Below are 144,179 nucleotides of genomic sequence, written 5' to 3'. Positions count from 1 at the left end.
GTACCACTGCTTGAAGAAGGTGTCTTCCAGAAACTGGCAGTAGGACTGGGAGTTGAGCTTGACTCCATCCTCAACCCAAAAAGGCCCCACAAGCTCATCTTTGATGATACCAGCCCAAACCAGTACTCCACCTCCACCTTGCTGGCGTCTGAGTCGGACTGGAGCTCTCTGCCCTTTACCAATCCAGCCATCTGGCCCATCAAGACTCACTCTCATTTCATCAGTCCATAAAACCTTAGAAAAATCAGTCTTGAGATATTTCTTGGCCCAGTCTTGACGTTTCAGCTTGTGTGTCTTGTTCAGTGGTGGTCGTCTTTCAGCCGTTCTTACCTTGGCCATGTCTCTGAGTATTGCACACCTTGTGCTTTTGGGCACTCCAGTGATGTTGCAGCTCTGAAATATGGCCAAACTGGTGGCAAGTGGCATCTTGGTAGCTGCACGCTTGACTTTTCTCAGTTCATGGGCAGTTATTTTGCGCCTTGGTTTTTCCACACGCTTCTTGCGACCCTGTTGACTATTTTGAATGAAACGCTTGATTGTTCGATGATCACGCTTCAGAAGCTTTGCAATTTTAAGAGTGCTGCATCCCTCTGCAAGATATCTCAATATTTTTGACTTTTCTGAGCCTGTCAAGTCCTTCTTTTGACCCATTTTGCCAAAGGAAAGAAAGTTGCCTAATAATTATGCACACCTGATATAGGGTGTTGATGTCATTAGACCACACCCCTTCTCATAACAGAGATGCACATCACCTAATATGCTTAATTGGTAGTAGGCTTTCGAGCCTATACAGCTTGGAGTAAGACAACATGCATAAAGAGGATGATGTGGTCAAAATACTCATTTGCCTAATAATTCTGCACGTAGTGTATATATATGTGTGTGTGTATATATATATATATATATATATATATATATATATATTGTGAGACAGTGACAGATCTCACGCAGGTTAGAGGCAAGGAAGGGGTAGATGGTTTAGTCCACACCCCTATTCCACCACAGGTGAGACCAGCTGAAAGTAATCAGGCTGGCACAAAGCACCTCCCAGGGTGTCTCACTTTGGGGAGTGTGTTGCCTGTGGACAGAGGCCTGAAGGCTCTGTGTGGTCCAAGCCAGGAGGGCTGAGAGACCACTATTCCCCATTTGTGCTGAGACACTGGACTAGAGGCAGTGGGCGTACTGTGCTCTGTACAGCCAGGAGGCTGTGGGACATTGGCTGAGAAAGCTTGTGTTCACAGGGTGTGAACAAGGACTTAGGTGAGTCAGGAAACTGTGTTAGTTAGAGCCTAGCCGGGCAAGTGTTTATTATTTTATGTGGATGTCACATGTGTAAGGTGAAGCTGCAACTTCATGATGACCTGTATTGCTTGGAGTGTGCACAATAAATGCACGGTTTGGACCTGAAACCTGGTGTCCTAAAGTCGTATCTGTGAGAATGACCCCCAAATAAGAGGCGATCCCTTACAATTGGTGTCGGATGCGGGCACATGTCCGTGCTGAAAAAACCCAACAACGTGGTTGCTAGGGGCAACAACATTACTGAAAAGAGCAGGTGCTGCTGAATGTTGCCAAGGAATTGCTGTGTTGCTGTGCAGTGATTTAAAGGGCCGGAAGCCTGCTAGTTTGCAGGAGCAGAGACTGCTGGTGTTAGTCTGGACATTTTTTATTTTCTGTGGTGCAAACAGTGCAGGACTTAAAGGGCCAGTAGCCGAGTAAAAGAGACTGACTTGTGGCATTTTTGGTCAAAATGGCTGCAGCTTGGTATCATCCATGGGAGAAGGACTGCGAGCTAGTGATTGGGGGAATCCCGCTGGGGGTCACTCTAGATGCCCGCCAGCAGGTGTCTCGCGTCAGGCCTGAAGTGCTGGACTTTCTGGAGAGAGGGCCAGAGACAGATGTCACCGTGTCTCTGACCTTTATGACAGACTATGGCCCTGTGCAATGGGAGCTCTTAAAATGTGAGACCCTGGAAGTGGAGTTTGTTCTTGGCAAAGACTTTTCATTATTTTGGCAGCTGTGGAGCGGAGAAAATGCTACAAATTGTGTACCTGGAGAGTCCGATGAACAGCAGATATGTACCATTGCCATGGGCAACTGTCGGGAAGACAAAGAGGTGGAGAGCGGTGCGGTTCTCAGGAGTGCATATCTTCCCTGCGACTGTGTCCGGAGTCCTAGAGAGGAAGTGCGGAGGTGCAGTAAAGCTGTTGCTAGGAGCAACCACAACCTTGATGAGTCCGCGGGAGAGAATGTCACTGCTTTACCAGAATGGTTGATTACAAAGGGTAAGACTGATCCTGTTATTAACCATGTGGCAGACCCAGTGACAGTGAGCCGGCGGCAGGGGATACCTGCTGGGCCGGTAGGTAATAAGTCACACAGAGAGACAATTGTGTCTGGACAGGCGGATAAGCCTGCTGTGATTGCTCCCTCGCAAAAACCTGCAGGGGAGAAGGTTTCTGTGTTACCTCGGTTGCCCATGACCAAAGCTAGTTTTGGGATGACAAGGATCCGGGATCCCATGCTAGCCCGGGTAAGAGGTAGCACAATATTGAAACCTGAGACTAGTAAAATAATAAAGGTGCTGGACAGTCGTGCGGATAAGGACTATCCACTGATTTTCACTGAGCGTGAGACTCCAATGAGAGCAGAGACTGATGAACTTGATGTTACAGATGAGCTTATGCATGAGGGAGAGTTGGGGTGTAATTTTCCCTTATGCTGGGAGTTGTGGAGTAATGGAGACACTTCTGCAGAGAGTGCAAAAACTCCTGCAGAACTTGTACCTGTACCTTTAAGTGAACGTGTAAGGGAAAGGACCATTGAAAACAGTGATGGTACCATGTTTGCCGAAATGCATAATGGAAATGTGATATATGTGATAATTACATGCCTTTTCCTTTGCAGGCTGTGATTGGGGAAAAAGCTCCCCCTGTTGGTAAACATGTGTCTGATATAAATGTGTTGATAAATGTTGAAGAAACACCGCTAGGAGACCCCATTGTAGACAATGTGGCGGGGCTAGAGGGTGTACCACACGGACCACAGGTGGATGTGCAGTCTCCACAGGTTTCTATGATTAATAAAATGTCCTAGGTGGGGATTGACTCAGGGGTGCCCCTAGAGGCCAAGGTTAATAATGACCCGAGCAGTATAAGTGGCCTATGTGCCATGACAGTTAGCAACTCCGAGAGAGAGGCTACCATGTCAAGACCCATCAAAACTAAAGTGGTTACTAGTAGCGAGTCTAGCGACCAGATGACAGTTATATCTGACGAGACGAGAGTTCCGTCGGGAGACAGCCTAGTGTCTGAAGCTCATATCCTGACAGTTGTAGATGACCTGACAGGACAGTACAGCTACAAACTTGAAGATGTTTTTGCTCGCTCTGCACAGTCCCTAGATACACTAGAGATGGGGCTAGTGGTTCTCGCAGAGCAACTGCAGGAATCTCCAGAGGAGTCACAGAAAGAGATGAATGAACTAAAGGAACTAGAGTCACTAATAGAAGCGGAAATTCTCCAACTTCAAGAGGAACTTGCAGCTTCTGAGCGATCCGGACTTCATGCAGAGCAGGAAAGAGATGAGCTGGCTGATGAGGTTCTAAACAGCGCCTCAGAAAAATCTGCTCTCTTGGGGGAGAAAAGACATTTGGGAGCCAGGATGGCTCAACTTGATCAAGAGTTATGTGTTCACATGGTGGACCTGGACCACCAGAGACAAACTGTATCTAGATTGGAGAAGAAGCAAAAGAAGTTTGACCAGCTCTTGGTTGAAGAGAAATACATATCTGCTCGATATGCCGAAGAACCTGACCGAGCGGAGGCTGATGCTTGGGTGAAAGAGTCCAAGGCCCTCTCCTTGGCTAGAGCCCTTGAAGAAGTGCTTGAGGAGCGAAATGAATTAGAGAGGCTGAACAAGCCACTCAGAGCAGAGATGGAAGCTCTCATGAGCTCAAAAGATGCCATCTATGAGGTGGAGAAGCCTAAGCGTGCTCCTGCACAGCAGGTGGAAGGAAGTGAGAGGCCGGAAGAGGAAGATCCTCTGGAAGGTGCCAAGAAGTTAGAGCCTGGTAAGAGTGGGGCTGGAGATGGTGGTGCCAGGTACTGGCCAAGGCAGAGAAGGTGGAAAAGGTATCGGCTGAACCAGTTGATGGGGCTGATGTCGATGCAGAGGCCAAGAGTCTCATGACAGTGTGTAACCAGGACCAGGTCGCAAAAGACGTCCCCTCCACCTACAAGGCCTTCCAAGTAGCCAGCTGCCTGCTGGGGAAGAAATATGAGGAGATGGACGACCAGTATGCAGATCCGGGCTATTACGATGGGCTGTATCTCATGACTGCTCCACAAAAGGAGAACAGTGTCCTGGGTGAGCCTCTGGAGAAAATGACAGAAGACGAGGAGTCTGCTGAAGACCCTGGTGCCTCCTGCCTCGATGAGAAAGAGGGGGAGGGGTTAACACGGCAAGTGTATGGTGCCATGTCCGAGAAGGATGAGAAGGAGGTCAAAGAGACTGGAGACTTCAAGAAGACAAAGACTGAAAAAGTTAAGGCCAATGTGTTGGTTGACGTGAAGTCCCCAGGTGCTACAGAGACCAAAGTTAAGCCAAAGGGAGCCGCGGCCGAAGTGGCAAAAGCCGCTAAAGAAGCAGAGGTCTCTAAAACTGCCATAGTAGCTGGGGTAACTACTGCTGGAAAGAAGGAAGAAGTGACCCAGATGCACGTAAAAGAAGCAAGTAGGGGCAAGAATGCTCTGCTGAAGGAGCCCTGCAAAGCAAAGGAGAAAGTGTCGGGATCTGACCATGACTGGGAACAGTTCAGGCAAGAGCTGCAGCAGTCCAAGAAAGGACATGAGGCGCATGTACAGGAGCCAGAGGATCTAAAAAGAGAGAGAGAGAGATCAAAATATACGACAGTGCATCATTATCACTCGGGAAAAAGTAGGAAAAGAGTATCTGGTCATGAGATGGACACATGAGGCCTTTAGGCAGTTTCGGTTAGGCAAGATGTTGGTTTTGGTGATAAACCAAGCTCTGCTGGCGTGGGTCCGGCAGAACAAAGGGAAGGTATGTGTCACCGAGGTTCCTGGCCTCGGTGAAATAAGAACCGGAAATTTTCTGTCAGCGGCAGCTAGTGCTCGCTGACACTGTGTTACTTAGTGTGGCTGTAAAGCCAATCTGGGCCGGTTCTTATTGGGAGCAGCCAAAGAGCAGGGTGGGTGGCTGTTCCCCACGTCCAGGCCAGGTGGATGCCCTCTCACCAGCCTCCCATGGTTATGCCGGTGTTCACCCTCACGGGCTTGAACAAAGAGGGGGGGATATGTGTGACAGTGACAGGTCTCACGCAGGTTAGAGGCAAGGAAGGGGTAGATGGTTTGGTCCACACCCCTATTCCACCACAGGTGAGACCAGCTGGAAGTAATCAGGCTGGCACAAAGCACCTCCCAGGGTGTCTCACTTTGGGGAGTGTGTTGCCTGTGGACAGAGGCCTGGAGGCTCTGTGTGGTCCAAGCCAGGAGGGCTGAGAGACCACTATTCCCCATTTGTGCTGAGACACTGGACTAGAGGCAGTGGGCGTACTGTGCTCTGTACAGCCAGGAGGCTGTGGGACATTGGCTGAGAAAGCCACTTGTGTTCACAGGGTGTGAACAAGGACTTAGGTGAGTCAGGAAACTCTGTGTTAGTTAGAGCCTAGTCGGGCAAGTGTTTATTATTTTATGTGGATGTCACATGTGTAAGGTGAAGCTGCGACTTCATGATGACCTGTATTGCTTGGAGTGTGCACAATAAATGCACGGTTTGGACCTGAAACCTGGTGTCCTAAAGTCGTATCTGTGAGAATGACCCCCAAATAAGAGGCGATCCCTTACAATATATATAAATCTATCTGCTCAGCTCTTTTTGCTCTCTAACTGTTTTCAGACCTGACACCATGTTCAAAGCAGGGCTGAGGAGAGCAGTAAAAATATACAGTACCTTTTGTGGAGCTTTTCTTACCAGGAGGAGTAAGAGTATGAAGTTTTATTCTGCCAATTTCTGCAATTGCTAGTGCCATGGGTGGGGCTGTGAAGTGCACTCTGCATTCTGGGTTTACATCACTGTTTCATTTTCTGTTCTTCTGATCTGTCAGAAGAATAGAAAAAAAAAGATCCCGTGTTAAAAAAAAAAAAAAAAAAAAAAAAAAAGGATCCTGTGCATCAGTTATAAACCTTTGGTATCTATTTGAGCCATTTCCGTCTGAGATTTATTTTTATTTTTTTGACTGAACAAAAAATACTGCATGCATGAATCTTCTGACAGATCAGAAGGAAAATGAAACAGTGATATGGACCCAGCATTAAAGAGTAACTAAACCTTTATCTAAACTGTTCAGATGTGCTTCCTAATGCCCAAATAATGCCCATTTACGCCATTACACTATAGCTGCACTGTGAAAAGAGTTAATGCACAGCAAGTTAATACTGAGAGACTTTATGACTTTCTACTTATGCAAGGTTTTGGAAGAAAAACAAGGACACTCTGACCTTCTGACTGTTTGCTTTAGCTCTGTTGTTAACCCTTTCTACCCCGGGCCATTTTTCACCTTCCTGCCCAGGCCATTTTTTGCACATCTGACATGTGTCACTATATGCGGTAATAACTTTGGATAGCTTTTACTTATCCAAGCCGTTCTGAGATTGTTTTCTCGTAACAAATTGTACTTCATGACAGTCATAAATTTGAGTCAATATATTTCACCTTTATTTACGGTATAAAAAAATGACAAATTTACCAAAAAGAATGAAAAATTCACAATTTTCTAAAATTTCTATTTCTTTCCTTTAAAACAGAAAGTGATACCTCATAGAATATTTATTACTTAACATTTCCCATATGTCTATTTTATGTTGGCATCATTTTGTAAATGCCATTTTATTTTTTTAGGACGTTAGAAGGCTTAGAGTTTTAGAAGCAATTCTTAAAATGTTTATGAAAATTTCCAAAACCCACTTTTTAAGGACCAGTTTAGGTCTGAAGTCACTTTGTGGAGCCTACATAGTGAACCCCCCCAGAAATGAACCCATTATAGAAACTACACCCCTCAAGCTACTCAAACTGATTTTACAAACTTTTTTTTAACCCTTTAGGGTTAAAGGAAAATAGAGATGACATTTCAAAATTTAACTTTTTGGCAGATTTTCCATTTTAATCCATATGAGGATTAACAGCCAAACAAAACTCAATATTTATTACCCTGATTCTGTGGTTTACAGAAATACCCCACATGTGGTCATAAAATGATGTAAGGGTGCAGAAGAAAACGAACGCCAAATGGTTTTTGGATGGCAGATTTTGCTGGACTGGTTTTTAGATGCCATGTCCCATTGTAAGCCTCCCTGATGCACCCTTACAGTAGAAACTCCCAAAAAGTGACCCCATTTTGAAAACTAGGGGATAAGGTGCCAATTTTATTGGTACTATTTTGGGGTACATATGATTTTTAATTGCTCTATATTACGTTTTTTATGAGGCAAGGTAACCAAAAAATGGCTGTTGTGGCACAGTTTAAATTTTTTTTTAAACATTCATCTGACAGGGTAGATCATGTGCTATTTTTATAGAGAAGGTTGTTACGGACGCAATGATATCAAATATGTCTACTTTCTTTGTTTCAGTTTTACATAATAAAGCATTTTTGGGAAAAAAAAGTGTGTTTTTGTGTCTCCGTTTTCTGAAAGCCATATTTTTATTTTATTTTTTTCTGCCGAACATCTTGTGCAGGGGCTCATTTTTTGCAGGACGATTTGATGTTTTTATTGGTACAATTTTTGGGTATATATAATTTTTGATCATTTATTATTACACTTTATGGAGCAAGGTGACCAAAATTTTTTTAATCTTGGTACAGTTTTCATTTATACATTTTTTTAGCGTTCACGGACGTGGCAATACCTAATATGTATACTTTTTCTTATTAATTTAAGTTTTTTACACAATAATAGCATTTTTTAAAGATAAAAATATTATGTTTGAGTGTATCCATAATCTGAGAGCCATAGCTTTTGGCAATTGTCTTAGGTAGGGTCTCCTTTTTTGTGGGATGAGGTGACGGTTTGATTGGTACTATTTTGGGGGCATACACCTTTTTGATCACTTGGTGTTGCAATTTTTGTGCTGTAAGGTACCAAAAAATTGCTTTTTTGGCACTGTCGTTATTTTATTTATTTTTTACGATGTTCACCTGAGGGGTTAGGTCATGTGGTATTTTTATAGAGCAGGTTGTTACGGACGCGTCAATACCTAATATATCTACTTTTTTAATTTATTTCACTTTAGCACAATAATAGCAGTTTTTAAGCAAAAAATAAAATAAACATATTTTAGTGTCTCCATTGTCTGAGAGTGAGAGCTTTTTTTTTTTAGAAATACTTTATTTACAGAGGATAAACAATCGACAGATATCCATTGCAGTCATGAGTGGCAGTTGTTACAAAACATATATATTGCATGTGTTGTTCAAGGGAGAGTCACTTGTGTTGCCATGGCACATATATTTTGCATTCCTTCGATACCTGTCTCCATTTATAAACATGTAACCAACGCAATCAGAAGCATTTATAGTAACAAACGTCAGTTTAACCTTGAGACGGGTGGTGGGTGGGGAAGAGGGAGTGTAAAGGGGAAATGAGCAGTTATTTATTCATTACATCTTTCTAGTCAAATATTTCACATGCTTCACCATTCTCACATTCCTATGTAGTACTATACGTTAACTCCCACAGTTGTCAGACTTTCAGGAATCTGTCATGGCTTCTGTTTATCCAGCTAGTCATTTCTTCAAACAGATATATTTGATCCACCTTGGCTTTCCATTCTTGAATTGTGGGGGGTTGTGTGTCTAGTCAATGCAGTGGTATAAGCGTCTTAGCAATTGCTATCAGGTGTGTTATTAGGTTTTTCTTCGTAGGGGTGTATTGGTTGATTAGATGGTTTTGAGAGAATGTGACCATCTCCAGAGTGATGTTAAAGTCTGGTGTGGTGATTCTCTTGACTGCTTTATTTACTTCTTCCCAGTATGTTTTGATCTGGGGACATGACCACCAAATATGTGATAAGGAGCCCACTCCTACCCCACATCTCCAACACCACTGGGAATCTAAAAGCCCTCTTTTAAATAAGAACATCGGCGTTCTGTACCACCTAATAAGGAGTTTAAAATGGCTCTCCTGTAGGCGGACATATTGTGAAAATCCATGTAAGGTTGCCAGTATCTTTTTTTTGTCTCCTGTTCTGAGAGTACAATATTTAGCTCTTTTTTCCATGCCAATAAGTATGGTGGTTTTGTTATCTTACCTCGACCTCCCAGCATTAAGTAGATCTCTGAGACCCCCCTTTGTTTAATTAGAGTTGTTGTCACCAGTGTCTCTAGGTCTTTAAAGGGTCTCTGAAACAGGTGTTTCCCTGCCGCTCTCCTGCACACAGTTCGCACATGGGAGTCTGCTAAGACAAATGCTGGAGATTTTTTTTTACTGATTCAGTGAGTTTTTCTTTTAAGAAGTGCTCTGTGTCTGCCATGAATTCTCCAATTCTAATCTGTGAAAGGGATGACCATATTTCCGGGAAGGTTTTTACTGGGATTTCTAATAAGTCTGGGAGGAGACTCGCGGGCATCAGTGGGGATGGAGCAGGGGCTAGAGATCCTTTCGTGAAGCTCCACATCTCATATACTCCTTTGAACATAGGGTCCAAATCCGCTATTGCATCTGTCTTTTTGTTTGGGAGCCATAGGTATTTTTCAAAATGTGTGCCTACACTGTACATGCATAGCTCCTTGACATCTTGTTGTCTTTTTGGTTCCGCCAGTTCTAGCCATCTGTTTAGTTGTATTGCTTTATAGTATGTGCCTATGTTGGGAATTCCTAAACCACCTTTCTCTCTGCTCTTTATCAGGATGTAATATGATGTGCGCGGGGTCCTCCCAGCCCAGAGGTACTTGGAGAACATGTTTTTTATATCCGAGAAGAATCTTAGTGGTAAGTGTATGGGTACCATTTGCAATGTGTATCAGATCTTGGCTAGTACGTATGCCTTAATTATGTTCTTTCTGCCCATCCATGACAAGAATGGCAGATTGTATTTTTGTAGCAATTGTTTTATGTTGTCCCGTAGTGGTGCGTAGTTATGTTTAAATAAATCTCCCAAACATTGTGGGATTTTTATTCCTAAGTATTTTATGGGGCCCTTGGACAAACAAAAGGGGGATGATTTCTTTAGTTGTGCCACTCTGATATTGAGTATCTTTGACTTGGCGGAGTTTACTTTGAAGTCTGAAAGCTTACCAAACTCCAGTTTTTTTCTAAGCGACCTAGTCCTTCTTTTGGGTTTGTTACTAGGAACAGGAGGTCATCCGTGAATGCTGTGCATTTAAGCTCTTTCTTTCTGTATTTAATACCTGTGATCTCCGTATCCTGTCTAACCACTTGTAAGAGGGTTTCAACTGAAATATTAAATAAGGATGGGGAGAGGGGGCTATCATTTGTAATTTCAAACGTTGGTGAAAGTGTGCCGTTTACCTTTAGCCTGGTGTTCGGTTGTTCATACAGGGTGAATACTGCATCAATGAAGGGTTCTGGAAAGGCACATTTTTTGAGAATTTCTCTCATGTAACCCCAGTTTACCCTGTCAAACGCTTTTCCAGCATCTGTCCCTAGTAACACTAATGGCAGGTTTTTTGTGTGTGCTAGGTGAATGGAGTGAAATACCCTATGAGAGTTGTCCTTCCCTTCTCTTCCCTTTACAAACCCTGATTGTTTGCACCCAACCAGGGTCAGTAGGAGGCCACTCAGTCGAGTAGCCAATATTTTCGCCAAAATTTTAAGGTCTAGGTTCAGTAATGATATTGGCCTATAGCTACCACAGTGTTGTGGGTCCTTACCCTCCTTATGTATCAGGGTTACAAATTACTCTTGTGTTTGTCATGTTTGTTTGTCGATTCTCCCTGCATTAGGGAGTTGCATACCTCTGTGAGTCTGGGAATAAGAGTTTCTTCAAACTTCTTGTAGTAGCCTAGGGGAAGGCCATCTGGGCCTGGGCTTTTTCCCGGAGGGAAGCTATTTATCTGTCTGATCTCATCGAGTGAAATCGGGCTTGTTAGGTAAGATGCCTCTTGACGGGATATACTAGGTAGGTTTAGGGAGCTTAGGAATTCAGTAGTGCTCTCCTGTCTTGCGTTTGTGCTATCTAGGTCTTCTTTTTTTGTTTAGGTTATATAACGCTACATGTAACTCCTGGAAAGCTTTTGCTTGTGCAGGAGTGTCAGTATGAGTGATTCCGTCTGCATCTTTGATGTTGGATATATATGTCACTTGTTTAGTTTTTTTAAGCATTGAGATCATCAATAGTGATGAGCGGCAGGTGCCATATTCGATTTAGATGAAATTCGCGAATATTCAATAGAATATTCGTTTTATATTCGTCGAAATCGAATATTCGTCATTATTCTTGTTATCGCGATTAATATGCGATTTAAATAATCGCGTATTGCGATTGTAACTTAAAGGCTACTCTCCTATTGAAATAGCAATGCGATTTATTCAAGTTATAATAATCGAATTTTGATTTTAACTTAGCACTGCTATAGTCTATATTCATTAATTCTAGCCTAATATGGAATATAGCAGTGCTAAGTTAAAATCGAAATTCGATTATTATAGCTTAAATTAATCGAATTGCAATTTCAACTTGGACCTGGTTTACTATGGTTGGCTTGGTAGAATTAGCGATTATGACGAATATATTCATTATATTCCACAAAATGAAGATAACAAAGTATTCTGCATCTTCGTTTTAGCTACCTATTCATCAACTTCGCTAATTCTAGCAATCATATAGGAAAGTTTACTATAGAGACAGCTAAGTTTAATTCGCTATGCAATTATATGACTGCTTTAAAAAAAAAAATAGAATAATTATAATACCTGATAATTATTATAATTATTCTATTTATAAAAAAAAGCAAAGTAATATAATCGCATAGCGAATTAAACTTAGCTGTCTCTATAGTAAGCTTTCCTATATGATTGCTAGAATTAGCGAAGTTGACGAATAGGTAGCTAAAACGAAGATGCAGAATACTTCGTTATCTTCGTTTTGTGGAATATGACGAATACATTCGTCATATTCGCTAATTCTGCCAAGCCAACCATAGTAAACCAGGTCCAAGTTGAAATCGCAATTCGATTAATTCAAGTTATAATAATCGAATTTCGATTTTAACTTAGCACTGCTATATTCCATATTAGGCTACAATTAACGAATATGGAATATAGCAGTGCTAAGTTAAAATCGAAATTCGATTATTATAGCTTGAATTAATCAAATTGCAATTTCAACTTGGACCTGGTTTACTATGGTTGGCTTGGTAGAATTAGCGATTATGACGAATATATTCATTATATTCCACAAAATGAAGATAACAAAGTATTCTGCATCTTCGTTTTAGCTACCTATTCATCAACTTCGCTAATTCTAGCAATCATATAGGAAAGTTTACTATAGAGACAGCTAAGTTTAATTCGCTATGCAATTATATGACTGCTTTAAAAAAAAAAATAGAATAATTATAATACCTGATAATTATTATAATTATTCTATTTACAAAAAAAAGCAAAGTAATATAATCGCATAGTGAATTAAACTTAGCTGTCTCTATAGTAAGCTTTCCTATATGATTGCTAGAATTAGCGAAGTTGACGAATAGGTAGCTAAAACGAAGATGCAGAATACTTCGTTATCTTCGTTTTGTGGAATATGACGAATACATTCGTCATATTCGCTAATTCTGCCAAGCCAACCATAGTAAACCAGGTCCAAGTTGAAATCGCAATTCGATTAATTCAAGTTATAATAATCGAATTTCGATTTTAACTTAGCACTGCTATATTCCATATTAGGCTACAATTAACGAATATGGAATATAGCAGTGCTAAGTTAAAATCGAAATTCGATTATTATAGCTTGAATTAATCAAATTGCAATTTCAACTTGGACCTGGTTTACTATGGTTGGCTTGGTAGAATTAGCGATTATGACGAATATATTCATTATATTCCACAAAATGAAGATAACAAAGTATTCTGCATCTTCGTTTTAGCTACCTATTCATCAACTTCGCTAATTCTAGCAATCATATAGGAAAGTTTACTATAGAGACAGCTAAGTTTAATTCGCTATGCAATTATATGACTGCTTTAAAAAAAAAATAGAATAATTATAATACCTGATTATTATAATTATTCTATTTACAAAAAAAAGCAAAGTAATATAATCGCATAGCGAATTAAACTTAGCTGTCTCTATAGTAAGCTTTCCTATATGATTGCTAGAATTAGCGAAGTTGACGAATAGGTAGCTAAAACAAAGATGCAGAATACTTCGTTATCTTCGTTTTGTGGAATATGACGAATACATTCGTCATATTCGCTAATTCTGCCAAGCCAACCATAGTAAACCAGGTCCAAGTTGAAATCGCAATTCGATTAATTCAAGTTATAATAATCGAATTTCGATTTTAACTTAGCACTGCTATATTCCATATTAGGCTACAATTAACGAATATGGAATATAGCAGTGCTAAGTTAAAATCGAAATTCGATTGTTATAACTTGAATTAATCGCATTGCTATTTCAATAGGAGAGTAGCCTTTACGTTAAAATCGAAATTCGATTATTATAACTTGAATTAATCGCATTGCTATTTCAATAGGAGAGTAGCCTTTAAGTTAAAATCGAAATTCGATTATTATAACTGGAAATAATCGAATTGCGATTTCAACGTAATTCTCAAATCCGACAGTACATTCTAGTATATGGAGACGTTCCCATGGTGATGGGGACGCTCCATGAGCACGGAAGTCGGCAGAAGCGGCAACGGGCACTGACTGGAGCAGCCAGGAAGCCAGGAATCCAAAGGACAGGTAAGAACAACTTTAGGGAAGTGGGAAAGAAAAAATATAACAATAAAAAAAAAACTAATATTCGAAATATCGAATTTATATCACTATATTCGAAATATTCGCGAATTAGCGAAGTGCCGATATTCACGAAAAAAATTCGATATTCGAATATTCACGCTCAACACTAGTCATCAATTTTATCACAAGACACGGAGGCTCCTATTGCTTTAACTCTCTTTACTGTTACCATAGCACCAAAGAAATGAACATGTCAATCACAAAAGAAAACCATAGTAACTGACTCCTCCCCACCATCCCAGTATATAATGGCTCCACACTCTGGGATCATCCTCTTTCTTTGCTGCTGCTATGGCAGATAAGTATCCTTTTATATGAGAATTGTAACTTGTGATTATTTTGGCTTATTTTGAGCGTTTTCTTGATTTTTGCTAGCCCAGGTTCCCTGTCCTGGTTTGTTTTTTCTCTCCCAAGATTCGTGTTGGTCTTATTTCATTTACCCTGTCGGTTTTTCCCTTTATTGTTCAGACCTCCACAGTCTTTTCTGTGAGGTGTTCGTCCGTTTTCGCTTTCACCCCTTTCTTCCCCTTTAGATCCCTACCGTCTCCGGTTCTCTGTCTCGGCGCCCGTCCGTCCCGGCCGAAGTCTCGCGATCCACGAGATTTCGGCCGCCATCTTGGGCCTCCCCTGCGTCTGCCGCTCCGGCCGAAGTCTCGCGATTGGCGAGACTTCGGCCGCCATCTTTCCTCTCTGAGGAGGCATACATCGCGTCCGCCCGAGATCTCGCGGGATCTCGACGTCTAAGGCGATCAGATCCACCGGAACTGCGCGCTCTCACCACACTCGCTTCGGCTGCCCCTCTACTTGTCTCTTACCGACATCTTAGGTGAGTGTGTGCCCTGTGCCCTCTATTGCCTTACCTCTAGTCTCAGGTCCTCATTAGTGTTTCTTTCTTTCTAGGTCCGTCCTTTCCTGGTGGTCTGGGGTGACTAACTCCTACCATCTACTGCAATGTCTCGCCGTAGTACCTCCTCTACCTCTAGGCAGGATGCCCCTATTAGCTCTCCAATCCCCTCTAATACCCTCAGCCGCAATGATGACCCCTCACAGGAGGTGCAAAATTCTGCGCTGCAGCAGTCCATTTCTAACGCGATCATGGCAGCTATGAGCTCTATGTCCTCTGCACTGTCGCAATCAATATCGCAGGCCCTGTGTGCACAGCCCACTAGGTCCATCCAGGACCCGGCAATGGAGCTTGACAGGCCATCAGCCTCCAGAATGGTTAGAACCGATGGTAATCCATCACGTGACCACGCGGTTGTCCCGCGAAAAAGAACCTGCACTCGGCAGGCAGAACGCTCTCGCGCATGCAAAACGGCCAGGACCCTGCCTGAGCCACTATCTGATTCTGACAAGGAATCGATTGAGGAGGCGCAGAACGAGTCGCTCTATGACTCAGTAGAGGAGCTTGAGGATGTCGAGGTTGATCCTCTAGATTTATTGCCCGATCCCGTGCCACCCACACCTGCGGTTACCACGCAAGAGGGCCAGCCTCTCCCAGGCGACCTCCTGGTTGACTCCCTGGGCGCCCCTCTTTTCAATCCTGATGAGCTCCATCATCCCCGCTCTGCAGACTCTCCCCGCCACTCATGTGGCACAATATTTAGAGGCAAAAATCCGTGCTCCTCTAAGTAAGGAGTCCCGCAACAAGTTGCGAGCGGAATGCCCCCGCCCTCTAATTCCCAATAAGGTGTGTGAGACACCTACGGTGGATCCGAAGATGGTCCAGTTCCTCACCAAAAGTAGGTTCAACCCGAAAAAAGGGCTGGATTCAGCTCTGCGTGCCGTTCAGGATAAGCTCCTGGACATCACGGGTCCTCTTGCCAGAATCTTCGACATGGCTGAGTCCGCCAAGGCAGAGGGCAGGCCAGTTGACCCCGTTGAATTGGGAGGATGGGTCCAGAGGGCCATCTGCATTGCGGGCAATGTAAACACCTCTTTGGCCATAGAACGGCGTAAAGCCATCTTGATGAAGGTGGAGCCAAAGCTCTCCAACCTGGCATTATCCGAAGCGGGCAAGAATGCCCAGGGCCTTCTATTCGGAGACTCGTTTATCAAAGAGCTGGGCAGATACGTTGGGGCCTTTACGGCTTTAGACAAAGCTCAAACGTCAATGAAGCAAGTATTTAACACCCGTTTTTCCAATAGGGCCGGCAGCTCTAGGGGCCGCCTGTCTGGCCGGTCTGATTTCCACTCCCGCGGAACGGGACGAGGCTCCTTCAACTATCGATCCTCCCTCCAGGATCCCAGGCACCAGCCTTCCTTCTTCCCCTCCAGGGGCGCTTCAGTACGGTCCAGAAATTACCGTGGAGCTCCATCCTATTGACGACCAGTTGGTGAGTGCACAACCTGTTCTGCCTTTGTTTTCTTCAACAGGTTGTGTCGGGGGCAGACTCCGTCTCTTTTTCAGTGCCTGATCCGAGATCACCTCAGACCAATGGGTTCTACACACCATCAGGGGTTTCACGATAGACTTGGTGGCCTCAACAAGCCTGCTACCCGCTCCCCGTCCCATCCACTTAACCGGCTCGCTACAGCGACACTTGCACAGGGAACTGAAGGAGTTAGAGCGCGCCTCGCCTCACTCCGCTGGGGTGATCAGCAATATGTTTCTAGTGCGGAAAAAAGGCGGTCAGATGCGCCCAGTTATCAATCTGAAAGCCCTCAACTCACAGGTTCAATACCGGCATTTCAAGATGGAAGGCATCCATCTTTTGAGAGACATGCTTCTTCCGGGCGATTGGATGGTCAAGCTAGACCTCAAGGATGCGTATCTCACGGTCCCAGTGGCTCCTGCCTCCAGGGACTTGCTTTGTTTTCCTTGAGGAGACCAGATTCGGCGCTTCACTTGCCTTCCGTTCGGTCTCTTGTCCGCCCCTTGGTGCTTCACCAAGGTAATGAAGCCTGTGGTGTCTTGGCTCCGCAGCAGAGGGGTGCGCATGATAATTTATCTCGACGATATTCTTATCATGGCGCAGAGTCCGTCCCTTCTCCGCCTTCATCTTTCCATGACCACCAGTCTCCTCTCACGGTTGGGTTTTATCATAAACCACGAAAAATCATGCCTCACTCCGGCGACTTCTATGGAGTTCCTGGGTTTCAGGATAGATTCCTCTTCCCTGTCCCTGCACCTCCCTCTGTCCAAGGTCCGTTCCATTCGCAAGGAACTGCGACATACACTTCTTCGGCCACAGCAGTCTCTGCGGCACTTGGCACGCCTAATAGGTCTTCTGGCGTCCTCTATCCAGGCCATTTTCCCGGCCCCCTTATACTATCAGGCTCTCCAGAGGCTCAAGATTGCCCATCTCCAAGTGGGGTCCACGTACTCAGACTTGGTCACGCTGGACTCAGAGACGAGAGACGAGCTGCAATGGTGGATCCAGAATCTGTCAGTCTGGAATGGCAAAGCTTTATTCGGTCCACTACCAGACTTGGGAATAGAATCCGACGCCAGCCTACACGGATGGGGCACGCACTGCAATGGGATATCCACTGGAGGCCCTTGGTCCCCCGAGGAGTCCCGCCTCCATATCAATGGCCTGGAATTGCTGGCAGGGTCTTTGGCGATTCGCAGTTTCGCCAATGGCACGATCACGACCTGTATCAGACTACGGATGGACAACGTTTACGCGGTCCGATATGTCAACGGGATGGGCGGGACACGTTCTTCGATTCTGATGTACCTGGTGCAGGACTTTTGGGAGTTCTGCCTCACCAGGGGTATCGTGGTGATAGCGGAGCATCTTCCCGGACTCCGCAATGTGGTGGCAGACTGGAATTCGCGTTACTTTCCGGATTCCAGCGACTGGAATCTAGACGAGGAGGTGTTCCTAGCTTTATCATCTTGTTGGGGTCCTCCCTCGGTGGATTTATTTGCGAACCGCTTGAACGCCTAGACCTCCAGGTTCTTCAGCTGGCGGCTGGATCCGCTGGCGGAGGCCGTAGACGCGTTTCTTCAGCAGTGGGGGGGAGGAACGCTGATGTACGCGTTCCCTCCATTTGGTTTAATCCCCCGGGTTCTTCTTCAAGTTCAACGCCAACGGGCGGAACTGGTCTTGGTCATACCTCTGTGGCAGTCCCAGCCTTGGTTCCCAATAGTCCTGGACCTGTTAGTGGACCCTCCACTCCTCCTCCCAGATCTTCCCTGTCTCTTGCGGGACCCGTTGGGGGAGTCTCACCCCCTCATTCGGGCAGGTTTACTTCACCTTCTCGCTTGCAGGATCTCGGGTGTTCCAGCTCGCTGTCTGGAGTTTCGGACACGACTGTTTTCCTATTGGAAAACGCATGGGCTCCAGGAACTAGACGGGCTTATCGTGCCGCCTGGGACTCTTGGGCTCGCTGGTGCGGAGAGCGGGATCTGGATCCCCTTCGAGCTCCTGTAATGTCGGTTTTGTCGTTTTTTCTCCTCCTTATATGATTCGGGTAAGGCCTATCATACCATTAACCTTTACAGATCGGCCATATCGTCCCGGCACGAGGGTTTTGAGGGTTGCCCTGTGGGTCAACATCCTCTGGTGTGTCGCTTGTTAAAGGGCTCTCGTTTGTCTCGTCCTCCCAGACCTCGTTTCTCTGCAACTTGGGATGTGGGGTTGGTTTTGAACTTTCTGCTTTCTTGGTCTTCTAATGACCAGTTGTCGCTACGCCAGTTATCAGCTAAGTTGGTTACGCTATTATGCCTCATTTCTTGTAAGCGGGATTCCGACGTCCGGGCTCTGGACTACGATGAGCGGTCATTTACTCCGGAAGGGGTTTTATTTAACATTTCCAGACGCACTAAAACGAACATTCGCTTGGTTTCTTACCCGGCTTTCCGGCAGTCCCCGCAATTGTGTCCGGTTGCATGCCTTCAAGAGTATGAGTCTCGGACCGCTCCCTTACGTGTCTCTATGTTTCCTAATCTATTTATCTCTTTTAGGAGACCCTATGCTCCCGTCTCCAGTGTGACCCTTTCTCGCTGGGTCAAGGAGATTATGAGTCTGGCGGGTATTGACACCAATATCTTTATGGCTCATTCTGTCCGCAGTGCTTCCGCTACATCCATGTCGGTCTCTGGGGCCCGTCTGGAGGACGTTATGCGTTTAGCGGATTGGTCCGGGGTTTCCACTTTTCGCGAATTTTACTTTCTTCCCGAGTCGCATGCTTTTAATTCTGTCATTTCTCTGCTTTAAACTTGCAATAGGAGCCTCCGTGTCTTGTGATAAAATTTCATGATTTTCCTATTCCATGACGTAAAGTCATGATTTTATTAAAGACGCGGAGGCGAGTATTGCTTTAACTCTCTTTACTGTTACCATAGCAGCAAAGAAATGAATATGTCAATCACAAAAGAAAACCATAGTAACTGACTCCTCCCCACCATCCCAGTATATAATGGCTCCACACTCTGGGATCATCCTCTTTCTTTGAGCAGCTACTCCAACTGCAGACTTCTCCGGAAACTGGACCTTCCTGAACGAAACCAACATCCTTGAACCCTAGAACCAACTCGTCAACTGACGGGGAAAACGGCCTTCACTGGAATCGCAAACGCCAACAGTGTACACTGAACCAAAACTGCTGAGAAAGTGACCTTTCAACCTGCAGGATGAAAAACAAACACGAGGTAGAACCACAAGACCACAGCGTGAAAAAATAAATTCATAGATTGGAATCAAAACATAAAATGACAGCACCAAGGCGTAATAAAGGCAATCACAATAGATTCTATTAACATAAACCAAACAGGGTGGGAAGGGAGGGCAATACTCGCCTCCGTGTCTTTAATAAAATCATGACTTTACGTCATGGAATAGGAAAATCATGAAATTTTGCTCCTTTATTGCCGTGTGCGTATATTTTATGTTGGAAGTATAACATCTGCTTCTTGGATTTTTGGGATTGTGTAATTGGATTCTGAGGTTTTTGAGGTCTTCTTGGAAAGCCCTACTTGTAGATTGTTTATTTAGTTTCTCTAGAGTAGCTTTTTGAGCAAGGAGTGAATCTATCTCCTTTTGTTGTTCTTTTTTAACCCTAGTGCCCAGGGCTATAAAAATCCCCCTGATTATAAGCTTTATGGGCTTCCCATATAACCGGATGCTTACTTACTGTGCGCAGGAGAGTTGACCGCAAAAAAGGTCTCTAGATGAGATCTAACCTGTTCCGAGTATTGCTTGTTATTCAGGAGTGATTCGTTTAGCTTCCAATTCCAGTCTCTCTTTGGCAGGGAGGCCAGGGTGAGATTCACCGTGCAGGGAGCATGATCTGAGATCGTGATTAGAGTTGAGCGAACACCTGGATGTTCGGGTTCGAGAAGTTCGGCCGAACTTCCCGAAAATGTTCGGGTTCGGGATCCGAACCCGATCCGAACTTCGTCCCGAACCCGAACCCCATTGAAGTCAATGGGGACCCGAACTTTTCGGCACTAAAAAGGCTGTAAAACAGCCCAGGAAAGGGCTAGAGGGCTGCAAAAGGCAGCAACATGTAGGTAAATCCCCTGCAAACAAATGTGGACAGGGAAATGAATTAAAATAAAAATTAAATAAATAAAAATTAACCAAAATCAATTGGAGAGAGGTCCCATAGCAGAGAATCTGGCTTCCCGTCACCCACCACTGGAACAGTCCTTCTCAGATATTTAGGCCCCGGAACCCAGGCAGAGGAGAGAGGTCCTGTAACAGAGAATCTGGCTTCATGTCAGCAGAGAATTAGTCTGCATGTCATAGCAGAGAATGAGGCTTCACGTCAGCCACCACTGCAACAGTCCATTGGCATATATTTAGGCCCAGCACCCAGGCAGAGGAGAGAGGTCCCGTAACAGACAATCTGGCTTCATGTCAGCAGAGAATCAGTCTTCATGTCATAGCAGAGAATCAGGCTTCACGTCAGCCACCACTGCAACAGTCCATTGGCATATATTTAGGCCCAGCACACAGGCAGAGGAGAGAGGTCCCGTAACAGACAATCTGGCTTCATGTCAGCAGAGAATCAGTCTGCATGTCATAGCAGAGAATCAGGCTTCACGTCACCCACCACTGCAACAGTCCATTGTCATAAATTTAGGCCCAGCACCCAGGCAGAGGAGAGAGGTCCCGTAACAGACAATCTGGCTTCATGTCAGCAGAGAATTAGTCTGCATGTCATAGCAGAGAATCAGGCTTCACGTCACCCACCACTGTAAGAGTCCATTTTCATAAGTTTAGGCCCAGCACCCAGGCAGAGGAGAGAGGTCCCGTAACAGACAATCTGGCATGGGCGTGTCTGTTTCCTGCAGCTGAGGTGGAAAGGTGTGCGTGCAGCAGCTCCAGGAGACTTCCACCTCGTTAAGGCCCCAGGGAGATTTTTCATCACCTTAATCCCCTGGGAGGGACCAGGCTTGTGGGGAGGTTTTCCACCTTTCTCCCCAGCCCAGGCCCTGCCTCTCCCTAGGGAGCTGGTAAGGGCCTGGGCTATGCGCTCAGGCAAGGCCCAGGATCCTGCTTCCCGGGGTAGGCCGGCGGGAGGTAGGGGAGGTGAGTTACCGGCCTCTGCTCCATCTTCCGCTCCGGGGGTCAGAAGATCAAGCAGGGGTCATGTGGAAGTGTCCCCTGTGGCCCCCAGGGGCGAAGCCGTGAAGATCGCCGGCAAGTCCAGGAGAATGGAATCTCCTAAAGGTACGCAGGGTGCTCCTGGAGGTGGGTCGGGAACGGTGGAGGCCGACTGGGGCTGCATGAGGCCCAGGGAGCCTGTCGCCATATATAGCTCCCGTATAGCAGCCTATCTCCAGGAGTACGAGGAGGCTGGAAAAGCCTTAAAGAGGCTCAGAGGCGAGCTAAAGTGTGAAAGGCGAAAAGCGGACAAAGCCTCTAAGGTGAAGAGGCCAGAAATATCGGCTAAGATTAGAGTCCTAAAAGACGAAATATGCATATTGGAGGACAGGAGGGCCGCTATCCTCAAGAATAGTGGTCCTTTTGAGGAAAAACTTAAAAATGAGAAAAGGTTTAAAGGAGAACTGGAGGAGGGAAAAGCAATGGACCCCTCAGATAATGAGGAGGAAAGGTCTGTGGTGAGCCTGGGGGGTCAGTCTGCAGGGCCTGCGGACTCAGGGATCCGGCCTGAGCAGGTCTGTCTCCCCCCCACAAGCTCAGAGGAGGAGGAGGATAGTGAGAGCAGTGGGGTAGGGGGGCAATTAATGGAGCAAATTCGTAACCTAGAATCCCCCCGGGCTCACCTTGAAAACTTTGTTTTTGGGAATGAGCTCCTGGAGGACGAGCCTGCAAGAAAAAAGAAAAGGAAAAAGGCAAAGAAACAAGAAAAGAACAAAGAAATGAAATTGGTCTATGTTTCTCACCCACTGCCCTCTGGACTGACTGCAAAGTCAGTCCAGGGGGCTAACCCCACTACCCCCCCTAGCCTGGTTTCTGAAGTGAGACCAGAGCGTGGGAGTGGGGAAAGTATAGCTATTAAAAAGATGGCACAGGACACCGTCCTTGTTTGCAGTAACAGGGGCGGTTTGATGTTTGTGGGTGGAGCGGCTGAAAAGCCGAACAGTGAGGAGTCAGTGACGAGGGGAGATGGCGTGGCTACATCCGGTGTGGCTCCGCCCACCGTCGCATCAGCTATAGCACTGGAAAAGTGCTCGGTTGAATTGCGGCGGTGTGGTGGGGTTACCTCCTCCTCCCCTGTGTCTGCCCGCAAATTGGAGGATGGTCCCGCCGGTTCTGCGGCTCCCGCTGTGGCTCCCGTTGCCCCCTCTGCTCCTGGGGTCCCCGGTACCCCTCCCCCTGCTGTGTGTGGGCGGGTGGAGGGGGTTGGGGATGAGGGGGTGGAGCGGGGTGTTGGGGGTGCATCGGGGGAGATCGCGCCGCCGGGGGCGTGGCCGGGGGCGCGGCCGGGGGCGTGGCCAAGAGCGGCGACGTGGCTGGAGCAAGCATGGAGCACTGGCTCATAGGAACTGTTAAGGACGTGATAAAAAGCACTGCAAACACTAAATTAAGTGAAAAAAAGCTAGCTAAGCTAGCAATGAAACACCAGAGGTACAAGGTTCTCAGGGCTGTGGACGCCGCTGCATCCTCTCTGTCCTCCTCTGAAGAGGGGGGGAGGGGGGTGATAGTGGCGGAGGCCATGGTCCACCACAATGCAAATAATGCCAATGAAGCCAAGGAAGTGGTGACAAGGGCTACTGAGGCTGAGGCAAAGAATGTGAATATTAATAATAATAAGAATGTTATGGTCCCAGCTGGCCCAGCTGAGTGTTTGGGGGTGGGAGAGGAGATGGAGGTGGCTACTGAAAAAGTGGTTACCCCAAAAAATGGTTACAGAGGAAATGTTAGGTCAGGGGTCACTCCGGATCCTGATGGGGGGGTGAATGCGGGGGGTTGTCCTGCTGCTGGAAAAGTGGCGGGGTCCCCCCGTATGGCCTCCTCAGAGGGGTCCGGCGTGACAGGTAGGGGGGGGGGAGCCGGTTCTGCTGCCCCTCCTGCATCCATGGCGCCTGGCAGAAGTTATGCCAGTGTGGCTGCGGCTGTAGGGGGGGAGGGGCTGACTTCTTTGGCTTCCTCGCTCTCAGGGTCTGGTAACGGTGACTTGCAGCGGCGACTGCTGGAGGCCCTCAAAAAGGGGGAGAGTTCCTTTTCCGTAGAGGGAGAGAAGGTGGAATGTTCATTCTGGTTCAACAGACATGGCGTTCGGACCTTCCGAGAACAGAACGGGGGCGAGACCGCCTGGTCTTCACCCACAACCGGCCCTGGAGCCAGACGGAATGTGGTCTGTCTCAAGTGGAGTAGCGATGAAGCTTGCCCTACTAGAAAGAGGGTAGTGGAGCTCCTGCTTGGGATGGGTTTCAAGGCTACTGACATTTTTGCCTTGATCCATCCTTTTGGCTCCAAGGAGTTTGACATCAGCTTTGTCCGGCCGGAGGGGCTTGAGCTCTTCTGGTCCGGATATGAGCTGGTGAAGAACATGCCGGACTGGCGTGGTTTCGTTGCAAAAGCGATAACCCGCCAGAGTGAGGTCAAGAGAGTGACCGTGCTGACCCGTAACGAGTCTCTCTCTTGTATTGACATCATGACCTGGCTGGGAAGGTACGGAGAGGTCCAGGGAATACCAGCTAAAAACCTGGACGAGTTTGGCATTTGGTCGGGTGCCTGGACGTTTAATATCAAGCTTAGGCGTCTGGGTAGTACAGTTTCCCACATTCCATCATCTGCCTTTATCGGCCGAGACAGGATCTTGGTTTTCTACAGGGGGCAGCCTAAGCTCTGTCACAAGTGCGGCAGCCCCACACACTTCAGCGCCAGCTGCCAAGTGCAGAAGTGCGCGTTGTGTGGGGGGACAGGTCATCTTGCTGCATCTTGTGAGGAGATAAGATGCAACCTGTGTGGGGAGCTCGGGCACCCCTTCAGTCGCTGTCCTCTCTCTGAGGCCAATGCGGCCCGAGCTCATGCAGGAGCGGGCCGGGAGGTCCCTTCGGCTGAGGCGGGTGCTGGCAAAGGCAGTGGAGTTAAGGGGTCAGTGAGGAACCGGAACAACCCGTCCCGGCAGAGGCGGAGAGAGAGGCGTCAGGCGGAGAGGGAGGGGGAGGAACCCCGTCCTGGGGTGATGCCCGCTCCTTCCCAAGCGACTGCCCCTCCTGAATCCGAGACCCTAGGGGGCAGCGAGCTGGAGGAGGAGATTGAGAGACTGGATCGGGCCGAAGAGACTCTGTCCTCGCACTACGAAAGTTCTGCAGAGGGTAGTGGGGCAGAGTCCCAAAGTAGACGGAAACGGCGTACTAAAAAAAGATCTAGCCCGACCAAAGTTGCCAGGGAAGGTGTAACCGGCTCCCCTCTGGAGCTCTCCAACCGGTACCTCATCTTGGATGAGACCTCTGCCTCCTCTGCTGAGGAGGAGGTTGAAGGTGAGGGGCCGGAGGCGAAGGAGGGAGGGCCTTCAGGGGGCCCCGCGCCCCCCTCTGGTGGGGATGCAAGGTCCTCAGGAGGGGTGGCAAAACCGGGCCCTGAGACTGAGAAAGCCAGGAGTGGTGCGCAGAGGGAGGTGGTGGTGGCAGAGATGGATACCACTATCTCCCTCAAGAGAGGTCGTGCTGCTCTAGAAGGCAGCCCCGGGAGGGGGGAGAAGGATGGGAAGAAGGCCGTCTAATTTAACTACTCTTTATGGCGGTACCCGCTCTGCTGACTCTGGCGACCATTAATGTCGCCAGCATTAAGTCGGATGCGGCTCGTTTCACAGCCTTCGATTTTCTCAGCCGTGTTGAAGCTGACATTTTGTTTTTGCAAGAGACCAGGCTGCCAGATTTGGCAGCGATTTATAAAGCCAAGAGGGAGTGGAGACCAGGGCCCTCCTACTGGTCTCTTGCGGCTGAGCCGTATAGCGGAGTGGCGGTCCTTTTTACCGCACCGGTAGAATGCCGACGAGTAATTGAATTAGAAATGGGGAGGTGTTTGATCTTGGATGTCCTCATGAAGGGACAGGAACTGCGCCTGATTAATATCTACGGGCCCCAGTCCAGGTGGGACAGGAAATGTCTCTTTATGAGGATTAAGCCTTTCCTTTTTACAAGCCGGCAGGTGGTTTTTGGTGGGGACTTTAATACTGTCACAAGGCCCCAAGACAGGGGAGGCACCAGAAACCAGCTGACTTATGATAGTATTTTTCTGAATAGAGTAGCTAGTGAGGCTCGTCTGGAGGATGTCCACATTAGGCATACCCCAGGCCACGGGGGTTTCACTTTCTATAGAGGTAGTCAGGTAAGGTCTAGAATAGATAGGTTTTATTTGAAGGAGGAGGCTACCTTTTCGCCCTTAAGGGTTGTGGAGGTGGAATTCTCCGATCACTGTTTAATTATGTTTTCTCTGAATATTTCAGAATCCCCCCAAATGGGAAGAGGTTATTGGAAGCTGAATTCGGGTGTCTTGGTGGAAGCGGAGGTGAGACAATCCTTTGAGGACTTCCTTCAGAGTCAGGTACCTTTACTGGATCTCTGTGATACTAAGTCAGAGTGGTGGGAGATATTCAAAGATCGGGCTGCAAGGTTCTTCCGCCGGCTCTCGAGCCTCAGGTCCCTGGACAGGTACCGCCTGTATCAGGGTCTGAGGAGGAAACTCGAGCATCTGGTCTCGACTGGTGGTAGCCGCGAGGATATCTCCAGGGTGAAATCTTTGCTCAAGAGGTGCCAGTATGATAGGCACACATCTTTAGTTTTTGAGAGGGACTTTGGGAGGTACCGCTCGCCCGACCCCTACAGAAATTGTAAGATGTCAGTGAAGAGTAAATTAATAACAGGACTGGTCGATAGTACGGGATCTCTGAGCAGGTCCAGATCAGGGATCCTGGAAGTCGTTAGATCCTTTTACTCGTGCCTCTTGGGGAGGAGGGATCTGGATCGGGACAAGATGTCGGCTTTCCTGGCTGGGGTCACCCCTGAGTCAGGAGCTCACCTCTCTTTTGACGGTTTGGTAGAAGAGATCAGGAAGGAGGAAGTTATCCTGGCGGTGGAAGGGTTAGCTCTGAAGAAGTCGCCAGGCCCGGATGGCTTAACATCTGAGTTTTATAAGACCTTTAAGGACTCTTTATGTCCCCTCTTGACTGAGGTATTCAATGAGTGTTTATCCTCGGGCACTCTGCCTCGGTCAATGAGGAGGTCAGCTCTGATCCTTCTATCAAAGGGTAAAGATCCGAGCCGTATTGAGAACTGGCGTCCCATAGCACTTCTTAATACGGACAGAAAGATTCTGGCCAAGATACTTTTTAATAGGCTGGTAAAATTTGCACCCCAACTCCTTTCAGGTGGCCCAGCATTGCTCGGTTCCAGGCCGCAGCACTTTTAGTGCTGTACTCGGTGTCCGAGAGGCAGTGGAGCAGAGTAGAGCGGGCTACTGGAAGGGGTACATGCTGTCCTTAGATCAAGCAAAGGCGTTTGATCGGGTGAACCATGAGTACCTCTGGTCGGTCCTTCTGAAGTATGGCCTGCCGGGGGGGTTTGTCGATTGGTTAAAGATCTTGTATGCAGGGGCAGAGAGTTTCCCGCTTGTGAACGGTTGGTCTGGCTGCTCTTTTGAGGTTGGGTCTGGCGTCCGCCAGGGTTGTCCTTTGAGCCCGCTTTTATACGTGTTCGCGATTGATCCCTTTCTTAAACGGATCGATCGTGGACCGTTGGCGGGAGTCGGGATGGATCGGACAGGCGCCGGAAGCCACTCTGAGGGTAGCAGCGTACGCTGACGATGTCACCATTTTCGTATCCTCGAGAGGGGAGGCGGAGTACGTGATGTCTGAAGTGGATCGCTACTCGGAGGCATCCGGGTCCATGATCAATCGGGATAAGTGTGAGATTCTCTGGCTGGGAGGGGGTGATCCAGTTTTTGATCTCCCGGACACCCTCCCAGGGCCCAAGTCGTCAGCCAAAGTCCTAGGCATCCATTTTGGCCATGGGGACTATCCCACTCAAAATTGGGACGACAGGCTTAGGATCGCCGCTCAGAAGGTCGACCAGTGGAAGGGTTGGTCTTTGACCCTCAGGGAAAGGGTAAACCTGATCAAGGCCTACTTACTCCCTTTGCTTATCTATTTGGGTAGAGTGTGTATCTTGCCAGAGCCTCTCTGGACTCGGGTTTATAGTCTGTTCTTCCAGCTCTTATGGGGGAATAGACTGAACCTGATCAAGAGAGAAGTGACTTACCGCACGAGGAGACTAGGGGGGTTATCTATGGTCAACCCCGTGGTGTTTCTTGTAAACACCTTTGTTAAAGTGAATCTGGCGAACCTCTGGATGGAGAGGGCTTCTCCGTGGGTAGTCTCCTGCCGGGGGTGGTTTCGGCCTTTCTTCCAGGAATGGGAGACAGGAGGGCAAGTGAAGGACTTGCGTACGCCTCACGGATATCTTCCGACTTACGTCACCCCGATTCTGAAGGTGATCCGCCGGTGGGGTTTGGAGGTGAGGGAGATCAGGACTCTGTCAAGGAGGTCCCTTGACGAGAGGGTCTTGTTGTCCCACTTCCAGAAGCCCCTGGCCCTCAGGGATTGCCCAAGCCGGGATCTAGACAAGGGGTTACAGTTGCTAAATTCTGCAAGGATCCCCTTGAAGTTTTGGGACTTGGCTTGGCGCTGCTTTCACGGGAGGCTGTATGTGAGGGACAACTTGAAATACAGGAACTCTGATGAAAGGGGTTGTCCCCGGGAGGAGTGTGGCTCCATACTGGAAAGTATGGATCACTTCCTGATTCAGTGTCCCTTTAATACAGAGGTTTACCAACGGGTGGGAGCTTCCATTGGCTGGCCTAGGCTAGCCAGCCTCTCCTATGCAGAGTGGGCTTATGGAGTGCTCAGAGACATTGGTAGAAGGGACCTGTGCACATGTTTTTTAGTCAGTATAGTGGTTAGGTTCTACACGTGGAATGCACGGTGCTTAGTTTCAACGCAGCAGAAAGTCCTCCCAGTGGACGTGGTATGTAGGAACATTCTGGGTGACCTGGTGAAGGTGCGTTCTTTGGAGTATGAGAGACTGGGTACCAGTAGGGCCTCTCTCCTCTGGAGAGGCTTTGCTTTTAGCGTACCCTAGCCTAGTCATACGTTTCCTGGTGGTGGGCTGATGCTTTCACCGTAGATTTTTGTTTTGTGGGATGTTGAGCTTTGAAGAAAGGCTTACAGAGACCGAGCTTGGGCCTTCGGGTAGTTCTGTATATTAAAATATTTTGCAGTGTGTGTTAAATAGTTATGTTGTTTATGTTGTTTATTAGGATAGAATGAGTTGGGGCTAGTTAGGTTGGGTGGGTGAGGGAAGGGGTCTTTTATTTGTGCTTTTAAGTGTTTTATGTGTGTATTGAAGTAGGAGGCCTGCATCTAGCCCTGGACTATGCGGACATGGGTGGACATGGGGCGAGGGGCTAGATGTGGGTGGTGGAGGTAGGGCTGGCCTCGGACTATGCGGACACGAGAGAGACGTGAGGCGGAGGTCAGCCTTGGGTGAAGGGTGATGGAGTAGGTAGTGGGGGTTAGGGCTAGATTAGCGAGGTAAGGTTTGTTTTGCTTTATGTGTTATATTAAAAAAAAAAAAAATGGTGAGGGGAAAAAAAATAAAAAAAAAAAATTAAAAAAAAAATAAAAATAAATAAATATTATTATTATTATTGTTATTATTGTTTTATTTGTCTTATTTGCGTTTCTGTTTTATTGACGAGTAGTCAAGTTTTTCTTTCTTGGGTTTTACAGCTGAACCGGCTAAGTAAGTTTCATTTCTTTTTTAGCGTTTGTATATAGTTTTTATAGGGTGTTGGTATGAATGTGAGTATGAGTGAGGCTGGGCCAGCTGAGAAGCTGTTCTGTTTTGTCTTGTTTTTTCTTGTCTGTTAAGTTTTGTATTTTTCTAATAAAAAAGAGTTCCCGTAACAGAGGATCTGGCTTCATGTCAGCAGAGAATCAGTCTTCATGTCATAGCAGAGAATCAGGCTTCACGTCAGCCACCACTGTAAGAGTCCATTTTCATAAGTTTAGGCCCAGCACCCAGGCAGAGGAGAGAGGTCCCGTAACAGACAATCTGGCTTCATGTCAGCAGAGAATTAGTCTGCATGTCATAGCAGAGAATGAGGCTTCACGTCAGCCACCACTGCAACAGTCCATTGGCATATATTTAGGCCAGCACCCAGGCAGAGGAGAGAGGTCCCGTAACAGACAATCTGGCTTCATGTCAGCAGAGAATCAGTCTGCATGTCATAGCAGAGAATGAGGCTTCACGTCAGCCACCACTGCAACAGTCCATTGGCATATATTTAGGCCCAGCACCCAGGCAGAGGAGAGAGGTCACGTAACAGACAATCTGGCTTCATGTCAGCAGAGAATCAGTCTGCATGTCATAGCAGAGAATGAGGCTTCACGTCAGCCACCACTGCAACAGTTCATTGGCATATATTTAGGCCCAGCACCCAGGCAGAGGAGAGAGGTCCCGTAACAGACAATCTGGCTTCATGTCAGCAGAGAATCAGTCTTCATGTCATAGCAGAGAATCAGGCTTCACGTCACCCACCACTGTAAGAGTCCATTTTCATAAGTTTAGGCCCAGCACCCAGGCAGAGGAGAGAGGTCCCGCAACAGACAATCTGGCTTCATGTCAGCAGAGAATCAGTCTTCATGTCATAGCAGAGAATCAGGCTTCACGTCACCCACCACTGTAAGAGTCCATTTTCATAAGTTTAGGCCCAGCACCCAGGCAGAGGAGAGAGGTCCCGTAACAGACAATCTGGCTTCATGTCAGCAGAGAATCAGTCTGCATGTCATAGCAGAGAATGAGGCTTCACGTCAGCCACCACTGCAACAGTCCATTGGCATATATTTAGGCCAGCACCCAGGCAGAGGAGAGAGGTCCCGTAACAGACAATCTGGCTTCATGTCAGCAGAGAATCAGTCTGCATGTCATAGCAGAGAACGAGGCTTCACGTCAGCCACCACTGCAACAGTCCATTGGCATATATTTAGGCCCAGCACCCAGGCAGAGGAGAGAGGTCACGTAACAGACAATCTGGCTTCATGTCAGCAGAGAATCAGTCTGCATGTCATAGCAGAGAATGAGGCTTCACGTCAGCCACCACTGCAACAGTTCATTGGCATATATTTAGGCCCAGCACCCAGGCAGAGGAGAGAGGTCCCGTAACAGACAATCTGGCTTCATGTCAGCAGAGAATCAGTCTTCATGTCATAGCAGAGAATCAGGCTTCACGTCACCCACCACTGTAAGAGTCCATTTTCATAAGTTTAGGCCCAGCACCCAGGCAGAGGAGAGAGGTCCCGCAACAGACAATCTGGCTTCATGTCAGCAGAGAATCAGTCTTCATGTCATAGCAGAGAATCAGGCTTCACGTCACCCACCACTGTAAGAGTCCATTTTCATAAGTTTAGGCCCAGCACCCAGGCAGAGGAGAGAGGTCCCGTAACAGACAATCTGGCTTCATGTCAGCAGAGAATCAGTCTGCATGTCATAGCAGAGAATGAGGCTTCACGTCAGCCACCACTGCAACAGTCCATTGGCATATATTTAGGCCCAGCACACAGGCAGAGGAGAGAGGTCCCGTAACAGACAATCTGGCTTCATGTCAGCAGAGAATTAGTCTGCATGTCATAGCAGAGAATGAGGCTTCACGTCAGCCACCACTGCAACAGTCCATTGGCATATATTTAGGGCCAGCACACAGGCAGAGGAGAGAGGTCCCGTAACAGACAATCTGGCTTCATGTCAGCAGAGAATTAGTCTGCATGTCATAGCAGAGAATGAGGCTTCACGTCACCCACCACTGCAATGGTCCATTGGCATATATTTAGGCCCAGCACCCAGGCAGAGGAGAGAGGTCCCGTAACAGACAATCTGGCTTCATGTCAGCAGAGAATCAGTCTGCATGTCATAGCAGAGAATCAGGCTTCACGTCACCCACCACTGCAACAGTCCATTGTCATAAATTTAGGCCCAGCACCCAGGCAGAGGAGAGAGGTCCCGTAACAGACAATCTGGCTTCATGTCATCAGAGAATTAGTCTGCATGTCATAGCAGAGAATGAGGCTTCACGTCACCCACCACTGTAAGAGTCCATTTTCATAAGTTTAGACCCAGCACCCAGGCAGAGGAGAGAGGTCCCGTAACAGAGGATCTGGCTTCATGTCAGCAGAGAATTAGTCTGCATGTCATAGCAGAGAATGAGGCTTCACGTCAGCCACCACTGCAACAGTCCATTGGCATATATTTAGGCCCTGCACCCAGGCAGAGGAGAGAGGTCCCGTAACAGAGGATCTGGCTTCATTTTAGCAGAGAATCAGTCTGCATGTCATAGCAGAGAATCAGGCTTCACGTCACCCAACATTGGAACAGTCCATTGGCATATATTTAGGCCCCGGCACCCAGACAGAGGAGAGGTTCATTCAACTTTGGGTAGCCTCGCAATATAATGGTAAAATGAAAATAAAAATAGGATTGAATGAGGAAGTGCCCTGGAGTCCAATAATATTTGGTTAAGGGGAGGTAGTTAATATCTAATCTGGACAAGGGATGGACTGATCCTGTGGAATCCATGCCTGGTTCATTTTTATGAATGTCAGCTTGTCCACATTGGCTGTAGACAGGCGGCTGCGTTTGTCTGTAATGACGCCCCCTGCCATGCTGAATACACGTTCAGACAAAATGCTGGCCGCCGGGCAGGCCAGCACCTCCAAGGCATAAAAGGCTAGCTCTGGCCACGTGGACAATTTAGAGACCAAGAAGTTGAATGGGGCCGAACCATCAGTCAGTACGTCGAGGGGTGTGCACATGTATTGTTCCACCATGTTAGTGAAATGTTGCCTCCTGCTAACACGTTGCGTATCAGGTGGTGGTGCAGTTAGCTGTGGCGTGTTGACAAAAGTTTTCCACATCTCTGCCATGCTAACCCTGCCCTCAGAGGAGCTGGCATTGACACAGCTGCCTTGGCGACCTCTTGCTCCTCCTCTGCCTTGGCCTTGGGCTTCCACTTGTTCCCCTGTGACATTTGGGAATGCTCTCAGTAGCGCGTCTACCAACGTGCGCTTGTACTCGCGCATCTTCCTATCACGCTCCAGTGCAGGAAGTAAGGTGGGCACATTGTCTTTGTAGCGTGGATCCAGCAGGGTGGCAACCCAGTAGTCCGCACAGGTTAAAATGTGGGCAACTCTGCTGTCGTTGCGCAGGCACTGCAGCATGTAGTCGCTCATGTGTGCCAGGCTGCCCAGGGGTAAGGACAAGCTGTCCTCTGTGGGAGGCGTATCGTCATCGTCCTGCCTTTGCCCCCAGCCACGCACCAGTGATGGACCCGAGCTGCATTGGGTGCCACCCCGCTGTGACCATGCTTCATCCTCATCCTCCTCCACCTCCTCCTCATCCTCGTCCTCCTCGTCCTCCAGTAGTGGGCCCTGGCTGGCCACATTTGTACCTGGCCTCTGCTGTTGCCAAAAACCTCCCTCTGAGTCACTTCGAAGAGACTGGCCTGAAAGTGCTAAAAATGACCCCTCTTCCTCCTCCTCCTCCTCCTCCTCCTCCTGGGCCACCTCCTCTTCCATCATCGCCCTAAGTGTTTTCTCAAGGAGACATAGAAGTGGTATTGTAACGCTGATAACGGCGTCATCGCCACTGGCCATGTTGGTGGAGTACTCGAAACAGCGCAACAGGGCACACAGGTCTCGCATGGAGGCCCAGTCATTGGTGGTGAAGTGGTGCTGTTCTGTAGTGCGACTGACCCGTGCGTGCTGCAGCTGAAACTCCACTATGGCCTGCTGCTGCTCGCACAGTCTGTCCAGCATGTGCAAGGTGGAGTTCCACCTGGTGGGCACGTCGCATATGAGGCGGTGAGCGGGAAGGCCGAAGTTACGCTGTAGCGCAGACAGGCGAGCAGCAGCAGGATGTGAACGCCTGAAGCGCGAACAGACGGCCCGCACTTTATGCAGCAGCTCTGACATGTCGGGGTAGTTGTGTATGAACTTCTGCACCACCAAATTCAGCACATGCGCCAAGCAAGGGATGTGCGTCAAATTGGCTAGTCCCAGAGCTGCAACGAGATTTCACCCATTATCACACACCACCAGGCCGGGCTTGAGGCTCACTGGCAGCAACCACTCGTCGGTCTGTTGTTCTATACCCCGCCACAAATCCTGTGCGGTGTGGGGCCTGTCCCCCAAACATATGAGTTTCAGAATGGCCTGCTGACGTTTACCCCGGGCTGTGCTGAAGTTGGTGGTGAAGGTGTGTGGCTGACTGGATGAGCAGGTGGAAGAAGAGGAGGAGGAAGCCGAGAAGGAGGAGGTGGCAACAGGAGGCAAAGAATGTTGCCCTGCGATCCTTGGCGGCGGAAGGACGTGCGCCAAACAGCTCTCCGCCTGGGGCCCAGCTGCCACTACATTTACCCAGTGTGCAGTTAGGGAGATATAGCGTCCCTGGCCGTGCTTACTGGTCCACGTATCTGTGGTTAGGTGGACCTTGCTACAGATGGCGTTGCGCAGTGCACACTTGATTTTATCGGATACTTGGTTGTGCAGGGAAGGCACGGCTCTCTTGGAGAAGTAGTGGCGGCTGGGAACAACATACTGTGGGACAGCAAGCGACATGAGCTGTTTGAAGCTGTCTGTGTCCACCAGCCTAAATGACAGCATTTCATAGGCCAGTAGTTTAGAAATGCTGGCATTCAGGGCCAGGGATCGAGGGTGGCTAGGTGGGAATTTACGCTTTCTCTCAAATGTTTGTGAGATGGAGAGCTGAACGCTGCCGTGTGACATGGTTGAGACGCTTGGTGACGGAGGTGGTGGTGGTGGTGTTGGTGGTACATCCCCTGTTTGCTGGGCGGCAGGTGCCAACGTTCCTCCAGAGGTAGAGGAAGAGGCCGAGGCGGCAGCAGCAGAAGAGGCCGAGGCGGCAGCAGCAGAAGAGGTAGCAGGGGGAGCCTGAGTGACTTCCTTGGTTTTAAGGTGTTTACTCCACTGCAGTTCATGCTTTGCATGCAGATGCCTGGTCATGCAGGTTGTGCTCAGGTTCAGAACGTTAATGCCTCGCTTCAGGCTCTGATGGCACAGCGTGCAAACCACTCGGGTCTTGTCGTCAGCACATTGTTTGAAGAAGTGCCATGCCAGGGAACTCCTTGAAGCTGCCTTTGGGGTGCTCGGTTCCAGATGGCGGCGGTCAGTAGCAGGCGGAGTCTCTTGGCGGCGGGTTTTCTGCTTTTGCCCACTGCTCCCTCTTTTGCTACGCTGTTGGCTCGGTCTCACCACTGCCTCTTCCTCCGAACTGTGAAAGTCAGTGGCACGACCTTCATTCCATGTGGGGTCTAGGACCTCATCGTCCCCTGCATCGTCTTCCACCCAGTCTTGATCCCTGACCTCCTGTTCAGTCTGCACACTGCAGAAAGACGCAGCAGTTGGCACCTGTGTTTTGTCATCATCAGAGACATGCTGAGGTGGTATTCCCATGTCCTCATCATCAGGAAACATAAGTGGTTGTGCGTCAGTGCATTCTATGTCTTTCACCGCTGGGGAAGGGCTAGGTGGATGCCCTTGGGAAACCCTGCCAGCGGAGTCTTCAAACAGCATAAGAGACTGCTGCATAACTTGAGGCTGAGACAGTTTCCCTGGTATGCATGGGGGTGATGTGACAGACTGATGGGGTTGGTTTTCAGGCGCCATCTGTGCGCTTTCTGCAGAAGACTGGGTGGGAGATAATGTGAACGTGCTGGATCCACTGTCGGCCACCCAATTGACTAATGCCTGTACCTGCTCAGGCCTTACCATCCTTAGAACGGCATTGGGCCCCACCATATATCGCTGTAAATTCTGGCGGCTACTGGGACCTGAGGTAGTTGGTACACTAGGACGTGTGGATGTGGCAGAACCAGAGGGTCCACTAACACCACCACGACCATGTCCACGTCCGCGTCCCTTACTAGATGTTTTCCTCATTGTTATGGTTCACCACAACAACAAAAATATTATTTGGCCCAATGTATTGTATTCAAATTCAGCGGGATATAAATTTGAGGCCTAGTATTTAGGCGCTGGGTGACCGGTATGGATTTACTAACAGAATTGGACTTGGAAATGCACAGTAGCGTGTGTGTGAAGTTATTCTGAATGACCCTATGTGCACCTTGAATATTATATACCCTTTTAGGGATAGATTTCAAATAGCTCTGATATAGCAGAAACCACTAAATTATGAAATTGCTAAATTGGGAATTGTATTTCAACCCAGAACAAAAAATGTGCTTTGACGGACACTAAATAACTTTCCCAGCCACAACAGGATAGCGGTAACGAGAGATTTAGCGGGATATAAATTTGAGGCCTAGTATTTAGGCGCTGGGTTTCCGGTATGGATTTACTAACAGAATTGGACTTGGAAATGCACAGTAGCGTGTGTGTGAAGTTATTCTGAATGACCCTATGTGCACCTTGAATATTATATACCCTTTTAGGGATAGATTTCAAATAGCTCTGATATAGCAGAAACCACTAAATTATGAAATTGCTAAATTGGGAATTGTATTTCAACCCTGAACAAAAAATGTGCTTTGACGGACACTAAATAACTTGCCCAGCCACAACAGTACAGCGGTAACGACAGATTTAGCGGGATATAAATTTGAGGCCTAGTATTTAGGCGCTGGGTGACCGGTATGGATTTAGTGACAGAATTAGACTGGGATATGGCCAAAAAATAACCACACTATTGCTGGTTAAATGCACTTGGTGACGGGCGCAGCTTGCCCCTGATGTAGTATATGGCCAAAAAATGAACAGACTATTGCTGGTTAAATGCACTTGGTGACAGGCGCAGCTTGCCCCTGATGTAGTATATGGCCAAAAAATGAACAGACTATTGCTGGTTAAATGCACTTGGTGACGGGCGCAGCTTGCCCCTGATTTAGTATATGGCCAAAAAATGAACAGACTATTGCTGGTTAAATGCACTTGGTGTGATAGCTTGACTAACCACACTACTGAGGGTTAAATGCACTTGATGACGGGCGCAGCTTGCCCCTGATGTAGTATATGGCCAAAAAATGAACAGACTATTGCTGGTTAAATGCACTTGGTGTGATAGCTTGACTAACCACACTACTGAGGGTTAAATGCACTTGGTGACGGGCGCAGCTTGCCCCTGATGTAGTATATGGCCAAAAAATGAACAGACTATTGCTGGTTAAATGCACTTGGTGTCACAGCTTGACCAACCACACTACTGAGGGTTAAATGCACTTGGTGACGGGCGCAGCTTGCCCCTGATGTAGTATATGGCCAAAAAATGAACAGACTATTGCTGGTTAAATGCACTTGGTGACGGGCGCAGCTTGCCCCTGATTTAGTATATGGCCAAAAAATGAACAGACTATTGCTGGTTAAATGCACTTGGTGTGATAGCTTGACCAACCACACTACTGAGGGTTAAATGCACTTGGTGACGGGCGCAGCTTGCCCCTGATGTAGTATATGGCCAAAAAATAAACAGACTATTGCTGGTTAAATGCACTTGGTGTGACAGCTTCACCCTGATGTAGGCTTTAGCCAAAAAACAACCACACCATTGAGGGTTAAATGCACTTGGTGACAGGCGCAGCTTGCCCCTGATGTAGTATATGGCCAAAAAATAAACAGACTATTGCTGGTTAAATGCACTTGGTGTGACAGCTTCACCCTGATGTAGGCTTTAGCCAAAAAACAACCACACCATTGAGGGTTAAATGCACTTGGTCGCAGCTTGTGCTGGCGCACCACAAGACACAAAATGGCCGCCGATCACCCCAGAAAAATGTGACTGACAAACGGTCTGGGCAGCCTAAAAAAGTGAGCAATTGAGTATCAGCAGCTCAATGACCCACAGCTGCAGATCGATCAATAATCAAGTCCTTTGGAGGAGTTAATCTGCCTAATCTCGCCCTACTGTCGCAGCCGCAACCTCTCCCTACGCTAATCAGAGCAGAGTGACGGGCGGCGCTATGTGACTCCAGCTTAAATAGAGGCTGGGTCACATGGTGCTCTGGCCAATCACAGCCATGCCAATAGTAGGCATGGCTGTGATGGCCTCTTGGGGCAAGTAGTATGACGCTTGTTGATTGGCTGCTTTGCAGCCTTTCAAAAAGCGCCAAGAAAGCGTCACAAAAGCGCCAAGAAAGCGACGAACACCGAACCCGGACTTTTACGAAAATGTCCGGGTTCGGGTCCGTGTCACGGACACCCCAAAATTCGGTACGAACCCGAACTATACAGTTCGAGTTCGCTCATCCCTAATCGTGATATTTCCTATCCCAGCAGCGCTAAAGAGAGGCAAGACAGAGGCAGAGGTTAATATATAATCCAATCTCTGATATGACTTGTGTGGGTTAGAGTAGAAATCCCTGACTGTAGGGTTGGGGCACCTCCAAATATCTACTATGTGTAAATCTTGTAATTTTTTGTGCATTTTACCTATATGTTTCTGCAAGATGTGTGTTTTGGTGGTAGATGAGTCCACCAGAGGGTTAAGGGTCAGATTGAGGTCTGCACCTAGTATTATGGGCCCTTCAGCAAACACTTTAATTGTGTCTAGTGTTTTTAGCAGCCATGGTACTTTGGATGTATTGGGGCCGTATAAATTCGCAAATGTGAATTTGTGGCCTCCCATTTCTCCTTTTTAGTAGCAGCAATCTGCCCTCTGCATCTGATAGCTGTTGTTTTAGGGCGAAGGAAGACTCCCTTAGAAGCAGAGGTTGGGTGTGCACTATGAAACCATTGCTTATATGGGTGAGTTTGCAGTTTTGGTATTTTACCTTGCCGGAAGTGCATTTCTTGAAGGAATATAATGTGAGAGTGGCGTTTTCTGAGTATGAGCATCAGTTGACTGCTCTTAGCGGGGTAGTTTATCTCTTTGACAGTGAATGTTGTGATCTTCAGGTCACTCATAGTATTCTGCAACTGATAGTTTGTAGAGATCTCTTGTGCGTGAGAATATGATAAGCTTCCCCTGTGTATATGGTGGGGGAGTGAGCTTAAGGAGGAGGGGGTGAGGAGGATGAAGAGGGAGACAAATACAGACACGTAAACTTTTACAAGTTATAAACAGCAAATTGTAAGTTAAAGTACAATATAATAGTAACAGTTAGACCAACTATGTATTCTTTTGTTGGTTTTAATACTGTTGTCTTAAACTAGTCGGCCTCTATAGACAAAGATTGCGTATTCAGAGAAGAAACCCCTATAGATGTTGGGGGGAGAGCACGTCTGGTGGATAGTGAGCTCTCTGTTAGATCTGTAACCCAGGCAGGAGCTGTATCTCCCCCAGCGTGATTCCCAGATACAGTGGGGAGGTAGATAAGGGTGTTATATATTATTTATAACCTATCCGCCTACCTAAGGCTGAAAGCCATATCTTCAATCAGACATTTTAGATCAACCCGATACACTTGAGAATATTTTTGAAAGAAAATAACCTTGACGGTGTGAGCTTAGTCTCAACCTGCAAGTTCGTTGAGGGATCTTAATATAAAGGTAGGAGGGGCAGTGGAGGATGGGGCAGGGGGGGTAAAGAGGGTTAGTGCCTGGGTCCCAGGAGGTATTGCCCCTTCTGGGGGTAAATATGGAACTGCGATGTAGCCTCAAACTATGACTAATTCAACACATAGCACATTCTCATAAAGGTTAACTTTTAAGAACATTAACTAATTCTTTAGTAACTCTGAGTTATTGCCCATTTTGAACATTTTTCTGTGTCCCATGTTGGCACGTTACTCCCCGACCCACCGCCTCCTCCACTTATCTCGGTCAGATCAGATGGGAATACATAGCAAGGCGACCCCTTCTAATGTAATAACTGAACCTCCTCTGCCGTCTCGATCATTTACGGTGGAGGTGAAGCTGGTCTGCTTGTGCTTTTTGTTGCTTTAGCTGCTTTAGTCTTGGAGATCTTCCTCCAGGGCTTGATTTTCGGTAGATGTAGTAATGGTGCTTGTTGTACAACTGGCATCCAGGTGCATATCTCTATTGATTTAGAAGGAAAGGTCTTGGAAACAATGGAAATCCTCTTAAAAGCTTCTTCTTTTATTAATCATACAAACAGCAGACACAGCCACTTGGTACACGGAATAAAACGTTGACGCGTTTCGGGTGCTGGACCCTTAGTCGTAACGGAACGTTACAACTAAGGGTCCAGCACCCGAAACGCGTCAACGTTTTATTCCGTGTACCAAGTGGCTGTGTCTGCTGTTTGTATGATTAATAAAAGAAGAAGCTTTTAAGAGGATTTCCATTGTTTCCAAGACCTTTCCTTCTAAATTACTTGCTGCCTGCAGTGGGGACACTCCCCTAAGGTTACTGGAGCCGGGACTATTGTACAACCAGGAAGGTGAGCTGGATAAAGTTTTTTTCTGCATATCTCTATTGGTTGGAGTGCCAGGGCTGGCCAGGTTTTTTCCAAGTCCTCCGGTGTGTGAATTATTATTATTTTTCCATTCTTGAGGATAGAAAGTCCAGAAAGGTACATCTAGGTGTATGGGATTCTCTGAGCTCTCAAAACTTCTTGCAGCGGTTTCATAATGCAGTGCTTTGCTAGTGTGGAGGGCGCGATATCTTGATAAATGGCTATTTCTGCGCCTTCATATGAGAGATGATCTTTTTCTCTGGCTGCAGATAGAATGCGGTCTGTGTCAACGTATGATAGAATGCTGGACACCACATCTCTGGGCCTCTCTGATGGCTTTGGTGCCGGCTCTAGAGCCCTGTGCACTCGTTCAATTGTAATAGTTGAAGCTGCTTCGTGGCCTACCAGGCTTGTGAATATTTCCATTGTTACCTTGCACAGCGATTCATTCGCCCAGGTCTCTAGCAACCCCTTTATGAGCACATTTCTCCTTCTGCTGCGGTTTTCTTGGTCCTAGATCATTATCATGACCCTGTTGAGCTCTGCTGTATGAAGCTCCATATGCTCCGCCATTCCTGTAGAGTGTGTCACTATTTCCTGAGCCATTGTTTCAAGGGCCTCCACTCTGTGGCCTATTTGCATAAGTTCTGTCTTAATATTGGACAGTTCTGTGAGAACGGGTTTGATAGCTTGTTCAAACGCTTGGACCAGTACCTTGGTAATAAAGGCTTTGGAGACGGGGGAGCTGTCCTGGGTCTCTGTCTCTTCTCCTCGTGCGCTGTCTGCCTCCGAGTCTTCCTCTTCTTTTGCCTGCCCTGGTGCTGCCGCCATCTTGGCTCTGATGCCTGTTGAGTGTGCTACTTTCTTTTTGATGAATCGCTGCATATCCTGCAAGCCCTTATGCGGTCTTGGCGTGTCAGGAGGGTCAGGACCTCTTTCTCTACCATATTTGACTATTTTTGATCAGGTTTTTCTTCTTTTCTGGCTTTCTTTTGCCTAAGTGTGGAGGAACTAAGGCTTCACGCTGCCATCCACCTCGGCCCTGTCCCCCAATAGCTTTTTTATTTTTTGACCGATTGTCTTAGTTAGGATCTCATTTTTTGCCGGATGAGGTGATGGATTGATTGGTACTTTTTTGGGGGGCATACGGTGTGTGATGTGGTGTGTGATTTACAGCGTGTTTGTTGTATGTAATTTGGTGTCCCATGTCTGGTTTATTTGGTGTTAGTTGTCCAGCATGGTTGTTTGACATTTCCCCTTTTTATCAACACCTCCAGAAGGGGGAACCACGACTCAGTTAAGCAGCGCTGTCTGGGTCCGACATGCATCTTGCCGTATAGTGGTCCAGGCAATTACTACTGCTCCTGTGTTTGGTGTTGGTACTGAGTACAAATGTGTGTGTTTGGACTTCAGTGGTTTTCACAGGATCCAGTGGTTGTGGTGCAGACGACTTGTTTCTTTTAGTTATTGTGGGCAGGTAAGTGACGTTGTGGTCCTGTGGTCTGTTGTCAAGCTGCCACAGGACACTTACCTGTCAAGTTTGTCTTCTGCTTACTGTCTGCTCCTCTCCTTGCACCTAGGTCTGCTGGAGACCCCGGTTCTCCTGCTCCGTGTAGGAGAAGAAGAACGGAAAGGACGGATTCATCACATACCTGAGCTGAACTGAACCTAAGGACCCCATACACTGTAATGGGGTCATTAGGTTTCTGCTCAGAGGAAGATTTTTGGAGCAGAGACAAAAGTCCTGCATGCACAACTTTTGTCTCTGCTCCAAAGACATTCAAATAGCCAAGAACCTGAGAATGGAAAGGCTGAATGGTGATGTGAACGAAGCCTTGGGGTGTCCAGTGTTTAGGACAATTTTCACAAGACCTTGATGAAAAACAGAATTATAAAGGTGGTGTAATTTATATATCATTGAGGAAAAACTTCTAGAGACTGTGTCCTTCTTCAGCACAGGTTTCACCAAAGTCCATGTCAAATTCTTGGCAGTTCCACAACATATAGTAAACTGAATGTTTAGGCTACTTTTACATCTCCGGTTTGAATTCCGACTGGCTGTTCTGGCAGAGAATTGGCCAGACACAAACCGCTGCATGCTGTGGTTCATGTCCGGCCGATCCTCCTCTTCTCTGCCAAAATGGCCATGCTAGACTTTCACACCAGAGGCCTGAAAGTAGCCTTCCATGGGGATTTAGCTGCTGCTATAGCCACTGGTTTCAATTTGTGTATTGAAAAGAGTGAAATATGCAAGATTTCCACACAATGAGTATGCTGAAATCTGAAAATCTTCCGGATGCTCATATTCCAGTGCACTCACTGTTGCTTGCTTTTCTATTGTTGGGAACATATTCGGACAGCATGTAGAATGAGTAGAAACTGAAAAAGGATATTTCTCTGAAGCATCAATCATTAAATGCTGCCATCAGAAATATGAGGGACCATATAGTAAAATGGCTTCATACTTAAACAGACCTATGGAGAACAGTTAACCGCTTCCTGACATAGCTATTCCTATTTTCTCGTTTTAAAATTCATCTTCCTGCCTTCCATAACTTTTTTTTTATTTTTCATTCTCATAGCTGTATGAAGGTTTTTTTTTTTATGGGACAAGTTGTAATTTCTAATGGTACCATACCCACTAAAATAGTGGGAAACTGGAAAAAGATTTTACATAGTGTGGAATTGGAAACAAACAAACAAAAAAAACACAATTCCCCCATTGCTTTATGGGTTTTGTTTTTACAGCATTCACTGTACCGTAAAAGTTTCCTTTATTCTGAGAGAATGATTATAGTAATATCAAATTTAGATATATAGCTATATACAAACCGGATTCCCAAAAAGTTGGCACACTATACAAATCGTGAATAAATACTGAATGCAATGATGTGGAGGTGCCAACTTCTAATATTTTATTCAGAATAGAACATAAATCACGGAACAAAGTTTAAACTGAGAAAATGTACCATTTTAAGTGAAAAATATGTTGAATCAGAATTTCATAGTGTCAACAAATCCCCAAAAAGTTGGGACAAGGCCATTTTCACCACTGTGTGGCATCTCCCCTTCTTCTTACAACACTCAACAGACGTCTGGGGACCGAGGAGACCAGTTTCTCAAGTTTAGAAATAGGAATGCTCTCCCATTCTTGTCTAATACAGGCCTCTAACTGTTCAATCGTCTTGGGCCTTCTTTGTTGCACCTTCCTCTTTATGATGCGCCAAATGTTCTCTATAGGTGAAAGATCTGGACTGCAGACTGGCCATTTCAGTACCCGGATCCTTCTCCTACGCAGCCATGATGTTGTGATTGATGCAGAATGTGGTCTGGCATTATCTTGTGGTAAAATGCAGGGTCTTCCCTGAAAGGGATGACGTCTGGATGGGAGCATATGTTGTTCTAGAACCTGAATATATTTTCCTGCATTGATGGTGCCTTTCCAGACATGCAAGCTGCCAATGCCACATGTACTCATGCAACCCCATACCATCAGAGATGCAGGCTTCTGAACTGAGCATTGATAACAACTTGGGTTGTCCTTGTCCTCTTTGGTCCGGGTGACATGGCGTTCCAGATTTCCAAAAAGAACTTCGAATCGTGACTCGTCTGACCACAGAATAGTCTTCCATTTTGCCACACTCCATTTTAAATGATCCCTGGCTCAGTGAAAATGCCTGAGCTTGTGGCTTCTTCTTTGCACTGTAGAGTTTCAGCTGGCAACAGTGGATGGCACGGTGGACTGTGTTCACTGACAATGGTTTCTGGAAGTATTCGTGAGCCCATTCTGTGATTTCCTTTACAGTAGCATTCCTGTTTGTGGTGCAGTGTCGTTTAAGGGCCCGGAGATCATGGCCATCCAGTATGGTTTTACGGCCTTGACCCTTACGCACAGAGATTGTTCCAGATTCTCTGAATCTTCTCATGATATTATGCACAGTTGATGATGATAGATGCAAAGTCTTTGCAATTTTTCGCTGGGTAACACCTTTCTGATATTGCTCCACTATCTTTCTGCGCAACATTGTGGGAATTGGTGATCCTCTACCCATCTTGGCTTCTGAGAGACACTGCCACTCTGAGAAGCTCTTTTTATACCTAATCATGTTGCCAATTGACCTAATTAGTGTTAATTGGTCTTCCAGTTCTTCGTTATGTTCAAATTTACTTTTTCCAGCCACTTATTGCTACTTGTCCCAACTTTTTTGGGATTTGTTGACACCGTGAAAATTTGAATCAACGTATTTTTCCTTTAAAGTGATACATTTACTCGGATTAAACGTTTGATCTGTCATCTACGTTCTATTACAAATAAAACATTGACATTTGCCATCTCCACATCATTGCATTCAGTTTTTATTCACAATTTGTTTAGTGTCCTAACTTTTTGGGAATCTGGTTTGTACAAGTTCAGGGAAAGATTATTCAAGGTGTAGGGAAAGGATAGGGAGGACTCATTCCACAGCATTTATGTAGAACAGGGTTCAGTAGGGGAGGTTACAGCCTGGGTAATAGGAACAATCCTATTGCACCTTGCTGCACTGACTGGGGATCCAAATTGCCCTTATATAGATCTGTAATTCCAGCAAACCGTTCTTGCTATTGGGGTGCAAGTGCTGTTTGATACAGCCATTAACAGGGTTTATTGCAAGGAAATATTTATATGTCTTATTTGCCCTTGTGCAGTGCAGTTATATGTTCTAAAGTATTTTTGGGCTTTTATTAGTGGGGAAAAAGGGGCTTATTAGCCGTTGTGTGGTGAAGTTTGAAAATGACAGCCCTTTTTGGCGTGTATTAGTGGCACAATTTTTTTTTATTTGCAGTTCAAGGTGCAGTTGTGTTATACAGCCCTTTTTGTTGTGTATTAGTGGCAAAAGAAAAATATATTTGCCGTTCAGCTGTGTAGTTATATTTTCTAAAGCCTTTTGTGGAGTGTATAAGTGGAAAAAAATAAGGGCCTCTTTGCCATTCAGAAGTGCAGTTATATGTTCTAAAGCCCTTTTTTGCGTGTATTAGTGTCACAAAAAAGTATTTGCTGTTGTGTGGTGAAGTGAGTTTTCTATTTATTTATTTGATCTAACAGTATGTCAGACACAGAAGTGCCAGGCCCTGCACAGGGGAGAGGCAGAGGCCTAAATGTTTCTGGTGCAGGCACAGGTCGCAACAGAGTAAGGGGGCGTGGCAGCAGGAGTCGCATCGAGAGACCTGAGCTCCCGGTGTCATCTAGCGGTCGTGTCTTGACCAGCAACCCAGCGGTTCTTGAACGGTTGACTCGGTCATCCACTTCCTCCCATGTGACATCAGACACCCCCAGCCAAGAGTCAGTGGGTTTGTCAGACACAACCCTTATTTTGCATGGCGTGGGAGCAGGCCTTGCGCCCTCACTTCTCCTCAACCTGCCTCTGTCCTTTTCTGTTCCCTCAGCCAGAAAAGTATTATATGCTGTGGGATCAGTCCCACTATACAGCGAGGATAAGCTACTAGAGGACAGTCAGCAGCTACTGGCCAGCCCAGATGTGGAGGAGACATCCGCTGCTTCCTCTGCTTGGCGGGCAAGTAATGTTGAGAAGAGTGGTGTAGGCGCTGGTGTTGGGAGCAGTGAGGCTCCTGAGCCAGAGACCATTGAGGAGGACATCAGTGACATGCAGACAGTACTCAATGATGATTATGTAGCTGATCGCACCTGGGAGCCGGGTGTCACGGTCTCTCCCATGATAGGGGTCAAAATTGACTGGCTGCACGTGATGTGATTTGACAGCCTCTTTGGTTTCGCTTGTTTCTGGGCTGTTGCTGGTTATAACCACCCCTCTTGTCTCAGATGTGGCTTAAGTGGTCATTCCCACTCTTCTATTTAGTCTGGCCTTACCCATCATGCTATGCAGTTGATAGCTCCTTCTGGTTGTGGAAGTGCTGGTGTTTGCTTCTCCTCTTAGTTCCTGCTCATCCGCGTACTTTGGAGTTAAGAGTCTTTTCCCTATTTCTTGTTTGTTGTATTCCCCTATATTTTGCTATTAGTCCTGAGGGAGTCTCCTTTTCCTTCAGCTGGGATGGAACAGGTCGTTTTTTGTCCTGACACTATTTTCAGGGTACTTTAGGGTCAGATTGGGATCTAGGTTCCTGCATATGAAAATTCCTACCATCAAGGTCTGTTCATATTGATGGTATTCAGGGCTCAGTTTAGGGATTTACTAGGTGGTGAACTTTCCCTTTTCCCTAGTTTCCAGGCCTAATATCTCTTCCCTTTCCTCCTGTGTTCGGTGTGGAGTTTACCCCCCGCGCTTTGACACCGGTTGAAATAAGGGCTTCATCATCGAGAGAGAAGAGGGTGGCAGCTTGCCCGTGAGGCAGTGGCGGAGCCAGTAAGTCGCTAGCGTGGACCGGAGTCAGCAGGGTAGCAGCAGTGGGAGGTCGGCAGCCAAACATGACTGGGATAGACCACCCGCTTCGCCGGAGCCTACCTGCCCAGAAAGTAGTGGTGCATGGGTTCACAGAAGCAGCGGCAATAGCAGTCAGTCAGTGCATAGTGTTGGGGGTAAAATCACCTACTCGGCGGTGTTGCAGTTTTTTGTTAAGCCGCAGGAGGAGGTGAACATGGCTATATGTAGAATCTGTGGGCAGAAGGTTAAGAGTGGACAGGGTGCCAATTTTGGTATCATGGCCCTGTGTCAACATATGCAGCGTCACCATAAAGTGGAATGGGATAATTGTGGCTCCGATGTGGTGGTCCAGTCTGCCGCAGCAACCGCTGCATCACCCAGTGGCACGCACCCGGTTTCAGGCAGTCAAGGCTCCACCACCTCAGCCGAAAGGCGTTGTCTGTGTAACACCCCAGAGTTGTGTTATGACATGCCTCTACCCCGCTACTATCTCCTAAAAGCCTTTACCTTGTCATCTGATATTATTTTGCTCATGTCTTCTCAACTGTGCATCTAAACCTATGTTAAATGTAATTTTTTCCTGTAATTTTACAGGTTTACCAGCAGGTAGCAGCAATGCATTGGTAAGGAACTAGTTTCAGTTTAGTATATCTAGGCTGGAATGGTTCATTCCAGCTCAGCTCCCCCTCTGTGGAGGTGTGGACTGTTCCCACATCCTGCAGCTTGGGTGGAGAAGGAAGTTAGTCAGTGTAGCCTACCCCCTGCTAGGGGTAGGGAGTGTGTGTAGGAGATCCCCTGCATAGGGAAGACAGAAAGGATCTTGTCTTGGCTGAGACCTGATCACACACCCAGACTGAGCACCTGCAGCCTCAGCTGGATAAAGAAGCAGAAAACCACAGACTATCTCCAGAATTCCAGGACGAAAGCATCCCCTGAGAATATATCTGTGAGTCAAGTCCAGAGACCTAGGAGAAGCCATTCCTCTTCAGCTAGTCTATCCCCACAAAGCAGAAGGTACAGTTCAAAGCAGAAGATTAGTTCCTGCCTCAGTTACAGAGCTAACAAGCACATTAAAGCAGAAGCATTTATTTGTGCCAATGATTGCCAAAACCTACTGGGACCAAAGACCAAAGCTATATACTGTTTGGATACAAGTTATCTTCAGTAAAGAAAAGTTTGAGTTGCATCTAAAGGTCTGGACATCATTTCTGCTGCAAAATTCCTCTATTACTCCTACCATAACTACACTCAAATTTATTGCAAGTGAGCCAGGAGCCAGGAGTCCAGCCGTACCCAGGTAGGAGACACAGTTGAGACAATTATCACCACCTATTGAGACATTATAGGCCATTACACCTCCAGATCCAATGTTTCGAATAGTGGTAACCTTTGACAACTGTAATAAGGAAGTCAGGGACATCCTGAATAAATACTGGGAAATGCTACGTTTGGACCCGGATGTGAGGGATATTCTCCCTACGTATGCAGCCGATAGGTATAGAAGAGGAAGGTCGCTGGGAGACAGGTTCATCCATAGCCACTACACACCTATCAAGAAATTAGGTACGTGGTTGGACAAAAGACCTCTTGGCACCTTTCCGGTGAGGATCATGTATAGCTTGCCCCTACATTTGTCAAACCAAAACATTCACGAGTAACACAACTAATAAAACATACACTATCAGAGATTTTGCTAACTGTAAAACAACAGGAGTTGTGTATTTGGGTACCTGTACCTGCGGACTTCAGTACGTGGGAAAAACTAAAAGGGAATTAAGAAGAAGGATTAGGGACCACTTGAGAGACATAAGGAATAAAAGAGATAAAGCTATCTCTAGACATATACAACTTTTCCATGATGGAAATGAAAAGGCTCTGAGGTTTTGAGTTGTTGAAGTTGTGTGTCCCTCCCCAAGAGGTGGAGATTTAAACATGAAGATATTACAGAAAGAGGCAGAGTGGAATCACAGACTAAAAACTGTGAGCCCACTGGCCCTCAATGAGATGCTATCCTTCAGATGTTTCATCTGATCCCTCACTGGATCAATATTTTCTTGAATCAAAGACATAGTGTATTAAGTGTACCTAGACCTGTCAAAAAAATAATAAGTATCAGACCGAGAAAGGTCGAACAAGTGTAATCAATTTTTGGTGAATAAGGGTATCTAGATAGGTTATATCGTGATTTTGAGAAACCAATATCCCTATCCCTGGAAGCACCTCTTCCCCATATATATATATATATATATATATATATATATATGAAGACCACTTAAACCCCATTTTAAATATACCCTAATATTTAATCTATCTTGATAATTCTGGCTCTTGAGGTATTACCGTAGTAGTGTCTGGATGGTGAAGTATAAATTACTACTGAGTATAAACCATAATCCAATGTCACATAATCTTTGTGGCCTCTTTATCATCGAGGATAACCTAATAATAATATGAATAGATAAAAAACCTATATACGCATGCGCAGAGGAGCAATAGTTTTACCTTATTTGAAAAAGTGGCGCATGCAGGGAGTATGTCACTTTAGCGCCAGCGCCCTCGCATGCGCTCCACTTGTGTTCCACCGATACCATCGTGTACACGCACTTCCGGTGGACGCACTTCCGGATGCAGTTTGCCACAATGGTTTTCCGGGTTGGCGGCATGAAGGTGGAACGCACGTTAATGGACGACAGTAAGTTACACATCTGTGTGAACTTATGCTTAATTACTAGGGGTATATTAGGTAGCAGATTCCAGACATTGTTCTGGACTGCATATCATCAGTTGGAGCACCAGCAAGTTATCAAGCTTATAGCTATTAGGCTACATTTTCATCTTTCTATCCCCTGATGAATCTGCCATAATAATTTTGACAGAGGAAACATGTCGGGACTTGAACAGATTTATTATCTGGAATTTATCTACTGGGAGCTATCTATTTAGGGCAAGCTGTATCTAGGGTCAGCCACTGTGGGTTCTCTCTCCTAGGGGGTGATTCTCCCTCATTTAGGCAGGAGACCTCTCCGTTTATAGGTAGGGCTATATAGAATTATAGGGATATTACCTCCCCCCCCGCCTTAACCTTTGGACCATTTCCTACAGTGGACAAGTCTACACCTAAAGTCTACAGTTTGGACAAAGGAACTGCTCATCGAATCTATTTGACCTGAGACCCTGGACTCACTACAGATACCTGAAGAAACTGTACATCAAACCGTGAGTGGTTACAAACAATTCAGTGTAACAAAAAATATCATTGTATGTTTAAAGGGATTCTGTCACCTCCCCTAAGCCAAAAAACGATTTTAAAGCAGCCATGCAGCACAGCTTACCTGGATTAGGCTGTGCTCTTTTATCTTGAAATCCGTCCAGCAGTTACTGCAAAAAACGACTTTGATTGATATGTAAATGTGTCCTGAAGGTGCCCAGAGGGGCGTTTTTTTCTTCTTAGAGAGCCCAGTACCGCCCCTCTTACAGTGCCCAGCCCGCCTTCCTTGTACTGTCTAACCGCCGCCCCCAGCCTGCCACAGCCTCTCCTCCACAGGGAGGAGAGGCTGTGGCAGGCTGGGGGCGGTTAGACAGTACAAGGAAGGCGGGCTGGGCACTGTAAGAGGGGCGGTACTGGGCTCTCTAAGAAGAAAAAAACGCCCCTCTGGGCACCTTCAGGACACATTTACATATCAATCAAAGTCGTTTTTTGCAGTAACTGCTGGACGGATTTCAAGATAAAAGAGCACAGCCTAATCCAGGTAAGCTGTGCTTCATGGCTGCTTTAAAATCGTTTTTTGGCTTAGGGGAGGTGACAGAATCCCTTTAAGGTGTTATGTACCCTCAAAAATTCTGCTAGATAATTATTTGCAGTCATCTACAACATGCATCAAATTTTGTGGGACTTATTTTAACCAATATCTTATATAAAAGTTAAGTTTTAAGTAGGTTGATTTTTCAGTGATTTGCCATTACTACTCTCTGGTATTCCTAACCTGGGACGTGCGTTATAACACCTTGGGAGGGCCCTATGATAGTACCCTGCGCACGCTGCAATTGGCATCACAAACAAACTATAGACTATTAACCACCCATATCCTGACCCACTGCATAAGAGGCGTCAGCGTACCCGTTCCTGGTCACTGCATCTGTCCTTCCCATCATATGCTGGTCCTTATGCTCCTGCTCCTTCTCCCCCTCCTCCTCGTCAGTAATTCAGTCGGCAATCATTCACCGAAGCGATTGATAAGAGACCACAGTATGCGTCCACTCATCCAACGGCGCAGAAGCTGAATGTGCTTCTGTCCAAGTTGTGGGTGCTGCAGTTCCTCCCTTCCCAAGTGGTGGACTCTGCACTTTTCAGAGAACTGATATCATGTGCCGAGCTGAGGTGGATAGTCCCAAGCCGTCATTTCTTTGCCAAAAAGGCAGTACCAGCCCTGCACACACATGTAGAACAGAAGGTGGGCCAGTCCTTCAGCCTGTCGGTGTCTGCCAAAATGCACGGCAGCGCCGACATGTGGAGCTGTAACTACAGTCAGGGACAATACATGTCCTTTATGGCCCACTGGGTGAATGTGGTCCCCGCACTACCACACCAGCAACTTGGCTAGGTGATGCCACTTCTGCCTCCACGTTCTCACGCCGTTGGTCCTGCGACAATGTCTGCCTCTGCCGCCTCATCCTCTACTTTGTCCTCAGCCTCCACTGCAGGGACAATTCACAGTGCCCCTCCAGTATACCACATGTGCAGGGCACGGCGGTGTCACGCTGTTCTGCACCTTGTTTGTCTGGGCGAACTGAGTCACACAGGGGAGGAACTGCTCAATGTCCTTTCTCCGTAACAACTCAAAATCGGAACCATGGTGACCGACAAAGGGAAGAACATGGTGTCGGCGCTGCATATGTTCAATCTGGTTGTCAAGCTGTTCCTGAGTCTTCTACCCATCTGCAAGACATCCTAAAAATTGCCAGGAAACTTTGCATGCACTTCAGTCAATGTCAGCCAGTGGTAGCTCATGCATGACACCTGCCGTTTGCTCAGGCCCTTTGAGGAGGCCATGTTATTTGTCAGTCGCCAGAACTACGGGATGAACAACGCCATTCCACTGCTTCATGTCCTAGAACAGATGCTGGTAAATCTGGCTGGTCAGGAGACTGGAGACGTGGTGCCTAGATCTCACCGCTACATGAGCCCTGTGGGGGCTAAACTGCAGGAGGAGGAGGACATTGGAGCCCAAGCAATGTGCAGAGAAATGGGTGGTTTTTACACACAGGTGACAGGAGAGGAGGAGCAGGAGCAGCCAGTGGAGCTACAGGGCGATGAGGAAGACGAGGCAGAGGACCCAGACACACCATGGCAGTATGCAGTGGAGATGGAGACAGGGAGTCCGTCCGAGTCACTTGCACAAATGGCCCAATGCATGCTTGCTTGCTTGCTTGCGTAGTGACAGCTAAATTGTCAACATTCGGCAGAGGGATGACTTCTGGCTCTCCACCTTGTTGGAGAGCGAACAAGTAAAAAATGGAGGCCTTTTTTACACCCATTGAGAGGGAGGAAAAGCTGAACTACTATAGAGACATCCTATGTAATGAGTCGGCTGCGGGGGCAGGGTGGGGGGGGGGTAGGAGCAGTTCCAGCTTCATCAGCAGCAACTTGAGTCTAGAGTCGCTAATGAGCAGCTTTCTTCACCTGCCTAGTGAAGAAACTACTCAGCAGCAGCAGCAGCTAGACCTGGAGCAGGACCTGAACCAGCAGGTGGTGGCATACTTGGACGGTACCGTGCCACCCCATATTGAAGATCCGCTGGACTACTGGGGAGCAAAACTAGATTTGTGGCCGCAACTAGGAGAGTTTGCCCTGGAAAAGCTGTCCTGCCTGGCCAGTAGTGTGGCACCATAGTGGGTGTTTAGTGCGGCAGGGGCCATAGTTGCCCCAAGAAAAACTCACCTGTCCACCAAAAATGTGGAGAGACTGACCTTTGTCAAGATGAATCAGGCGTGGATCAACCAGGATTTCCACCCACCAAAGCTTGATACATCAGACTAGATCATCCATGGTGCCACACCAACACTTTGACAAAAGAGACCGGTTTCTTCTGGCTACCTGCCTCAGCTACTATTCTGACGCTGCCATCCACCTGATGCCACACATCTGATGCCAAGTGCTCATTCTTTCACCCACCATCTTCAGCTGGTACTCGTATTGCCACCCACCTCCCTACTCTGTCACCGGGTCACTCTGTGTTCTCCTGATGCTGCTGCCACCTCCACACTAGGTCACCTTGCAACTCTGTGGTCTCCTGATGCTGCTGTCACTCCACACTATGTCCCCTTGCCCCTCATTGGTCTCCTGATGTTGCTGCTGCCACCTCCACACTGTCATTGTGCCACTCTGTGGCCTCATCCTGATGCTGCTGCTGCCGCCACCTCAACACTCTGTCACTGGGCCACTCTATGGTCTCCTCATGCTGCTTCCACCTCACCACTACATCATAGGGCCACTGTGGATTTCTCATGCTGTTCCCACCCTCCCCACTTCATGAGTGGGAGACTATTTTGCCTTTCAGCCTGGTTGACATCATCATTTATTTGACCCTTCTTCTGATCTGTCAGAAGGACGGAAAAATGAGACACTCAATGGATCCTGTCTGTGAAGCAGCTGTAAGGTCTGTATGGTCCCATCAGAACTGGCTTGTGATTTGGTAGCCAAAAGCAGAAGTGGGTACAAAACATACAGTAGAAGACATGCAAATATTCTATTCTCTTGTCATCTGTGTTTTGGATCCACTCCTGTTTTTTTCTTTTTGTGGCATTAGCAATACTGATGGAATACTGACAAAATGCTGACCGAGTAAAGGCTCAACAGACAGAATCAGTTTTTTGGGGGTTATTGTTCTGACGGATCAGAGTAAGGGCAAAATAATCAGTGACAACACACACTTACTACTGACACCCTCTCCACTCTGTCAGGGGGCTCTACTTGTATAAGCATTTAATAGAACAGGTTCTGTAGAATGTGGAATCAGCTGACGATGGTGTAAAAGGATTGCATTTCTTCTTGGCGCTAACCTCGACCTGTAAGGCTGAGTTCACACTTAAAGGGGTATTCTCAACACGTCGTTTCATACTTACCTGCTCCCAGTGCGCTGTCCACTTCCTGGTTTCGGCAGGGGGCTTGATTGAAGTCTTCTCCCGGCCAAAACGCGCGCTGGACTGAACGCTCACGCCGAGGCTGCGCATGCGCCCTCGGCGTGCGCTTTCAGGCCAGCCGGGAGAAGAGAACAAGTCATCTGCACAGGCGCAGACACCATGATTCCTTAATTAAATATATTTAGAAAAATGATCACTGTTAAATGATTAACAGATTTAACAGTGATCATTAAGATGGTAATACCCCTTTAAGTTGTTTGGTCAGTTTTGGTCCCCGTGACTGCCCTAATAAGTGAATTGTGCAGTGATTCTAAGAGCGACGTCTGTCATCTGTATGTCTTACTGACTCACAGTATTACTGTATTTCACTACCGCAGCAGACTTCCTATTCATGTTACTGCAAGGCACAGTGTTCTACACTACTAACATTTTTTAATATTCACTGCAAATGAATTCAGATCAAACCAAATGTTCAATTTTTTTTAAAAAAATTCGCTCATCTCTACCTTAGATGTATACAGTGCATGTCCACTGTCCCTCGTCCATTGCATAACATTGTAAACACATGTTAGTCTGTCCCTTGGTTATTTGCGGTCATCCTAAGTTTGGCTGAGTGTACCAGTATGACTATTTGGCTTCTGAGCAGGTCTGTGATGTCACAGGAAGTACTCCTTTACCCTTTAATAATCTGCTCTTGGTAAGTGGCTATGTACTGTTTGAGAGCTGTGACGTCCGAAGTCTTGGGTATTATTGGGTATACATTTTCCATGTATTATTTTTTTTTTCATGTATGTATATTTTTGATCATGTATATGCCGTTTCCTCAGCCTATAAAGGTAGCTATATGGTTCATTCCAGTGCCCTATTTTGTACTTTAGTGAAACTTTATGTTTTTATATCTTGCTACAGATGTCTTCGTCCTCCAGACCACAGGGGAAATGGAAGAGAAAGTCCAGGTATGTACTCTGCTCAAATTGTCAGCAGTTTCTCTCTGATAACTGGGAACATAATATTTGTGCTACTTATGGACATGTAAATGATTCTTTTTTTCAGTGGCAAGCAAAAAATGTCCTGTACTGGTTTACAAATAAGCTGGAGGAAATTTTCAAAAATTTCAGCCAGAAAGAAGTCTACCTCTGCACAGTTTGTTCCTATCTCAGGTGTTGAATATATATCAGACTTATGTTCAGATGTTGGCTCGGTGGAAGATTATTACCTTCTTAGTAAGGATGAAATTGCATCGCTGTTGAAAGCAGTAAAAGAGACAGCTGAGACTGAGGAAATGCCTGTACTTATTTCCAGTGTCGAAAGAAAGTGTTTTCTATCCATCTGGATTTGTTAATTGGCTCAAGATCTTGAAAATTAGATTCCTATAGATAAAATTCCATAAAATGTTATAATCTGTAGCACAATTTCTTTGTAAGATCAACCAATTGACGCCATAAAATATGACTCCAAAACAATGAGCCTTTCTAATTCTGCAAGAAGATCCCTGTGGATCAAACACTGGAAAGGAAACATTCCATCCAATAATAATTTTTGTGCCCTTCCCTTTGATCTATCTTTTTTGTTCAGGCCAAATTTGGACAAAGTCCTAGACCAAGTAAAGACAAAGTCGACCAAAAAGACTTTGCTTAGGCTAATTTCCGAGCAAAGGGCAGGGCATCACCAAAGTTTTGGAGGAACTTTGGGGTTACTAATAAAAAACAAGTCTAAACAGAAATCTTCACTATACTACAAAAAAGACCATGAAAAAACTTTTTTTTTTATGCCAGGCTTATGCACTCTGCAGTGAGGGGAAAATTATCAAATTTTTTTGTTGGTTAACTTTTTTAGACTGTCTTGAGCAATTCTTTTCAGTTTCTGTCTTTCAGATTTAGATCCAGTAATCATGCAGTTGCTGAAAAAGTTCATACAGAAGGGAGCTCTGGAACCTTGTTCCTTATCATCAAAAAGGGCAAGGCATATATTCACAAATGTTTCCAGTCCCCAAACCTGGAGGGAAGTGACATTTGGTCATAGACTTAACTCCTTAAGGACACAGCCTTATTTCACCTTAAGGACCAGACAATTTTTTGCAAATCTGACCAGTGTCACTTTATGTGATGACAACTTTAAAACGCTTTGACTTATCCAGGCCATTCTGAGATTGTTTTCTCGTCACATATTGTACTTCATGACACTGTTAAAATGGAGTAAAAAAAAAACATTTTTATTTATAAAAAAAAAATACCAAATTTGCCAAAATGTTTTAAAAATTAGCAAATTTCCAAGTTTCAATTTCTCTACTTCTGTAATACATATTAATACCTACAAAAATAGTTATTACTTTACATTTCCCATATGTCTACTTCATGTTAGGGTCATTTTGGGAATTACATTTTATTTTTGGGGGACGTTACAAGGCTTAGAAGTTTAGAAGTAAATCTTGAAATTTCTCAGAAATTTTCAAAAACCAACTTTTTAAGGACCAGTTCAGGTCTGAAGTCACTTTCTGAGGCTTACATAATAGAAACCACCCAAAAATAACCCCATTTTAGAAACTAAAGCCCTCAAGGTATTCAATACTGATTTTACAAATGTCGTTAACCCTTTAGGTGTTCCACAAGAATTCATGGAAAATAGAGATACAATTTCAAAATTTCACTTTTTTGTTAGATTTTCTATTTTAATATTTTTTTTCCAGTTACAAAGCAAGGGTTAACAGCCAAACAAAACTCAATATTTATAGCCCTGATTCTTTAGTTTACGAAAACACCCCATATGTGGTTGTAAACTGCTGTACGGGTGCAAAAGGAAAGGAATGCCATAAGTTTTTTTGTAAGGCAGATTTTGTTGGACTGTTTTTTTTTTTTTACACCATGTCCCATTTGAAGCCTCCCTGATGCGCCCCTAGAGTATAAACTCCAAAAAAGTGACCCCATTTTAGAAACTAGGGGATAGGGTGGAAGTTTTTTTGGTACTAGTTTAGGGTACATATGATTTTTGGTTGCTCTATATTACACTTTTTTGTGAGGCAAGGTAACAAGAAATAGCGGTTTTGGCACATTTTTTTGTTATTTACAACATTCATCTGACAGGTTAGATCATGTGGTATTTTTAAAGAGCAGGTTGTCACGAACGCGGCGATACCCAATATGTATACAATTTTTTTTATTTATGTAAGTTTTACACAATAATATCATTTTTGAAACAAAAAAATATCATGTTTTAGTGTCTCCATAGTCACCCATAGTTTTTTCAGTTTATGGGCGATTATCTTAGGTAGTGTCTCATTTAATGTGGGAAGAGATGACTGTTTGATTGGCACTATTTTGGGGTGCATATGACTATTTGATCGCTTGCTTTTACACTTTTTGTGATGTAAGATGACAAAAAATTGCTTTTTTTACACCATTTCTATTTTTTTACGGTGTTCATCTGAGGGGTTAAGTTATGTGATATTTGTATAGAACCTAATATGTATACTTTTATTATTTACTTAATTTTTACACAATAACAGATTTTTTAAAACAAAAAAATTATGTTTTAGTGTCTCCATATTCTGAGCCATAGTTTGGGCAATTGTCTTAGGTAGGGGCTCATTTTTTGCAGGATGAGGTGACTGTTAGATTGGTGGGCATACGCCTTTTTGATCGCTTACTGTTGTACTTTTTGTGATGTAAGGTGACAAAAAAATGGTTTATTTAGCACAGTCTTTATTTTTTACGGTGTTCATCTGAGGTGTTAGGTCATGTGATATGTTTATAGAGCTGGTCGATACGGACGCGGCGATACCTAATATGTCAAAAAAAAATCCCTATTGTTTACCAATTTTTTTTTACTTTATTTGGGGAAAATTACTTTTATGTTAATTTTTACTTGAAACTTTTAATTTTTGGGGGGGAAAACTTAATTTATTTAACTTTTTTTACTTTATTTTTTTGTCCCACTTTGGGACTTCAACTTTTGTGGGCCTAATCCCTTACAATGCATTCCAATACTTCTGTATTGGAATGCATTGGCCGTATGAGTAATACTGTGTGTATTACTCATACAGCTTCCTGCCTGTGAGATCCAGGGGGCTGGATCTCACAGGCATGTCACAGGAAGGCAGCAGCGATGCCTCAGGAAGGCATCGCGCTGCCTTCCATGCGATCAGGTCCCCTCTACAGCCGCATGGGGACCCGATGGCACCTACGCCCACCGCACCATTGAAAAGCCGCAAACCGCAGGTCTGAATTGACCTGCGGTTTGCGTCGATCGCCGACACAATGGGTCATGGGACCCCCCCTCACATTTAGCCAAGGTGCCTGCTCAATGATTTGAGCAGGCACTGGGTACCAATCACCACCCGCCACGCGGTGGTGATCGGAAATACACAGGGCGTACAGGTATGCCTTGTGTCCTTAAGTACCAGGACATCAGGGCGTACCTGTACACCCTGTGTCCGTAACAGGCAAAGGGGTTGGACAGCAAGTTTATATTGATGATCTATCCCCTGATGGAGTACAGTATATTGGAGGTTATATAGACACATTTATTGGAGGAACATACAGATAATTTTTCATATATTTTGCAACTATTTTGTCAGACGTATTTCAGAACTAAGAGTCCCTGTACTTTCACACAATTTTATTTATTACAAAATTATGTAAATAGCAAAAAATATGCCTGCATCCTCCTGAAAAAGCTGTATAGTCATGGCCACTAGGGGTCTCACTTCCTCACTAATTTGCAGTCCACTTCCTGTTTTCAGGAAAGATCCATCTTTAGTAACAGAGATGACAGGAAGTGAGGGTATGTCAGAGCTAGCTGAGATTCTGAGCTTGATAAAAGAACTACTTCTACACAGTCTGCTTCTGAATTCACAGGAGCCTCCTACCTTTCTGTAAGTGTGATTTCACCCACTTTATCTGTTCTGTGGGTTCTAGAGCTGGAAACAAACATAGTGGGAAGTAAGGGAAATTACATCACAGCGGTACAGTACTGGCAGATTTCACAGAAGGGAGACACCCCCTGCATTTTAGAGAAATGCATCTAGCTGTGCATTTTGAGGAGGCAAATAATTAGGCTGAAAAAGACATTAACCCTTTCTAGACCTTTCCATTTGCCCCCTTCCCTGACCAGGCCTAATTTAGCAAATCTGACATGTCACTTTATGTGGTAATAACTTTGTTTTCTCGTGACACATTGTACTTCATGTTAATGGTAAATTTGAGTCAATATGTTTTACCTTTATTTATAAAAGAAAAATCCAAAAGTTAACGAAAATGTGAAAAAATTCACTGTTTTCTAAATTTGAATCTCTCTGCTTTGAAGACAAATATTGATACCGCATAAAATATTCATTAATTAACATTCCCCATATGTCTACTATATGTTGGCATTTTTGGTAATGTAATTTTATATTTTTAGGACGTTAGAAGGTTTAGAATTTTACAAGCTATTTTTGTAATCTTTAAGAAAATTTCCAAAGTCAGCTTTTTTAAGGACCAGTTCAATTCTGAAGCCACTTTGTGGGGCTTAAATAATAGAACCAAGCCATAAATGACCCTATTTTAGAAACTACACCCCTCAAACTATACAAAAATGCTTTTAGAAATGTTGTTAACCCTTTAGGTATTCAACAGGAATTAAAGCAAAATAGAGGTTAAATTTCACTTTTTTGGGGCAGATTTTCCATTTTAATCAAGTTTTTCCTGGAACACATCAAGGGTTGACAACAAAACAAACCTCAATATTTATTACCTTGATTCTGCAGTTTACATAAACACACCATATGTGGTCATATACCGCTGTATGGGAACACGGCAGGGCACAGAAGGCAAGAAGTGCCACATGGTTTTTGGAGGGCAAATTTAGCTGGAATGGTCTTTGGGTACCATGTTGCATTTGAAGAGACCCCGAGATATCCCCACAGTGAAAACCCCCAAAAAGTGACCACATTTTTTAAACTACACCACTCAAGGAATTTTTAAAGGGTGTAGCGAACACAACAACAGGTGTTTCATAGAATTTTTAATACTTGTGTGCATTGTACAATTTTTACAGATTATGCAGATTTATGAAATGTAAAAAACATATATGATGATAAAGTAACAACAGTACATAGATATAATTACCACGTACACATAAAATTCACATTCTATACTGAGACATAATATGGTACAATTAGGGTGTGACGGGCTAGGTCCAGAACACGTCAATGAATTGGAAACAGCTTGACATTGGCATAACTGTGGATCCTAGCCATTCACACCTAGATAATAAAACCATAGATTTTAAAATCTGCATTCAGACTTGCAGGAACCAAGAACCCAAATTCAAAAATGTTCCTGGGTTCTGCTCTGGAAACTCTTGACTTCAAGGTATTCTTGGGGAATTAAAAAATAAAATGAAAAAAAAATGCCTAAATATTACTTTATGATACCTTTTTCCCCAATTGCCTTTCATTAGTTAAAATGGCTCTTTATGTTTAGGGAGCAAACATTAGGAGAATAAAATGGCAGCCATCCTATTACTACATACAAAACCTGTCCTAATCACACAGCAGGACAGTTTACTTCACAATACTGAGCTAAAGAGCCACCTCCGCCTAATTGCTGCTCTGTTGTCCAGGATTATAATCCTGAATGCAGATGAAAGGATCTTCAGCTGAATCTCTGTAGGAATGGAGTTCAGGAGGAGACATGAAGTATAGACTGTGGTAATGTGGGGCTGCGGTGTGCCACTGTAGCCAATGATTGTCCTCGGTGGTGAAATTTCCCCAGGCAACACATGACCCAGCAGTGATGTGCTGCTCAGGGACATGTTTCTGCTGAGGACAGTCATGTGATCAGGGACCAGAAGATCATAGAACAGAGCCACAGAGGTGTAATTGAGTACTAGGGAGCAAGTTAGTATCATTTTTAGGTACAGGATGTTACTTGGACTAGTTAAAAAAGGCCAAAAGATCGGGTATACCCTTTAAGTTCCATTAACACAGGCTGATGAATAGGCGAACATTCCTTTCTTGCCTGATTTCATCTTTCATGCAGAGATTAAATTATTGTTGGTCAACAGCGCATAGACCTGTGTAAACAGGGATGTGCTTCCAACAATAATAAAACTGTATGAGCAAATAATTGAACTGTTCAATCTCATAAACTAAAGGTGATTGCTGCATGTAAATTAAGCAAAATGAGCGCCATTCTAATTGGTATATCGTTAATTGATACCCCATAGATTTTTAGCAAAACCAATTACAAACCAATGTTATATATCAAAATTTATGGCAGAACATCTTTAAGGTAAAAATAGCCAGATTGGAATCTATATTACCTTAATGAAGATTAACATTTCAGTACTCAGCATATTCTTATATATGTTCATGCCACAACATGTGCTGGTTTGGGTAATGATCGACACAGCAAATAATCAGATAAGACAGTAGGTAAGTAAGACACAGGAAGGTAATAAAGTTTGGTGTCCAGGCCAGCGGAATATCTTGTCCATGGGTGAACAGCAGTCAGGGCATGCTCCATGCAGTCTGTGACAAGGTTGAGTTTAAGGCTGCCGGTGCCAGTTAGAGAAGACAAATCCTTGGCGCCTAGATACATAAGAAAAAAAAGTAATAAAAAAAATGAAATAACCTACATGTTATTGATGGAAATATATCTATTTGCTATTAGACATATCACTTTAAGAGCTGAAAGAAGGAATTGTTTTCCCTAAAAGAACATGTTGACTTACATTGATAATAGTACTGTTCTCCAAAGTAAGCTTTCAATTGTGTAGGAAGATTTGACCACAGGCGTTCTAGATTCTTCAAGTGAGGTTCTGCTGTTCCCAATGCTGTGCTAAAGGCACCCGGTTCAATTATAGAAACCTTCACTCCAAAATCTCGAAGCTCCCTTCTGTATAGAAAACAGAATAATCATTTTCATTAAGATGAGGATATATTTAACCAATTCTTGTGAATTGTTAAGTGGATAATGTATCGTTGGAGAATAACATTAAAATTAGGTTTTTATTTTAATCATTGGAAATATTTTTGTTATGCTTATGTTAATTTTATCTAAATGAAAAAATAATCTTAAAATCTTGCCGTTTTCACACCAACCACTGAGGTCGCATTAGGCTGACATTTCCTGTTCTGTAGTTATGCACACGAACATATGTATTTGGCAATCCGCAAAAAACGGATCTGCAAAACTACACATCTGTATACATTCCATATTTTGCGGAACGGAAAAGCTGGCCCCTAATAGAACAGTGCTATCCTTGTCTGTAATGCGAACAATAATAGGACATGTTCTATTTTTTTTGAGGAATGGAAATATGTAAATTAAATGCACACGGAGTACCTTCCATTTTTTTTTTTTGGGCGGATCCATTCATATGAATGGTTACGCATACGGTCTGCAAAAAAGCGGAATGGACATGGAAAGAAAATACGTTTGTGTGCATGAGGCCGTAGAAGCTCTGATCGGGGTTTCTATCAGAGTTAAGGAGAAAAGTCATGTATGCAGGAGTTTTTTTTTTCCCAAAAAGCCAATGGATCCTATTATGGTCAGTGGGATCAGTTTGACTCCATTCCTGTCAATTATGTGCCGAATCCAGTACTTTTATTATTTTTGTCTTATAACTGAGCAGAAGGGAAATAATAGTGCTAATGTGAAAGCAGCCTAATATTTCTATTATAAAGCTAAATGTAGATTGTAATGCAAGGCACCAACAAACAGACCAGTGATGAAAGCAAAAAGGTGTTTATTCACCAGAAACATAAACGTCCAGGACACTTGCTGGTAACAAGAAATAATAACAAAAAACCAGGCAAGGAGATTCCAGGAATAGTCCCAATAGTCCCTGATCACCCTGAGAGACCTCCTTTTAAATGCCTGCTGACCAATCCCAGGGTGCCAAGTGTCCACTACCATAAGTGAACAAATTGGGCCACTGGTCGACGAAGTGCATAAGAAGCGCGTACTCGCGACCGTGTATCCCTTTGCGAACCTGCCCTCGTGCATACGCACGGACGCATGATTGACTCAGCGCGAGTATGCGAGCGCGTGGACCTAGATGCGGAAACGGAAGTCGCAGGAGACACCGGAGACAACCCTGGCCGCGGCGTCTTGTCACTCGCCTGGCCACTCTGTCCCCGGGACTCCGACGGTCCTCCCCTCCGATGTCCACGCGAACGCATCTCCGCACTGGCTCGCAAAGGGGTCAGCGCTGGTGCATCAGAGACACGCATAACCTGTCCCGCAACTCCACGAGGACCCCTCTTGGTTCCCCTGGAGTGCAAAGCAGGTGAGGATCTTACATTACCCCCCCCCTCGAGGAGGCGGCTCTGAAGACTCCAAGCAAGCTTTCCCCGGGTTATCCCGGTGAAAGGCTGCCACCAACTCATCCGCATGCACCTGGCGAGCAGGTATCCAACATCTCTCCTCTGGACCAAAACCCTTCCAGTCCACCAAGTATTGAAGAGACCTTTGGACAAAACGAGAGTCCAAAATTCTGTTCACTTCGAACTCCGGTACCCCTTGGACCTCCAGCGGGGATGGGGTCTGAATGAAGGGAGCGGAGTCGGCTGCCGATTTGAGAAGTGAAACATGAAAGGTGTTCACTCCTCAGATCGACGGTGGAAGAGCAACCTTGTACGTAACTCGGTTGATTTTTGTGTCACTGGGTATGGGCCAATGAATCGAGGACCCAACTTGGAAGATGGCTGACGCAGCGGAATGTTCCGGGTGGAGACCCACACCTGATCTCCCACCTTAAACTTTTGCTCTACGGTGCGATGACGATCAGCAAATTTCTTCTGTTGCGCCACCGCACTGCGGAGATTCCGCTGGGCCGACGACCAAATGGGATGCCTATCCTTGAACCACTGATCCACCACCGGTGAGTCAGTGGAGGGTCCGGCCAAAGAAGAGAGTCTTGGATCCCTGCCCCCCACGCACCTGAACGGAGACATCTTAGTGGAAGCATGCTCAGAGTTATTATAAGCCACCTCCGCAAAGGGTAGATACGCTGCCCATTCCTCCTGGCAGTCTGACACGAAGCACCGGAGATATTGCTCCAGGGTCTGGTTAGTCCTTTCCGTCTGACCGTTGGTCTCTGGGTGAAAACCAGAAGAAAAAGACAAATTAATACCCAAACGGGAGCAGAAAGAACGCCAGAAGCGGGAGATGAATTGCACTCCTCTGTCTGAAACAATGTCATCCGGCGCTCCGTGTAATCGAAAGACATGATTCAAGAACAGATCTGCCAATTCTCTGGCCGAGGGCAATCCAGGGAGTGGGATAAAATGGGCCATTTTACTAAAACGGTCCACCACTACCCAGATTACCGTACTTCCAGAGGACCTTGGCAAATCTGTGATGAAATCCATGGAAATGTGAGTCCATGGAGCCTGGGGAATAGGCAGTGGGAGTAAAGTCCCAGAAGGGGCAGACCGGGACGGTTTACATCTGGCGCAAACAGTACATGCCTGGATATAGGCCTTAACATCCACGGACATGTTGGGCCACCACACGTGACGTTTAACAAGGGCAAGTGTTTTTTTTTAACACTCAAATGCCCGGCAGACTTTGAGTCATGAAGCTGTCGGATGACCTCCAATCGAAGGTTAATGGGTACGAACCATCGACCCTCGGGTTTGTCAGGTGGACTCTCTGCCTGTGAGGGCTCAAGAAGAGAGGACAAGTCCTCCATTACTTCTGCGGCCCCCAGGGCAGCAAGAAAACATTTAGTTGGGAGAATGGTTTCTGGCTCAGAGTCCAGGACGGAAGCAGCCTCAGGGAAGCAGCGGGACAGGGCATCTGCCTTCACGTTTTTGGAACCTGGTTTATAAGTGAGGCGGAAATTGAAGCGGGTGAAAAACAATGCCCACCTGGCTTGATGGGAGTTGAGTCTTTTGGCACTCTCTAGATACTCCAAATTTTTATGGTCAGTGTAAACCGTGATGGGATGTTCTGCACCCTCTAGCCAATGTCTCCACTCTTGAAAAGCCAATCTTACTCCCAGAAGCTCTCTATTGCCGATATCATAATTACACTCGGCTGGAGAGAGCTTCCGAGAGAAGAAGGCACAGGGATGTAACCTCTCGGGGTCCCCAGAATACTGTGAGAGAACTGCTCCTACACCGACCTCTGAGGCATCGACCTCGAGAACAAAAGGTCTGGAGGTGTCTGGATGAGTAAGAATTGGTGCCGTGCAAAAGGCCTGTTTCAGCGTCTCAAAGGCTCTGACTGCCTCTCTCGTCCACTTAGAAGGATTAGCTCCCTTCTTAGTGAGGTTGGTGAGAGGTACTACTATCGCAGAGAAATTCTTAACCACCTCCGGACCGCCTAACGCAGATTTGCGTTCCGGAGGTGACAGTCACGCATATATGCGTCATCTCGCGAGACGCGAGATTTCCTGTGAACGCGCGCACACAAGCGAGCGCGCTCACAGGAACGGAAGGTAAGCGAGTGGATCTCCAGCATGCCAGCGGCGATCGTTCGCTGGCAGGCTGGAGATCCGAATTTTTTAACCCCTAACAGGTATATTAGACGCTGTTTTCATAACAGCGTCTAATATACCTCCTACCTGGTCCTCTGGTGGTCCCTTTTGTTAGGATCGACCACCAGAGGACTCAGGTAGGTCAGTACAGTCGCACCAAACACCACACTACACTACACTACACTACACCCCCCCCCCCGTCACTTATTAACCCCTTATAAACCCCTGATCACCCATGATCACCCCATATAAACTCCCTGATCACCCCCTGTCATTGATCACCCCCCTGTCAGGCTCCGTTCAGACGTCCGTATGATTTTTACGGCTCCACGGATACATGGATCGGATCCGCAAAACGCATACGGACGTCTAAATGGAGCCTTACAGGGGGGTGATCACCCATATACACTCCCTGATCACCCCCTGTCATTGATCACCCCCCTGTAAGGCTCCATTCAGACGTCCGCATGATTTTTACGGATACATGGATACATGGATCGGATCCGCAAAACACATGCGGACGTCTGAATGGAGCCTTACAGGGGGTGATCAATGACAGGCGGGTGATCACCCATATACACTCCCTGATCACCCCCCTGTCATTGATCACCCCCCTGTAAGGCTCCATTCAGACGTCCGCATGTGTTTTGTGGATCCGATCCATGTATCCATGGATCCGTAAAAAATCATGCGGATGTCTGAATGGAGCCTTACAGGGGGGGTGATCAGTGACAGGGGGGTGATCACCCTGATCACCCCCTGTCATTGATAACCCCCCTGTAAGGCTCCATTCAGACGTCCGCATGTGTTTTGTGGATCCGATCCATGTATCCATGGATCCGTAAAAAATCATGCGGATGTCTGAATGGAGCCTTACAGGGGGGGTGATCAGTGACAGGGGGGTGATCACCCTGATCACCCTGATCACCCCCTGTCATTGATAACCCCCCTGTAAGGCTCCATTCAGACGTCCGCATGTGTTTTGTGGATCCGATCCATGTATCCATGGATCCGTAAAAAATCATGCGGATGTCTGAATGGAGCCTTACAGGGGGGGTGATCAGTGACAGGGGGGTGATCACCCTGATCACCCCCTGTCATTGATAACCCCCCTGTAAGGCTCCATTCAGACGTCCGCATGTGTTTTGCGGATCCGATCCATGGATCCGTAAAAATTATACGGACGTCTGAATGGAGCCTTACCAGGGGGGTGATCAATGACAAGGGGGTGATCCGGGAGTCTATATGGGTGATTACCCCCCTGTCATTGATCACCCCCCTGTCATTGATCACCCCCCCTGTCATTGATCACCCCCCCTGTCATTGATCACCCCCCCCCCTGTCATTGATCACCCCCCCCCCCCCCCCCCCCCTGTAAGGCTTCATTCAGACATTTTTTTTGGCACAAGTTAGCGGAAATTTTTTTTTTTGTTTTTGTTTTTTTCTTACCAAGTCTCATATTCTACTAACTTGTGTCAAAAAATAAAATCTCCCATGAACTCACCATACCCCTCACGGAATCCAAATGCGTAAACATTTTTAGACATTTATATTCCAGACTTCTTCTCACGCTTTAGGGCCCCTAAAAAGCCAGGGCAGTATAAATACCCCACATGTGACCCCATTTCGGAAAGAAGACACCCCAAGGTATTCGCTGAGGGGCATATTGAGTCCATGAAAGATTGAAATTTTTGTCCTAAGTTAGCGGAAAGTGAGACTTTGTGAGAAAAAAAACAAAAAAATCTATTTCCGCTAACTTATGCAAAAAATAAAAAAAATTCTAGGAACTCGCCAGGCCCCTCATTGAATACCTTGGGGTGTCTTCTTTCCAAAGTGGGGTCACATGTGGGGTATTTATACTGCCCTGGCTTTTTAGGGGCCCGAAAGTGTGAGAAGAAGTCTGGGATCCAAATGTCTAAAAATGCCCTCCTAAAAGGAATTTGGGCCCGTTTGCGCATCTAGGCTGCAAAAAAGTGTCACATCTGGTATCGCCGTACTCAGGAGAAGTTGGGGAATGTGTTTTGGGGTGTCATTTTACATATACCCATGCTGGGTGAGAGAAATATCTTGGTCAAATGCCAACTTTGTATAAAAAAAATAGGAAAAGTTGTCTTTTGCCAAGATATTTCTCTCATCCAGCATGGGTATATGTAAAATGACACCCCAAAACACATTCCCCAACTTCTCCTGAGTACGGCGATACCAGATGTGTGACACTTTTTTGCTGCCAAGGTGGGCAAAGGGGCACATATTCCAAAGTGCACCTTTTGGATTTCACCGGTCATTTTTTACACATTTTGATTGCAAAGTTCTTCTCACACATTTGGGCCCCTAAATTGCCAGGGCAGTATAACTACGCCACAAGTGACCCTATTTTGGAAAGAAGACACCCCAAGGTATTCCGTGAGGGGCATGGCGAGTTCCTAGAATTTTTTATTTTTTGTCGCAAGTTAGTGGAATATGAGACTTTGTAAGAAAAAAATAAATAAAAAAAATCATCATCATTTTCCGCTAACTTGTGACAAAAAATAAAAAGTTCTATGAACTCACTATGCCCATCAGCGAATACCTTAGGGTGTCTACTTTCCGAAATGGGGTCATTTGTGGGGGTTTTCTACTGTTTGGGCATTGTAGAACCTCAGGAATCATGACAGGTGCTCAGAAAGTCAGAGCTGTTTCAAAAAGCGGAAATTCACATTTTTGTACCATAGTTTGTAAACGCTATAACTTTTACCCAAACCATTTTTTTTTTTGCCCAAACATTTCTTTTTTTAATCAAAGACATGTAGAACAATAAATTTGTTGAAAAATTTATATATGGATGTCGTTTTTTTTTTTGAAAAATTTTAGAGCTAAAAGTGAAAAATGTCATTTTTTTGCAAAAAAATCGTTACATTTTGATTAATAACAAAAAAAGTAAAAATGTCAGCAGCAATAAAATACCACCAAATGAAAGCTCCATTAGTGAGAAGAAAAGGAGGTAAAATTCATTTGGGTGGTAAGTTGCATGACCGAGCGATAAACGGTGAAAGGAGTATAGTGCCGAAGTGTAAAAAGTGCTCTGGTCATGAAGGGGGTTTCACCTAGCGGGGCTGAAGTGGTTAATAAACTTGCGGTAGAAGTTGGCAAAGCCTAAGAAACGCTGCAACCCCTTAAGATCCTTAGGTTGAGGCCAATCCAAGACAGCAGAAAGTTTGGATGGGTCCATAGCCAATCCCTTTTCTGAGATAATGTACCCCAGGAAAGGCAACTCCTTCACCTCAAACAGACACTTCTCAAGTTTGGCATAGAGGCGGTTCTCCCTCAGCTTCTGGAAAACCTGACACACGTGTCTCCGATGAGAGACCAGATCCGAGGAGTAGATTAGTATGTCATCTAGATAGACAACAACACATCTATCCAAGAAATCTCTGAGAACATCGTTGATGAACTCCTGGAAGACCGCGGGAGCATTACAGAGACCGAAAGGCATCACGAGATACTCGTAATGCCCGTCTCTGGTATTAAATGCGGTCTTCCATTCGTCACCCTCTCTAATGCGAACTAAATTATAAGCACCCCTTAAATCGAGTTTGGTGAAGACTCGGGCCCCTGCCACCTGAGAAAACAGATCATCAATCAGAGGCAGTGGATACCGATTCTTCACCGTAATCCGATTAAGGGCACGATAATCGATGCAAGGTCTCAAGCCTCCATCCTTCTTCTCCACAAAGAAGAATCCAGCTCCAGCAGGGGAAGTGGATGGACGAATGAAATTCTTCTCAAGGTTCTCTTTAATATACTCCCGCTGAGCCTGAACCTCAGGCCCAGTGAGATTATAAAGATGCCCTCGTGGTGGCATGGTGCCTGGCAGCAGGTGTATAGGACAATCATATGACCTGTGGGGAGGTAATACATCAGCCCCCTGAGGACTGAACACATCTCGGAAATTATGATACTGCTGTGGTAAAGTACTTAATACTTCCATGGAGGCTAGTGACAGGTCGGGACGAATGCACTTAGTAAGGCATTCCGTACTCCACTGACAGATAAGACCCGAGCGCCAGTCCACTACTGGATTATGGAGCCTTAACCAAGGGAGACCCAAAATCACGGGAGTGGATGGCATGTCAAGGACAAAAAGGCTTAAGGTCTCCCGATGATCAGCCCCCACCGTTACCTGTATTCCCGGAGTCATCCACACTGCACGACCATCTTGAAGAGGGGAACCATCAATCGCGGTCACTGACATGGTGGTTTTCGGCTGGATCAACGGGATGCCAAGTCGACGAACCAAGGTTGAGTCCACAAAATTCCCAGCGGCCCCAGAATCGATTAGTGCTGACAACTCATGGACCTTGTCTTGCCACCGTAAGGATATGGATACCATCACCCGGCTTGGAAGAGGGATAATAGCACCTAGGGGGTTCTCCTCTATGCCCCCTAGGTTCATTCGTTTCCCGCCGGCAGGAGGGGACAGGTTTTAACGAGGTGTCCAGACTTCCCGCAAAATAGGCACAGGCCTTTCTGTTGGCGACGAGCTCGTTCTGCCTGTGTGAGATGGGAGGATCCAACCTCCATTGGCTCTTCAGCCGATTTTAGAGGCCCTGGATGTGGTTGAGGGGATGAAAACCGAGACGACCGTTCCACTCGCCTCTCACGGATTCGCCTGTCGGCATCGATTGCCTAAGAGATAGCCATTTCCAACGAGAAGGGGGTAGGCAAGGCCAAAAGAAGATCCCGGACCGCATCCGAAAGTCCCAAACGGAAGCGATGGCGTAGGGCTGCGTCGCCCCAGGTGGTGAAAACTGCCCATCGCCTGAATTCTGCAGCGTATTCTTCAGCTGGGCGGCGGCCTTGTTGAATATGCTCAAGATTGGTCTCTGCGGTGCGAGTACGATCCGGGTCATCGTAAATCACAGCCATAGCCTCGAAGAAGGCATCCACTGATGAAAAAGCTGTATGGTCTTGAGGCAAGTTAAATGCCCAACGTTGGGCGTCTTCACGTAGCAGTGACATTACAATCCCAATTCTCTGCCTGAGAGTGCCAGAAGCCATCGGTCGTAACTGGAAATAAAGGAGACAGGAGTCCCTGAAGTTTAAGAACTCCTGTCGCTCTCCTGTGAAGGGGTCAGGCAGAGGGATCTTAGGTTCTGTTTGATGCCTTGCGATAGTGACGGGTAGTGCTGAGGCTCCCTGGATAAGCTGCTGAACCTCCTCCATCACAGTTGTCAGTTGCTCTTGGATTTGCGCTGCAGCGGCTGCTGGTATATTTGGGCGTCGTTGGAACAGCAGGTTAACGGCTCCCGTTAATTCATTCAGCTGCTGCTGGATCTTGTCCATGGCAACTGTTAGTTGGGCCCACTGTTCTGTAATGCAAGGCACCAACAAACAGACCAGTGATGAAAGCAAAAAGGTGTTTATTCACCAGAAACATAAACGTCCAGGACACTTGCTGGTAACAAGAAATAATAACAAAAAAACAGGCAAGGAGATTCCAGGAATAGTCCCAACCAGTGCTGAATGATGCTGTGCACTTGGCAGTCGAGTCACTCCAGATCTTGGGTCCGCTGTAAGGACAAAGTTCCTGGCAGTCTTCAGTCACTAGGAGTTGTGACCTATACCTGGTTGAGGGAAAATAACAGTGGGCACTGATCACCCTGAGAGACCTCCTTTTAAATGCCTGCTGACCAATCCCAGGGTGCCAAGTGTCCACTACCATAAGTGAACAAATTGCCCTGCACCTGAGTACAAGGCCTAAGGCAATCACAAGTTGATTAACCCATGGCTGGCTCCCTAATCCACTTTGCTCTTGTGAGTCAGTATAATATGCGCCACTGGTCGACGAAGTGCATAAGAAGCGCGTACTCGCGACCGTGTATCCCTTTGCGAACCTGCCCTCGTGCGTACGCACGGACGCATGATTGATTCAGCGCGAGTATGCGAGCGCGTGGACCCAGATGCGGAAACGGAAGTCGCAGGAGACACCGGAGACAACCCTGGCCGCGGCGTCTTGTCACTCGCCTGGCCACTCTGTCCCCGGGACTCCGACGGTCCTCCCCTCCGATGTCCACGCGAACGCATCTCCGCACTGGCTCGCAAAGGGGTCAGCGCTGGGGCATCAGAGACACGCATAACCTGTCCCGCAACTCCACGAGGACCCCTCTTGGTTCCCCTGGAGTGCAAAGCAGGTGAGGATCTTACATAGATATTACAAGATTCACCTCCCCCCTTTCTATGCACAGGGACCTCTGCAGGCCATATGATCACTATACAAATGAGCATATTAATATATGCATACATTATTTCTATAATACTGTGGAAAGCAAGGTTTTTAATTGATTCTTCCCTGATACCTGGCAGCATTTCTACAGTATGAATTAACTGTGTATGCCTACTAACCTTTAAGTGGGGATAGGAGGGGCCAGGAGAGTAGAAAACACAGTTTTAGAACAGAGAACTTAGCTATATTGAAAACATCATCAGGGTAAGATGTCTTGCTAACATCACCTCTCTGTCTCATATGGGAGTTGGCCGAGTTGCATGTTGGGCACTGGTCGATGGAGCCGGCCCATTTGTTGACGACTCTCGGTGACTGTTCGTTTACTTAATCTTTGTCTTTATATATAATCTTTTATCATAGTTTAGTAGACTCTCTGCACCTTAGTTGTGTTAAGTATATGTTTTCCTGAACTTCTGATCCTACCATAATAGATATTTACCACTGTTATGTAATCACCTTTAGAGATGTCCCAAACTATTCGCTGGTGGATAGTTCCCGGCGAACATAGCTTGTTTGTGTTCGCCACGGCGGGCGGACATTTGTGATGTTCGGTCCACCCCCTATTCGTCATCATTGTGTAAACTTTGACCCTGTACCTCACAGTCAGCAGACACATTCCAGCCAATCCGCAGCAGACGCTCCCTCCCTACCAGACCCTCCCACCTCCTGGACAGCATTCATTTTAGATTCATTCGGAAGCTGCATTCTTAGTGAGAGGAGGGACAGTGTATCTGCTGCTGATTTAATAGGGAAATCGATAGCTAGGCTAGTGTATTCAGTGTCCACTGCAGTCCTGAAAGACTCATCTGATCTCTTCTGTAAGGACCGCTCCCCAAAAAGCCCTTTTTAGGGCTAGAACATCAGTCTGCTTTTTATTTGTTTTCCTGTGTAATCTAATTGCAGTTGCCTGCCTGACAGCGTGTGTCAGGCTCACAGCGTATACTGTGCCCACTTTCCCAGTGCCACCACTCATATCTGGTGTCATAGTAGCTTGCATTTAAAAAAATAAATACATTTTGACTGTAGTATAATAGCAGTCAGTTGCTGGCACGCGCGTGTGTTTCATGCCCTGCAAGTGCATAGTGTCACTTCAGCGCAACTCATATCTGGTGTCACATTCGATTCCATTTAAAGAAAAACAACAATTTTGACTGAATAAAGAGCAGTCAGTTGCACACACGTGTTTGTGTGTTTAAGGCCCAGCTGCAAGTCCATAGTGTCACTTCAGCGCAACTCATATCTGGTGTCACAGTAGCTTGCACGCATAGAACAACTTAACTAATAAAAAAAAAAATGACAGGCAGAGGCAGGCCACCCCGCAGGAGCCGTCGTGGTCGTGGTGCTGTGATTCCCTTTGGCCCTAGAATAATGCCCAGTGTTCAGAGGCCACGTACCCTGAACTCGAAAAGTTCTGAGGACATAGTTGACTGGCTAACACAGGACACCCAATCTTCTACAGCTTCCGCTCGGAACCTTGACGCACCATCCTCCTCCAGCTCAGCTTCGGGCACCTCTCATGTTACCACTAGCACCACAGCCAATTCACTTGATCTGTCAGAGGAGTTATTTACACATCAGTTGGAAGACCATTATTGCAAGAGGATGTAGAGAACAGGGATATGTCTCAGTCAGGCAGCATTATACAGATGGACGTACGGTGTGATGATGATGATGTTGTACCCGCTGCTGCTTCCTTTGCTGAGTTGTCAGATACAAGTGAAGCGGTTGATGATGACGATGTTCCGTGGATGTCACGTGGGTGCCCGCTTTGCAACCTGTGCCAAAAGAAACGGAGTCGTGGGAAGTCCAACACCCACCTAGGTACAACTACTTTGCGAAGGCACATGATCGCACATCACAAACGCCTATAGGATCAACACATGATGACGAGTAAAAGCAGCACACAAGCTCAAAGCCACCATCCTCCTCCTGGTCAAGCATCTTCAGCCACATCAACCACTGCTGTCCTCCTTGCCCCCTCTCAACCACCTGCCACTCCGCCTCTCACCTTGAGCAGTTCCATCTTATCTGCCCACAGTCAGGTGTCTGGAAAGGAAATGTTTGAGCGTAAGAAGCCAATGTCAGAGTCACCCCCTTGCCCGGCGTCTGACAGCTGTCTTGACGGAACTCTTAGCCCGCCAGCATTTACCATACCAGCTGGTGGAGTCTGAGGTCTTAAAAAAATTTGTCGCTGTTGGGACACCACAGTGGAAGGTACCCGGACAAATTTATTTTTCTAATAAGGCAATCCCAAACCTCTACTCGGTGATTGAAAAGGAAGCCATGGCATCTCTGGCATACAGTGTTGGGGCAAGGGTCCATCTGACCACTGATACCTGGTCTGCAAAGCACGGTCAGGGCAGTTATATCACCTACACTGCGCATTGGGTCAACCTGCTGACGGCTGCCAAGCATGGAATGCGTGGCTCTGCAGCCGAGTTGGTGACACCGCCACGACTTGCAGGCAGGCCTACTGCCACCTCCTCTACTCCTCCTACTCCATCCTCTTCCATAACCTCCTCGGCTGAGTCCTCTTCTGCTGCAGCGTCTGGCTGCACATCAACTGAACCCCCCAGCTCCCCAGGGGCTATTCCACATCCCGGATACGACAGTGTCACGCTGTCTTGGGGTTGACTTGCCTGAAAGCAGAGAGCCACACCGGACCAGCACTCCTGTCCGCCCTGAACGCACAGGTGGATCAGTGGCTGACCCCGCACCAACTGGAGATCGGCAAAGTGGTGTGTGACAATGGAAGCAATTTGTTGCCGACATTGAATTTGGGCAAAATTGTCACATGTGCCGTGCATGGCACATGTGTTGAATCTCCTCGTATAATGCTTTGTGTCTAAGTACCCAGGTTTACAGGACGTCCTCAAGCAGGCCAGGAAGGTGTGTGGTCATTTCAGGCGTTCCTACACGGCCATGGCGCACTTTTCAGACATCCAGCGCCGAAACAACATGCCAGTGAGGCGCTTGATTTGCGACAGCCCGACACATTGGAATTAAACACTCCTAATGTTCGACCGCCTGCTCCAACAAGAAAAAGCCGTCAACGAGTATTTGTATGACCGGGGTGCTAGGACAGCCTCTGCGGAGCTGGGAATTTTTTTGCCACGTTACTGGACGCTCATGCGCAATGCCTGTAGGCTCATGTGTCCTTTTGAGGAGGTGACAAACCTAGTCAGTCGCACCAAAGGCACCATCAGCGACCTCATCCCATTTGTTTTCTTCCTGGAGCGTGCCCTGCGAAGAGTGCTGGATCAGGCTGTAGATGAGCGTGAAGAGGAAGAGTTGTGGTCACCATCACCACCAGAAACAGACTTGTCATCATCGCTTGCCGGACCTGCGGCAACGCTGCAAGAGGAGTATGAGTAAGAGGAGTCAGAGGAGGAATGTGGCTTTGAGGAGGAGGAAGACCAACCACAGCAGGCATCCCAGGGTGTTCGTTGTAGTCACCTATCTGGGACCCATGGTCTTGTACGTGGCTGGAGGAAGAACAGACCGTCAATGACATCAGTGAGGAGGAGGAACGGGAAATGAGTAGCTCGGCATGCAACCTTGTGAAAATGGGGTCTTTCATGCTGTCATGTCTGTTGAGGGACCCTTGTATAAAAAGGATGAAGGAGAACGACCTGTACTGGGTGGCCATGCTAAGCAGAAAGTGGCGGAAATGTTACCAAATTACCGGAAGTCAGAGAGGATGCAGCAGTTCAAAACCAAACTCAAAAATATGCTTTTCACAGCTTATAAGGGGGATGTCACAGCACAACGGGAATCTAACAGGGGAAGAAGTCAAAGTAATCCGCCTCCTACCACGACCACGGCGGCAAGGACAGGACGCTTTACAGATGTGTTGTTGATGGAGGACATGCAGAGCTTTTTCAGTCCTACACAGCCCTTCGGGATCCAGCCTTAGAGAACGAATCGACCGACAGGTGGCAGACTACCTCGTCTTAACTGCAGATATCGACACTCTGAGGAGCGATGAACCCCTTGACTACTGGGTGTGCAGGCTTGATCTGTGGCCTGAGCTATCCCAGTTTGCGATAGAACTTCTGGCCTGCCCCGCTTCAAGTGTCCTGTCAGAAAGGACCTTCAGTGCAGCAGGAGGCATTGTCACTGACAAAAGAAGTCGCCTCGGTCAAAAAAGTGTTGATTACCTCACCTTCATTAAGATGAATGAGGCATGGATCCCGAAGGGACTGACAGTAGGGGATACGTTTAACTAACAAAAGGCCTGACATGCCTTGGCCTCAAAATGGTCCCCACGCTGCTGTATTTAATGTCTGCATACTGGATGACTTTCGTGAATTCTCTGCCACCAACTAGGGTTCAAGCCGCAATGTTTTAGTCACCTTTCTGCCTTGAAAACATCAATTTTTCCGGCTGCTGCTACAACAGCGGCTGCAACAATAACATTATTTTTCAGGCATGTGTACATGCCTAATTTTTCTGGCCTCTGGTGCTGCACTGTGGCTGCAAAAAAAAAAAAAAAAAGGCACATACAGGTGTCAATACCCCTTTCGTGATCGTTACCTTGTTGTGGTGAAGGGGCTTGCGTATCTCAATGAAGCGATCATCACCTTTATGAGTGTGTTGGCAAAGTTGCCACACCCCAGATGATAAGGCCGGTGCTTCATTATGATTAGATCAAAAGCGATCGGGACGGCTGGATGTTTTTTCATAGAAAAAACTTAATTTTTTATTTTTATTTTTTAAGTTGTATGGGTGGGTTTTTAATACATAAAATAAAATAAATCATAATAAAGTCTCTTAATAGTTTATTAGAAATAATGCAGACAATTTAAAAAATCCCCAACAATTCCAATACAAAGCAAGTACAGAGCTCAGAACAAAATTATTCCAGGATGTCGTAATGGTTCATTAATTCGACAATGGTCAATCAATTCGACACACGTCCCCGGATAGGGGATGTAACAGGGATTAAACTGATAGGAATAGGACTAGTTAAGACACCACTCATATAGGGTGTCACAGCACATTGCTCCGTGCACGCGCAGTGCCCCAACTTGGGAGTAAGAGGACCGACCAAACTCTTTTTTCCATCTCCCGGTTCCTAAAATCAATTCAGTTTGGTGTATCAGAGTTTGGTCTGTCACTGTGAAGGCAGTCGAAATTTTTTTTTCACAAAAGGCAATCCCACCCTGATATGGGACGTAACAGGGATTAAACTGATGAGAATAGTACTACAGAAAATAGCACTCATATCGGGTGTGACAGTAAATTGCACGGCGCAGACGCAGTGACCGTGGCATGGATTCAAACAAAGGGGAGGGAGCCAGGAATTTTTTAACCATCTCCCCGTTCGAAAAATCTATTTAATAAATGGACCCCAGATTGGGGACGTAACAGGGATTAAACTGACGAGAAGAGAGAACTATAGAAAATAGCACTCATATCGGGTGGGACAGTAAATTGCACGGCACAGACGCAGTGACCGTGGCGTGTATTCAAACAAAGTAGAGGGAGCCAGCCATTTTTTAACCATCTCCCCATTCGAAAAATCAATTCAATTCACCTTTCCGGGACCCTTGGTGTTGTACGTGGCTGGGTGGAGGAAGAAACCTTCAATGACATCAACGGGACATGGCTAGCTTGGTATCCAACCTTATGCAAATGGAAAGTTTGCGGTTGGGCAAATGGACTGTTTGCGGTTGTTTGCGGTGCATTAAAAGGGGAGTTTGGTCTGTCAATGTCTGTGAAGCGGGCGTAACCCTTACACTACCTGATCGATACAACATCAAACCTGATCGTAGACACACACTGGATGTTTTAAACCACGTTGTTAAAAAAAAATTGGATTGTTAGGAGATTTATGCCCTTTATGGATTAAAATCCAACTCTGCGTCAACTATGTAATTTTCCATGGGAGTTTTGCCATGGATCCCCCTCCGGCATGCCACAGTCCAGGTGTTAGTCCCCTTGAAACAACTTTTCCATCACTATTGTGGCAGAAAGAGTCCCTGTGGGTTTTAAAATTCGTCTGCCTATAGAAGTCAATGGCGGTTCGCCCGGTTCGCACGTTCATGAACATTTGTAGAAATTCGCATTCGCCAACGGAAAATTTTATGTTCGCGACATCTCTACACACCGTTTGACGATCCCGGTCTTTGTGACAGATCACCCTATCTGTACCCCTAATAATTGAGTCTCCCACTACCAGCACCTGTCTGGCCTACACTGCTCTCCTGGTCCCCTGCTTACTGGAGCTGACATTTCCCTGACTGGCAGAGGAAGGGTCCAGCTGCAGCAGTGCTCTCCCTGAACTGAAATCCCCCTTATCTCCCAACCTTGCAAACTTGTTGGGGTGTGTCAGATCAGGGCTAGCCTCCTTGGCCCTCTTCCCTTTACCCCGCTTTCTAACTGTTATCCAGCTTGCTACCTCACTTTCCTGAGCCCCCTCGCTATCACCCTACCCCACATCTAATAGGAATGCTCTCCCATTCTTGTGTAATACAGGCCTCTAACAGTTCAATCGTCTTGGGCCTTCTTTGTTGCACCTTCCTCTTTATGATGCGCCAAATGTTCTCTATAGGTGAAAGATCTGGACTGCAGACTGGCCATTTCAGTACCCGGATCCTTCTCCTACGCAGCCATGATGTTGTGATTGATGCAGAATGTGGTCTGGCATTATCTTGTTGAAAAATGCAGGGTCTTCCCTGAAAGAGATGACGTCTGGATGGGAGCATATGTTGTTCTAGAACCTGAATATATTTTTCTGCATTGATGGTGCCTTTCCAGAAATGAAAGCTGCCCATGCCACACGCACTCATGCAACCCCATACCATCAGAGATGCAGGCTTCTGAACTGAGCGTTGATAACAACTTGGGTTGTCCTTGTCCTCTCTGGTCCGGATGACATGGCGTCCCAGATTTCCAAAAAGAACTTCGAATCGTGACTCGCCTGACCACAGAACAGTCTTCCATTTTGCCACACTCCATTTTAAATGATCCCTGGCCCAGTGAAAACGACTGAGCTTGTGGATCTTGCTTAGAAATGGCTTCTTCTTTGCACTGTAGAGTTTCAGCTGGCAACGGCGGATGGCACGGTAGATTTTGTTCACTGACAATGGTTTCTGGAAGTATTCCTGAGCCCATTCTGTGATTTCCTTTAGAGTAACATTCCTGTTTATGGTGCAGTGTCGTTTAAGGGCCCGGAGATCACGGGCATCAAGTATGGTTTTACGGCCTTGACCCTTACGCACAAAGATTGTTCCAGATTCTCTGAATCTTCGGATGATGTTATGCACAGTTGATGATGATAGATGCAAAGTCTTTGCAATTTTTCGCTGGGTAACACCTTTCTGATATTGCTCCACTATCTTTCTGCACAACATTGTGGGAATTGGTGATCCTCTACCCATCTTGGCTTCTGAGAGACACTGCCACTCTGAGAAGCTCTTTTTATACCCAATCATGTTGCCAATTGACCTAATTAGTGTTAATTGGTCTTCCAGCTCTTCGTTATGCTCAAATTTACTTTTTCCAGCCTCTTATTGCTACTTGTCCCAGCTTTTTGGGGATTTGTTGACACCGTGAAAATTTGAATCAACATATTTTTCCTTTAAAATGATACATTTTCTCGGATTAAACGTTGGAACTGTCATCTACGTTCTATTACAAATAAAATATTGACATTTGCCATCTCCACATCATTGCATTCAGTTTTTATTCACAATTTGTTTAGTGTCCCAACTTTTTTGAAATACGGTTTGTAAATAGGTGACAGCTGGGAGAAGGAAAGGATATAACAAAGTGAAACCAAAACAAAGAACGTCATGCAGGTAAAGAAGAACATCTAACATACCTTCTCACAGAAGTGGTGGTGACACTAGCATAAGGACCCGGCTTCGTATGGGTATATTTCATTTAATGTTTGTGTGTGTCGTTAAAATATATCGACAGTATCCACTATAAAAGTAGCATCCACAGTGCCCTCCTCTTTAACGTTGACCTCCACAGCGGATGCCCTTTTATTAGTGACCTCCACAGTACCCAGTCTTGTTAACAGTAATTTCCACAATAACCTGCCCCCTTAACAGTGACCTCTACAGAGCTCGGTTCTCTTAAAATGTGACCTCCACAACACCCCTTCCCCTTAACAGTAACTTCTACAGCACCCCGCCCCTTAACAATGACCTCTATAGTGGACCGTTCCCTTAACTGTGACTTCCACAGTTCCCTGTCCCCTTAACAGAGACCTCCATAGTGTCCGTCCCTTTAACAGTGACCTCCACAGTATTCCACCCCCTTATCAGTGACCTCCACAGCAGCCTGCTTCTTTAACAGCGACCTCCACAGTACGCCATCTCCTTAACAGTGATTTCCGTAACACCCCTGTCCCCTTAACAGTGGCCTCTACAGCAACCTGCCCCTTAACACTGACTGGGGGTTTTAAGTTCGTCTTTTGAGGGTGACCTGAATGGCCACCCTTCCTGCTCCTGAACTGTGACCTTCACAGCACTTCGCTCCCTTAACAGTGTCATACACAGCGCCCTCTGCCCCTTTAAAGCTGACCTACAGCTGTGAAGAAAAATGGCTGGGTTGTTATGGAAACATGGTGTAAAACTGGTTAATGTAGGTCATGTGATATGCCATATTTACATTTTTTGGGACACGCACACATACACTCAGCTTTATATATTAGATGACCTATCCGCCGGCACATGCCATCTCCCTTCTCTCTTCCTGTCTGCTGCTGCTGTCTATGGTGTTTGCCAGGAAGAGAGATGAGAAAAAGCACATGCACACAGTCTCCTCATACAGCAAATGGCAACTTCAAAACTAAATTTCTGTGGTTACTTAGATAGCTTTTAAGATGACAGAAAATATATATAAAAATTATATTAAGAAAAAAAACCTACATTTGAAACAGACTCTAGGGGAGATTTATCAAAACTGGTTCAAATGAAAACTGGTTTAATTGCCCATAGCAACCGATCAGAGAGATCCTTTCATTTTCCAAAGGAGTTCTGAAAGATAAAAGGTGGAATCTGATTGGTTGCTGTGGACAGCTAAACCAGCTTTCCTTTGAAGAAGCCTAAATCTCCCCCCTGTTCGAAAAGTCAGGCAAACTGTTGGAAGGATTGTAGCCGGATGAGATCAGCTGTTCTGGAGCAAAGAACCAGAAGGAGGCTTGGCTTGAGAGCCAATCAGTGAGATCTGTGCCCTATTTAAATCCTGCACTGGAACTGTTTGCCTGTTATTGCACATACCACCTGGTTCCTGCATATTTGTTAGTTACCACATTGCTTATAGTGAGTATTCTTGTGGTTTTGACCTGGCTGTACCCAACTACTCTTTGCCTTCTTCTTGTTTGCTACTGTGTTTGATCTTGGATTGTTCTCCATTATCCTTCTTTTCATCCTTCTGGTATGACTACTCAACATGTCTGCTTCACCTGCTAGAAAGGTACACGATGTAAACTGTAGTGACTGTGTTTGGGCGCTATCTCCTCCCCTCCCTTTTAATCTTTAGCTGTGTCATGTGACAGGAATTTGGTTACTTCTCTATTCATTCCTATGAGCTTGACATTGAGGCTCCCATAGGAATACACAGAGAAACTGACTTCCTGTCTACACATAAGATGCTGTGTTATTTGGAAAGTCTGATTGCTGGTCACATGACACAGCTGAGGATAAGAAGGGAGGGGATAGCTCACAAATACAGTTACTGGAAAGATTACCTTCACTACAGATTACATCATGCATCACGTATCTAGTGTAGGCAGTGCTCTTTAGTGATATTGGCCAGCTATTGTTGAAACAGGTACCTACCGCTAGTGTTGGGCACAATATAGTCATTACCTATGTACAGCTGGTACCGTGTTTTACTGATTGCACAAAATAATCAGGTTCTCGATTGAACTCTTTTTGAGATGTTTATGTCCATCTCACGGGTCAATATAGTTTGCACAATTTTTTGTTTGACCCGATATTTTTAAAAAATATATATTTATATAAAGTATTTGCTTTTTTTCCATCAGTAACCTCCCTTCTTGCTTGTTGGCCAATGAAAAGGCTGCAATGTATTTGTCTGAGCTTAGCAACATCCCTAGCAACCAATAGGAAAGTTGCCTACCCCTTACTATATAAGAACCTCCCCAGCAGTCCTTGTAAGCAGTAATTTGAAGATCTGAGAGAGACAGCAGTGCCATTGCTATGCTCTGTGCTTTCCTGTGTCATTACAGATAGTTAGTTAGCATATATATATATATATATATATATATATATATATATTTAATACAGATAGTTAGTGGGAGATAGTCATTGTAGGTGATATAGTGTAGGTTCTGCTGTCCATACATACATGCTAAATACATAGTGCTGTTATGTCACAAGTTCACAATAATACTTATTGCACCAATCACTAATAAGTAGTCAGACCTGTTAAAATGTGAAGTTGCACGTATAGCGCCAACATATTCGCATCATTAGTGCCGATTTTGCAATCGCTAATATATTGGAGCACTCTATCTGCATATAAAGCTATTCTAATGTTCTGCGGTGCCAACCATTTTATCCAGTCCCAGGAAACTTCTAGCAGCTTGAAAAATGTAGCTATAGTGACCCATGCCTGTATTTTGTGCATTACACGAATATTACATTGCCGATTTTTCGTGATTAAGAAAATAATCTTGAATTCACGAATATATGAGTAATATTCTGCCAAATATTCACAAAATATAGCAAATTCGAATATTGCCCCTGCTGCTCATCACTACCTACCGCCAAGTCTGGCAGTGGGTGCACAGTTTATGGGACAGGTTAATCTCTCTACAACTGTTTGCCATTTCATATTTTATTCATGCAGTGCCTACACTTTTGGACAAGAAAATACATGATGGTTACCTGAGACTATCAGATAAAGCTTCAACGCCAAATTTGGATGGACAGTATCCTCCCCCAACGACAGGTAGTCTTCCACCACAGCTGGAGACATTGACAATTCTCCCCTTTGCCTTTATGATGAGAGGCAACAAGTTCACTGTCACATCAAAGAGTCCCACTAAATTTATGTTCAGCACCTTCTCAAAATCTGCTCTTGTTTGCCATGCATTAGGCCCAAACGCAAATCCAAAGCCAGCATTGTTCACAAGACCCCATAAACCTGGAAAACATTGGAATTAAATGGTTATCAATTTGCTTAATAAAACAGTTTTAAGGAGTTGTCAGGATTCAGAGCTGAACTCCGAAATATCCCCGTTTTCACCCGGGCAGGCCTTCTGATATTATGCACTCCCTTGCTCTGCACTGTATCGCGCAGGGCAAAGCCTTTTTTGTTTACATTTTTCACTGCTAGGTGGAGGCTTTCGCCTAGCAATGTTCCCGATGACATCACCGATGTTGATGGTCGGGCTTTAGTGCTGCACTAGCTGTTTTACAGGCTAGGGCATCTCTAAAGCTGGTCCATTAGTGTGAGTGACGTCACCGGGCTCACTGCTTGGAGGAAGCCTTCACCTAGCTTACCCATGGAGAGCCTGGTACGTCATCGGATCTCCCCCCAAAAAAACTGGTCCTGTGCGATTTAGCGCAGGGCAAATTAGAGCATCGGAGCATAAAATTCTTTGATGCTTATGTCAGGCTGCCTGGGTGAAGGAGATATGTCCGGGTTTAGCTCTGAACCCGGACAATCCATTTAATAAGCCATTGACAGTTTAAGACATTCATCAGGTACAGTAGTTACATACAGTATATAGACAAATATTAAAAACAGCAGTGAATTCAGTATATATTACAGAAGGATATAAGGCACCGGGGCTTAAGTCCTCTGGTGTGTCCCATCCACCTATATCAAATCAGAAGAACTGCGGACAAGTTCTACAGTTTTAAATGATGACCAAACAAAATGATTGACTAAAGGTTTGAAATTTGCACCAAGTGCACTTGAAAAAAGAATTGATGCCTACGTAGGCATGGAAAAATATATAAAGAAATGATGCTGTAAAAAATACTTCATAAAAAATCTGATTATGCCACACAATCCAAGTGCATCCACTTTCCAACATGTGGATGTAAAATTAAAATCCAAAATGTACCCAAAAATAGGAAATGGGGAAGGAGGTATTAGCCTTTTATGGGGCAGTGGATGCTGAGATAAGAAAATTGAAAATTCAAAGGAGAAAGAATAGTAATCTAACTAATGAAGAAATTCAAGCTTTGAAAGATCTCCAGCAGAACCAACAAATAACTATTCGCCCCGCTGATAAGGGCGGAGCTATAGTTATTCTTGATACTGCAAACTATGAGAAGATATGTCTGAGACAATTGGCAGATAAGAATGCTTATCAAAAATTAGAAGGCGACCCATTGGAAAGCTATGACACACAATTGAAACATATGTGTGAGTACGCAAAAGATAAATACATCATAACTAAAAAGGAGTATGATAATATAATGGGTACCCAAAAAAAGTTACCTGTTTTCTACTGCATCCCCAAGGTGCACAAAGACCCAATAGATCTGCCAAGTCGACCGATAGTTTGTGGCATCGGTTCGTTAACATGTAATTTATCTCATTATAAAGACACAAGTATGGTGGTTAAAAATTTTGAAGATCTAACATACCAACCAGAGTGGATTATGGCTACACTTGATGTAAGTGCCTTGTACACATGTATAGACCATAATCTTGGATTGCGAGCGATATCAAAGATCTTGAACCGAAATGATTTAAAAACGGAACAGATACAATTTTTACTAGATAGTATACAGTATGTTCTGACTCATAATTATTTTAATTTTAAATTCAATTATTATTTACAAACAACCGGTAAGGCTATGGGCACCAGATTCGCCACCAGTTACGCTAACCTGTTCATTGCCGCGTGGGAGCAGGAAGCGATAATTGGTGACAATACATTGACGATGTCGTCTTAATATGGAAAGATACACAAGAGGAACTGATTAAGTTAATTGAGGATTTAAACAGAAAAGAAGTAAATTTAAAATTGAAATCAACTATAAGAGGCTATACAATTTCTAGACCTCAATATAGAGGTCAGGGATTCAAAATTTGTGTGCAGTACTCATTAGTGATGAGCGACAGGGGCTATATTCGAATTTGCGATATTTCACTAATATTTTGTAAAATATTCGTCATATATTCGAGAATTCGAGATTATTTTTTTTAATCCGAAAAATCGTCAATGTAAAAATTGCGTAATGCAAATGGGTCACTTTGGCTACTTTTGGAGAAAATGGTTGGCACGGCAGAACATTACAATAGCTTTATATGCAAATAGAGTCAAGTGCTCCAATATATTAGCGATTGCGCTAATCGGCAGTGATTAGAATATATTTTCTCACTACATGCAACTTCACATTTTAGCAGGTCTGACTACAGATTACTGATTGGTGCACTAAGTATTGTTGCGAACTTGACATTGCTTCCTTCTCATTGGCCCACAAGCATGAAAAAGGGAGGAATCATGTGTTCAGATGGAAAAAAAAATGCTGAATATTCGATATAATGAATATATAGCACTATATTCTAAATATTAGCGAATTCTCGAAGTGGCGATATTCGCGATAAAAATTTACTATTCGAATTTTCACGCTCAACACTATTACTTACAAAGAGGTTGCAAAAAACTGTTTCATACTCAGAACTAGTTGCCACCTGCCCCGTTGGCTCCTTAATGTAGCCTTCAGCCAATTTAGAAGGTTAAAAAGAAATTGTACTGAAAAAGATTAGTTTGAAAAAGAGGCGGAGTCCATGAAAAAAGTTTTTTGAGAAAGAATATCCATTAGAACTAATTGATAGTTCGTAGATTAAGGTGAGGAACCTGGAAAGATGGGCATTCTTTCAAACGAGAGAGAAAAGCAATAAAGAAAATTCATCTAAACTAGTACTACCATTCCATAGAGAACATAAAAAAAATTCTATGATTCTAAATAAACACTGCCACTTGTTGCTAGAAGGCAAACTATTGGCACCTACCCTCCCAAAAAGATCTCCAATAATATATACAAAAGCGCCCAATTTGGGTATATAAGTAGCTCCTACAATAAAAAGAGAAAAAGATAAATTTATAACCACACCTTGGGAAGAACTCAAGGATTTTTACAGGTGTGGTTCTTGCAATAACTGCAAACAAACTAAATTTGATAGAAAAATCAAGAGTAAATATGTTTAAATGGGAAATAAAAGAAACTTTAACATGTAATACAGAGGTGGTAATCTATATATTGGAATGTCCGTTGTCCAAACAGTACATTGGACGTACAGGGAGAAAGTTAAAAGCTAGAATATCAGAACACATAAATAATAAGAAAGGATATGAAAAACATTCATTGTCATACCACTTTAAACTGTATCACAATAGTAATCCCATAGGTTTGAGATACGCCTTCAGACAGTCAAAAAGGATTGGAGAGGAGGAGATTTTACAGCCAAAATGTCAAGAAATGAATCAAAGATGATTTACATGTTTGGATCGATGGCACCTTGGGGATTGAACTCTGAAATGGAAATATTTGGCTTTCTATAAGGGACTGGTGGTAGTTTTTCATGACATGTCGGCGTTTGGCTTGATATCAATAGGTTGGAATGTCCTGCATTCTCCCACCGGCCCCCAGAGATCATCCATTACTCCCCCTTTTCTATACATTGTGCACATAGATATTGATTTATACATATGGTTTTATATTTTTTATTTTTATTTTTTACATTATTGCACTTTTATATTGTGTGTGTTTTTTTTTAGACATTATATTGTATATTACTACCGCTTCTTTAAGCGCGCATGTATTATTATATGGAATAAGATAGATATAATATATTGAATACGTGCAATAACAGACTCTATGATCATGTAGAAAACGCAGAGTCTGAATTCTTACATGAAATTATCACAAAATCCAGTCCCGCTTTGAAATAAAGATACCGCTGTAGTATAATCCGGTCTATGTTTTTGTAATGAACACGATGGTATAAAAAGTGACTATGTCCCTCATTTACATTATATACCACTGAGGAAGTGACCAGGTAGGTCTTGAAACGCGTCTGGTTAAACAGAAAAAACGTAGTCCCACCAGCAACTTCCATAAGACTGAACAGAAACGGGTCTGAACAGTGGGCTATCTAATTGGAAGATCAACGCACACAGCCACGAGTCTTACTCGTCGTTTCTGGATCCTTATCCCACATGCGCTGAAAATCAATGTGCCGGCACCAGCGCAGGGATACAGATACCAGCAGCTGTAAAAGTCAGAACAGCACGTACTGTATGTATAAACTACCCAGCCAACAACTAACAACTACGGCATAACTAGACTTGGGTAAGCAGCAATTGTACATACTATTTTATCTGGCATATCGGTGCTATATATGGATCTGAATATCTTATGAAAGGAACTGCACTATAGCAGATCAGCGGTGCGTTATATACAATCATTGGAGCCCAGTTCACACTCATTTGTCCAACTGACATTGAGCAGATAAAAAGGACACTACGGAACGTTTTATTTTATACAATAGTGCGAGAGCTCTGCACTATTAAGGATAGAGGGACTGGACAGTGATTTATGAATTAGGTTATATTTTATGTATCCATGTGGTTTGTTTTATTACAGTAATGTTTTTATAGAAGCATATTAAGCTAAAGTGGTTTAGCAGGCCAAGCATTATGTTGGAGAGCGCTCTCATTTATTGCGTATTAAAATCAGAAGAATGGCCTGTACTAGATATATAAATAAGTGCATATGTTTATTATTCAGGCAGGATAAGGGCTTGTTTACAGGACCGTGTGTATTTTGCGGTCCGCAAAAAAATGTGCATTCCAACCACACCTGGAAAGTGTTAGCCAGGGACGATCCGGTCACCTCCAGTTCCCGAGGTACTTCGGCCTTCTCTTTCCCGGTCAAAAAACATCAGGGCCTTGAGGACTGCCTCATAGAACTGGATGAATTTCCCTGTGTTGCCTGCGCTCCAGGAAAGCACAAAATAAAGAGTTGTACAAGGCAACCTGTACCAAGTAGACCGCAACTTTTTTGTACCATGCCCAGGTTTTGCGCATGGCGTTATATGGCTTGAGGACTTGATCACAGAGATCAACCACTCCCATATACCGATTGTAGTCGACAATACAATCGGGCTGGAGGACCGTTGCCGCGGAGGGACAGGGGTGATGCAGTTACCATGAATTGTGGACAGTACAAGGACATTGCTCTTGTCCTTATATCTGACCAACAACAGGTTTCCACTGGTAAGGGCATGGGTCTTACCCCTGGGGATAGGTATCTGGATGGGGTGGGTAGGGAGGCCGCGTTGATTTTTCCGCACGGTCCCACAAGCGGACGTGGATCTGGCGGCGAGGCACTGGAACAAGGGGATACTAGTATAAAAGTTATCCACGTACAGGTGGTAACCTTTATCTAGCAGTGGGTGCATAAGGTCTCACACAAGTTTACCGCTAACACCCAGAGTGGGGGGACATTCTGGGGGTTCAATACGGGAATCTTGCCCCTCGTACACACGAAACTTGTAAGTGTACCCTGAGGTACTCTCACAAAGTTTGTACAGCTTCACGCCATACCTCGCCCACTTAGAGGGAACATATTGGTGGAAAATGAGTCTCCCCTTGAAAGCAATGAGACACTCATCAACCGCAACCTCCCTTCCAGGTAAACAGGCCTCCAAAAATTTGGCCCCGAAGTGATCGATGACCTGCCTGATTTTGTACAGACGGTCATAGGCAGGATCACCTTGGGGGGGACAAGCTGCATTATCTGCATAATGCAGGCATTTGCGGATGGCCTCAAACCGGGTACGTGTAATGGCCATACTGTAAAGTGGGGTCTGGTAGAGGACGTCCCCACTCCAGTAATGCCTGACACTGAGTTTTTTTTACTAGGCCTATGTGCAGCACGAGGCCCCAAAACAAACTAATCTCGGCTGCACTGACCGGAGTCCAGCCACCGGCCCTAGGCAAAAAAGGAGCCCCACCATCAGATTCACAAAGTGGTCACTGAAAAAAAAGACAAAAAAAAAAAAAAGACTATATTCAGTGAAGCCCACTGTGGGAATCTGGATTCCTGCTTGGCCAACAAAATTAGGAATCACAGGCTCAAAATTGCTCTGGGGTTCACCAGAAAAAATCACCGGTAGGGAGCTCAGGTGGACTTATCTGGTGGGCCGGAAAACTAGTATGAGCCCCAGAGCTGCTCGTACTAGTGGAGGCCACAGGGTCCCTGGCATGGTGGTTCCCTTTCTCCGTCTCCTCCACCTTGGGGGCTCATCATCATCGCTAGATTAGGAGGAGGACGCGGATGAAAAGAGGAAAGTGGGGTCATCCTCGTCCTCACTCGGACTCTCGGATTCGGAGGCAAGCAGGGCGTATGCCTCCTCGACCGAGAACGTCCGGCGGGTCGTAGGGGAGTGTGTGTGCGTGCGTGGGAAACTTTATTCAGTGTGTGTGGGGGACGGGTGTTCGCGTACTTTGGCCTACACCTAACAGAAAAAAAAAAAAGTGTAAATAATAAAAAAGATTCAAACGCGCTAGCGGTACGAAGCTCATCAGCGGTGGGGTGGACGATGCGCTAACAGTCAGCGCATGCAATAAAAATAAAAATACTTGCGCCCCCAATAAAATTGTGGGTGGGGAGGGGTGGCAACCTGCAGCACCCCTGGGGGGGGTCTAGGGTCACACAGCAGAATGCTGTGGATCCCAGACACCTGATCCGGGTGCTAGACCACAATAAAAAAAAAAACACTTTTTTTTCACTTAATATCCCTGCCTAATCTACCTCTCGCTACCTCACCCGAATACACTGATGGCACAAAAAAAAATGTACACTACACCCGAGCTCCTCTCTCTCCTGCTCCACGAACGTGTATGAGCGGGGAGAGGAGCTCCGGCAATTCAAAATTGCCGCTGCGCCTTTCTACCTGCCCAGCCGGCCAGTGAAAAGCGATCCTGAGAAGTGGCGTGATCGCAACCTCTCAGGATCGCAGGACAGTGATTGGTGGTCTATTATAATACCAACGATCACCGTCCTATTCCGGGTTATCAGGTCACCAGGGACCCGAATAACCTGGAAATGCAGCAAACCGCAAGTATGAATTGACCTGCGGTTTGCTGCAATTGCCGACACAGGGGAGGGGGTCACAGGACCCCCCTGGGCATTGTACCAAGGTGCCTGCTCAATGCGCGGCGGTGATCGGAAATGCACAGGGAGGTACGCCCTGTGTCCGTAACAGGTTAAACACACATGGTGTTATGGGATAAAACTTTTTTTTTAAGTAGCTTGTTAGAGGACCAAGCATCCAAAAATGATGCCAGATCTGTTCTTTGACCTCAGACAGAGTGTGAAAATCCTCCTAAATCCAGGCTTGGTTTATTTTGAGAATAGTGATGTTTTAGCAGTAAAACTTGTGCCGGATAAAAACGGATGAACCTCTTCTACGGGCGCTGCCAAGGATACCAAATAGATGAAGCGTGTAGTTAAAATGGCTTCACCAATAGCGCTCTCCCAGAAGAGAGCGCACCAGCAAGATATAGGAAAGGCTGGCTCTGCACCACGGCCCCCCTCTTCCCGCATAATCCGGGCGCTAGGGAGCCCTTTCCTACCTATATAAAATAAAGAAATAAAGAAATCAAACCATCAACATAGCACTGATGGGATCTACATCTAGGACTTGTTAATTAGTAGCTACACAATAGAAAGCCCCTGCTGTGTTACACACCTCATCCAAAATCCCCCCCCCCCACAGTTGTTCTGTTTGTTTTAAACTTGTTTTATTGTCCTGATGAAGGGGGTAATTCATCCTTGAAACGCGTAGACGTATTAAAGCCATTTTAACTACACGCTTCATCTATATGGCATCCTTGGCAGCGCCCGTAAAAGAGGTTCATCCGTTTTTATCCGGCACAAGTTTTACTTCCACTCCAGCACCCATACGTATTTGGGTGCAGGCAGGAACCCAGGCTGCAGCCAAGCACCCGTTCGCTGGTCGGGATATACACCAGCAAGAGCCTATACAGCTGTTGTGACTATCTCACAACAACCTCTAGTAAGCGAATTTTATATGCATATTCATCAATATTGTCAACAGTACCACACATGAGGCGCTGTTCTCTCTCTCTTTTTTTTCTCTCCTATTTCATTAGATTTTTTAACTGTGACAGAGGACAACTTGGTCTGTTTTGCTGTCACCATGCCACTTAGCATTGAAAACCCTCTACAAGATTACACTGGAGGCTGGGCAAGAAGGAAGACTTTGAAAGAAGACATACTGTGTCAGTTTGGGCCACTTCTCCATTCTTCCTGCCCAGAAATCGATGGGTTCAGGGAGCAGGGTGTACACCAGAGACAGGCCAGAGTGTAGGTAGACCTGAACCTTGGCACTGAGGCAAAAGCTCGTGGCCTGCTGATTGGCCTCAGCCTGGCATGGCACATGAAAAAAAAAACTGCTCCATCATGTTGAGCAGACTGAACTGGCTGCTGCTACTGTGGCTTCTGCTGCTTGTGGTGGCAGGAGGAGAGTTGACTATGGGCGGTGGAGAGGGCCTCCCTTTCAGACACAGGCAGGTGTCTCTGCACGCCAAAATCAATGTTTCCTTGTTATAACGTAATTTGTCCTCCAATTTTTCTTTGATAGTGAAGGTCTAAAAGCATGGCTATCCAGTAATCATCAGACTGCTTAATGTCAACAATGCATCTGTCAATGGGTAAGAACGTTAGTCTACAGGTCGCCATTCTGGCCAGTGTGCCCAAGGAGCCAGTTCTTTCCAACTCCATCCCCCCACTGAGACGATTGGGTGTCGTGGCTAGTGTCAATGTCATCATCATCATTATCATCATCTTGCTCCTCCGACTGCTCTTCTTCCTCCAGTGGCAGCACTTCCTCTTCCATGTGAGTTTCTCATTGTAGGTCCCAACAGCTACAGGGCGGACAGCAAAGTGTGTTAACTGTTTTTCTTTCTCCTCCGTTGCCACCTGCATGAGCTTCTCCTCTAAAATACATATGAGGGGGATGAGGGACAGCTGCGGCATGAACGGAATGAGCTGCTTAACACATGCTCCCTGCTGAGGTGGTCTGGTGCACGAAACTATCTGAAAGGGACAGTTTCCTGGAAATTGTGAGCACCTAGCTCACAGGCTAGTGTAGTTTAAAAAAAAAAAAAAAAAGCATTCAGGGAGCAGGCTGTTGTGGCTGATGTTGTGGCTGTTGTCGCTGACCACGTTGCTCAGTTGGAGTTAGCGGGGTGACAGCCAGTGGGATGTTTGCTGCTTGATATACTTTAGCAGCTACTTGTGACTGTGCTGTGTGACCACTTTCGCCCAGGCCGATCAACTCTAACACTGCATGACAAAGCTTGACTTAACACGTGCTCTAGTAAGAAGGGAAGCAATTATGTGCTCTGATGCTGTTGGGGATGGTAGAATGTCCACAGAGGAGGAGGCAGATAAGTGTCTGCTGTGGAAGCCAGACCAATGAAATTGGGGAGATAAGGGGGGGCTGAAAGGACTTGGCCATGTTGCTGACCCAATGTTGTTGTTCATTGACCCAGTGGGTGTGCCAACCTTGTGGTCAAAAAACATCATATGGGAGTTGCTCGCACAGAGATAAAAGCAGCCGAGCCTGGCTTTGCTCTGGCACGTTTTTTGCCTAACCTACCCACAGTGTGGTCGGCACCAACAGATCCCGAAGTACCAGACAAGAAAAAAAAATCCAAAATTAAAAGAATGAGTCAGCACTCCAATTTACAGTGAATATGGTGTAGGACCTGGTTTATTCCTCAGCAACATGTCAGCCCAGAACAATAAGGCCTTTGTCAAATCCCAAAGCAGACATGGCTCTGGTTGTTCTTTTGAAGGTATGTCACCTCTGGTCTTTTTTGCTGCCACCACCAGACTTTTCCACTAATGTTGTTTCTTCCACAGTACCCCTATCTGGCTTCCAGGTCCTGTCCAGCACACAATCATCATCAGAGGCCTCACCCACCCTTTTATCAGACTGTGAGATATCATGGTGGGCTACCCGGCCCCCCTCCCCTACTCTACATTTGACCCAACTGCCACTGTCGCTGCCCCCACCACCAATGTGATGGCTACGGGTGCCACTATTACCACCATCATCAACATAGCTATGCATGGAGTCCTCAGCCCAAACAGTGACTGCTCTTACAAAAGTCATCAACAAGGAGACTTTCTTGACTATCTGCATTGCTATGCTACTGGCAATGCAGGGAGGCAGAGGGAAGCTATTCTAATGTATATAGGGACAGTTATATCATATTACTCTCTGTATAAACGGTTGAACAGCTTCCCCCTGTCTCCCTGCATTGCCAGTAGCGAGCACTTACCACTCACTCAGGCATCACTCCTGGTGGCTGCTTCATTACACAACGTGCCCGGAGTACAGGAGAAAAGCTCACTGACAGCGCTGGCCAGCAACTTGGACCTAAATGTATAAATATATATTTAATTTATAGTTATGACTGTACTGTCCCCAATGAGGAAGCAGTGAGGACAGATGCCCAGGACCTCCCATACCAGTCTATCTTCCTAGCCAGCACAGGACTATGCTGTTAGGAAGATAGGTGTGCCTGAGCAAAGCTCAATTGAGAGAAAGCTGCTAAGAGACACTTCTGCCCAAGTTTCCTACTATAAATAACTGGTTTACCTAAGTAAAGTATATTAGAAAAATGGTACCCCTACACATTACCCCCCTTTAAAAAAAATAATAAATGTGTGAACAGGTTAAAATACATGACGCCAATATTTACTGCAAATGAAGACTGCAGTGAAGAAGCTCTTAGCGCATATTATTGATCAAAAATATGTCGGGCCCACCTACCAGACGACAAGTTAGCTTCTTATCCGGTGGGACCTACTCTAACATGGAGGGTCCAGCTCCATTTTCACTCTGATTTAGAAACACCAAGGGCTGGGGGATGTTGCCAAGTTCCAAAGAGGATGCCTGGTCCTCTATAATATACATATAAGCAAAAAAACTGAACAGCACCTCCTGAGACAAATCGCAGGTGCAAGCTACCCGGCAATAATACAGCAAACAAATAAAGTAGCAGCACACCACTAAATGCACTAATACTGAGTATACAGGTGAATGTGTGAACAGGGTCAAATACATGACGCCTATATTTACTGCAAATGCAGTGAAGAAGCTCTTAGCGCATATTATTTTTTTTTGCTTATATCTATATTATAGAGGACCAGGCATCCTCTTTGGAACTTAGCACTCCCTGCCCATCCCCCAGCCCTTGGTGTTTTTAAATCAGAGTGAAAATGGAGCTGGACCCTCCATGTTAGAGTAGGTCCCACCTGATAATAAGAAGCTACCGTGTCGTCTGGTAGGTGGGCCCGACATATTTTTGATCAATAATATGCGCTAAGAGCTTCTTCACTGCATTTGCAGTAAATATTAGCGTCATGTATTTGACCCTGTTCACACATTCACCTGTATACTCAGTCTTAGTGCATTTAGTGGTGTGCTGCTACTTTATTAGTTTGCTGTATTATTGCCGGGTAGCTTGCACCTGTGATTTGTCTCAGGAGGTGCTGTTCCGTTTTTTTGCTTATATATATATATATATATATATATATATTCATACACACACACATACTGAGGGCACTGGGGGGCCATTATTCATGCTAGGGACACCAAGTGGGCCATTCTTTATACTTAGGCGGTACAAAGGAAGACATTTTTATACTGGGGAGCACTATGAGGGGACATTATGTATACTTAGGGCACTACAGGGGTTAAGATTAAAAGAAAGCCAATTAGATGCATCCTTTTAAATGGCCGTTTTTAATGGCCATTTAAAACACATGCAAAATATTCATTAAAAATAAACAGACAGACAGAAAATGGATGCACATGGATGCAAAATGTAGTCTAATACAGCACTTGGTAGAGCTCTCCGCATTTTTTTTTTTCCGGTTCATACTGATTCTGATAAAGAAACCTCCACATTTCTATATGAAATTAGTGGCATTCTAATATAAAGTATATTTATTTGAATATTTTTCTCTTTTACTACTCACCGTGATTTCCAACAATACTAGCAATCCACTTGGCAGCTGAGCTGACACTCTGACTGTCTGCAACATCTAGAATTACTGTTTGTAGTCGACTTGATGCCTCTTTCTTCAGCTTCTCAGCCCCGTTCTCTGTTAGACATGACGCCAGCACTTTCATCCCACGTTTGTCCAGTTGCTTGGCCAGCACATTTCCAAATCCAGTGTCACATCCGGTAATGAAGACATATTTATCAGTGAGGTTTTCTAGGATCTGACTCTGTCTGTACCATCTGTACAGGAGAATAAGAGCTAACACCACCAGCAGGGGGAGCCACATGACAGGACCTTACCGCGGCCTAGGAAAAGATGCAAATAAGATGACTAATAATATCATGAATATTATTTCACATAGCGACATGTCAGCCATTACAAATGTATACTTCTTTCCAGATACAAGGTTACAGTGGAAACATGTATTCTTACAAGAAAGATACTAACATTTAAAAATAACCATTATTTGAATAGGTGCTGTTAAAGGAGTTTTCCAAGCCCTTTACAGATTCTAGGTAATACGTACTTTGCATTATTCTCTGGAAGAAAAATTGTTTAGTATTTACCTGTCCCTCGCTTCACCCATGCTGCCATCTCAGCTGCACTCTGACAGGCTGTGGGCTTTCTGTTATGCAGCTGAACAGGAAGAAAAGGGCCCACATCCAGTCAGTACCCAGACAGAAGAGCCCACAGCCTGTCAGAGTGAAGTAGAAATGGTGGCGTCAGCAGTGCAGAGGATGGGTAAGGGCAGCATCCTGTATAGAAATCTTATTATACTGCAAAAGAAAGTGCAAACAATAAATTTTTGTGTAATGTATACTTATGTCGTATTTTCTGTTTGTATATAGTAATCACAGGCCATCATCTTAGCCACCACTAGATGTGGCTCTATACAAGAGAAGGAAGAACATTCTAGAGCCAGTCTATTCCAATGAGAGAGTCTGTTATAGTCTAGCCTAGCGTAGTGCTAGGAGAAGGAAGCACAAAAACAGTGAGGAACAGAAGTATTTGAACACCCTGCGATTTTGCAAGTTCTCCCACGTAGAAATCATGGAGGGGTCTGAAATTCACATTGTAGGTGCATTCCCACTCTGAGAGACAGAATAAAAAAATAACAAATATCAAGAAATCACATTCTATGATTTTTTTTAAAGAATTTATTTGTCTTCCACTGCTGAACGTAAGTATTTGAACACCTGAGAAACAGCAAGAATTCTGCCTCTCAAAGACCTGTTACTGTGCCATTAAAAAGTCCACCTCTACTCCACTCATTAATCTAACTAAGTAGCACCTGTCTGAGATCTTTAAAGACCCCTGTCCACCCCAAAGTCAGTCAGATGCCAACTACTACCACGTGCAAGACAAAAGAGCTGTCAAAAGACACCAGAGACAAAATTGTGGACCTCAACAAGGCTGGAAAGGGCTACGGGGCAATTGCCAAGCAGCTTGGTGAAAATACAGTGCTGCCCATAATTATTCATACCCCTGGCAAATTTTGACTTAAAGTTACTTTTATTCAACCAGCAAGTAATTTTTTGACGGGGAATGACATAAATGTCTCCCAAAAGATAAGAAGATGATGTACAAGAGGCATTATTGTGAAAAAAAAAAAACATTTCTCAGTTTTTATTTACATTTGAGCAAAAAGTGTCCAGTCCAAAATAATTCATACCCTTCCAAATAATCAATAGAAAAGCCTTTATTGGCTATTACAGCAATCAAACGCTTCCTATAATTGCAGACCAGCTTTTTGCATGTCTCCACAGGTATTTTTGCCCATTCAATCTTTAGCAAAGCCATCCACAGATTCTCAATTGGATTCAAGTCTGGACTTTGGCTGGGCCACTCCAAAACGTTATGTTGTTGTCTGCTAACCATTTCTTCACCACTTTTGCTGTGTGTTTTGGGTCATTGTCATGCTGAAATGTCCACTGGTGCCAAGGCCAAGTTTCTCTGCAGACTGCCTGATGTTGTCGTTAAGAATCCTCATGTATTTCTCTTTTTTCATGGTGCCGTTTACTGTGATTAGGTTCCCTGGTCCATTGGCTGAAAAACACCCCCAAAGCATTAGGTTCCCACCACCATGTTTGACAGTGGGGATGGTGTTTTTTGGTCGAAGGTTTTTCCATTTTTAAGCCAAATAAAGGAAACATCATTGTGACCAAACAATTCAATTTTTGTTTCATCTGACCATAACCCAGAAGAGCAGAAGTCTTCTTTGTCCAGATGAGATTTTGCAAAGGCCAAGCGAGCTTTTGTGTGCCTTATCTGGAGAAGTGGAACCCAGCAGTCTGCAGTGTCCGTTGGATTGTCTGCCTTGAGGCATTGCCACCAGCAGAGCCCAGATTCACCAGGATGGCCTTGGTGGTGATCCCTGGATTCTTTTCACCTCTCTATCTATCCTCCTGGCCAGCACAGGTGTCACTTTTGGCTTCCGACCACGTCCTCTGAGATTTCCCACAGTGCGGAACATCTTTTATTTTTTGCTCAAATGTAAATAAAAGCTGAGAAATATTTATTTTTTCCACAATAATGCCTCTTGTACATTGTCTTATTATCTTTTGGGAGACACATATGTCATTTCCCGACAAAAAATTACTTGCTGATTGAATTAAAGTAACTTTAAGTCAAAATTTGCCAGGGGTATGAAAAATTATGGGCAGCACTGTAGATCAACTGTTGGAGCAATTGTTAGAAAATTAAAGACGACTGTCAGTCTCCCTCGGACTGAGGCTCCATGCAAGATCTCACCTCGTGGGGTATCACTGATGATAAGAAAGGCGAGGAATCAGCCCAGAACTACAAGGGAGGAGCTGGTCAATGACATGAAGAGAGCTGGGACCACAGTTTCAAAGGTTACTGTCGGAAGAACACTACGCCGTCATGGTTTCAAATCATGCATTGCACGGAAGGTTCCCCTGCTCAAGTTATCACATGTCCAGGCCCGTCTGAAGTTTGCCAATGACCATCTGGATGATCCAGAGGAGGCATGGGAGAAAGTTATGTGGTCAGATGAGACCAAAGTAGAACTTTCTAGAGGTCTAAACTTCACTCGTCATGTTTGGAGGAAAAAGAAGGATTAGTTGCATCCCAAGAACACCATCGCTACTGTGAAGCATGGGGGGTGGTAACATCATGCTTTGGAAGTGCTTTTCTGTGAAGGGGACAGGACGACTGCACTGTATTATGGAGAGGATGAATGGAGCCATTTATTGTGAGATTTTGAGCAACAACCTCCTTCCCTCAGCCAGAGCATTGAAAATGGGTCGTGGCTGGGTCTTCCAACATGACACCGACCCGAAGCACACAGCCAGGATAACCAAGGAGTGGCTCTGTAAGAAGCATATCAAGGTTCTGGAGTGGCCTAGCCAGTCTTCAGACCTAAATCCAATAGAACATCTTTGGAGGGAGCTGAAACTCTGTGTTGATCAGCCTTAAAGATGTGTGAATTTTATGCTATATATTTGTATATCTAGGATTGTAATGAGTTAACTTTTTCTACATCCAAGTGCCCACCCACCCCCCTCTTTGTTTCAAGATTGGAGAAGAGAGGGGGGGGGGCAAAGGGCTGTGCTGTGAGAGGTGTCTGTTTTCTCATCCTTGTACAGGCGAACCAACAAGGGAGCTATATAGAGAGTGAAGTAGTGCAAAAGCCAATTATATGGCTCGATGATATGTATATATTATTCACTGCCTATAGAGAAGCACCTCTTTGAAGTGTCACATATGAGGTAGGCAGTATTCTTGTTAGAATAAACTCCATTACAAAATGGCGATGGTAACCAGATGTTTACATTAGTTCACATTCCAAAGTAGGACCCAGTGCGCAGAAGCCAGGGTGCTATCTCCTCTCTCTTATCTCTTCCTCCTTTTTGACCAATGAAACAATGTTTTAGCCTAAGAGAGGACTGCCCTCTTCTGAAGATGTATATACGCTTACCCCATGTAATAAAAGTTAGAGATTGCTTTGACCAACTTCTGTGTCAGTGTCTAGTTTCTCAGCCACGCGTGGATATTAACCCCTGGGGGGGTACATTGATTTGGAACACCAGAGTGTATCTTAAATGCCTTAATTTAGGGCGGTTTAGAAACAACCCCGAAACCTGACAGATCTAGAGGAGATCTGTGTGGAGGAGAGGGACGAAATCCCTGTTGCAGTGTGTGCAAACCTGGTCAAGAACTACAGGAAACGTTTGACCTCTGTAATTGCAAACAAAGGCTTCTGTACCAAATATTTACACTGATTTTCTCAGGTGTTCAAATACTTATGTTCAGCAGTGCAAGACAAATACATTCTTTAAAAATCATACAATGTGATCTCCTGAATTTTTATTTTTTTATTTTTTATTCTGGCTCTCAGAGTGGGAATGCACCTTCAATGTGAATTTCAGACCCCTCCTTGATTTCTAAGTGGGCAAAATCGCAGGCTGTTCAAATACTTCTGTTCCTCGCTGTATGTAGCTGACAGGCCAGGTCATCTTGGACCTGGTACTATCTAGGATAGAGCCAAAACATTTTGAGAAAGCAGACCAGATGCAAGAGAGGTGTAGAGAAAAACCTGTAGAGGTGGTCAGTTTAAAAAAAAGAACGACTCCTACTGCATCCTTTTTCAGGAGAAGTCTGCAGTGCATGAGCACACACCACACAGTTTATCCCACCTGTGTATATTTTCACATCCCATGGTGGAAGAGTGTTTTACCAACCTGTACAAATAATGTAGCAAAAGTGTATGCCTGCCACATAGGGGAATGCCCTAGTTGTTTGCAAGATATTGCTTAAAGCAATGTATTACACCCCACATCTGGATGCTAAGGTACAAGTCAGTTAGCAAAGTGCAACGTAAGAAAAATTGCTTCAACTATTTTAAAGTCACTTTTTGGTTTATGATTATCTGTGCAACTGTAAAACTGGAACATCTGAGGATACTACACTATTGTTTAACATAATCTGGTCCATTACGAGCAAGACCTGTCCTAAATTGTCTAAACTTTATTAATAGAATTGATGCTCTGTCTTCGCATTACCTATCCTCACTCACGGCTTACTAGATATTGGACTTAAACTGACCGTGCCTTATCAAAAATAAAAAATAACTTTTATTTAAATTTACTTAAAACATAGTGTAGTGATGCTAAAATGTAGCTGAATAAGGGTTAGGTAGCCAGGTCTCTTATTTCCACTTGAGGAGTGGGTCAGTGTAGCGAGCTGCTCCCCTGAATCACTACAGCCTACAGTCTCTTTCCCTTACAGTCTCTAGTCTCGGGTAGGGGAAGACTCTAGTGGCTGTATGTCGGAGCACTCGCCCTGAAAAGAGCGACCCACAGCCTGAGGATACCTCGGGCCCGGTCTAAATTATACCCTTCCTATATTAAGATCTGCTTCTACTAGATACTTCAACGCATTTCGCCTTGGATAATGGGCTCCTCAGGAAGCAGTCTCTCTAGTCTCAGCGTTTTTCAGAATAATCGCAGTGGCAACAGGATCGCTACCTTGCCTTCCTTATAAATACATAAGACCTCCCCTTCCTACCTGTGTCAACATCACTGGGCGGGCTGGGGAGGATCAGGCAATACTTACCTCATTACGATCTCGCTCCCTGCTCCTGCCCCTAGGCGGACGTGACGCACAGGGGGAGGGTCCGTTACTATGGGCACTCCCCCTCTCCCTGTCCGATTTGCTGCTGCAATGATCAGCATCGCGATCTGACACTTACTGGGCACAGAGGGGCATTTCTTTTATCACTACTGCACTCATCTGCAGAGCGATCTGGCATTAAGGGAGTATAGGGAGAAGTGTTTCTAATCACTGTTACATAGATCAGTGAGATGTTTCTATAATCTGTGGGTATACAGAGACATATTATTGTCAGTCACAGCATTATATCCTTTCACTCTGTATACAGTACAGACCAAAAGTTTGGACACACCTTCTCATTCAAAGAGTTTTCTTTATTTTCATGACTATGAAAATTATAGATTCACACTGAAGGCATCAAAACTATGAATTAACACATGTGGAATTATATACATAACAAAAAAGTGTGAAACAACTGAAAATATGTCATATTCTAGGTTCTTCAAAGTAGCCACTTTTTGCTTTGATTACTGCTTTGCACACTCTTGGCATTCTCTTCAAAATGCTTTCAGTGTTACTATGGCACCCAGGACGCTATTAAAGTCCTGGTTGCCATAGTAGGAGCGGGGAGCGGGGGAGCAGTATACTTACAGTCCGTGCGGCTCCCGGGGCGCTCCAGAGTGACGTCAGAGCGCCCCATGCGCATGGATGACGTGCCCCGGGAGCCGCACGGACGGTAAGTATGCTGCTCCCCCGCTCCCCGCTCCCCTTTACCATGGCTGCCAGGACTTTAGGGTCCCGGCAGCCATGGTAACCATTCAGAAAAAGCTTAACGTCGGATCCGGCAATGCGCCGAAACAACGTTTAGCTTAAGGCCGGATCCGGATCAATGCCTTTCAATGGGCATTAATTCCGGATCAGGCCTTGCGGCAAGTCTTCAGGATTTTTGGCCGAAGCAAAAAGCGCAGCATGCTGTGGTATTTTCTCTGGCCAAAAAACGTTCCGTTCCGGAACTGAAGACATCCTGATGCATCCTGAGCGGATTTCACTCCATTCAGAATGCATTAGGATAAAACTGATTAGTATTCTTCCGGCATAGAGCCCCGACGACGGAACTCTATGTCGGAAGAAAAGAACGCAGATGTGAAAGAGCCCTTATAGAGTGAAAAATACTATAATAACTAGTGTTGAGCGAGCATGCTCGGCCAAATTGCTGTTCGGCTTGAGCATCGCTATGCTCGGCACATGGCTGTACTCGGCTGAGAACAGCATGTGCTCGAGCGCCATGCTCGAGTCTCATCCCCACACGTTTTGTGGCTGCTATGCAGCCAATAAACTTGCAGGTAAGTACTGCCCTCACTGTAATGCCAGTAGCCATGTTTGCTACTGGCATTACAGTGATTGGCTGGCCGGAACACGTCATCGGGTGCTATATATAGCACTCGATGACGCATGTTGGGCACATTTGTAGTGAGGGAGGGCTGCGCTTCGGTAGGGACAGAGAGTCTATTGAGTGTGATAGCAATCTATTTAGTAGAAAAACGTTTCAAAGACCCAAAAGTCATTTTAAGGACACTTGTGTGTCGTGGCAGGCTAGCAATATTTTATAGCTACGGTACCATTTTTTTTTCACAGCATTTTCAATACTTTTTCTATAGAGGGTGTCTGCAGTGACTTGTGACATCTGTCCAATACCTTCTGTGTGTCAGGGCCAGAGACAGGAGAAATCAAAGTGAAAATTACTATATTTTTTTCCTTTATTTTTAATACTTTTTCTATAGAGGGTGTCTGCAGTGGACTTGTGACATCTGTCCAATACCTTCTGTGATGAAAAATATAAGTGAAATTTATTTTCCTTTTTCCATACTTTTCCATACTTTTTCCATATACTATGCTTGCTGTGAACTGTGACATCCGTCACACATCTTGTGTTTCAAGCGTGCATATAACATTTAAAATGAAGAAGGCGAGTATTAAGGGACAGGGAAGTGGCCGTGATGCTGATGGTTCACGCAGAGACCTTGGCCCTGGGTGCGTTGAAACTGTGCCTGCTGCCAGAGCACAAGAAAAACAATCATCAACGATGCCTAGTTTCATGTCCCAGTTTGCAGGGCGACGCAGGACAATGCTCGCAAAGTCAGCATAGTGCGACCAGGTGGTCAGTTGGATTGCAGCAGATAATGCTTCCAGTCAGTTAAGCGTCTTCCACCAAGTCCAGTCTCAGTAGCCAGAAGTCTGGTCAACACAATCGTCACCCTAATCCTCCTTCCTCCCACCATTTACAGTCTGGCCAAACAAGTGATCCCACACTCAGATATTCCGAGGACCTCTTTTCATCACCATTACTTGATTTGGCCCTCTCGCCAAGCACGCTTGAAGAGGGACATGAGATCTTGTGCCCTGATTCCCAACCTCTTGAGCATCCACAGTCACAAGAAGATGACGGTGGGGAACGGCAATTAGTGTTTAATGAGGTGGATGATGATGAGACACAATTGCCAATGAGTCAACCACAATTACTGTCTCAAGAGGTTGATGAAGAGGAGGAGACACAGTTGTCAATCACTGAGGTTGTAGTTAGGTCAACAAATCAAGAGGATGATCAGAGTGAGGAAGTGGAAGAGGAGGTGGTGGACGATGAGGTCACTGACCCAACCTGGGAAGGTTTAAAGCCGAGCAAGGACAGCAGTACAGAGGGGGAAGGATCTTCAGCACCACAACAGGCTGGAAGAGGCAGTGGGGTGGCAAACAGAAGAAGGCGGGCCACACCAAAACAGGCCCGCAACTGTTCCATGGAGCAACCCTTTGTGTAAATCTCCCTTGCCAAGGGGTAGGTGTTCCGCAGTATGGCGCTTTTTTGAGGAAAGTGCAAACGACAAAATAGTAGTTTGCAACCTGTGCCACACCAAAATGAGCCGGGGAGTGAACACTAGCAACCTCACCACCACCAGCATGCTCTGCCACATGGCATCCAAGCACCGTAATAAGTGGGACGAACGCCTGGGTCCACAATCTGTGTCTGCGGGTCACACCACTGCCTCTTCTTCCCCTTTGATACTTGCTGGCCAATTGCCTGTCGAAGGCGCAGGCAAAAATACCTCCTGCCCTGCACCTGGACCTTCTCAAGCACCATCAGCGACCACATTCACTTCCCTGTCTTAGCGCAGCATCCAAATTTCATTACCCCAGGCATTTGAAATCAAGAGCAAATACCCAGCCACCCACTCACAGGCCATAGCACTAAATGCGCGTCTTTCTAAATTTCTGGCCCTGGAAATGTTGCCATTTAGGCTTGTGGACACTGAGGCCTTCTGCAGCCCGATGTCGGCGGCCTCCCACGGTACTCTGTCCCCAGCCGACACTATTTTTCAAGGTGTGCCATGCCCGCCTTACACCAACATGTGTCTCGAAACATCACACGTGCCCTGACCAATGCAGTTACTGGGAAGGTCCACTTAACCACGGACACATGGACAAATGAATTTGGCCAGGGACGCTAAATTTCCCTTAAGGCACACTGGGTGAACATTGTGGAGGCTGGGAGCGAGTCGTACTCTGTGATGGCACAGGTGCTACCGACGCCAAGGATTGTGGGCCCTAATTCCATCAGGGTTTCCGCCAGCACCTACGTTAGTGGCTCCAACCCCCACCTCTCTTCCACTTCCACCTCAGAATTATCTGCGTGCAGCATCAGTCAGCCTTCAGCCGTTAGCTGGAAGCAGTGTAGCACTGCAGTGGGGAAGCATCAACAGGCCGTGCTGAAGCCGATATGTTTAGGAGACAAACAGCACACCGCCGAAGAGCTGTTGCAGGGGATAAGAGACCAGACTGAGCTGTGGCTCTCACGGCAGAGTCCGTACTTCCTTGGGCAACCGAAGAGGGGAGACAAGGGGAACGCACAGCAGTTCCAACATGGCCTGGGACCGTTTCATGACACCCCGCCAGCTCCCTCACCCTGATGTGTGGCCTAGTGTCACAAAGAGGGAAACGTTTTGGAAGATGGTGAAGGAGTACGTAGCAGACAGTGTCAGCATCCTCAGTGATCCCTCAGTGCCTTACAACTATTGGGTGTCGAAGCTGGACACGTGGCACGAACTGGCGCTCCACGCCTTGGAGGTGCTGGCCTGCCATGCCGCCAGCGTTTTTTCAGAGCGGATATTTAGTGCTGCTTGTGGCATTATAACAGATAAGCGTATCCGCCTGTCAACTGATAATGCTGACAGGTTGACTCTTATAAAAATGAACAAGGCCTGGATTGCCCCAGGCCTCTCGACTCCACCAGAGGAAAGCGGATGAACAAAGGCACTTTGAATGTGTTTAATGTACTCAATACACTGTATTCCCATGTCCCCCTTCCACCACAAAAAAGGGTATATGGTTAAATCTTCCTTTTCTCATCCTCCTCCTCTTGCATCATATCAACATGCTTATTCGTCGCATATAATGCCCTTGCATATATGCCCTCGCATATAATGTTTTACAGGGTCAGCTCACCTGCAGGCCCTTGCATATAATGTTTTACAGGGTCAGCTCACCTTCAGGCTCTCGCATATAATGTTTTACAGGGTCAGCTCACCATCTGATGACGACTGCAAAGTCTTGCCTGTTGGTACTTTGGCACACATGGCTGACTTCATGTTAGGCTGCATTTCCCACGACCCGTGCGTTATACGCGTTTTAGACAACACTGAATACTGGTTGTTCACCCTTCTCGACCCCTGCTACAAAGAAAACTTCTCATCTCTTATTCCTCTGGTGGAGAGGACAAGCAAAACAGTGCTACACCAGAAGGTCCTTTTTGAAAAATTGCTCCAAAGTTGATAGGGAAGACATCCAAATGGATCATCAACGACACGGGGACGTGCGATCACCTAGAAGTTATCTAGAGTCAACAAGGCGGCAGTAGGCCCTTACCTACAAGTCCAGTCTCAGTAGCCAAGAGTATGGTCAACACAATCCTCACCATGATGGCACACTGGGCAAACACTGTGGAGGCCAGGAGAAAGTTGACTGCTGGCACCAGTTTTGCCCTCCAATAGATCCTCATGTTATTTATCGGCACTACCTCCCCGAGTCGGGAGTGGGTAATTGCCGCGTGCCTGCTGCCTTCCTTGGATGCTTGTGCTTTAATAACTTTACCCACCCTCTCTGGGTGGTTCACAATTATGACAAAAAAAGTGGCAAGGCAACAACAGCCAATCAGATTTCAGCCATTGACCTCCCTTGGATGTGGTAGCTGTTTCTCAGGCTCCCTCTCCAGCATCGAACTTTGATTCCCTGCTACCCGTGATCACCATGGTAGGCACAGAAAAGAGCATTGAAAGTTGATAGGCAGACATCCAAATGGATTGTCGCAGTCACGGGGATGTGCAATCGCCAAGAGGTTATCTAAAGTCACCAATGCGGCAGCAGGCCCCTCACCCCTAATGTTTTAGAGGGTCACCAGCAGGCCCTTGCTTTAAATGTTTTTGAGGGTTAACAGCAGGCCATCAAAAATAATTTTTTAATGGTGTGTATGATGCCCTACTTTATGTGTAACAAAGGGTGTTTTGGAGTGCCGGTTCCTTGTAATTTTTGGCAGCCCTTTCATTTAGTGCATAGACTTTATGAGTGTAGGAGTCCCACTACCTGAACTATTGTACCACAATGTGAATGAGGCCCTCCATTATGTCATATACAGGTTGTATCGGAGTACCTCTTGTAATTTTTGGCAGCACTTGCACTTTATATACAAGCAAATATACAGTAAAGAATGTTTCTTAACAAATTTCTTCTCAAATTTTTTTTTTTATTATTGTTGTTGTTTTGTGCGTATTATTGTCAGTTTGTAAAAGTGGCGTACTACTCGGATAACATGGTTCCCAGCAGCGACCTGGGAGTCCAAGATGCATCCAGACTTCCTCCCCATTCTGTTAGGCCCCTTTCACACGGGCGAGTTTTCCGTGCGGGTGCGATCCGTGCGGCGAACGTATGGCACCCGCACTAAATCCTGACCCATTCATTTCTATGGGGCTGTGCACATGAGCGATGTTTTTAACGCATCACTTGTGCGTTCAGTTGAAATCGCAGCATGCTCTATATTTTCCGATTTTGACGTGACGCAGGCCCCATAGAAGTGAATGGGGTGTGTGAAAATCGGATGGCATCCGCAAGCAAGTACGGATGCCGTGCGATTTGCACGCATGGTTGCTAGGAGACCATCGGGATGGAGACCCGATCATTATTATTTTCCCTTATAACATGGTTATAAGGGAAAATAATAGCATTCTGAATGCAGAATGCATAGTAAACCAGCGCTAGAGGGGTTAAAAAAAAATAAAAAAAAATTTAACTCACCTTAGTCCACTTGCTCGCGAAGCCCGGCATCTCCTTCTGTCTCCGCTGCTGATGAACAGGACCTGGGGTGAGCTACTCCATTAAATACAGGTTAAGGACCTTCGATGACGTCACTCCGGTCATCACATGATCTTTTACCATGGTGAATCACCATGGTAAAAGATCATGTGACGTACCATGTGATGACCGGAGTGACGTCATCGAAGGTCCTTAACCTGTATTTAATGGAGCAGCTCACCCCAGGTCCTGTTCATCAGCAGCGGAGACAGAAGGAGATGCCGGGCTTCGCGAGCAAGTGGACTAAGGTGAGTTAAATTATTTTTTATTTTTTTTTAACCCCTCTAGCGCTGGTTTACTATGCATTCTGTATTCAGAATGCTATTATTTTCCCTTATAACCATGTTATAAGGGAAAATAATAATGATCGGGTCTCCATCCCGATGGTCTCTTATAACCATGTTATAAGGGAAAATAATACAATCTTCAGAACATCAATCCCAAGCCCGAACTTCTATGAAGAAGTCCGGGTTTGGGTACCAAACATGCGCGATTTTTCTCACGTGAGTGCAACGCATGACAATGTTTTGCACTTGCGCAGAAAAAAATCGCGCATTTTCCCGCAACGCACCCGGCTCTTATCCGGGCAAAAAAAATGACGCCCGTGTGAAAGAGGCCTTACTGAACCATTTTGGTGGCGTTTCCATCAATTTCTAACCTTTTCCTAAGAACCAGGCACCCTCCCCTCTTCAGAGCAGGAGTTGCCCGGTTTAATGCTCGGATTCTCCAATTGACTTCCATTATACTCGGGTGCTCGGTAGAGCACCGGAGCATCCTGATGTGTTTGGCCAGAGCACCCGAGCACTTTGATGCTCGATCAACACTAGTAATAACTAAATGAGCTTCCCTCCACAGACAAGTACAAAATATGGATTACCTAAAATGCCCTGAGAACCCAATTAAATATTATACAATTATTGCCATCTTCTATCATGGCTGTATCCATAATTTCTACATTTGCAGTCTTGCAGCTCACTGAATATTGCTACACAGTTTACATTTCCTGTATAATTAACAAACTGTGGCTCTGGCACAGGCTGATAGTACAAAGGTTAATCCAAGTTATTGATATAATTCACTGTAAATACAGTGCAACAAAGTAATCTAGCTAGATGTTGACATCACAGGGCTCTAATTCCAGGGATTCAACATTCATAAACTGAAGGGCTTTTGAAATCTCAGCATTTTGGTATGGCCATAATTTTTCACCTTTTCATTTGCCGTGGCTGTATGAACTTTGTATGCAGGAAAAAGTGTATAATTTGTATCTTGAGGTGGTTTTGGGGTTATTTTTAAAACTGTTCCAGTTTCACACTGAAAAATGACTTCATTCTTTAGGTTATTATAGTCATGTGGAATAATATGTGTCATTTTGGTTTGTTTTAATGTAATGTATGCACAATAAAATGTATTTTATACTAAATAATGACATTTTTGTGGACTTTTTTTGTCAATTTTTAATGCCAATAAAGTTTTCACTGTTATTAGGTCATACATGCCTCTAGCATGTATGACCTAATGACAGACTTGTACTTACCTTCTCATTTCCACTCTGGTCTTGTTCCCAGGCTCCTGTTCAGCTATCTTCCAGTTTAAAAGGTAATAATGTCACATGAAAGGCCATAAAAAATAATGCCTATCGAAATGTAATGTCCCCCAGGAACCTCCTAAAAAGTAATAATGCCCCATGTTGCTCCTTAAAGGGATTCTGTCACCTCCCCTAACCCAAACTCGGATTTTAAAGCAGTCATGCAGCACAGCTTACCTTGAATAGGCTGTGCTCTTCTATCTTGTAATCCGTCCAGTAGTTTATGTGAAAATCGACTTTTATGGTTATGCAAATTAGCCCTGAAGGTGCCCAGAGGGGCGTTTTGTTCCCCTTAGTGAGCCCAGTACCGCCCCTCTTTCAGTGCCCAGCCCGCCTTCCTTGCACTGTCTAACCGCCCCCAGCCTGCCACAGCCTCTCCTCCCCCTCCCTCACGCCGAATGAACTCTCGCACAGGCGCAGTACCCACTGAGGGCTGCGCCTGTGCGATCTGCAGGAGACTGAGGGCAGGAGCTTTATCCTCGTCACTGGGCATGCGCCGAGCCCAGTGACGTCCGATGCTCGCTCTTCCCTCAGTCAGCAGGGAAGAGCGAGCATCGGACGTCACTGGGCTCGGCGCATGCCCAGTGACGAGGATGAAGCTCCTGCCCTCAGTCTCCTGCAGATCGCACAGGCGCAGCCCTCAGTGGGTACTGCACCTGTGCGAGAGTTCGTTTGGCCGTGAGGGAGGGGGAGGAGAGGGATGAGAGGCTGTGGGCAGTTAGACAGTCGCAAGGAAGGCGGGCTGGGCACTGTAAGAGGGGCGTTACTGGGCTCACTAAGGGGAACAAAACGCCCCTCTGGGCACCTTCAGGGCTAATTTGCATAACAATAAAAGTCGATTTTCACATAAACTACTGAACGGATTACAAGATAGAAGAGCACAGCCTATTCAAGGTAAGCTGTGCTGCATGACTGCTTTAAAATCCGATTTTGGGTTAGGGGAGGTGACAGAATCCCTTTAATAACTATTCTTGCCTTGTGTCCCCTAAATAAATAATTCTCCTTATGCTCAGCAGACAACTGGCACCAATAATAAAAATAAAAAAATCTTGCACTAACCTCCGTTCTGATATCGCAACAACCTGGGGCTACCACCTACCCTGCTCCTCTGGTAGCTTCGCTTCTGAATGGTGTACTTACATTCTCCAATTACTCTGTCTTTTGAGGGTTTTTCCCAATTGCTCTTTTTACTTCTGTCTTCTTGTTAGGGTTTCATAAAGTACAGTTAAAGCTGACTGCTCCCATTGCTTTTCCACTAAACAGCCTCTGTTTTGATGACACGTGTTTACAGCCTTTCAGGGCTCATTCAAGCTCTCGCTAGGTATTCTCCATATGGAGAGTGGAGAGTGCCAGAACTGGTGTAGTGGGTCATGCAATTTTCCCTGTAGGCATGTGCACACATACTGCTCTACCGTGTTGGTGAAATGCTGCCTCCTGCTAAGACGTTCCATATCAGCTGGTGGTGCTGGTTGTTGTGGCGTCCTGACAAAGCTTTTCCACATTTCGGCCATGCTAACCCTGCCTTCTGAGGTGCTGGCGGTGCCCCAACTGCATTAACGACCTCTTTCTCTGCCTTCGCCTTGTGCTTCCACTGTGCCCCTGCTTTCAGGTGGGAATGCCACCAGCAGCGCGTCTACCAGCGTGCGCTTGTACTTGCGCATCTTACGATCAAGCTCCAGTGAGGAAATTTAGGCTGGTACGTTGTCCTTGTAATGGAGATCCAGCAGCGTGGCCAACCAGTAATCAGCACAAGTGAGAATGTGGGCAACTCGGCGGTCGTTGTGGAGACACTGCAGCATGTAATCGCTCATGTGTGGCAGGCTGCCCAGAGGCAACGAAAAGCTGTCCTCTGTGGGAGGTGTATCATATGTGTCCTCTTTATCCCCCCAGCCACGCACCAGTGATGGCCATGAGCTGGTCTGGGTGCCACCCTGCTGTGAACATGGTTCCTCCTCCTCTTCCCCCACCTCCCCTCCAGAACTGTTCCCTGGCTAGACAATTGTGTTCCTGGCATTTGTGGGTGCAGGAACCCACCCTCAGAGCCAATTGTTAATGACTGGCCAGAAACCCTACGAAATGATCCCTCTTCCTCCTCACCATCCTGTGCCACATCCTCTTCCATCATCGCCAGGAGCGTTTTTTCAAGGACGCATAGAAGTGGGATAGTAACGCTGAGAACGGCGTTATCGGCACTGGCCATGTTGGTGGAGTACTCGAAACAGCGCAACAAGGAACACAGATCTCGCATGGAGGCCCAGTCATTGGTGGTGAAGTGGTGCTGTTCAGCCGAGCGACTCACCTGTGCGTGCTGCAGCTGAAACTCCACTATCACCTGCTGCCACTCGCACAGTCTGGCAGCATGTGCAAGGTGGAGTTCCACCTTGTGGGCACTTCGCATATGAGGCGGTGAGCGGATATGCCGAAGTTACGCTGCAGCACTAACAGGCGAGCAGCAGCAGGGTGAGAACGCCGAAAGCGCGCACAGAAGGCCCGCACTTTATACAGCAGTTCTGACATATCGGGTAATTTTTAAGGATTCTCTGTGCCACCAAATTCAGCACATGCGCCAGGCAAGGGATGTGCGTCAAACCGGCTAGTCCCAGAGCTGCTACGAGATTTCACCAATTATTGCTCACCACCAGGCCGGGCTTGAGGCTCACTGACACCAACCACTCATCGGTCTGTTGAGCACGGCCCGTCCACAGCTCCTGCGCGGTGTGGGGTTTGTCCCACAAACAGATAAGTTTTAAAACTGCCTGCTGTCGTTTACCCCTGGCTGTGCTGAAGTTGGTGGTGAAGGTGTTACGCTGACCAGATGAGGAGCCGGCAGAGGATGAGGAAGAAGCAACAGGAGGCAAACTGAAGCGCCCTGCAATCCTCGGTGGTGGAAGGACATGCGCCAAACTGCTATCCCCCTCAAGCACAGCCGCCACTACATTTACTGGGTGTGCTGTTTTGGAGATATAACGTCCCTGACCGTGCTTACTGGTCCACGTATCCGTAGTGAGGTGCACCTTGCCACAGATGGCGCTGCACAGTGCACACCTGATTTTGTCCCCCACTTGGTTTTGCAGGACTGTTGGTACTCAGGGAAACACCGGGTTAGGATAAGACCTACCTTCAGGCCCCCCCCCATACCCCATTTATCTTAAAACAAAAGAACACGGACACCGCTCAACTGTTTTAACTCTCTCTTTACTGGGTGATTGTCGGCCACAGCTCACGTTAAACAGGCACATTTAAACTCCTCCTCCAACCACTCCTTCTGTGCGGTGTGCCAACCCCTGAACACCAGAGGGCACGTGCGCCAACTCAGCTCCGATTATGTTCCTGTTCTCCACATTGCCGCCAGCTGTGACTTCCGAATTCCGCAACAACTTCGAACCTCGAAAAAGAAAAACAACATGACCAACCAAACACAAGGCAAACCAACACCATCAAAGGGGAGGGAGGGCGGGACAGCTTGCCTTCTCCGAAAAGAGGAAGAGGCAGGGGCAGAAGGGGGCGTATATATACCCCTAGCAGCAACCACCTCCCCTTCCTGCTTCCCGGTAATACCACCCTCCATTAACTCCTCACACTCTTTTCCCGGCACCATTAACCCTGCCTTCCCCAAACCTGCCGTAAGGAAGATCAGGGGGCCTGCCATATCCTAATAAGGTTAAAGGGGGACACCACCAGTCCCTCATCACCCTCCTTAAACTGTCGGGTGCTCTCCAGACTGTTGGTACTCAGGGAAACACCGGGTTAGGATAAGACCTACCTTCAGGCCCCCCCCCATACCCCATTTATCTTAAAACAAAAGAACACGGACACCGCTCAACTGTTTTAACTCTCTCTTTACTGGGTGATTGTCGGCCACAGCTCACGTTAAACAGGCACATTTAAACTCCTCCTCCAACCACTCCTTCTGTGCGGTGTGCCAACCCCTGAACACCAGAGGGCACGTGCGCCAACTCAGCTCCGATTATGTTCCTGTTCTCCACATTGCCGCCACGGAGGAGGCCGATTATACAGGACTCCGACCACCACCCAGCAAAAAGAAGCCCTGCTCAATGCCGTCCTGAAGGCCAGACAAAAATATATCTAGCCCAATCTCCGTCAGATGGACCCCATCCGGCCTCATCAAGGCCCTATTGTCACCCTCCAACTGCCGATGACGAACCGTGACACCACCACGAGAGCGCACAAAGCGCGAGATACGAGCATTCAGAGTCCTCCGGCCCCTCTCCAGAGCCTCACCGTCCCGGGCCCCATGCCACACCACCCGGGGCACCACCTCCGACCACACGATAACCAACTCCCTGAAGAAAGCCGGAAACCTCTCAAGGTCCGAACGCATGAGCGCCATCAATTCAGTAAGTCGCAAGGCGCAAAGATCGTTCCCGCCCGCATGGATCACCAGCACCACCGGTCCCACGGATCGGAGACCAATGTCAACCACCTCAGGCAACAGTTGAGACCACCTAAGGCCCCGTATCCCCTTCCAAAACACCTCTACTTCCCTGAATCCAAGGCTCCGACCTCCAGGCCGTCGTTCCGCCCGTTGCGCAGCCCAAAATATATAAGAATGGCCCAACAGCCAAACCACCGGCCGAACCGCACCTGAAAGAAAGAAAGATGAAAAGACAAATACACCAAACACATAAATATTACCGCAACAGGAACAGCAGCATATCCCCAATGAACATATACCACACCACGAGCCGTACTCCAAAGATATATATATACACGACAAAATTTTCCTTCACACTTTTTTTTTTTTTTTTAATCATTTTTTTTTTTTTTTTTTATACATCAGAAAAAACTGAGGAATTCAGACCAGCAAATCCGGACGAATATAACGCGCAAAACAGGCTGACCGCCATCTACCAATACGCATCACCTCGGATTCGGATAAGCCAGCCCTAGCCGCCTCCGTGGCCGCACCAATACGGAAGGAGTGAGTGCCAAACTCACTCGGCTCCACCCCTGACCGCCTCAAGCAGCTGCGCAAAACCGAAGAAAACTGGAACTTCGTAAACGGGGACCCATCTGCATGCGCAAGAAAATTCACACCACCCACCCGAACCGCCATATACTCCCCCACCAGTCTGACCGGGCAAGCTAGCCCCGAAACCGGCAATATCGGCAGCCACACCCCTTTTCCCAACTGGTCAGTCTTAGATTTCTTAATACGGACTCTGAGCGCATTGTTACCAAGTACCACATCCGATACTGCCAAACCCCCAGGCCGAACACCTGAAGGGGCCACCAGTTCACCCACCCTCAGAGCCGCAAAGAAGGCGAGACAGAAACTAGCCGCCACCATGGAACCCTCAAACGCTGACGAGCAAACAGTCCCACAACACTCAACCAACTGGCAAAGCAACGCAAAAGAAATAGGCCGCCTACTATCCTTAACCACGTACTCCCTCTGCCACCCTTTCATAGCCTGCTTTACCACAAAAACTTTCGTCACATCCGCCCATCCACACAATTTAAAGTAAAACGCCACTCCAGCCAGTCGCCGCCGCGCAACAGGGGCTGATACCCCAATAGACCTCATCCGCAACATCCATTCAACAGTCACCTCCAGGCGAACATCATCCCTCTCAGCCACATTTCTCCCCCCGCTCACCGCCAACCAGTCAGCCCAGGCCTTACCATGTGCTTGCCAAGTCGCCGGCGTCACGGACGCACTCACGAGGGATAGCAGCTGCTGGCCACCAGCCGCCACAGGAACTGAGGGCACTCCTGCCCATCCGATTGCGCCTCCGGAAGAAGCTCCCGAAACACCTGCCAATTGAAGCTAGAAAGAGCATCAGCGACACGATTATCAACTCCCGGAACATGCCTGGCCCGGAAGTAAATGTTGCGCTCCAGACAACGGAGCACCAAATGCCGCAGCAACGCCAACACCGGGAGGGACGAGGACGACAAACGATTAATACATTGAACTGTCCCTAGATTATCCGACCAAAAACAAACATGCCGATTCGCTAAACGGTCACCCCAAATCTCCACCGCCACCACTATAGGGAACAGTTCCAACAGAGTCAAATTCCTAACAAGCCCCAAGGCGCGCCACTCCTCAGGCCAGGGGGCCGCACACCACTCCGTACCCAGTATTGTACCAAAGCCACAAGAGCCAGCCGCATCAGACCACAACGCCATTTCCGAGTTCGAAACCACCTCTGCAATAAAGCAAGTATGCCCATTGTAGGCACCCAGAAAGGAACTCCACACCCTCAAATCCGCCTTCATCGAGCTTGTAAGCCGAATACGATGCCGAGGGGCCCGGGCTCCCCGCGTCGCCAAAGAGAGGCGACGCGAAAAAACCCGACCCATAGGCATGACCCGACAAGCAAAACAAAGCAAACCCAACAGGGACTGGAGTTGCCGCAAGGTAACCTTCCGCACCGCCAAAAAACCCTCAATCAACCCCACCAAGGCACTCAACTTGTCCCCCGGAAGCCGAAAAACCATTGCAACCGAATCAATTTCGATCCCCAAAAAGGAAAGGCAAGTAACCGGGCCCTCCGTCTTCTCAACCGAAATAGGGACTCCAAAGCGAGCCATTAACCGCAAGAACGTGGACAGCAAGAATTGACAGCCGTCACTCTCCTGTGAGCCCACAAAAAGGAAATCGTCGAGATAGTGAATCACAGACGACAACCCCGACTCAACACGGACAACCCATTCCAAGAATGAGCTGAACATTTCGAAATAATGGCACGAGATGGAGCACCCCATAGGTAGACACATATCGTAATAAAAAAGGCCCTCAAAACAACCCCCCAGCAAATGAAAACAATCAGGGTGGATGGGCAACAACCTAAAAGCAGATTCAATATCCGATTTCGCCATAAGGGCACCCCGTCCCGCCCTACGCACCAACGCCACAGCCCTATCAAAAGACACATACGTAACGGAGGCCTCCTCAGGAAGGATAGCATCATTCACTGACATACCACGGGGGTGAGACAGATGATGAATAAGACGAAATTTACCCGCCTCCTTCTTGGGGACCACACCCCACGGCGAAACCCTCAAATTGGAAAAAGGCGGGGCCACAAAGGGGCCAGCCATCCTACCAGCCGAAACCTCCTTCTGCAACTTAGTCTCCAGGACTCCCGGGTGTTCCCTAACAGATTTAAGGTTATCAGCGTAAACCGGAGACCGACTAAGAACAAACGGAATGAAAAACCCGTCAGAAAAACCCTCAAACAGGGTCACGGCAGCCTCCCTATTGGGATACCTGCTTAACCACAGTGCCATCTCTACCACGCTGACTGGCGTCCTTATGCTCAAAGGCCGAGGGGGTCCTACCGGGCCTAACCTGGGATCTGGTACACCTACCCGCTGCGTGAGGGCCGCCACAGGCCGAGCATTCATGCTTGTATTTACACAAACCGGCATATTTGCAGAAACCCTCATTGAACAACCAGCACGCGCCTGGTCGTCTAACGGCCACTGGCCCCTGGGCTGCCGAGGCCCCGGCACCAGCGGCCGCCCCAGGAAAGGAAGGCGGGCGCTGCGATACCATCAGGCGAAGCCACACATCCGTGGCCTTCACCCCCCAACCCAGCTCCGGCTGAAGCGCCAAACGCCTCCTGAACTCCTCATCATACCTCCACCATGCGCTACCCCCATGAGCCTTATACGCACTATAGATAGTATCCAAATATATGAACAACTCCACACAGCGCTCAGGGTGCCGCTGTCCCATAACGCACCCCAAAACTGCAAACGCCTGCAACCAATTGTTCATAGTCTTGGACACCTTCACCCTCCTATCATAAGGTTTATCCAAGAAACGTTTTTCCCTATCCACCGTGTGCTGGTCAACTGACACCAGAGACCAAATGTCCACATACTGATTGGACCAAATCTTCTCACGCACCGCCTCCTCTAAATGCGAACCCAAAGGGCTAACCCCGCAGAAAAAAGAATCCTTATGCACACCCGCCAGCACCGGTGTGGCCCGGTCAGATGCAGACGACGCCTCCCTCGAATCGGACCCCGGAGCCGTCGCCGCGACCAACTCTGGCGCAACCGCCACCGGTGCCGCCGGGGGCAACAAGGCCGGCAATTTGTCCAATAAAGACTTCAATAACACTTCCAAACCCGCAGAGGACCCACCAGCCCCCCACGCCCCAGCATATTGGTACTCACCAGCAGGAGAAGGTACCGGCGCGGCCAATGCAGGTACAGGCACGTCATTCCTGTGCACCGCCAAATTCACCAGGCTGGATGCCCTGGACAGCTCAACAGGGACCGGCCTGTCCCGCCGGGAACGCGGTGTCCGAACAGACTCCCCTGAAGCGCCCGAAGACCCGTCTGAGGACGACGGGGAGCGCCAGCGAGAGGATCTGGACCGCCTACTGCGCCTAGAAGACCGGGAACCGCGCCGCGGACGACGACTGCGGCGACCCCGGCGGCCCCTGCTCCTGCCATCAGCTGATGAGGAGGGGGACATGGACACCTCCCTGCGCCTGCGCGAGCGAACAGCAGGGGGAGGAACCGCAGCTGGCTGGGACAGTGGGAGGGCAGGTGGAAGCTGGGAAGGGGGGGGGTGTATGGGCACAACCCCCGCAGCAGGAAGGGGGGGTGCGGGTAACTGGCTAACCGCCCCCAACCCACCTGGTACAAGCAACATGCCATCCCCATGCCCAGGTACTAAAGTAGAGGGAGGAGGAGGAGGGAGAATAGGGGCCTGCTGCGAGTCCGGAGGGGTTAGTGACCGCTCGCAATCCTCCTGGGCACTATGGTGGGATCCCATGCCTGCAAAAACCCCCGCTCCCCACACTGCCGCGCACCGGGACTGAATCTGCCCAGGAGGCGGAAGCGGAAGGGGCGGGGCTAACTCCGGCCGGCGCGAAACCACTCGCGTCTGCCGCACAGAGGAAGCGCGCCTGCGCGGCGAAACCGGAGCCGAAGCGGCGCCCAGGGAGGGAGGAGGCGAGTGCCCCAAGCGCACAGGAGGCCGGTGAGTACGGCTGGAACGCCGACCCACCGGAACATCAGACTGGGCAATGAGGGGGGGAACAGCCACCTGCGGTGCACTCACCGCCGCCAATGATTCAGGCGCAGGAGGGAGAGAGGAAGCGGGAGTGCTCAAGCCGCTCAAAAAAGAGCGCAGCCAGCCCTCACCTTCCTCACTAAGCCGTGCCAGGAGAGCATCCCGCAAACGAGCGTCTCCTGCAGCCATACTCTCGGGGGGGACAGGCAGCAAGCAAGAGAACCTACCAGCTTGCCTTCTCCGAAAAGAGGAAGAGGCAGGGGCAGAAGGGGGCGTATATATACCCCTAGCAGCAACCACCTCCCCTTCCTGCTTCCCGGTAATACCACCCTCCATTAACTCCTCACACTCTTTTCCCGGCACCATTAACCCTGCCTTCCCCAAACCTGCCGTAAGGAAGATCAGGGGGCCTGCCATATCCTAATAAGGTTAAAGGGGGACACCACCAGTCCCTCATCACCCTCCTTAAACTGTCGGGTGCTCTCCAGGAAGGGATGGATCGCCTGGAAAAGTAGTGGCAGCTGGGCACAACGTACTGTGGGACAGCCACCGCCATAAGGCCTTTAAAACTATCCATCTCCACCAGACAGAATGACAGCATTTCAAAAGCCAGTAATTTTGAAATGCTGGCATTCAGGGCTAATGATCGCTGGTGGGTAAGGGGTTATTCTTCTCCAGTGTTTGGGAGATGGAGAGCTTAACGCTTCCGTGGGACATTGTGGGGATGCTTGGTGACCCAGTTGGTGGTGTTGCTGCCAGATCCTCTGTTTGCGGGGTGGCAGGTGGCAATGTCACTCTAGAGGTGGATGAAGAGGCCAAGACTGCAGCAGAAGAGGAAGCAGGAGGAGCCAGAGATCTTTCTTGGTTTTTGAGGTGTCTACTCCACTGCAGCTCGTGCTTAGCACTTAAATGCCTGGTCATGCAGGTTGTGCTCAGGTTGAGAACATTTATGCCTCGCTTCAGGCTCTGATTGCACATCGTGCAAACTACTTGTGTCTTGTCATCAGCAGATTGTCTGAAGAACTGCCATGCTAGGGAACTCCTTGGAGCTGGCTTTGGTGTGCTCGGTCCCTTGCTGTGGTGGGCTGTAGCAGGCGTACTGTCTAGGGGACAGCCGCTCCGCTTTTGCACCCTGCTCCTTCTTCTGCTATGCTGGTGGCTCTGTGCGACCACCACCTCTTCCTCCGAACTACATAGGTAACTCGCATGACCTTGATTCCATGTGGGGTCAAGGACCTCATCGTCCCCCGCATCATCTTCCACCCAGTCTTCACCCCTGCCCTCCTTGTCGGTCTGCACACTTTCAAAAGCCCCAGCAGTTGGCACCTGTGTTTTATCATCATCTGAGATGTTCTGCAATGGTCCTCCCATGTACTCATCTTAAAATATAAGTGGCTGGGCATCGGTGCACTCAATCTCTTCCACTTCTGGGGCAGGGATAGGTGGATGGCCCTGGTAACCCTGCTAACAGAGTCATCAAAAAGACTGCTGCATGACTTGGGGCTCAGACTGCTTGGCTGCAGGTGCCAACTCTGATCTTTCAGCAGGAGACTGGGTGGGAGACAATGTGAAGGAACTGGAGGCACTGTCAACAACCCAATCTACTATCGCCTGTACTTGTTCTGGCCTCACCATTCGTAGAGCCGCATTAGGCCCGATCAAATACCGCTGCAGGTTCTGTCGCCTACTCGCACCTGAGGAAGGGGTTTGTGCGTGTAGCTGGCACAGATCGACAACGTCCTCTCCTTGCAACAGGAGCTACACCAGCAGCACCACGACCGGGACCACGTCCCTTATTTGACGCTCTTCTCATATTTCTCAAATTTAGGATCTTGCCTTAAATGGGTGTTTAGTTAATAGAATAGAAAGACAGTATGTAAAAGGTTGTATCTCACCCGTACAGATGCAGACTAGGCTGCAATTAAAGTTTTTTGCCCGCAGTGTTATTGATGTGCTGATTTGGATAAACTATGATTGATTTTACTGTATTGATATCCTATTGTCATATAATGTATGGTTTATCTGAATAATTGGCTGTATGTAAAACCTTCAATAAAAATTATCTGATTAAAAAAAAAAAGAATAATATAGAATAATATAACCACATTATCTAAAATGTGTATCTCACAGGTACAGATCCAGACTAGGCCGGAATTTAAGTTTTTGGCCCAAAATGGCTGTTTTTCAAACAACAGAATATAACCACAAAGTATATAAAGTGTGTATCTCACAATGACATATGCAGCAAAGGCTTCAAAATTAAGTTTTTGGCCCAAAATGGGTGTTTGTTTAATAACAGAATATGACAGCAGTATATAACCCTTGAATTCCACACGTGCTGGTGCTGCAAGGGCTGTAAAATTGTGTATTTTGCCAAAAAAAGGATTTTAAAAAACCCGGAAAATTACGGCTGTATTTCTAGCATAAATTGTACACCGACTAATCCTGCAAAGGCACCAGATGTTGGATATTGCCAAAAATCACTGATGCAGGAAGGACTGTAATATTAAGTATTTTGCAAAAAAAAAAAAATCTTTTTATAACAGAATATGAAAGCTGTATATAACGATTGATTTTCACACATGCAGGTGAATCAAGGGCTGTGATAGCGTATTTTGCCAAAAAACGGTGTTTGTAAAAACCCAGACAATTATGGCTCTATTTCTAGCTTAAATTGCACACTAACTAATCCTGCAAATGCACCAGATGTTGTATATTGCCAAAAAAGGGTGTTTTTTTTAAAACCAGATTATTATTGCAGTATTTCAAGCTTGGATGTGAATGTCAAAGCTCAGGTGCAGTGCTGGTGCACTGAGCTTGCATGTAATGGCTTCCGCCGCCGCCCACCTAACTAACAGACGGATAAAAGTTATTTTTCTCTGTCACTGGGCTCAGGGCAGGGTAAAAAGATTGTGCACTGCACCCACACAACTAAATCTATGTAGATCGCTGAGTTCAATTGGAGTTCTGATTAAAGATTCTGTCCTATTCTCTCCCTCACAGCAGCAGCATCATCCTCTCTCTACACTAGTAACAGCAGAGTGACGTGCAGCGCTACGTGACTCCAGCTTATATAGAGGCTGGGTCACATGCTGCTCTGGCCAATCACAGCCATGCCATTAGTAGGCATGGCTGTGATGGCTTCTAAGGGCACACAGTTAAACGCTTTTTGATTGGCTGCTTTCTAGTACAGAAAGGAGAGTTACCTGCATTTACTATCAATGCTGGAATATATTTTCTTCCTAAAGCTAGGTGTATCATAAATGATCCATATGGTATGCAAAGAACAGTGTCTGAATGATGAAGCTATGTTTGGGGGGGGGGAGGGGGGTAAATACATAGCAAAAATCACATTTTATGCAATGTGGTGCAGACGGGTTTAAACTATTTGGAATAAAACATTGTTTAAGGTTTTTGAATGCATTGAACTTGATTCTTGTCTTTAAGAAAATATGACAAAGGAGCTTCATTGTACATTTGTTGTATGAAGCTTGACAAAAAGCTTTGCATTTGCATTGCGAAATTACCTGCAAAGAAGGTGTGATCACTCACCGTTAGGGCTCGTTCACACGAACGTGTGATGCCCATTGCTGTTTTGTGGACCAGATGCGGATCAATTCATTTAAATGGGTCCGCAAATACGGAGATGCGGAACGGAAGAGCAGAACACTACGGAAGCACTACAGAGTGCTTTCTGGGGTTCCATTCTGTGCTTCTGCACTGCAAAAAGATGGTACTTGCTCTATCTTTTTGCGGAACTGAATTTGCGGCCCCCCCCCCACAGACGCATTGCGGATCGTAATTTGCGGTCCACAGCACGGGCACAGGCTTCACACGTTCGTGTGAATGAGCCCTTAATAGTATGAAGATGCTTGAGGTTATTCTGTGAAGAAAATGTACAGGGGAAGTGCTGGTTGTGCTGCTTCATAAGAACAAGCAAATTACTGGCAGCAGGAATGGGTGGAGAACAGATCCAAACTGTGGCTTAAAACCTGGCCAGATCAGATCTAACTGAAATTGATATTCATTTTACTCCAGGGACTGAAAACTACTGTTTACTATGCTTGTAATTAGATCTATAGAACATGCAATGGGGCCAGCCAGAAGCAATAACGTTTGCCTTTGTTTGTGAGGACAAGCAATGGAGACAGGGACCCCCATCCCTAAAAGCCAGTGGTTGGTGTGGTCCAAAGAAGAGATGGCAGCTCTGGCCCAGGCATCTCTCAGGAATATAAGGAGGAGGCTGCTCGCCAAGGCCAATGGAGACAAGAAGCAATGGCGCCCGAAAGAGGGGGTAACCTTACTTGGAGCGTAAACACAAGTTTACGGACTATCCTGGATTACCATGCTATCATGCCAGACTCCTATCAGGCCCAGTTCCGAGACCTCACATGCACCACGGGGGAAGGATCATTTAGGATGTATGCACATAAGATGTCCCAGGCATGTCAGAAATGTCTGGAAGCGGAGAAAGCCTTCACTGCGGATGATGTTGTTCAGGCATTCCTTATCGAACAATTTATTGCCAAATGCCCCTCCGAACTACGGGAATGGGTCCGGGATCGCACGCCGCGCACCTTGGATAGAGCTGCAGTTCTGGCCAATGAGGCTCTTACTATCCGTCTGCAATGGAGTAGGCTTCTGGACTATAAACCACAGCCTCCGGTTATATATGCCCCTCCACCCAGCCGCAGACCAATGACAACCCACCTCACAATCCTGTGCCCCAACAGCTCCGACCACAACCTGGGAGAATCACAGAGAGGAGATGTGATGGATGCGGGTAACTTGGGCACCTGCAATCCTGTTGTTCCTAAAGGACTCGGGGGGAGCCCCATGCACCCCTACCTCATCTGGTGCATCTTGTGCACTCCATCCCGCCTGAGTTACCACCCCCCCCCCCACCGGATTGGACCACCGAACCCTGCGCCATAGATACCCCTTCTGGAGTGTGCGGCCTCAAGCCTTTGTCTCCAAGCTACCCAGAGCAACGGCAATGCAAAAAGTCTTAATTGATGGATACAAAGTGTCAGGATTCCGAGACATGGGGGCTGTGATGTCACAAAATATGCCAATAGTGAAGTACTGTATATCACCAGCAATCGTATACACGTAGTTGTACTCACAAGCGCAGCTTGATATACAGGCACATCACACAACCTTCAAGGCTTTCCTTCTTATCTTGTCATCTTCTTTTCAACACCGAAACTCAAGACGATAAACACTTAAAGCAATCTCAACAATCCTGTTGCCACTCAAACTCACATACTGTCCTTGTCCTGCACTATCCATACTGTCTGTCCTTGTACTGTTTAGTTTGTGTCTGTCAAGTAACTGGCATTAAAATAAATTGATTCAGATTCTGATGAGGAGGCCACAGAGTGGCAAGGTGACATATTGTGGAGGTAGCAGCAGCATCAGGAGTGACCCAGTGACAGAGTGTGGAGGTGCGTGGCAATAACAGTACCCGTTGACAAAGGTGGGGGTAAGAAAGAGCACTTGGCATCAGATGTGTGGCATCAGGTAGATGGCAGCATCAGAAAATTAGCTAAGGCGGGTAGCCAGAAGAAACCGGTCTCTTTTGTCAAAGTGTTTGTGTGGCACATTGGATGATCTAGTCTGATTCACAGGCATTGGTGGGTGGAAATCCTGGTTGATCCATGCCTGATTCATCTTGACAATTTTAGGGTGGACAGACAAGTTCTCCTTGGCGTAACTATGGCCCCTGCCGCACTAAACACCCGCTCTCATGCCACACTACTGGCTAGACAGGACAGCTTTCCCAGGGCAAACTCATCCAGTTGCGGCCACAAATCCAGTTTGGCTGCCCAGTAATCCAGTGGATCTTCAATGATGGCTGGCAGGGTGCACTCCAAGTATGCCACCACCTGCTGGTTCAGGTTCTGCTCTATGTCTAGCTGCTGAGGAGTAGTTTCTTCACTAGCCGGGTAAAGAAAGCTGCTCATCAGCGACTCTAGACTCAGGCTCCTAATGATGGAGCTGGTACTGCTCCTCCCACCCCACCCCTCCCCAGCAGCCATGGCAGTGGAATGTGAGTGTAGAGGGCACCCCCATTCAGACCCGCCAGAGTATGGATGATGGCGCAGATAGGCAGTGGCCAACTGACTATATAGGATGTCTCTGTAGTAGTTTGTCCTCCCTTTCAGCGGGTGTAAAATAGGTCCCCATTGTGGACCAGTAGCAAGGGTCCAACAAGCTGGTGAGCCAGAAGTCATCCCTCTGCCAAATAGTGACAATTTGGCTGTCACTACGCAAGCAAGTGATAATGCATCGGGCCATTTGTGCAAGTGACTCGGAGGGACTTTCTGCCTCCATCTTCACTGCATACTGCCATGGTGTGTCTGGGTCATCTGTCTTGTCTTCCTCATTGCCCTGTAGCTCCTCTGGCTGCTCCTGCTCCTCTTCTCCTGTCACCTGTGTAGAAAAACCACCCATTTCACTAGACATTGCTTGTGCTCCAGTGTCCTCCACCTCCAGTTCAGCCCTCACAGGGCTCATGTAGGCACCACGTCTCCAGTCCCCTGACCAGCCAGATTTATCATCATCTGTTGCAGGACATGAAGCAGTGGAATGACATTGTTCATCCCATACTCCTGACGACTGACAAATAATACTGCCTCCTCAAAGGGCCTGAGCAAACGGCAGGTGTAACTCATGAGCTGCCACTGGCTGACATCGAAGTTGCACAGCGGAGTACTCCTTTCTGCTTGGCTCATCAAGAAATGGTTTTATGACCTCTGTTTGTATAGTCAGTCCAACATATGGAAACAGGTGGAAACATTGCATATCAACCTATGTTTGGGGATGCCGTTCTGCCGCTCCAGATCAAGGAGGGTGTGCTTTGCGGTTAAGGAGTGGCTGAAGTGCATGCAAAGTTTCCTGGCGATTTTTAGGATGTCTTGCAGATGGGTAGAAGACCTCAGGAACCACTTGACAACCAGATTGAACACGTGTGCCATACAGGGCGCATGGCTCAGCCCTCCTTGAAGCAGCACAATGTTCTTACCATTGTCGGTCACCATGGCGCCGATTTTGAGTATGCCTACGGAGTCCTTTTGTTATAGTTTTGCACAGGGAGCAAGAAGATTACGCACAATTCTGATGGAACTACCGATCTTAAGAAACTGGACTTGGACTTTAAAGCAGAGGATCTTCTGTCATGGCTTGTGTGCTGTGGAGATCGAATGCAGACGGAGCAGATAAAAACACTATATTTAAATATTTTCAACTTACTGAAGCTGCTTGATTTAAATTGTGAATAGATGGTAAAGGCAAAGTCTGCTGGTGTGTTGTCATCAGAGTCTTCATTATGTTAACTGCAGGACCCATGACGACGCAATTCGATCCATATAGCAAAAGGAGGTGTACAATCACCAATCAATTTTCCCCAAAAAATATATGTTTGAAATAAAAAAATGTACCAATGAAAGGATAATGGAATTCAGTTCATACAGAAGAAAGTCTACAATCACCCATCAATTTTCCCAAAAAAGCCTGTTTCACATAAAAAATGTCACCACTACGTAATTAGGTCCATACCGAAAAAGGGCTCTACCACATATAACTGCACAGCTGAATGGCAAATAGACCCTTAATTTTTTCCACTTTTAGGCTACACAAGGCTTTTCAACATACAAGTGCAACGCTGAACGGCAAATTTATTTTTCGGTTGCCACTAATACAGGGCAAAGAGGGCTTTAGAATATGCAACTGCACCGCTGAATGGCAATTAGGCCCTAATTTTTTTTCCACTTTTACACTACACTAAAGGCTTTTCAACATATAAGTGCAATGCTGAACGTCGAATATATATATTTTTTGCCACTAATACACGTCAAAAAGGGCTTTACAACATACAACTGCACCGCACAAGGGCAAATAAGACGTACTGTAGAAATATTTGCTTGTAATAAACCCTGTTAATGGCTGTATCAAACAGCACTTGCACTCTAATAACAAGAACGGTTTGCTGGAATGACAGAGCTGTATAATGGCAATTTGGATCCCCAGTCAGTGCAGCAAGGTGTAATAGGATTGTTCCTATTACTTAGTCTGTAACCTCCCCTACTGAACCCTGTTTTACACAAATGCTGTGGAACAATTCCTCCCTATCCTTTCCCTGCACTTATAAATAGTTTTTTCACCACAATCAAGTCTTTCCTATCACTGTCCCTAGTGCCTGCTGACATCTCTCCCTGCACTAAGTACACTGGAAAATGGCAGAATTCAAGATGGCTTAGATTATTTATAGGACTATGACATCACAGGGAGGGCTGCTGATTGGCTGCATGCATGGCATTATAGGTGATCCTGCCTTCCCAGAGTTCCTTGCTCCATGTCCTTACACATGTAGCAGCCATTTTAGGAAAAAATGTGATTCGTTACACGAAGCGTGAGGAAATTCGGCTTCGGTGCAAATCGAATTACACTTCGTCAGCTTTGATTCGCTCATATCTAGTAATAACATTTTAATAAGATTTCTGGAGAGATTGTTGATCCAAGGAGATATTCTGATTGCTTAAATGGAGTCGGGAAGGAATTTCTCCCCTAAAATGAGCAAAATTGCCTTCTACCTAACAGGGACTTTTTTTGCCTTCCTCTGGATCAACAGGCTGAACTAGATCCAGATACATATTTAAAGGTATTCTGTCATCAGATTTAACCCCTCTAACCTAAACATATGCTCATGTCCAGACTTATACGCAGAATCCTAAGCTGGCCTTATTAAACCTCACTGTGGCTCTATTTGCCCAAAAAACAGGTTTTTATAACCTGGATTGAATTGGTCGTCACTCAATATCAAGCAACCATAGACAAGTTGGATTGTATCAGATAGATTAATATATCACTCTTGAATCATTTTACAACGTGTTGAATAAAACATATACATTAAAAACAATTATAATAAAAGCACAATAATGAAAGCTAGACTAAAGCTCTGTGGCACTGGGATTCCTTGAAAGGGGCTCTTTAGCCAATTTATCAGTAGGTAGCCCCAAAAAACTGCAGTCCAGAAACACTTGAATATGTAAATTTATAAATTACACCGCTCATAAGAAAGTCATTAACATCCACAAATACTGTACTTTGTACAAGGTACTTTACCGCTCCTATATTCGGTCCGCTTGTACACCAGATATCAAGTGCAGTGCTCTTATTGTGAGCTTCCAGGACCTGTCGGTAAAGTCTATGTATGAGGTTCCGCACGCTCCTGGATAGCGGTGCCATTTGCTTTCACCGCTCTGACCTTCCAGAACCTGTGTGGCGTCCCACGTGGTTTGCTGGTCAGGTCAGGTGACTTGTAATTTCCAGGCAGGGTTTTCAAATGGATAATAAAAATGATGATCCGTAGGTACTTGCGATTAAAGGTGTTTCTTCTTGATAATCCCTCACTGTCTTTACCATACGCGTTTCGGGGTAAAGTGACCCCTTCCTCAGTAGGGAAAGGGTCGCTTTACCCTGAAACGCGTATGGTAAAGACAGTGAGGGATTATCAAGAAGAAGCACCTATAATCAAAAACACAGACAGAATTTCAATATTTGCCCACTTCACCTCACAAAAATGAGATAAAAAGCAATTAGAAAGTCAAATGTACCCCAAATGGTACCAATAAAAACTACAGCTTGTCCCTAAAAAAAAAAAGCCCCCATAGCAAAGTAAAAAAAATAAAAATAAAAATAAAATTATGGCTGTAAAAATTGTACCTTTGTCTTTTTCTTTACACTTGCAGAAGGGTGGAACTTTGATTAATATGCAAATGAGCACTCGCAAGTGTCCAGGGGCGGCATTCACTGTGTTGGAGCCCAGGCTGCTCGGCAGTGAGGGATTATCAAGAAGAAGCACCTTTCCCAATGCTCATTTGCATATGAATCCAAGTTCGTTTTTCCAGCTTTTGCAAGTCTAAAGAAAAAAGACAAAAAGGTACCATTACATTTATGTATAGGTGTGCTATTGGACAATGTAAGCACTGTATGTGGCCATATGGAGGTGACAGACTCCCTTTAAGTTTTGGTCAGAAAGAGGGTAAATTGCCTGGTCTGGAAATGGTTAAAGCATACCTAAGTTTTCAAAAAAGGTTTGCATAATGGCTGTGCTTCTTTGTGCAATCATAGCTGTGAAGGAGCTGGTGTTTTTTCAGCTTTTGTAAAATCTTTGAGCCATATCATTCCCTGTTTCAGCTGCACAGATGCATTTCTCTCAGAAGCAGGGGTGTCTTTCTTTTGCCAGCACTATATTCAGTAACCTCACTTCCTGTACGTCACACTACATTCGTTTTCTTCCAGGGAGCTCAAAAAGCTGGTAAGGAGGGATAAATCACACTTACAGAAATCAGGGATCTGAGATGTTTAGGAGCTGTTGTTTTGTCAGGTTCGCAATCTCAGCTAGCTCTGCCCCCCCCCCCCACCCCCTACTTCTCCTCAACCGTCGTCTTAGTCTCTGTTATCAGGGATGGATCTTGATTGAGAACAGGTAGTGGACTGCAAGTTAGGTGGACATGAGACCTCTAGTGGCCGTGACTTTACAACTTTTTCAGGTAGAGGCAAGCATGTACACCATTATACCAAAAAATTAGGACTACAAGCAATACAAGAAACTCTGTATAATGACCCTGACATGACCAACATACAAGCAGATTTTATAGTACGCTGTGTGGAATTCTGTCTAGAACACAATTATTTTTGGTTCAAGGGCGAATATTGCTTACAGAAGGTCGGAATATTTAGCAAATATTTTTATGACTATGTGGGAAAAACAATAAATTGACCCAGAGGTGAACCAGTTCCAAAAAAGTGGGACCTTAAGAACTTGGAAAAGATATATAGACGATTGTCTGGTGATATGGGAAGGAGAAAAAAAATCAGCTGGAGGCCTTTATTGCAGGATTAGAAAATAAGGAATGGAATTTAAGTTTCACCAGCACTGTCAGTGCGGTTTCGGTTGACTTTTTGGACCTGACCATATATGTGGAAGAGGGACAGCTTAAAACTAAGACCTTTTTTAAACCCACCGATGTTAATAGGTACATAGATCTAACCAGCTGCCATTATGCCCCTGGCTGCTAAACATACCCAAGGGACAGGTCCAGAGAATCCACCGCAACTGCACTGACACAGCTATTTTTAAAAAGCAGAGTAAAATAATAAAAGAACGTTTCCTAGAAAAAGGATACGAAAATGAGAATCTGGAAAGATGTATAAAAGATATAATAAAACAACGAGAGGGGACCCCAAGTAACCCAAAAATGCCAAAAAAAGACCACTGACTTTCATTTTTCGTTCATAACCCAGTTCACACCATGTTCTGGGGAACTAAAAAACGCAATTAAAAAAACCTGGTCCATCTTGAAAAATGACCCAGTACTCGGACCTGCAATTCCTGAACAACCTCTAGTCATCTATAAAAGAGCACCCAATTTACAAAACAAACTAGTACACAGTGCCAACCGACCAGAAGATAAAAACAAAAATAAAAAATAAAAAACTGTTTCAATTGGTGTGGTTTTTGCATTGCTTGTAAAAATAGAAAGAGAACAGAAAGATCACAAAACAGTACTATAGTCAATAGCACTGCAAAAGATAAACAATTGGAAGTAGTGGGAGAAATGACATGCCACAGTAAAGGGGTTGTATATGTACTGGAGTGCCCTTGTGGCCTCCAGTATGTAGGACGGACCATTAGACCCCTCAAGGTCCGAGTGCAGGAGCACATAAGAAATATTAAAAAGGGGCTTGAAAGTCATAGTGTTTCGGCACATTATAAAAAATGCCACCCAAAAAATCCAGAGGGACTAAAGTTCATGGGGGTTGAATTAGTACAAAATCACTGGAGGGGAGGACGCTTTTTAGAGAAAATTAATAAAAAAGAAAGTAGGTGGATATATGAATTATGTACATTACAACCAGGGGGCCTGAATGTAGACTTTGACCTGCAAGCCGTGTTAAATTAGATTAATAAACTGGTAGAATGAGTATTCCCATGTGAATTAGGACCTAAAGATCAGTGTGTTTTTTCCCTGAGAACTAGGAGATACAAGTATAGGGTTAAAGTGAAGGAAAAAGAGAAGGTGCTTGGAGTAGCACATCAGAAGCTTGATTAACTCTAGCCTACGAAATAAAAAGAAGGGGGAGGGAGAGATGAAGTGTGCCTCTGACGAAGCTCAAGGAGCGAAACCTGGGTCGGGCAGAGAATAAAACGCTGGGATTTTTAATGCGATTTTTAAAGAGCATGTTTGTGAGTATGTGCTAATAAACTTTTTAAAACAGTTATCGGAGCTTCACTATGGTAGGAGCTACTTGTATCCACAGAGACTTTTAGGAAAAGAAAGTGGGAAAAGCAGCAGACTCATCTGGTGTATACTTGAACCAAGTCCGCGGTTAAGCCCTGTTTGTCCATATGTGAACGTGGATCTCCGCCAGGAAAAACCTAATCAGCTGCGGAGGATATTGCATACACGCCTTGGTTGGTGTAGTGCTGTGTAAGTACAATCTGTGCACCGCAGGGTAAAATAACCGTACGGATTTACACTATTATAACTTTTGTCAGTTGCAGGATATCCACAAATAGGACATTTGCAGCCCTCAGTGCTTTTTCTAAAAGGAGAAGGATAAGAGAAAAAAACTGTTTGTATACCGTCTGTTTTGACACGCGCGTTCCAAACCCTATAGATATACTTTGTGAAAGTGTGATCGACCCCACAACACTCCTCGGACCTGCAGCGCAGCATTTTTGGGGACTGGTGATTAGATAATTTTCTTTTGTACTGTATTAGGGCCCTTTCACACCTGCGTTATAGTCTTCCGGCATAGAGTTCCGTCGTCGGGGCTCTATGCCGGAAGAATACTGATCAGGATTTTCCTAATGCATTCTGAATGGACAGTCCGTCCTTCAGGATGCATCAGGATGTCTTCAGTTCCGGAACGGAACGTTTTTTGGCTGGAGAAAATACCGCAGCATGCTGCGCTTTTTGCTCCGGCCAAAAATCCGGAACACTTGCCGCAAGGCCGGATCCGGAATGAATGCCCATTGAAAGGCATTGATCCGGATCCGGCCTTAAGCTAAACGTCGTTTCGGCGCATTGCCGGATGCGACGTTTAGCTTTTTCTCAATGGTTACCATGGCTGCCGGGACGCTAAAGTCCTGGCAGCCATGGTAAACTGTAGTGGGGAGCGGGGAGCGGCATACTTACCATCCGTGCGGCTCCCGGGGCGCTCCAGAGTGACGTCAGGGCGCCCCACGCACATGGATGACGTGATCGCATGGATCACATGATCCATGCGCATGGGGCGCTCTGACGTCATTCTGGAGCGCCCCGGGAGCCGCACGGATGGTAAGTATGCTGCTCCCCCGCTCCCCACTACTACTATGGCACCCAGGACTTTAATAGCTTCCTGGGTGCCATAGTAACACTGAAAGCATTTTGAAGACGGATCCGTCTTCAAATGCTTTCAGTACACTTGCGTTTTTCCGGATCCGGCCTGTAATTCCGGCAAGTGGAGTACACGCCGGATCCGGACAACGCAAGTGTGAAAGAGGCCTTATTGAAGAGGCAAGCATACATTTTAAATGAAGTGATTTAAAAAGTTGCTAATTATACCATTCTCTATTAAATTAAAGTACAGTGACTCTTCAAGAACAATCTCCCTGTGAGTATCTAGTACTAGATCTGTGAATCTCTGTAGTTTTTCTTCATATCAAATATAGCAGGAGGACTCTGCTTTCTTCGTACTATTATATTATATTTAGAGATGAGCGAATCGAAGTTGACGAAGTGGAATTCGATCCAAATCTCAGGAAAAATTCAATTCGTCCCGAAGTCGAATTTCCTCACACTTCGTGGTGACGAATTATATTTTTTCCACAATGGCTGCCGCACATGTTAGAAGGAGGAAGTAAGAAGCCTGGGAACGAAGGAACACCCATAATGCCATGCAGATAGCCAATCGGCAGATAGCCAGGCCCTGTTATATCATAGCCATTTAACAGTAAACTTAGTGCAGAAAGAGACGTTACAGGCACTAGGGACAGTCTTTAAGAAAGCCTTTATTAACCAAAAAATACTATTGAGCAGTTTAGGGACAGATTATTCATAGTGTAGGGAAATAAAAAGGGAGGCATTATCCACATTATAGGGCAGTGATGGCGAACCTATGGCACCCGGGAAAATATATATGGTGTACCAATATGCCTTACACTTTTTCTGCCATTCATTAGCGCAGGGCATGCTATGAAAAGCACAGGCAGTGCACTGAATGTAGGCAGGTTATTATAGCTAAATGATAAAGTACATGGAAGATCTACTATATTGGTATTCAGGTTAAATTGCAGTGTTGGTTCTTTGCCATAAATAAACTGTTATGTTCGAGTTCGTACCGAACGTTAGGATTTTTATGCCCCGGACCCGAACCTTTCAGTAAAAGTTCGGGTTCAGTGTTAGCCGATTTCTTTGCGCTTTTTCAAATGCTGCAGAGCAGCCAATCAACAGCCGTTTAACTGTGTGACCTTAGAAGCCATCACAGCCATGCCTACTGTCATGGCCAAAAGATTTGAGAATGACACAAATATTCGTTTTCACAAAGTTTGCTGCTAAACTGCTTTTAGATCTTTGTTTCAGTTGTTTCTGTGATGTAGTGAAATATAATTACACGCACTTCAAGTTTTTTATCGACAATTACATGACATTTATGCAAAGAGTCAGTATTTGCAGTGTTGGCCCTTCTTTTTCAGGACCTCTGCAATTCGACTGGGCATGCTCTCAATCAACTTCTGGGCCAATTCCTCACTAATAGCAACCCATTTTTTCATAATCACTTCTTGGAGTTGGTCAGCATTAGTGGGTTTTTGTTTGTCCACCCGCCTCTTGAGGATTGACCACAAGTTTTCAATGGGATTAAGATCTGGGGAGTTTCCAGGCCATGGACCCAAAATGTCAATGTTTTGGTCCCCGAGCCACTTAGTTATCACTTTTGCCTTATGGCACGGTGCTCCATCGTGCTGGAAAATGCATTGTTCTTCACCAAACTGTTATTGGATTGTTGGAAGAAGTTGCTGTTGGAGTGTGTTTTGGTACCATTCTTTATTCATGGCTGTGTTTTTGGGCAAAATTGTGAGTGAGCCCACTCCCTTGGATGAGAAGCAACCCCACACATGAATGGTCTCAGGATGCTTTACTGTTGGCATGACACAGGACTGATGGTAGCGCGCAACTTTTCTTCTCCGGACAAGCCTTTTTCCTGATGCCCCAAACAATCGGAAAGAGGCTTCATTGGATAATTTCTGCAGAAGATCAATCTGTCCCTGATGTTTTTTTGGAGAGAAGTGGCTTCTTTGCTGCCCTTCTTGACACCAGGCCATCTTCCAAAAGTCTTCGCCTCACTGTGCGTGCAGATGCGCTCACACCTGCCTGCTGCCATTCCTGAGCAAGCTCTGCACTGGTGGAACTCTGATCCTGGCACTTGCTGGACTTTCTTGGATGCCCTGAAGCCTTTATAACAAGAATTGAACCTCTTTCCTTGAAGTTCTTGATGATCCTATAAATTGTTGATTGAGGTGCACTCTTAGTAGCCACAATATCCTTGCCTGTGAAGCCATTTTTATGCAACGCAATGATGGCTGCACGCGTTTCTTTGCAGGTCACCATGGTTAACAATGGAAGAACAACGATTTCAAGCATCACCTTCCTTTTAACAGGTCAAGTCTGCCATTTTAACCCAATCAGCCTGACATAATGATCTCCAGCCTTGTGCTTGTCAACATTCTCACCTGAGTTAACAAGACAATTACTGAAATGATCTCAGCAGGTCCTTTAATGACAGCAATGATATGCAGCGGAAAGGTTTTTTGGGGATTAAGTTAATTTTCATGGCAAAGAAGGACTATGCAATTCATCTGATCACTCTTCATAACATTCTGGAGAATATGCAAATTGCTATTATAAAAACTTAAGCAGCAACTTTTCCAATTTTCAATATTTATGTAATTCTCAAAACTTTTGGCCACGACTGTACTAATGGCATGGCTGTGATTGGCCAGTGCAGCATGTGACCCAGCCTCTATATAAGCTGGAGTCACGTAGCGCTGCACGTCACTCTGCTGTTACTAGTGTAGAGAGAGGATGATGCTGCTGCTGTGAGGTAGAGAATAGGACAGAATCTTTAATCAGAATTCCAATTGAACTCGGTGATCTACATAGATTTAGTTTTGTGGGTGCAGTGCACAATCTTTTTACCCTGCCCTGAGCCCAGTGACAGAGAAAAATAACTTATCCGTCTGTTAGTTAGGTGGTCGACAGCGGCGATTTTATGCAAGCTCAGTGCACCAGCACTGCATCTGTGCTTTTGTGACATTCAAATCCAAGCTTGAAATACTGCAATAATAATCTGTTTTATGGGGGGGCAATATCCTACATCTGGTGCCTTTGCAGGATTAGTCAGTGTGCAATTTAAGCTAGAAATACAGCTATAATTTTCTGGGTTTTAAAAAACACCCTTTTTGGGCAAAATACTAAATTTTTCAGCCCTTGCTGCATCTGCACGTGTGAAATTCAAGCGTTATATACAGCTGTTATATTCTGTTAGTAAAAAAACTACCTTTTTGGGCAAAAAAACTAAATTTTGCAGACTTTGCTGCATATGTTATTGTGAGATATACTCTTTAGATACTGCGGTTCTATTCTGCTATTAATAAGACACCCATTTAGGGCAAGATCCTAAATTTGAGAAATATGAGGAGAGCGTCAAATAAGGGATGTGGCCAAGGTCGTGGTGCTGCTGGTGGAGCTCCTGTTGCAGGGAGAGGACGAGATCGATATGTGCCAGCTAAACGCACAAGTGAAACCTCTTCCTCAGGTGTGAGTAGGCGACAAACCTGCAGCGGTATTTGGTCGGGCCTAATGCAGCTCTATGAATGGTGAGGCCAGAACAAGTGCAGGCTATAGTAGATTGGGGTGCTGACAGTGCCTCCAGTTTCTTCACATTGTTTCCCAAACAGTCTCCTGCTGAAAGATCAGAGTTGATACCTGCAGAAGATGTCCATCAGTCTTTCACGTCACCCCCTTGCAAATCAGCCAAGCAGTCTGAGCCCCACTTCATGCAGCAGTCTCTTCTGCTTTTTGATCACTCTGTTAGCAGGGTTTCCCAGGGCAATCCACCTATCCCTGACCCAGAACTGGAAAAGATTCAGTGCACCGATGCCCAACCACTTATTTTTCAAGATGAGTACATGGGAGGACCATCGCAGCACGTCTCGGATGATGACAAAACACAGGTGCCAACTGCTGGGGCTTTTGAAAGTATGCAGACTGACAAGGAGGGAAGGGGTGAAGACTGGGTGGAAAATCGATGAAGTCCTCGACCCCACATGGAATCAGAGGTCATACAAGCGACCTGTGTAGTTCGGAGGAAGAGGTGGTGGTAGCACAGAGCCACCAGCACAGCAGAAGAAGGAGCAGGGTGCAAAAGCAGAGCAGCCATCCTCTAGACAGTACGCCTGCTACTGCCCACTGCAGCAAGGGACTGAGCACACCAAACCCAGCTCCAAGGAATTCCCTGGCGTGGCAGTTCTTCAGACAATGAGCTGACGACAAGACACGAGTTGTTTGCATGCTGTGCAATCAGAGCCTGAAGCGAGGCATAAATGTTCTCAACCTGAGCACAACCTGCATGACCAGGCATTTAAGTACAAAGCACGAGCTGCAGTGGAGTAGACACCTCAAAAACCAAGAAAGGTCTCTGGCTCCTCCTGCTTCCTCTTCTGCTGCAGTCTAGTGCTCCTCATCCACCTCTGGAGTGACAGTGCCACCTGCCACCCCACAAACAGAGGATCTGCCAGCAACACCACCATCTGGGTCACCAAGCATATCCACAATGTCCCATGGAAGTGTTCAGCTCTCCATCTCCCAAACACTGGAGTGGAAGAGGAAGTACCCCCTACCCACCAACGATCCCTGGCCCTGAATGCCAGAATAAAAAAATGACTGGCCTTTGAAATGCTGTCATTCCGTCTGGTGGAGACGGATAGTTTTAAAGGCCTTATGGCGGTGGCTGTCCCACAGTACGTTGTGCCCAGGCGCCACTACTTTTCCAGGCGAGCCATCCCTTCCCTGCACAACCAAGTGGGGGGACAAATTCAAGGTGCAGCTCACTACAGATACGTGGACTAGAAAGCACGGTCAGGGACATTATATCTTCCTAACAGCACACTGGGTAAATGCAGTAGTGGCTGGACCTGAGGCGGATAGCAGTTTAGTGCATGTCCTTCCACCACCGAGGATTGCAGGGTGCTTCAGTTTACCTCCTGTTGCTTCTTCCTCCTACTCAGCTTCCTCATCCTCTACCGGCTCCTCATTCGGTCAGCGTAACACCTTCACCACCAACTTCTGCACAGCCAGGGGTAAATGACATCAGGCAGTTTTAAAACGTATCTGTTTGGGGGACAAACCCCACACCGCGCAGGATCTGTGGACGGGCCTTGAACAACAGGCCGATGAGTGGTTGGTGCCAGTGAGCCTCAAGCCCGGCCTGGTGATGTGCGATAATAGGCGAAATCTTGTAGAAGCTCTGGGACTAGCACATCCCTTGCCTGGCGCATGTGCTGAATTTGGTGGTGCAGAGATTCCTTAAAAATTACCCCGATGTGTCAGAGCTGCTGCATAAACTGCGGGCCATCTGTGCGCGCTTTCGGCGTTCTCACCCTGCTGGTGCTCGCCTGTCAGCGCTGCAGCGTAACTTCGGCCTTTCCGCTCACCGCCTCACATGCCCACAAGGAGGAACTCCACCTTGCACATGCTGGTCAGACTGTGCGAGCAGCAGCAGGCGATAGTGGAGTTTCAGCTGCAGTACGCACGGATGAGTCGCTCTGCGGTACAGCGCCACTTCACCACCAATGACTGGGCCTCCATGCGAGACCTGTGTTCCTTGTTGCACTTAAATCATGGTTTGTAGAGAGAATCTAAATCGCACATCCTCATTCCTATACTTATGACTACTGTATGTAATTTGCAGCATTTCTATTGATAAAACATGGCTATACAGCACTAGTATCAATCATTTGCTGTGCATTATTAAGAGGCATTAGTATACAGTTTGAGCAAAGAGCATAGGCCCACTTACCGCGACAAGGTTGCCTCTTGTTAAGTGGGAACCTACTCTAACCATATCGCAGTGCCGTGCGGCGACCACCACGTCTCCACACTGCTCCAGCAGGCAATGGGATCCAGCAGCCACACAGCTACCCCGCTATACGGCGTAGCCACCCAGGCCTCGGATCCCATCACTCCACCAGCACAGCACAGAGGCAGCGACGGCCACCGTCCAGCGCCGCATGTGAACTGGTGCAAAGGGATCACCTGTTCACGGCTTCTCAGGAACTCCAACTGAGATGTGGTAAGAATTAAAACCTGTTGTATCAAAAGAAATGCTGCAAATTGCAAACAGTTGTTGTATCAGAAGTATAGGAATGAGGATGTGCGATTTAGATTCTCTCTACATAATACAATTTATATGCTTTAACTTCTTTTTCCCCCCTCTGAGTCAGCACTCCTCCTCATGTGACACAGGTGCTTTTAATTAGCAGAAGTCTGCAAAGGGTCTTATAATTCCTACCACATCTCAGTTGGAGTTCCTGAGAAGCTGTGAACAGGTGATCCCTTTGCACCAGTTCACATGCAGGCGCTGGACGGTGGCCGTCGCTGCTTCTGTGCCGTGCTGGTGGAGTGATGGGATCCGAGGCCTGGGTGGCTCTACCGCACGGTGGGGCCGCGGTGTGGCTGTTGGATCCCGTTGCCTGCTGGAGCGGTGTGGAGGCGCGGTGGTTGCCGCACGGCACTGCGCTATGGTTAGAGTAGGTCCCCACTTAACAAGAGGCAACCTTGTCGCGGTAAGTGGGCCTATGCTCTTTGATCACACTGTATACTAATGCCTCTTAATAGTGCACAGCAAATGATTGATACTAGTGCTGTAGAGCCATGTTGTATCAAAAGAAATGCTGCAAATTGCAAACAGTTGTTGTATCAGAAGTATAGGAATGAGGATGTGCGATTTAGATTCTCTCTACATAATACAATTCCTTGTTGCACTGTTTCGAGTACTCCACCAACATGGCCTGTGCCAATAACGCCGCTCTCAGCGTTACTATCCCACTTCTATGCCTCCTTGAAAAAACGCTGCTGGCGATGATGGAAGAGGATGTGGCACAGGAGGAGGAGGAAGAAGAGATATCATTTCGTAGGGTTTACGGCCAGTCATTTACAAGTGGCTCCGAGGGTGGGTTCCTGCACCCACAAACACCAGGTAGACAATTGTCTAGCCAGGGCACAGTTCTGGAGGATGATGAAGTGGAGGATGAGGAGGAGGAACCTTGTAGCACACATAAGCGATTACATGCTGCAGTGTCTCCACAACGACTGCCGAGTTGCCCACATTCTAACTTGTGCTGATTATTGGGTGGCCACGCTGCTGGATCCCCGTTACAAGGACAACGTACCGTCCTTAATTCCATCACTGGAGCGTGATCGTAAGATGCGCGAGTACAAGCGCATGCTGGTAGACGCTCTGCTGGTGACATTTCCACCTGACAGCGGGGGCACAGTGGAAGTGCAGTAAGCCGGATTGGAATAATGCACACTGACGCTATAATATGCAATGACTGGGTCAGGTGTAAATGATAGTTAAAAGGTTTTGCTTGTGACGCCAATTGCAGCATGCGCAGGGTACAGTCACAGGGCCCTTTAAGGTGTTGCATTTTCACGTACCAGGTGAGGAATGCCAGAGTGGTATAATGTCTCTGTGAGATAATGGCAATAGTGTCAATGGTGTCTTTTACCTTGGTACGGCTGGACTCCTGGATCCTGGCTCACTTGCAATAAATGAGTGTTGCTAGTAGGAGTAATTGAGGGTTTTGGTAGCAATAATTGAGATCCAGACTTGGGATATAATACGAACTGGTTTTTACTTGATGCAGCATTAATCCACACAAGATACAGCAATTGTCCTTGGTCTCAGCAGGTATTGGCAATGTATGGCAGGAATCTGTCTTCTGCTTCTAGCATATGCCTGGAGAATATGGCAGGAATTACTATCTTCTGCTCTATCTTCTGCTGTGTATAGGACTGACTAGCTTGAGGAGGAATTTAGCTTCTCCTGGTCTCTGGATGGTACTCACAGTTAGCTCACAGGGTATGGTTCTTCCTGGAGTTCTGGAGGTGGCTGCTTGCTTGTCACCAGCTGAGGCTCGAGGGCTCAGACTGGGATGAAGATCTTTGGTCTCAGCCAAGACACGATCCTGGTCTGGGATCCCTAGAAATAGGAGCTCCTACCAGCAAAGCCTTCCCCTAGCCGGGGTGGCTGGCACACTAACTTAACTTCCTTCCCCACCCATGAGGCAGGATGTGGGAACCTTCCACACCTCCTCACAGAGGGGTGGGGCTAAACTGGAATGTACTATTCCAGTCTAGATATGCTAAACTGTTACTAAAGCCATGCTAAATACATTGCTTCCACCTGCTGGTGTACATGGAAATTACAGCAATATATTTAACAAAGGTTTCAATGCACATTAGTGAGGATGTGAAGTTAAATTACACAGGATGACAATGCAGATACACTTAACAGGTTGTAGCGGGGTAAAAGAGTTTTGTGACAGAACTCTGGGATGTTACAGAAGCACAAGGCGAAGGCAGAGGAGGAGGAAGAGGTCGCCAAAGCAGCTGGGGCACCGCCAGCACCTCAGAAGGCAGGGTTAGCATGGCCAAAATGTGGAAAAGCTTTGCCAGTACGCCACAACAACCAGCACCACCAGCTGATATGGAACATCTTAGCAAGAGGCAGCATTTCAGCAACATAGTGGAGCAGTATGTGTGCACACGCCTACACGCACTGAATGATGGGTCTGTCCCCTTCCACTTCTGGGTCTCAAAATTGGGCACATGGCCTGAGCTTGCCCTTTACACCTTGGAGGTGCTAGCCTGCCCTGCAGCCAGTATATTATCTGAACGTGTAGCAGGAATGCCCAGTTCGCCCATGAACACATGCGGGCTGCCATCTCCGATGAAGGCCACTGGCGGCTGTTCTCGGAACTGTTCAGACCGGCTCCCGGCATAGGCACAGGCAAGAACTTACCTGTGCATCACTGGCATTGTGAGTTAAGATGGCAGCCCGCATGTGTTCACGGGCAAACACTGCAAACTGATCATCACTGGTGTTTAGCACAGCAGGGGGAGTTATCACAGAAAAGCTCAGCCACCTGTCCACAACATTAAAATGAACCAGGCATGGATCACACGGGACTTGTCCATACCTTGTGCAGAATAGACATGTATACCGGCCTTAACCAGCCATTGTTATACTACAGCGCAATTGCTCATTCTTTTATTTTGGATATTTTACACTCTTTTGAAGTGTACCCTAATAAGATAAAAATAAACAAATTTTAACCAAAAAACTGTGTTGGTTACCTCGTCCTCCTCCACCGCTGCTTCCACCTACACCGCTACGTTCACCGCCTCCTCAAACTCCTACTCTATATGGACCTCCACCTCATAAATAAAAAGTATATATATTTTTTTTTGTACGTATTCTATTTTATGTCATTTCACAAATTTTCTTTTACATTTTCGGGTGACATTTTAAAATTTTGGGTGATGAAAAACACCTACTCTGCATAGATGACAGGGACTTACATTTCTAAAATTCGTTTTTAATTGGCCCTTTTCTTTCGATCCTTCTGCTTTAATAACTTTTCCCATATTTCCGCTCGATCAAAATAAAATGTAATCCATTTATCTCCCTTGGATGTGGTCTCTCTTTCTCACGCTCCCTCTCCGGCGTGGAACCCTGATTCGCCGATAACCGTGATCAAAATGGTAGGCTCAGAAAAGAACATCAAAAGTTGATAGAGAAGATATCCAAATGGATCGTGGACATCACAGGGACATGCTACATGGTGGAGCAGTATGTGTGCACATGCCTACACGTACTGAATGATGGGTCTGCCCCCTTCAACTTCTCGGTCTCCAAATTGGACACATGTCCTGAGCTTGCTCTTTACACCTTGGAGGTGCTGGCCTGCCCTGCAGCCAGTGTATTGTCTGAATGTGTGTTTAGCACAACTGGAGGGGGTTATCACAGGTTATATTTCCCAATGTTTTGGGGTGTACCCCAATTAAAAAAATAAAAATAAATTTAAAACCAAAAAGCAGTGAAGGCTACCTCTTCCTCCACCACCGCTTCTACCTACACCGCCTCCTCAACCTCCTACTCCATATGGACCTCGTCCTCCTAGATCAAGATTATATATTTTTTATTTTTATGCATTTTATGCTATTTAAAGTCTTTTCCCTATTCAAATTTGTTTGCAGAGCACGTGCCACGCTCTTAACTGCATTTTTATGCCATTTGCAGCCCTCTATCCCTTTCCATGACATTTCTACAGCCATTTTAGTGCTCAAAAGTTTGGGTCCCCATTGACTTCAAAGGAATTCAGGGTCAAGTTCGGGTCCCGAACACTACATTTTTTGTGAAGTTCGGCCAAACCCGTCGAACCCGAACTTCCAGGTGTCTGCTCAACTCTTATATATATATATATATATATATATATATATATATATATACCATATTTTATTGCTTTATAAGATGCACCTGATGATAAGAAGCACCTAGGTTTTTGTGGAGGAATATAAGAAAAACATTTTTTTTTTTACCAAAAGGTGTGCTTTTAGTGCATTTTGAACTAAATTGTTTCTTATTAAGTGCCAATTTTCAATAGAAAAAGAAAAATTGACTGCAGCTTCTTTGAGACACTGCCCTGTACAGGTTCATGAGACAGAGCTAAATCTAAGTATCTGACACCCCAGACTTACTGTCACAAGTGTCAATATGAATTTGATTGCACAGAAAGTAAGCACACAAAGTAATAAAATACATAAAAGAGGGATCAGGTAAATAAATGGATTAGACATTTTTTTTAAAATGCAGCCCCAGGCCAAGACATGACATGAGCCTCCCAAGTGCAGTCATATACAAATACGTGCGGCAAAGACTCCTGAAGACAATGAAGAACTCACCGTTCTGTGCTCACAGCCCTCACAACCTGCTGCAGACGACCAGCACTTGTCATCTGCCGTCCCAGCTGCAGACAAGGACTCTCAGGACAAAAGTCACATGCTAGGACCTGCTATTAAAGCCTAGTAGATGAAAGGTAAGAGCAGGGTAGGAGCCTCCCACCGCCTTGATAGTGAGTACTACTACAGACGATTACGCTAGTTTAACAAACCAGAGCCACTGATTGAGAATTAAATAAACAGACTTTACACATAAAGACTGCTGTGAGCAGGGCCCGGTGTAATGGAGTGCAGTGACTGCATCGGGTCCCGCCGCAAGTGCAACAGCAGTTGTCAGCCTCCAGCCCCTCCTCCTATACTGCGTGATAGAAGTTTACTGTAACCGATACATCGCAGGCCGCGATGTGCAACATAGCCACCGGATGTATCAGACATTGTGTCAGACATTTAAAAATTACACGTCTTATAAAGCGAAAAAAAGGGTAAGTAAATCCATTCATCCTTGATTTATGGGGTGAAATTATGGTGCTTAAGTTCTATCATACATAAATATCCGTTAATCCTTAATTGTGGAATTGGTGTGAAATTGCGTCCTGATACCACACATTTTAAGGTGCTCAAGTTCTATTATACATAAGTATATCTATGTTGTGGAAATTTTATTAGGATGTGTATTTAATATATTGTGTATTGTCAGCATGTCTCTCAGTGTCAGGGTAAACCATTGGACTGGATATCTTCCCGTGTATGTCCTGTAAAGGAACGTGCGTTTGTTGTCTCTAGTGCGCCTGATCAGCCGCTGGAGATAATGACGCTGTACTGTAAATAAACATGCATGTGGGTCATAGTAACTTTATCTGGCATTGATCACTGAGCAAGGCTGGATAAAGTTCGCTCCAGTGGTCATGTTAGATTATTGTATACATGTGTTTGTTAGCTGGCTATGTTATTCTAAATGATGGTGTCTTGTCTTCCTATGTCATCACTTCCTGTATGTCATCACTTCCTGTATCCTTGTCTTGGGCCAGCCCCTTTTACACCTTTTGTTAGTCAATAAAGGACGGAGACTAGGCAAGGAGGGAAAGCAGTGCTCAGCAAGAATTCAATTAAGGTGGTAGCACCTGGGTCTTTCTCTAACTGCGGCTGATGGAGAATGGATTTGCCTTTTTCCTTGCACAAACTTTGATGCAAGCTGATTACAACTATTAATTTTTCTACAACAGATGGCGAGCTCAGGGAGGAAATATTTTTTTTTCCCTGTTATTAGCGGAACTTAAAGGAGACACAATTTAAATTTCAAAAAGCAAAAAAGGCCGGCATAAGGTAATATTCTTTTCCCTTACTCTCATTTTTGAGAAAGTTTTGCTCTTTGTGAACTGAAATCTGTGTACTCAAATCTGCTGGTATCAGAGAAAAATAAATCTATTTAAAGAACCTATGTGGTTGTTGTCTGCTGCATCAAGGGGTGTAAGGGTAAGGTAAGCGTTTTTCCGTTGTGTTGATTGTACAGAGATTGTATGATGAGCAGTACGGGGAATTGTGTTTTTATTTAACTTCTTAACTTTTATGTTACTGTGATTTTGTAAGAGGTGATTTTATAGAGGTTTATAGAGGCAGCAATTAGTTTGTGTATGACCATGTGCTTGTCGGCCATCTTTACCATGCTTGTCGGCCATCTTTAAGTTTGTCGGCCATCTTAGTTAGTTTGCTCTGGAAAGCGATTTGATTGTTTTTGCCTGAAATGTTAGTTTTGTCAAAGAGTTATCTTGTCTTTTTGTAGACTTTTTATGTACAGTTTGATTTTGTTTTGATAAGTTTTGTGCTGGATATCAGTTGAGTGTTCGGTTATGGTATAGCGCAGTGACCAGTCTGATACAGGAATCATTGTGTGACCATTAGTGGCAGTTTAGTGGTGAAATCGTCCTATAGTTGATAATTCTGCATAATGTTTGTATATCTGTGGCTGTTACACTGAATTGTAGACTTGTTAGGCATAATTAATACAGGTACTATGGTGTAGAAAGGTTCTGTGCCAAAAGTATTGGGACAACTCCTAGAAATTGGTGCTAGTGTGTTGTTTTTTGTAACAACCATTGTGGCGTTTGTTTTCTGGTGCAATGGAAAGTATTTTTAAAGAAGTAGCAAAGTTGAAGGACACGGCGGCCATTCTTCAGGCTATGCAGGGATCTACTGATCCATGGCTGTAGGCCCAGAATTGTGTAGCAAACCTGATCAGTACCAAAAAATGGCGCAAAAGGAAAGGCAAGTATGCTCTGATTTTTGCTGCTGGGTGGATAGCGGATAAATATCAGGAGTCTGAGAAAAAAGTAGTAGGAATAGCTCACTCTTATGTGACAGGGAACAGGTGCTCTAGTCCAAATGGCTGTATCACCCGTACAGAGAAAAATATTGAAATTACTTGTAAATTGTGGACTGGCACTCTGTATGTGTGGCTTCAAATGAATACACAATAATTATGGTGATCACATTCAAATTTAATAAATGAAAAACAATCGTAATGACACTATAAAACTATTAAAAATTTAACAAACATATGCATGCTCACACATATTAAATATTGTAGGAAAAATATGTCATAAATCGTATATGCAAGTAGTTCATAAAATAAATGAGGGTGGTTTTCTAATGAGACTGAACTAAATCTTTGTATTTGATTTCAAAGTTCGCATAAAGTGCATTCAGCTGTTATTGTGGCTTGCGGCTTGCAGGCCAAGATGTTCTTAAAGGGGATGTGAAAAACAATCCTGAATACTGTTCACCAGTTACTGCTTGATTATAGTTTGTTTGCGGTTTAAATTTCCAGACCTTAGTTTATGTCTATGATGGAAAAACAAGTACTGGTATGTACTATAATCACCGCCTATACAGGTCTTACCTGCTTCTAGGTGGATAAGAATATTTGTGTTCCAAGATATGGCATATCTTGGAACACAAATATTCTTATCCACCTAGAAGCAGGTAAGACCTGTATAGGCGGTGATTATAGTACATACCAGTACTTGTTTTTCCATCATAGACATAAACTAAGGTCTGGAAATTTAGACCGCAAACAAACTATAATCAAGCAGTAACTGGTGAACAGTATTCAGGATTGTTTTTCACATCCCCTTTAAGAACATCTTGGCTTGCAAGCCGCAAGCCACAATAACAGCTGAATGCACTTTATGCGAACTTTGAAATCAAATACAAAGATTTAGTTCAGTCTCATTAGAAAACCACCCTCATTTATTTTATGAACTACTTGCATATACGATTTATGACATATTTTTCCTACAATATTTAATATGTGTGAGCATGCATATGTTTGTTAAATTTTTAATAGTTTTATAGTGTCATTACGATTGTTTTTCATTTATTAAATTTGAATGTGATCACCATAATTATTGTGTATT

At 45.9% G+C, this 144,179-nt stretch overlaps 1 protein-coding gene across 1 annotated transcript; it reads right to left on the bottom strand.

Annotated features, from left to right (window-relative positions):
* Nucleotides 1–59,324: 59,324 nt before the first annotated feature.
* On the bottom strand, nt 59,325–140,997 carry LOC122931293 (retinol dehydrogenase 7-like). The gene is made up of 5 exons (XM_044285359.1): nt 140,770–140,997; nt 94,107–94,438; nt 81,942–82,200; nt 61,053–61,216; nt 59,325–60,909 (listed from the first exon to the last, which is right to left on the bottom strand). Exons 2-5 carry the CDS (start codon nt 94,417–94,419, stop codon nt 60,689–60,691), a joined length of 957 nt encoding a protein of 318 aa, XP_044141294.1. The 5' UTR covers nt 94,420–94,438; nt 140,770–140,997; the 3' UTR covers nt 59,325–60,688.
* Between the last annotated feature and the right edge of the window lie 3,182 nt (nt 140,998–144,179).

Source organism: Bufo gargarizans, chromosome 3 (genome assembly GCF_014858855.1).
Source record: "Bufo gargarizans isolate SCDJY-AF-19 chromosome 3, ASM1485885v1, whole genome shotgun sequence".
NCBI classification, from domain to species: Eukaryota; Metazoa; Chordata; class Amphibia; order Anura; family Bufonidae; genus Bufo; species Bufo gargarizans.
Note: the sequence above shows the minus strand (reverse complement) of the source record. Positions and strands in the feature narration are given on the sequence as shown.

What these genes read in the sequence shown, in the direction of transcription:
- LOC122931293 (XM_044285359.1), bottom strand. Translation starts at nt 94,419, where the DNA reads ATGTGGCTCCCCCTGCTGGTGGTGTTAGCTCTTATTCTCCTGTACAGA. An exon ending in TAGTATTGTTGGAAATCACG is followed by an intron (nt 82,201 to 94,106) that starts GTGAGTAGTAAA and finishes AATGTTTTCCAG; the next exon opens with GTTTATGGGGTCTTGTGAAC. An exon ending in GCTTTATCTGATAGTCTCAG is followed by an intron (nt 61,217 to 81,941) that starts GTAACCATCATG and finishes TTTTCTATACAG; the next exon opens with AAGGGAGCTTCGAGATTTTG.